Consider the following 124,626-nt stretch of genomic DNA (forward strand, 5'->3'; position numbering starts at 1 on the left):
TCTTTTGCTGTCCACACAGTATAACTGATATTTTTCTTTGCTATCCATACAGTACAACTGATATTTTTCTTTTGCTGTCCACACAATATAGCTAATATTTTTCTTTTGCTGTCCACACAGTACAGCTAATATTTTTCTTTATTCTTTTCATTCCTTCTCAAACATCATGTTATTTTTTCATGCATTTATATATATATATATATATATATATATATATATATATATATATATATATATATATATATATATATATATATATATATATATATCATGTCTCAAATTAATTTCAATTATGCAATATAGACTTAATATAAGGGTTATTTCACATAACATGCACATAATTAAGCAACATTAACCTATATCGCATAAAATGACATTTTTGCCCTTATAGCAAAAATTTACCTTTTTACCCTTATGTCCAAAAATTACATCATGAATCCTAATGAATTTCTTTATCCTTTTAAGCATAAATCATCTTAATTCTAATACCTTACACACTTATATAAGTAAAAGTTATTTAAATAACCTAATTTAAATTTACTTCAAGTATGTAAAGTATGAAATTCTTACCTTTTATTTGCTAAATAGATGATTTAAGTTTATTCACCTTATTTTCTTCTTTCTGGCAACCTTAATCAACCAAAAATATGATCATCTATCAAAACCCTAAACTTGATATATCTTAAAAATTAAATTTATTATCTCAGAACTGATCAGAATTGACAGATTTACACTTTTTATAACTGAAGCCTCTGGAAATTAGGTGGTTTAGCTAGGTTTTTTGGTGAATTTTGGTTAAGGGAAAAAACTTTAGCAAAAATCATGGAGTTCTTGGCAAAATGGGAGAGAAAATGAATAGGCATAAGTTTATAAGCCTATTGGACCATTTTGCCCTTAATCTTTTCCATAAATTACTATTTTATCCTTAGCCAATTACCAAAAACCCTTAGTACCACCATATAATTTCAAGTGTGCCCTTCAATTTTAATTCCCACTTTGTCCCTTGAATCTTTATAAAATGACCATTTTACCCCTTTTGAAAAATATTGCTCATTTAGTAGTTTTCTATAATTTTTTTGCAATTTCTTTACACAACAAGTTATAAAATCAACTCTAGGGGTAATTTTGGAAGTGGAGTTTACTGACACACCTGAATTCGGATGTTACAATATTTATCACCAAAATAAAGAATTGAAGAAATTGGCTTCGATATAGTAAAGGTTTCAAGTTTCAAAACTATTGAAAGCAATACTCTTCTATTTTTAAGGAAATGAAATAGATCCATCTAATTCTTGAAATGTTCATAAGGTTGGATAGTGTCATGGTTATGTCAATGGTGAGAAGTCAATAAAGTATACAAAGTCTAATGGAATATGAAATCATCTTAAAGGATGTTTTCACTAAAAGATTGATGGCTAATCATATAGTAGATGAGCTAAATATGATCGATATAGTGGTAAAAACCTCGATGAAAAGTCTACTATAAAAGGATTATTTGCTATCATTAAGAATGTTTAATGTGCATCTCAGTAGAGGAGATTATGTTATCGAAAGCTCATTTGGATTAGAGTTACAAAAGGTAGATGTCAAAGTTGTCTTTTTGAATGAAAACCTTAGTAAGAGAGTCTGTATGGTGCAATCACGTTTATCAAAAGCAGAAGGGACGAAACTTTTATCATGTGATCTTAAGAAGTCTATTTATAGTTGAAATAGTAGTATTGATAGTGTGTCTCAGATTTAATAAAGTGTAGTTGTGTAACATCCCTCCCTAGAAGTACTATCCATCGAAGGAGAAATGTTACGAATTAATATTCGTAGCATCTATTTTTTTTTCTTTCTTTTTTTTTTTTAAATACTTTAAAATAAATGCATCATTAAAAGTGTTTAGAAAGTATTCCAAGAAAACTGAAAATCTGGAAGCGAACAAAAGATGTATATACTCATATGAAAACTCATCTGAAAGCATCTGAAAACAAGGAGTAATCATATGCAATGGTACCATAATCTCAAAAAGTCAAAAGTCGATAAAAACATGCCATTGTATGCATGTAATATAAACCAGAGATAACCTGCTCCAGCCGGATCTACCTACGCTGACCTGACCCTGCCTCGCAGCTACCTCGATCACCTGTACCTGCAATCAGGAAAGAAAAGGGAGTGAGTGATAAGAACACTCAGTAAGGGGAAAGATTAAGTAAACTATCCTTTTTTTTTCTGTTCTAACTCACTTTTGGGACTCAACCTCACATCCTAACCTCTATAAGAGATTGAGGGGATAATTTAGTTCACTCTTTACTATTTGGGTCATACTTTGTCCCATCTGGTGTTTATTTAATACTTTCTGGAAGCTAACTATAGGGATTTGGCACTTTTCTAAGCTCAAGCTCTTTTTCTTTCACTACACTATTTTTGAATCTGAATTGAGCTCAACTGCGAGGGGACCCTACTAGGGGTCTATGTCCTACTGCGGACGTGTCCTACTGCGGACGTGCCCTACTACGGGCGGTGTAGTGTAAAGTGCCTCCTCATAGTTTATAGCATGCATGCGAGTCTTATATCTTACTAATTTCGCTTCCATCTAAATTTATTCATAACTCACTAGACATTACTCTTGGGACGACCCTTGAATCTTGAGTCCCAACCTTTTCTTACTTTTATTTCTTTTCTTTTTCTCTTCTTTTTTTTTTTTCTTTCCTTTCCTTTCCTTTCCTTTCTTTTCTTTTCTTTTCCTTTCCTTTCTTTTCTTTCTTTTTCCTTTCCAAACTGTGAAATACTGTTCACAGCCCTGTTCATTTGACAGGGCAGCCTTCTTTTTCATACAATTTCACAGTCCAAATGGTTCCTAATTCATACAAGCTATATATCGTTGAAAAGAGGATTCAAATAGCTTTCTAACAAGACATAATAGCACTCATAATTCATTCAATCAGGCAGTCAAAACAGCAGATAAATTCAGTGGCAAAAACTGCCTCCCCTGTTTATTTAGTAAAACAGTCCTTTCGGTTTATACAATCTTTAACAGTCCAAATGATCTCTAATTCATACAAGCTATATATCATTGGAAAGAGGATTTAAAGAGATTTCCAACAAGATATAATAGAACTCATAATTCCATATATAAGGCAGTCAAAACGTGAGATAAACTCAGTGACAAAACGGCCTCCTCTGTTTATTTAATAAAACAGTCATTTCGGTTTATACAATCTTTAACAATCCAAATGATCTCTAATTCATACAAGCTATATATCATTGGAAAGAGGATTTAAAGAGCTTTCCAACGAGATATAATAGCACTCATAATTCATTCAATCAGGCAGTCAAAACAGCAGATAAATTCAGTGGCAAAAACTGCCTCCCCTGTTTATTTAATAAAACAGTCCTTTCGGTTTATACAATCTTCAACAATCCAAATGATCTCTAATTCATACAAGCTATATATCATTGGAAAGAGGATTTAAAGAGCTTTCCAACAAGATATAATAGCACTCATAATTCAATAGATAAGACAGCCAAAACATGGGACGAACTCAGTGGCAAAAACTGTAAATATTATACAACTTTCTGCCATGCACAAAATCATACACATAGACATCCCAAATGGCAAAACAATATTCCTCAACATCAAAATCAACATTTATAACCTAGATCTAAGGAACCAAAAGCTTAAAACATGTCACATATCAAGGATGATATCCCTTACCTTATTTCAAGCCAAATCTTTGAAAGTTGGCTTCCTCCTCTTTGTTTTGCTTCCTTTATCACCAAGATCACTTTAAATCAATACCAAAACACTCTAACATATTCACATAACATGCATATAAACATAGATGAAAGGAGAAGGAAGGAGATCTTTGGTTACCAAAGTTTCCAAGTGCTTCCTTTTCTTTTCTTTTCTTTCTTCTCTTCCAAACTCCTTCCAATCCTTCCTTATTTTCTTCAAGAAAGCAAAGAAAAGTATGAAGAATGTGGCTGCTGGAGCTTTTTACGGAAGAAGATGCAAAATAATGGAAAAGTCTTCTCTTTCTCTTTATCTAATAAGCTTTATCTCTTTCTCTTTTTCTTTTGTCTTTTTCCTTTTCTTTTCTTTTTTTTTTTTCTTTTTCTTTAGGTATACATATATATGTATATAAAAAAAAACACACTCATACATATATATATTTAAAATGAGAAAAATCTCAAAACAGGGTCAAAAGACATAATTGCCCCTGAAATATACCTGAGGGTATTACAACTCTTCCCCCCTCACAAGAATTTCGTCCTCGGAATTCACAAAAACAACTCTGGATGCTTCTCCTTCATGGTTTGCTCCATTTCCCAGGTAGCCTCCTCTAACTTCTGGCTTCTCCACAAGACTTTTACTAGAGGAATCTGTCGGTTCCTTAGTTGTTTAATTCTTCTGTCAAGTATCTGAATCGGTTTTTCTTCATAACTAAGGTCTTCTGATAACTTAATATCTTCTGTATTCACAACCTGGAAATGATCACCAAGACATTTTCTTAACGATGAGACATGAAATACATCATGAATCCGGTCCATACTCGCTGGTAAGGCTAATCTGTAAGCCACTTTACCAACTCTCTCAAGTATCTCATATGGACCAATAAATCTGGGAGCTAGCTTTCCCTTCTTTCCGAATCTCATCAAATGCTTGAATGGAGCAACCTTTACAAATACAAATTCACCTACATTGAATTCCAAGTCTCGACGTCGATGATCTGCATAGCTTTTCTGTCGATCTTGAGCCTATTTTATTCTCTGCCTGATCAGTTGGACATCATCAATCATTTTTTGGGTCAATTCGGGCCCAAGGGATCGGGTTAATACATCTCTCTCTCCTATCTCATCCCAGTGAAGAGGAGAACGACACCTCCTACCATATAATGCCTCATAAGGTGCCATCTGAATAGTCGTCTGGTAGCTGTTATTGTAAGCAAACTCCACCAAAGGCAATATCTCTACCCACGTAGCTTTATGATCCAGACAACAAGCTCTCAACATGTCTTCCAAAATCTGATTAACCCTCTCTGTCTGACCATCTGTCTGAGGATGATAAGCTGTACTAAATGCCAAATTAGTACCCAAGGATCTTTGGAGACTCTTCCAAAAAGCTGATACAAATCTCGTATCACGATCAGATACTATGGTCTTAGGTACACCATGTAATCTAATAATCTCCCTAACATATAATCTCCCCAACTGATCTGTGGTAGAAGTATCTTTGATAGACAGGAAATGAGCTGACTTAGTCAATCTATCAACAATCACCCAAATAGCATTACATCCATTCTGAGCTCTAGGGAGTCCACTAATGAAGTCCATGGAGATATGCTCCCATTTCCATTCTGGAATAGGTAGAGGCTGAAGTAACCCTGCAGGTCTCTGGTGTTCGGCCTTAATTTGCTGACAGGTGAGACATCTTGTAACAAACTCACCTATATCCTTTTTCATGCCTGACCACCAAAAATGTCTTTTTAAGTCCTGATACATCTTTACACCCCCAGGGTGGGCAGTGTAAAGAGAACTATGAGCTTCTGTAAGAATTCTCTGTCTCAATCCAGTTATCTGGGGAACATACACTCGATCTCTAAATTTGAGAATTTCATTCGATACTTGAAAATCTACCTCGAGACCCTTTTCTACTTTCTGAATTTTCTGTTGACACCATTCATCTTGTGTCTGAGCCTCTCGAATTTCATCTATGAGAGTGGGTTGAATCTCTAACCTAGCGAAGGCTCCAATCACGAGCTCAATCTGCTCTCGGTCCATCTCTCTCTGAATTTCTCTCTGGACCGTTAATTGTGATATCATCACGTTTCTACTAAGGGCGTCTGCAACCACATTAGCCTTGCCTGGATGGTATTTAATATCACAATCATAGTCTTTTACTAACTCGAGCCATCGTCTCTGCCTCATATTTAATTCCTTCTGAGTGAAGAAATATTTGAGGCTCTTATGATCAGTATAAATATTACATTTTACCCCATACAAATAGTGTCTCCAAATTTTCAAAGCAAAAACCACCGTTGCTAACTCCAAATCATGAGTGGGGTATCGTGTTTCAAATTCTTTCAATTGTCTTGAGGCATATGCTATCACCTTGCCTCGCTGCATCAACACTGCTCCTAAACCACCATGTGAGGCATCCGTGTATAAATCATACTCAACTCCTTCCTCTGGAAGTGATAACACTGGAGCAGTAGTCAATCTTCTTTTCAATTCTTGGAAGCTTGTCTCACAGGCATCTGACCACTGAAATGGCATTGCTTTCTTCGTGAGGGTTGTAAGAGGTCTAGCTAATCTGGCAAATCCTTCCACAAACCTTCGATAATATCCTGCCAAACCCAGGAAACTACGAACCTCTTTGACTGTCTTTGGTCTCTGCCATTCAACTATTGCCTCAATCTTACTGGGATCCATTGATATACCCTCTGCTGAAATCACATGCCCCAAAAAGGTAACTCTATCTAGCCAAAATTCACATTTTGAGAATTTGGCATACAATTGTTTCTCTCTCAATCTCTGGAGGGTAAACCTCAAGTGTTTTTCATGCTCCTCTCGACTGCAAGAATATACTAAGATATCATCAATGAATACCACAATAAATTTATCCAGGCAGTCGTGAAATACCCTATTCATCAAATCCATAAATACTGCAGGGGCATTTGTCAATCCGAATGGCATCACTACAAACTCAAAATGGCCATACCTCGTTCGGAAAGCTGTCTTGGGTATATCCTTCTCTGTCACTCTCACCTGGTGATAACCAGATCTCAAATCTATCTTGGAGAAGACCACGGATCCCTTCAACTGATCAAATAAATCATCAATCCTGGGTAACGGGTACTTATTCTTAACGGTGGCTTTATTTAGCTCTTTGTAATCAATACACATTCTCATAGACCCGTCTTTCTTTTTCACAAATAAGATGGGAGCTCCCCAAGGTGAATGGCTCGGTCTAATAAAACCATGATCTAATAACTCTTGAAGCTGCTTTTTTAATTCTTGTAACTCAGCAGAGGCCATTCGATAGGGTGCTCTTGAAATAGGTGCTGTGCCAGGTGCCAACTCTATGCTAAACTCAATCTCTCTCTCGGGAGCTAATCCCAGTAGCTCACTTGGAAACACATCTGGAAACTCACGTACCACTGGTGTTTCCTCAATAGTTAGGTCTGACTCAACCTTGCTCACTATATAAGCCAAATATCCTGTACACCCATTTTTCAACATTTTACTAGCTTTTAACATACTAATCATCAAACTCCGGATATGACCCTCACCGAACTCAAATTGATCTCCAGAGTCTAGGTTAAATCTCACTTTCTTCTTTTTACAATCAATTTTAGCTCCGTATCTCCCCAAAAAGTCCATTCCTAAAATCATGTCAAAATCTGGCATTTCGAACACAATTAGGTCCACTAGTAACTGTCGACCCTGAATTATAATACTCTGTCCTAGTAGCATCATCTCACTAATGACTGACCCCCCATCAGGCAATTCAATCATAATCCTCTGGGCTATTCTAACAGGTTGCAACTTTAACCTCTCAAGCAAACCTTTGGCTATAAAACAATGAGTAGCCCCACAATCAATTAAAACATAAATAGGAGTATCAAGATAGAGAATCTGACCCGTGACTGCTGATGGGTTAGCCTCTGCTGGGCCTTGGGTGATCGTATAAACTCTGGCTGTAGCCCCTCCTATAGGCTGCTGCTGCTCTACTCTCACTGGGGCAGCTGTACAGAAACGAGCAATATGTCCAGGCTGACGACATCTGAAACAAACTGCCTGACCTATCAAACACTCTCCTCTGTGGTGTTTCCCACATTTCTGACAAGCTGGTATCTCAGGTACTCTTTGTTTCTTTCCACTCTTCCAGTTCTTTTTCATGCCTCTGAACTCGAGAGGTCGTTTACCTTTCCTGTCTCGCTCTGGAGGAGGGCCTCTCTGTACTGAAGCTGAACCACTACTCACTGGGGGAGCTGGCATGGTAGAGGAAGGTGTAACCTTTTGCCCTGTGGTCTGACCAAACCTCCTCCTAACAAAAACCTCTGCCCTCAAAGCTCTATCAAGGGCCTCTGCATAAGTTCTAGGTGGTTGTGCCCCGGTCATAACATCTCGAGCTATTTCTGGATCCAGCCCGTACACAAACTTCTGTATACGCCCCATTCTGTGCTAGCTATCTCGGGGGCATATTGGGACAATTGATTAAACTTTGTAGAATATTCTTTTACCGAGTCTATCCCTTGCACTAGATTGATAAACTCTTGGGCCCTGATACAAGTAACATCGGCGCCCCTGTACTCTGCCTTAAATCGGCGCCTAAACTCTGACCATGTCATTTCTAAGACATTGACTGTCTCCCTGACTAAGTTCCACCATATTCTTGCCCCTGACTTGAAAAGATAAGTGGCATATCTCACTCTTTCTTGGTCAGTCATGTCAAACAAGGCCATAGCACTCTCTACTGATTCCAACCACTCTTCAGCTGCTAGTGGGTCTCTTGCACCATCAAATTTTTGAGGTTGGTGCATACTAGGGAGGTTGAAAATAGGATGCAACTGAGTCCTCACTGGGGCTGCTGTAGATACTGAAGTAACCTCTCTCATATCATGTCCCTGGATTGACGGCGTATGAGCCGTCTCACTTCCCTGTGTAGGAGCACCTTTGTGCTCTCTCATCATCTCCCTAAATATCTCTCGCACATTATGTGCACTGAGTGCCCCTTAGGGTACCTGAGAGGTTGTTCCTTCACTTTGGCTCCTTTGAGAGGGATCTACTGGAGTTTGACTCATAGGTCTTGAAAATGAACACATTAGTTTCATAAAACTCAGTAGGTATAAATGAAAACTTAACTTATAGTGATCGGCTGCGAGGGTGGTCAGCGTGGCTGGAGGGTATTCCATCTCTGTATTACTTTGATTACTCTATTTTGTTTTAGAAAACATCTTTTGGGTTTCAAAATCATGCTCTTATACCAACTGTAACATCCCTCCCTAGAAGTACTATCCATCAAAGGAGAAATGTTACGAATTAATATTCGTAGCATCTATTTTTTTTTCTTTTTTTTTAAATACTTTAAAATAAATGCATCATTAAAAGTGTTTAGAAAGTATTCCAAGAAAACTGAAAATCTGGAAGTGAACAAAAGATGTATATACTTATATGAAAACTCATCTGAAAGCATCTGAAAACAAGGAGTAATCATATGCAACTGTACCATAATCTCAAAAAGTCAAAAGTCGATAAAAACATGCCATTGTATGCATGTAATATAAACCAGAGATAACCTGCTCCAGTCGGATCTACCTACGCTGACCTGACCTTGCCTCGCAGCTACCTCGATCACCTGTACCTACAATCAGGAAAGAAAAGGGAGTGAGTGATAAGAACACTCAGTAAGGGGAAAGATTAAGTAAACTATCCTTTTTTTTTCTGTTCTAACTCACTTTTGGGACTCAACCTCACATCCTAACCTCTATAAGAGATTGAGGGGATAATTTAGTTCACTCTTTACTATTTGGGTTATACTTTGTCCCATCTGGTGTCTATTTAATACTTTCTGGAAGCTAACTATAGGGATTTGGCACTTTTCTAAGCTCAAGCTCTTTTTCTTTCACTACACTATTTCTGAATCTGAATTGAGCTCAACTGCGAGGGGACCCTACTAGGGGTCTATGTCCTACTACGGACGTGTCCTACTGCGGACGTGCCCTACTACGGGCGGTGTAGTGTAAAGTGCCCCCTCATAGTTTATAGCATGCATGCGAGTCTTATATCTTACTAATTTCGCTTCCATCTAAATTTATTCATAACTCACCAGACATTACTCTTGGGACGACCCTTGAATCTTGAGTCCCAACCTTTTCTTACTTTTATTTCTTTTCTTTTTCTCTTCTTTCTTTTTTTTTTTCTTTCCTTTCCTTTCCTTTCCTTTCCTTTCTTTTCTTTTCCTTTCCTTTCTTTTCTTTCTTTTTCCTTTCCAAACTGTGAAATACTGTTCACAGCCCTGTTCATTTGACAGGGCAGCCTTCTTTTTCATACAATTTCACAGTCCAAATGGTTCCTAATTCATACAAGCTATATATCGTTGAAAATTGGATTCAAATAGCTTTCTAACAAGACATAATAGCACTCATAATTCATTCAATCAGGCAGTCAAAACAGCAGATAAATTCAGTGGCAAAAACTGCCTCCCCTGTTTATTTAGTAAAACAGTCCTTTCGGTTTATACAATCTTTAACAGTCCAAATGATCTCTAATTCATACAAGCTATATATCATTGGAAAGAGGATTTAAAGAGATTTCCAACAAGATATAATAGAACTCATAATTCCATATATAAGGCAGTCAAAACGTGAGATAAACTCAGTGACAAAACGGCCTCCTCTGTTTATTTAATAAAACAGTCCTTTCGGTTTATACAATCTTTAACAATACAAATGATCTCTAATTCATACAAGCTATATATCCTTGGAAAGAGGATTTAAAGGGCTTTCCAAAAAGATATAATAGCACTCATAATTCATTCAATCAGGCAGTCAAAACAGCAGATAAATTCAGTGGCAAAAACTGCCTCCCCTGTTTATTTAATAAAACAGTCCTTTCAGTTTATACAATCTTTAACAATCCAAATGATCTATAATTCATACAAGCTATATATCATTGGAAAGAGTATTTAAAGAGCTTTCCAACAAGATATAATAGCACTCATAATTCAATAGATAAGGCAGCCAAAACATGGGACGAACTCAGTGGCAAAAACTGTAAATATTATACAACTTTCTGCCATGCACAAAATCATACACATAGACATCCCAAATGGCAAAACAATATTCCTCAACATCAAAATCAACATTTATAACCTAGATCTAAGGAACCAAAAGCTTAAAACATGTCACATATCAAGGATGATATCCCTTACCTTATTTCAAGCCAAATCTTTGAAAGTTGGCTTCCTCCTCTTTGTTTTGTTTCCTTTATCACCAAGATCACTTTAAATCAATACCAAAACACTCTAACTTATTCACATAACATGCATATAAACATAGATGAAAGGAGAAGGAAGGAGATCTTTGGTTACCAAAGTTTCCAAGTGCTTCCTTTTCTTTTCTTTTCTTTCTTCTCTTCCAAACTCCTTCCAATCCTTCCTTATTTTCTTCAAGAAAGCAAAGAAAAGTATGAAGAATGTGGCTGCTGGAGCTTTTTACGGAAGAAGATGCAAAATAATGGAAAAGTCTTCTCTTTCTCTTTATCTAATAAGCCTTATCTCTTTCTCTTTTTCTTTTTGTCTTTTTCCTTTTCTTTTCTTTTTTTTTTTCTTTTTCTTTAGGTATACATATATATGTATATAAAAAAAAACACACTCATACATATATATATTTAAAATGAGAAAAATCTCAAAACAGGGTCAAAAGACATAATTGCCCCTGAAATATACCTGAGGGTATTACAAGTTGTTCATGACTTTATATGGAATAAATTAGACCACTATAGGAATATGAAAATCAATAAGAGCATATTTGTCCTTCATGGTATGGTTCATTATGTTGGTAGTAATGACATCAATTTGCTTCATGGGAATCAAGGTAGTTTTATCCAAGACCTATAATGTGAAGGATTTTGAAAATACATAATTTGTTCTTGGTATTGAGATCCATTATGAAAGGACTCGTGGGCTTAGTCGTTTATCTCAAACACATACTTGAAGCATGTGCTTAAAAGGCTTAACATGTAGAATTGTAGGGTAAACAATGTGCCTACTGTGAAAAGAAATAAGCTTGACATCAAACACTATGTAAAGAATAAGGTTAAAAGGGAATCCATTTGAAATGTCCCTTATGATTGTACTATTTGAAGTTTGATGAATGCACAAGTAACTTTTGCATTCATGGTTCTCAATTTATACCTCTCAAATCCAAGTTTTGATTATTGGGTTGTCATTTAAAAGGTATTGAAATACTTGCAAAAGATCAAGATCTTGGTAGTTGTAAAGATAAGCTAACGTTTATTTTAGTTTATACTTGGATATATTATTATATTCGCTGAATGGGCCATATTTGGAAAAGTACCAAATAATTGATAGTGATAGCTTCAACTGTAGACATTGGAATTGTAATTTGTCATAGGGTAGCTTCTTAGGTCGTGTGGTTTAAAGATCATTTTTTTTGGACAATTTGGTGTCAATTTAATCTACTATAATAGTAGTTCAATTAAGTAAAAAACCATTGGTAGATTAAGATATACAAAATAAGACATTTTACAATCAGGAACCTCATAAAAAAATGAGATATTAGGGTAAAATACAAAAGTATAGAGCTGATAAAGGTTAAGCCCCTAACAAAAAGAATAAGACTTGTACCACATAAAGTTATGTTAAAAACATGAGGTTGTTTAAAGTCTTTTGATATTTAGGGTTAGTTGGAGGCTTTATTATTATTGTTTTTATTGACATATATATTTATATTTTGATCATGTTCATATTGATATATTTGTCTGTCTATGGATGTATGTGCATATATATGGTTAAGGTATAACATGTGTGTCAAAATAAAGTTTCCGTTGAATATGACAATTGTATGTGTATGTTTCACTAGTCTTAAGTGAAGATGAAACATGTAGGCTTTGTTGGAAGCAAATAGATTTCTCTTGTTTTTTTTGAAACATAACGTTAAAGAGACATTATGAAAAAGATTGATAGATACATAACACATGTTTGTGATCACTTTGCTGAGTGCTATTTCTGTCACACTTCTAGATTTAATTTGTATTGATTTGATTATTAGTAATTGTGATTAAGGATGATCTTATGTCGATAGAGGACATAAATAATGTCTTGATTCATTATTGATGATCATATTAAGTAGATTGCTTATTAAAGTGTAATTTGCCTTTGGACTAATTTTTTTTTTTCAAAATTTTAAACCTAATTCAAAAAAGAGGAATTTTGATTTTAATTTTAAGAATTCACAAAAATTTCATAGCTATTATAAAATTGTTATCCAAAATTCATTTCAATATGTTTGTTTTTAATTCTAGGATTTGATTTCTCAATTGAAAACCCTAAGTTAGAAATTAAATTCCAAACCCTAATTTGGATTTTCAGTGAAACCTTAGTTTTATAAAATTTATCCTGATTTTAATTCTTTAATTTAGATTCTATAACCTAACATGTTCATTCTGATACCAGATGTAATATTTATTTTACATAAACTGAATAAAATAAATAAATCAATTATAATATTAAGATCTATACACAAATTATAAAATACTAAATTAAACTTTACCTGCCAAGATCACCTATCAATGCGAGTTGGTTTTCTATTCCATAAACCTCCATGAATGACAACTTTGAATGGGTAAGCTATAGTATAAGCATACTGCATGCAATTTTGGAGTAGAGACCTAGCCAATATATAGTAGGTTAATTGACCCTCCATCAAGATTCAATAAACCTCAAAGCCTATACTTGTGTTGTTCATTCAGATCATAATCTTTAAGTGTATTGAGCTTATCTTTATTGATCACTCAAACTCATCTGTAAATTGACACTGGACTATTCAATTACTTGGTTTTATTAAACTAAAGTCATAATTAATGTTAGCCCATCTAAGAAAATTTCTAACAATTTTAACACTTGAAACCGATCATAAGCAAACAAGAAAAATGAAATTTAGATTTTAGTGGAAAAATATTGTTTAAGTTTTGAGAAAGATGTATTTAGATTTATTTAGAGTTTATTAGGTTATTCAATGGGATAACAGTTTAAGAGTTAATTGAATCGTGACTCAGTATAGGTTTCATGAAAGACATATAATTACCTAACTATGAGTGGATTTAAGCCAAGCTTGATTAAGGGCTAGCTTAAGTTTGGCTTGCTCAAACTAGCGAGCAGTAGTGTCGGAGAAGGAGAACAACCACTAGAAAAGAAGAAATAATTAAAAAAGATGTAAAAGAATTGTGGACAAGACTAAATTTAGCATCGACATTGATCTCGAGTAATTTCAGCTTGAACTTGACTCATTCAAGTCATTGAATCCACCCTTATTGTAACCCAAGTACCCAACTACTAAATAGTCTACTCATTGTTCACCTAGTTTCTATTTATGAAAACAATTTGCGTTTGAAATAAGTAAAATATTAAAATATTCAACTGATTTTTCATAAAAACAAAAAACCCTTTTGATATAATACCTTGCCAGGGCAATTTTTATTGTTAGGGCAGTAATTTTGATCGGTACTGATAGGATTCTAGACATTTGTCATCACTGCTTGTTGAAAGAGAATGTTCCTGGCAAATTCATAGCTTGGTCTCCCCCAAGATTTTATTATGACTCCATTTTGAGTGCCAACAAATGTTGCAGTTTTAACTGTCACATTTTGCATTCCAAGCTCTTCCGAATCCTTCCCCAAACTTCCAATGATGCATCACAAACCAATCAAATATATAATATCACTCATTTAACTCTAAGTAGACTTGGCCATGGGCCAGTTTGGCCCGTGAACTAGACTGAAACCGGCCTGGATAAAACCAAAATCAAAACTAGAAAACCCGAAATTGGACTGAACCGGAACCAAAATTAGATTTTAGCGGTTCAGTTTTGGTTTACCTAATTTTGAACGTAAAACCATCGGTTCACATCCGGTTTATGAACTGACATATAAACCAATGGTTTACTATGTTGAATCGAAAATTTTAAATTTTTTTTATTTTTTAAAAATTATTAAAGGAACCAACGGTTCCCTGTGTAGGGAACCGTAGGTTCACTAAAAATTGCAGGGGACCAAGTGTAGGGGAAATTACAAGGGACCATTTTTTTAATTTTATTTATTATCAAAAAATGACAAGTAGTGAAAATTCTTCTAGTAATAGGAGATTTAGTCTATATTCACATATATCAAATATGAATAAAAATCAATTTATAGATGCGTTTTCAACACAAGAAAGTGAAAACCAATATATAAAGGTGGAGCAACAACAACAACATCAATAATAGATGGAGATGGAACAACACTCTAAAAAAATTCCTACATCCGATATTTTCAAGATTCATTTCAAGAAAATATAAAAGGAAGATGGTAATTTCGAAGTTGCTTGCAATTATTGTAGGGAAATTTATAAATTAAAACAAGGAGGTAGATACGGGACGTTCAAAAGGCACTTGGAGTCAAAGCATCGGGAAAAAAAAGGGCAAAGTCGAGGCCAAACACAAATAATCGGGTATGGTTCTACACACAAATCCTTATTTATGTATAGTGATAATAAAAGTAAAGAAGAATTTACAAAAATGATAGCAATAGATCATTTAGTATTTAGTTTTGGTGAAAATTTAGGTTTTAATAATTATTGTAAAATTGCATTAAATCCTGCACATAAAACTATTTCAAGAAACACATTAAAAAGAACATTATTTAGTTTATATAAAAAACAAAAAAGAGAATTAATTCAATTTTTTACAAATTTTTATGGGCATGTATCTATATATAGTGATATTTAGAGTGACCATTGGCAAGTTCACTCTTATATGGGTATAACTTGTCATTGGATAGATGACAATTTTCAATTACAAAAAAGAATTTTAATATTTAGGGTGTTTGATGACCGACATACGACCGATACTATTTATGGAATAATTAAAGGAATATTAGAAGAATATAAATTACTTTATAAAATTTTTTCAATTGTATTTGATAATGCACGTTCAAATATTACCTCAATAAATGATTTAATTAATATTTGCAAACCTAATTTAGGTGGTAGATTTTTTCATATTAGATTTGTATGTCATGTATTAAATTTATGTGTACAAGATGATTTACATTGTCTTAATAATTATATTAGTTCAACAAAAATAATAATTTCATTTTTATGGACACATCCAACAAAAACAACAATTTCATTTTTATGGACACATCCTCAAACTATGAAAGAATGAGGTAAATTTTGTAAACAACATAATAAAAGACCAAAAAGATTTCCTAAAGACGTGCTGACTTGTTGGAATTCAACATATGAATTACTCAACGAGTTTTTTGATTATAGAGATTTATTATGCTCATTTATTTCACAATATGTACCATAAGTTACATTATATCCCCAACATTGGGATATTTGTAAAACAATTTTAAATGTATTAAGAAATTTTAATAATGCAACTTATACTTTAAGTGGGGTTTATTATCTCACTTCTCATTTGTTTTTAAATGAAGCCGTTAATATTATTTGGGTTTTACAAGAAGCCGAACAAGATATTATTCTACAAGAAGCTATTTTTTTAATGAAAACAAATGGTTAACTTACTATAAAACAATTCCAGAACTTTTTCTTGTTGCTTGTTTTTTTTATCCTAGATTTAAATTAGATGGTGTCATAGATTATTTGATATTATATTATAAATGTTTGCAATTAGATTGTGAGGATAAAGTTAATATTCCATTAACTATATCTAACATTATGAATTTAATTAAAGAAATTTATGCTGAATATTCATTAATTTATGGTAACCAAGTTGGTTACAAAATATACTTCATGAACTATCCTTTAATCTCTCGCAACCTCTAGCTATCTACTATGACAATGTCAATGCAACTTACATGGCTACCAATCCCGTTCAATATGCTCACTCCAAACATATTGAAATTGACATTCATTTTGTAAGAGAAAAAGTGTCTCGCAGACAATTTCTTGTTAAATACATTCCTAGTATTGATCAAGTTGCAAATGTCTTCACCAAGGGTTTTGACTCCAACAGGTTTCGTAGTCTTCATGACAATCTTTGTGTCATGCCTCATCACGCAAATCATGAGGGGGGATAATATTGTATACAACGCAAATGAAAAGAATTAGGATTGTACACATGCAAATTAGTTTTCATATCTTGTAGTTTATTAGCTTTATCCTTTTATAATTTGTTAGTTTTATCTATACTTTTATTGTAATCTACAAATGTATTACATTATAAATAACAATGTAATTTATTCCCATAGAGTAGTAGGTTTTCATCCAAGAGTAATCTTATACCAAGGAGTGTATCTGATAAATTTTAAAACTTTAGAAGTGTTTATAATATTTTTTAAAATAATGACATGAGAATTGCAATTTCTTATTATTTTATGAAAAGTCTTTATCATGCAATATGATAAGATATATAATATACGATACAAAAAAATAAAATTTTCAATATACAATACAATTATAGAATGGATTATGAGAATGCCAAATAGTTGGACTTTTGTATTGATATGGATGAATAATCTTTAAAGAGTACATGCATCATCTGGAATGCAAAAACTTAAAGTAGAAACTTGAAATGTATAACAATACTCAATTCAATTTAGTTCACAAATATTAACAATATTACACTGTTGCTATAGTTTCACTCCATATGCTGATTTTAATTGATAGCCATGCACGATTAATTGTTTGAAACACAAACTTAAATTCACTCAGAATACAAATTCAGAAACTTGTAATTGTAAAGTGTGACAGCTCAATTTATAAATGCACTTTGCCTTCTTTCAGGCAATTTAATAATTTATGGCATGCGATTTGTGTTGACCTTTCAATTGCTTAAAAGTCATGCGTTAGGCTCTTGAAATTAAATTATATTCAAAGTCCAACCGTATGAAAGAAGACTTCATATTAATAGTTCATTAATAGGGTGAATTCAAGTTGAACTTAAACAAGAGTTAACTTAAGCTTAACTCAAATTCTAGTTTGAGCTCAAACCAATTAGAATGGTGACTAATGATGTCAAAAAAGATACCTAGTAGTTGGAGAAGGAAAATCATCTATGAAGAAGAAGTTAGAAAAGAAGAGGAATGGATGGAGGAGAATCGCAAAAAAAATTTAAAAAAATTCATTGAAGAAAAAGAACTCCAAAGAAGAATCACCAATAAATATTCAAATTCGAGTTAAGCTATTAAACTGAAGTTTTAACTCAAGTTCAGTTCATTCAAATTGAATATAAATTCTAGTCTCAGGCAACTTAGCTTGAATCACCCTTAATTATTTACATTTTTTCTCTATACAAATTCATAAAAATTACAAGAAAATTTCTAAGAATCCATATTAAGTCAAACCTTTGGAATATTTCGTCAGATTGACATCAAGAAACTTCAATATTTTGAGATAAAGAAAGCAACACCTTATATTAAGATTTATTAATTAATTATATTAACCATAATCAGTTAACTAACCTATTAAATTAGCTATTAACTGAAAATATTAGGTCTATATCCATGCCAAACTCTACATCGAAAGAAAAAATACATATATATAACATAGGCGTCAAGACGTATAAATAATAATTAAACGTCAACCGTTTCTTCTAATTAACAAAATTTCTAGCATGAAGTTAGCTGTATTCAACTAACTCTACTGTTAAAGCTTCCTTAGTTTTGCTCTCATCAACTGCCATATGAAAATGTATAACGACCGTTGACTGATTATAGATTTGTATTCACCATAATTCATGTTATAATTATATAAGTATGTTTTGTTAGTGTGAGCAGCAAAAATCCAGACTGTACTATGAGTGTGTGAAAGAAATAGTGGCTGTGAGTTAGTGATAGTTGTGAGTGCCAAGTTAGTGAGAATTAAGTTTGTATTTTGTGAGTGTTGTAAGTTTTTGTGTGGGTCAGTTGTGAGTGCCAAGTTAGTAAGAGTTAAGTTGTATTTTGTGAGTTATGTAAGTTTTTGTGTAAGTGTGGGTTTGTACAATTTTTAATTGTTGTATATTAATAAAATTATTCTTTTATAATCACCACTCTTGCCCAAGAAATGGTATAAGAGCAAACAGTCAGGGATTGAGATCGTGGAGGTTCTAAAAGTCGTCAAGATTGTGGTTGTGGAAATTTTGAAGGCGGTTAGGGATTGTAGCCTACAGATTGGTAATTAAGAGTTAAGTCGAGTCGGGACTTTACTAGTGTACAATCTAGGACTACGAATTTAATTGGTCAGGGACCAATCTTACTTGGTATATTATTGGGCATTATTACCAAATCACTATGATAGATTTTTCAACTTCAATCAGTGGGAACGAAAAAACTCAATAGCTCAATTATAATAATTGGAGTACCCATAATCAGTTTTATTTGTTAAGATAAGATTTAGGCCAAAGGACATATTCCCATCCAAGGATTGTTGCAAACCCAAACTGATACCTGCTAACTTTTAAAAACCTAAACTCCCATTCATGAGTTGTTAAAATTAATAGAAATAGTTAAATTTATGAGTAAAATAGTTATTTGACTAGTAATATATTAAAAATAATAAAATATTATCTATTTTTTCCTAGGTTTAGAAAACTAACAATTTTCCCCTGGGATTAAACTTTAAAATCTTATATTTTCCCCCTTAGGGTTTAGGGTTTTTCTCCCTCCCATTTTCTAATGTCGAAACTGGCTAGCTTCTCTCTCTTTCCTTTTTTTTGGTGCTTCTTCGGCATATTTCCCCCCACAATGATTCATCTTCATCTAGAGAAGTTGATGTCTTCCTTTCATTTTCCCCCTTCTGGCATTTAGAGAAGTCAACCTAAATATTATCTCAAACAAAGACATTGTCTTCATCAGAAATGAAGATGATATCATCTTTATCATAGGATGAAGATGTCACCTTTGTTGAAAGATGAAGATGAGTGACTATGGAAGGGAACATATCAAAGAAGTGATGAAAAAAGGGAGGGAGAGTGAAACTAGTTGGTTTCAACCTTAGAGAAGAAAGGGGAGAAAAACCCTAAACTTTAAGGTAAAATGTAAGATTTTAAAGTTTAATCTAGGGAAAAATTGTCAGCTTTCTAAACCTATAGGGGAATGGATAATTTTTACTATTTTTAATATATTACTAGTTAAATAATGACTTTACACATAGAGTTAACCATTTTTGTCAATTTTAATAGTCCATAGGTGGGATTTTTTTGAAAGTTAATGGGTATCGGTTTAGGTTTGATTTAAACCTTGGGTGGGAATATGTCTTTTAGCTTAAGACTTATAGTTGGAGACGGAAACACCACACCACCCACAGAAGCTAAAGAATTGAAAATGTGGAAGATTAAAGTCAGCAAGGCTCTGTATTTTCTTATTGTGACTATAGAAGATAAGTGGTTACGACACATCAAGAGTGTGAAAAAACCGAATGGCTTGGAACATGCTAGCAACTATATTTGCAAGGACAAACGACACAAAGTAGCAATGCTTGTAGAATGAGCTCTTATTGACCTATCAACAAGACATGATGGTAAGATAATATTTTTCTAAAGTTAAATCCCTTTGTGATGAAATTTCCAAATTAGACTTTTAGAATGCAATCACTAAGACAAAGAAGAGGAGAATTATTGTTCATAGGTTGAGGCTGGAAAATAATGCAATAGTTATGGCCGCTCATGGATAGGCCAAGAAGCAAAAATTGTCAGAGTTAGAGAATAGCTAATCAAAAGACTTTAAATGAACAAATGTCTAAAGTCATAGTGAAAGATATGGAGATATTTTTTTTTAGTAATAAAAGAAGGGTACAAGGATAAAAGAATAAAAAGCCAAGAAGATTGGCTAAAGCAATTAAATAAAAAGACCACTCAACTAGAGTAAGCCCATCAAGGTTATAGTAGAAATCCTAATAAAGAGAAAAAAAGTTAGAGGCATAATGGCTTATGCTATAATTGTGAGAAGAAAAGTCACTTCGCTAAAAATTGTTGATATAGACAAATAGAAGGAAATACAATAACGTTGACCTTAAAAAAGAATGATAATGAAAAAGAATGGGGTTTCCAAGCGTCTTATGCAATTGAAAATTTAGAATAGCTTGGCCATTTTGCTAGAGATTACCAATATAAACGAATAAAAGGAAATGTAACAATGTTAACCTTGAAAGAGAAGCATAGTAAAGAAGAATAAGATTTCCAAGAGTCTTAAACAATTGAAAATTTAGAAAACTGGTAGCTTATTGTATCATTGAGTCAGATGAAGATGCAACAACCCTTATCTCAATGAGAGATTAAATCAATCATAATGATGATTAGATAATAGACTTATGTTGCTCTAATCATATGACTGGCAATAAAGACAAGCTATCAAGCATGCTTAGTATAAAAAAGACAAATGGTTGTCACTACATACAACTCAAGGTTGCCTATCACACATATAGGCCTGATGGTGATAACACCTTAATTCGGCTCACAATAGGTTGAACAATATAATGTATTCCTTGTACAAGGAATAAAGAAGAACTAGTTGTTGGTATCACAACTCACAGCTTTGGGTAACTATATCTTCTTCAGACCAAGTGATGTTTAAGAGTGTCATAGCTTGAAGCTCATGAGTATGCCAATCATGAAAGGACATCGCCTAACAACATATGTTAACTAGACAAGGAAAAATGAGACACTAGATCTATGACATGCAAGGCTTAGACATATAAGTTACTGCAAATTAAAAGTGATAATGAAGAAAGGTATGCTCAAAGGTCCCCCATAATTAAACGTGAAAGAAGATGTAATATGTGTCAAGTGCTAATACGGGAAGACACACCAGCTTCTGTATAAGGAGTCAACATACAAGAGTAAGGCACCTCTTAAGTTGATCCACTCAGATGTATTTAGATCAGTGAAGCAAGCATCAATTAGTGGATTCAAATATTTCATAACTTTAATTGATGACTTTTCTATGTACATTTGGGTTTACTTTATGAAAGAAAAGTAGAGGCCTTTTCCAACTTCAAGGAATTCAAAAAGAAGATTGAAAAAGAAGTTGGGAAAAATATATAATGTTTGCACACGAACAACAGGGAAAGTGATAAAACCATTAATTGCTACTATTTTGATTTATAATTCCCTTGTGTTGTGTGGAAATTTGATTTAATCTAATGGAATTACTTATCTTTTTGCTTTTAGGAAGCGTTGAGCAATTTTGGAATAAATAGGGCCAAAAAGATGAAAAACTGGAGCAGATCTATTAATCTGGAATTTTTGTAATGCAGACTAGGAGTGGGCACGTGAAAGATGAGAGCAGAATCCGAAAAACAGATCTGAACGCCCAGATCTGCTGCAAGAGTCTAGAAAATATTAAGATTTGCTTCCTAGGAAAAGGATAATCACCAGCTGGAAAAGAGGATTAATTGAGCTAAATAAAGAAGGATATTTTTGGAGGAAGGATATACATTAAAGATACATATCTTTTCCTTTCTTTTTGGGAAGATATGTATCACTTTGCTTGATTGGATTAAGAGATTAGGATTGATTTCAATTCCCAGATTTTTAGTAGGAATGCAATATATATACTCTTATTTTTATTTGAGAATTATCAACCATTGTACTTAGAGAATTAGAGAGAAAAATATGGTCTACAGTGGCTGAATAATTTATCTTGGTTGAAGGGATCTGAAACCATGGAACTACAATGATTGTGAGATTTATTATGTTCTTTAATGCATCTTTTTATTTATTCGAGTATTGATTATCTTTCTGAATTATTTGTTTATGATTGTGTTGGTTGATTTCTAAGGCGCGCGATTAGTTTATCAATTAATATAATCTACGGCCAGTTTAGGTGCTGAATCCGTAATTGTTCAATCCACCTAATCGAAGTGGCAACTAGGTTTATCGTTTGCTGCGTCAGAAACTATAATCCTAGGAAAATAATCAACTAGATTAAATGCAACGTCGTACGTTTGTGTTGTCTTGCTTCGTTGGTCTTTCTAATTCGTAATGCTATTGTTTAATTAAATTCGAGATCGTATCCGAATTATTAATCAATAAGGGTTAATTGAAATACATGTTTTTGGTTAACTAATCGTAAGGAAGGACAGGTTAATTTAATACCACAACGAATATTTGAATAATTAATTTGATATTTTGTTTCGATGATCGATCGTAGTTCCAATGGTGGATGTGACCGAAGACCAAGGTTTGTTAAATCGATTTATTCCTTTTAGATTACTTTACTGAATTTTTATTTATTGTTTTTCATTATAATTTGCATTACTTCAAAACCCCCCTTTTTATTTATTTGTTTCGATTTATTTGTGATGACATACTAATCAAAGCTCTTCGAGGGAACGATCCCTACTTTCCTTTACTACATTTTTGTTGCAAGAATTTAGGATTTAATTTGGGTGTCAACGACAGCACGTACCAAATTTTGGTACCGTTGCCGGGGAGTTTTTAATTTGTATGTTCGTTACGCGATCTTTGAAACAAGCTAGTTTGCAGTTTGATCCAGAAATTGAAAAGACTGCAAAAGGGCTGAGAAAAGAAGCGAAAAGGAGACTGCAAGCACACAAATCTGCTTACGAAACAGAGGAAAACATGGCTGAAAATCAGACTTTACGAGAGCTTGCTGCTCCAAATTTAAATCAACAACCACACTGCATTACTTTTCCGAATTTAGATGTTAATACCACCTTCGAATTAAAATCTGGACTAATTCATCTTTTACCTATTTTTCGTGGCTCTACAGGTGAAGATCCTTATAAACATTTGAAAGAATTTCATGTGGTGTGCACCGAAATGAAATCGAATGGAGTAACCGAAGAACAAATCAAGATGAGGGCTTTTCCGTTTTCTTTGAAAGATGATGCGCAAGATTGGCTGTATTATCTACCTGCTGGAAGTATCACTACTTGGCATGAGATGAAAAGATTATTTCTGTAGAAATTTTTTCCAGCATCAAGAGCAGCCAGCATTAGGAAAGAAATTTGTGGCATTCGGCAGCATACTGGAGAATCTTTATATGAATATTGGGAGTGCTTTAAAAAACTTTGTGCAAGCTGTCCACATCACCAAATTAGTGACCAGCTGCTTATTCAATATTTCTACGAAGGACTTCTATCAAATGAGAGAAATATGATTGATGCAGCGAGTGGTGGAGCATTGGCTGACAAAACACCTGAAGCAGCCCAAAATTTAATTGCAAATATGGCGTCGAATTCACAACAATTTGGGAATAGATTAGACCATTCGTCTCGACGTGTCAATGAGGTAAATGTATCTTCTCTTGAGAGACGACTTGATGATTTAACTACTCTTGTACGTCAAATGGCTGTAGGAAAAACAGAGGCAATGAAAGTTTGAGGAATCTGTTCGGTAGGAGGACATCCAACTGATATGTGCCCAACACTTTAGGAGGACTGCTCTGAACATGCTAATGTAGTGGGCGGATTTTTAGGACAGCAGCAGCGAAATCATAATTATAATCCTTATTCAAATACCTATAACTCCGGTTGGAGAGATCATCCTAATTTTCGTTATGGGAATGCAAATACGAATCAGCCTTCGAATAATTTTCAGCCGTATCAACAGCCCTATGTTCCTAGACAATAGCAACCAACCCAAAATTCTGGTTCAGGTACATCTCTTGAGGATATTGTTAAAACTATGGCTACTAACACTGTGAAATTTCAGCAGGAAACAAGAACCAGTATTCAAAATTTGGAGAATCAAATGAGTCAGATGGCTATTGTAATCAGTAGGCTGGAAGCACAAAATTCAAGTAAATTGCCGTCACAAACTGTGGTGAACCCAAAGGAGAATGCTAGTGCCATAGTATTGAGAAGTGGAAAAGAGTTGGAGATGCCAATTAAAGAACCACCTGTACCAACACAGCAAGCAAAAAACAGAGAGGAAGCGGTGGTAGAAAAGAATCCTTCCGAAAAGGTAGCGACAGGTAAATATCCTCCTTTCAGCGAATACAAACCTGTTCCTCCTTTTCTTGAAGCTTTAAAACTGAAGTGCGAAAGCAATGCGGATTTATATGAGACCTTTCGGAAGTGTGAAGTCAATATCCCACTGTTTGATGCAATAAAACAAGTGCCTCGCTATGCTAAATTTTTGAAAGAGCTGTGTACATTGAAAAGAAAGCAAAAACTCAAAAGGTATGAAAAAATAAAGGTAGGAGAAAATGTTTCAGCCATAATTCGAAAGAGTCTTCCTGAAAAATGCAAAGATCCAGGTATGTTTTGCATCCCTTGCACCATAGGAGGAACAAAAATTGAAAAAGCCATGTTAGATTTAGGAGCATCTATTAATGTAATGCCATATTTCATTTATTCTGCTCTTAATCTGGGTCCTTTAGAACAAACTGGTATAGTTATTCAGTTGGTCGATAGATCGAACACATATCCGAAAGGATTAATTGAAGATGTTCTTGTTCAGGTTAATGATAAATTAATTTTTCCAGCTGATTTTTATGTTCTTGACATGGAAAATAATGACCAATCTACACCTATTTTGTTGGGAAGACCTTTTCTGAAAACTGCTAAAACGAAAATTGATGTTCATAAAGGCACACTGACCATGGAATTTGATGGGGAAGCTGTCCAATTTAATATTTATGATGTTATGAAATATCTTGATGTGGATTTTCCTGTGTATTCAGTTGATTTAATTGATTCTCTAGCGCAGAAAATTTTTGATGATGAAGATGAGTTGGAAGCAGCTAACCAGGACAATATTTTGAAAGAAAGAGATGAACCTAAATTAATTTCAGATGTGCAGAATACAGTGGCAGCGATGAATGAGTGCAGAGAGCTGAAAAATACAGATAATTTATCTTATATTGAGTTGCCAGTACCTAACGAAAAATTAATACCTTCTGTTTTGCAGGCACCAGAGCTGGAGCTGAAACCTCTTCCAAATCACCTAAAATATGTGTACCTTGGAGATGGGGAGACCTTACTAGTGATTATTTCCAGCAAATTAATTAAGCAGCAAGAGGAAAAATTGGTGCAGATTCTGAAGAAGCATAAAACAGCCATAGGATGGACCATTGCCAACATAAAAGGAATCAGTCCCTCTACTTGCATGCATCGAATTCATCTTGAAGAGGGATCTAAACCAATTCGACAGCCACAAAGGAGGCTGAATCCGCCAATGATGGAAGTGGTAAAGAAGGAAATTTTGAAGTTGCTTCAAGCCGGAGTAATTTATCTTATTTCAGACAGCGAATGGGTTAGCCCTGTTCAAGTCATTCCGAAGAAGACCGACATCACAGTGGTAAAAAATCAGAATGATGAATTGGTGCCTACTCGAGTTCAGAATGGATGGCGGGTCTGTATAGATTATAGGAAATTAAATTCGATAACCCGTAAAGATCACTTTCCGTTGCCATTTATTGATCAAATGTTGGAAAGGTTGGCTGGCCGAGCTTACTATAGTTTTCTAGATGGTTTTTCAGGATATTTTCAGATTGTAATTGCTCCCGAAGATCAAGAGAAGACAACTTTCACATGCCATTTGGAACTTTTGCATATCGACGAATGCCATTTGGACCTTGTAATGCGTCGGCTACTTTTCAAAGGTGTATGGTAAGTATATTTTCAGATTATGTTGAGCACATTATCAAAATTTTTATGGACGATTTTACTGTTCACGAAGACTCATTTGATAATTGTTTGCATAATCTCACACTTGTGTTACAAAGATGCATTGAAACTAACCTTGTTTTAAATTTTGAAAAATGTCATTTTATGGTTGAGCAAGGTATAGTTTTGGGGCATGTAGTTTCAGCCAGGGGTATTAAGGTAGATAAGGCTAAAGTTGATATTATTCAGTCCTTACCTTACCCCGCTAGTGTGCGGGAAGTTCGTTCTTTTCTTGGCCATGCAGGTTTTTACCGACATTTTATTAAAGAATTTTCACGTATTGCATTGCCCTTATGTAAGCTGCTTCAGAAAGAGGTGACTTTTGAGTTTGATGAAAGCTGTAAAAAGGCATTTGACAAGTTGAAGCAGCTGCTGACTTCTGCACCAATAATCCAGCCACCAGATTGGAGTCTCCCGTTTGAAATAATGTGTGATGCAAGTGATTACGCCGTAGCAGCCATGTTGGGGCAGCGAGTTGGAAGGGTGCCACATGCTATATATTATGCATCAATGACCTTAAATGATGCACAAAAAAATTATTCGACCACTGAAAAAGAACTCTTGGCTGTTGTTTTTGCATTAGAAAAATTTCGTTCTTATTTATTGGGTACTAAAGTGGTTATTTACTCTGATCATGCAGCTCTTAGGTACTTGATTACAAAGAAGGAGGCAAAGCCAAGGCTTATAAGATGGGTTCTACTGCTGAGTGAATTTGACCTGGAGATCAAGGATAAAGCTGGACAAGAAAATTGTGTTGCTGACCATTTAAGCCGCCTGGTTCATGTGAAAATAGAGCAGGATCTGCAGGAGCAATTTCCTGATGAGCAGTTATTTTCAGCGAGCTGCAGGCTGCCCTGGTACGCACACATGGTGAATTATTTAGTTACTAACACACTGCCAACTGATTTATCTAAGGCTCAAAGAGACAAACTGAAAAATGATGCAAAATATCATGTATGGGACGATCCGTATCTATGGAAGCATTGTGCTGATCAAATTATAAGAAGGTGCGTACCTGAGACTGAAATTTCTTCTATTATTACCTTCTGCCATTTGTATGCTTGTGGAGGCCATTTTGGAGCAAAACGGACAGCAAGAAAAATTCTGGATTGTGGATTTTTCTGGCCAACTTTATTTCGAGACACGTACTTATTTTGTAAATCTTGTGAACGCTGTCAGAAAACAGGTAATATTTTGCAGAAAAATGAAATGCCTCAAACTCCTATTTTAGTTTGCAAAATTTTTGATGTTTGGGGTATTGATTTCATGGGGACTTTTCCATCTTCGTTTGGTTACGTCTATATTTTATTGGCAGTTGATTATGTCTCGAAATGGGTAGAAGCGAAAGCTACCCGAACTGATGACTCTAAAGTTGTTTCAGGTTTTCTTAAATCTAACATATTCAACAGGTTTGGCATTCCGAAGGCTCTAATTAGCGATCAAGGGAAACATTTTTGCAACCGAACAATAGAGGCGCTGCTAAAAAAATATAATGTAACACACAAGATTGCTACGGCGTACCATCCACAAATCAGCGGACAAGCTGAGGTTTCGAATCGAGAAATTAAATCAATCATAGAGAAAACAGTTGGTCCAACAAGAAAGGATTGGAGTTTGCGATTGGAAGATGCGTTATGGGCATATAGAACAGCGTACAAAACGCCAATTGGGATGTCGCCGTATAGGTTGATATTCGGTAAGGCCTGTCATCTTCCAGTTGAATTAGAACACAGAGCATATTGGGCTGTCAAGCATTGCAATATGAAGTTGGATGAGAGTGGCAAACATAGGAAATTACAGCTGCAAGAATTAGAAGAAATTCGCAATGACGCGTACGAGAATGCTAGAATTTACAAGGAGAAAACAAAAGCTTTCCATGACAAAATGATTTCCAGAAAGGAATTTTCACTTGGCCAAAAAGTTCTCCTTTATCATTCAAGACTTCGATTATTTCCAGGTAAATTACGTTCTCGTTGGATTGGGCCGTTCGTTGTTACTAACGTTTTTCCTCATGGTGCAGTAGAGATTCAGAGCTTAATGACATTGAAAGTATTTAAAGTTAATGGCCACAGACTCAAATTGTTTTACGAAAGAGTGCCGACTGAAAACGTCGGAGAAGTAGAGCTGAAAGATCCCATGTACATGGATGACTAGACGAAGGCTTTACGTCAAGCCGACGACTGTAAACAAAGGTGCTACTTGGGAGGCAACCCAAGCTTAATTTTGATTAATGTTTCAATTTTAATTTTCTCAACAATTGCTTTAATTTCGGTTTATGTGTTCAAATTTTTAGTTTTAAATTTCGGTTATAGGAGGTTTAGATAGTTAATTAGCAATTATTTTATGATTTTTTTTCATTGGGTTTATTTTAATTTATTTTCAGGTTACTGTTCAACCGTCTTCTTCCTCCTGCCAGTCTCAATTAGCCTTCTGTAAATGTTCACGAGGGGAGGAATCTGCACTTTGGTAATCTGGAGCTGGGTTATGTATTTCTGTCAAAAGTCAAACTTTTGCTTTGATATTTGCTTAAATCCAAGGGGGCCATATGAATTTGTGTGATTAAAAGGGCTGGGTTAATTGCTTCCAGAGAACATATTCAACAAACCCATGCCTCAAAAATTTCTCTCCCCCTAAAACGAAAACCTAGTAGCCCCTTTTCCTCCATCTTGCAACACCATGGTCCGAACTCGTTCACAACGTCATCGAGCAACAAAATCCGACCATCAGAGACTATCCACACCAGAGCTGTTGTCCGATTCCGACGATTCACCGAGCAATAGCGCTCCACAGTCTACACCGTCTCCGACGAACGTAACTCCTCCACCATCATTCCCTTCACCGTCACCTCAGCCACAACCAACCACCACGGCTTCTGTCTGCTCGGGTCCACGTTCGCGCACTCAAAAAGGGAAGCAATTGGAAATCTCCAGTAGCCTACAACTCAAATTAGGCGGCTTCAATACATTCATTGATGCACAAGACCAACAACGGTATGGGTCCATGTGTGAGCGCAAAATCTACCCATGTAAGTATATTCACACTCACACTCTTGAGCAATTAGGAATTCGTAATGAAATTGATGAGCTAGTGAATAGATTGAATTGGCAAAATTATGTATATGTGGACTGCCCTGCATTTATTGAGCTCACCCGTGAATTTTATACAACATTTCAGTTTAATGTTGCTGAGGAATTTGATTTGTTTACCAAGGGGATAGTTAAGTTTAGGATAATGGGGAAAGAATGTTCATGTTCAATTTCTGAATTTAACATTGCTTTGGGGTTTTTGAAAAAAGAGGATGAAAAAAGTGAGCGCTACGTACGATCCCAATGTGATTACAGTCCTGATTTTAATCCTACTGAATTATGGCATGAATGGTCAGTTGATGTTGCCCCTTATAATCCTAGTGCTTCTAAGAGTTCGTATTTAAAAAGCCCCGTGTTCAAATATTTACAACGATTCTTAGCTTTTAATTTTTCTGGAAGGAGGGATAGTGTAGGTACCATTTCCAAAGTTGAGTTTTATTTTTTATTGTGTATGGAGCATAACATTCAGGTTAATTTAGGCTTTTGGTTACTCACCCAATTCCAGTCAGTGGTCCAGAAAAAGAATAAACCCTTAATCCTTGGTTCATATATTACTCAATTAGCCGTTAACTTGGGTTTATTAGATATTTCTAATCATAACATGCATACTGCTTGTGAGGTGGAACCATTGGATATGAATTGTTTAGACAGGATGGGGATTGTAAGACAACAAGCAGATGGTAGTTTCAGTTTCCTGCAATTTGGACCAGCAGCACCGCCTCATTCCAGGCCAAATAGGTAGCCCAGAACGCAAGCAGAAGCAGCTCCCAACAGAACCCAACCACAAGTAGATCTTCCATCATCTTCCTATGCTCATTCAGTCGACAATATAGGGACCCAACTGCAGAGATGTGAACAAAAATTAGACCGTATGGAGCGTAATCTGCTCGCCTTTTTCAATTCGCAAGGATTCACGCCGCCATCTCCACCATCTCCATAATTCAACTTGTTCCTCCTTTTCCACAAAACCAGAGAAGTTTCCCCTTCCTTTTTCTTTTCAATTTCAGTTTTTATTATTATTCTGTTTTGTTAAACATTGAGGACAATGTTTGGTTTAAGTGTGGGGGAGGGTTTATTTGTGTTTTATTTTTCTGCTGTTTATTTTTCTGATGTGTACTATTCTGTCCTTCAGTTTCATTTTATTTAGTTTTTTTTTTCTGCTCTGTTTTGTTTACGTGTTCTGTTCTTCTCTGCTCTAGTCTTCTTTGTTCTACTTTTATGTTTTGTCTATGTTGCTGCGCCTTGCTGGATAAAGTTTGATTTTTTTGGCAGCTAGTGTATCCTTCCCTGTTTTTTTAGTCAGCTAAACAATCCATTAATCTCACTTTGAATGAATTAATTTGTATGCATGCCTTGGAATTTAGCCGATTCAATAGGAGAGCATTGTACAATGATTTGTTAGATTAATTAAGGGTATGCATTTAAACAAATTTTGATAATTGAGTGCTAGAGTTTGTTTGAAGTTGAGGTGAATTTATTTAACTCGTGAGTTTTGAGCCGAAAAAGATTGAAACATTCATATCAATCTATATTTTATTTAATGAGTGATATTCTTCCATGTGAATATATCTCTAGAACTTGCTTTGAACCGTTTCGAGACCACATTGAAATATGCATGCATGAAAATGATAAAGGCATTCTTGTTCGAACCCTTTAGCTTAAAAAGCCAACTTATTTTAATTTCCTTAGTTAGCCCCTTGAGCCTTACAAAACCCTTGATTCTTTGTGCTAAAACCATATTACAAACCCAAGCCTTCAAGTAAAAATCCTCACCAAACCATGAAAATAAGCAAGGCATTTAAACAAAAATTTGTTGCTTGGTGAATTTGTTGTCTTGAGAAATTTAAATGTGAGGAAAAAGGGAACTTAATTGTATAAGAAGAGATGATGAAAAGAAGTTGGCATGAAGAGTGCTATTGAGATTGCCTTATATTGTTATCTTTGCTACCCAACTCTCATAGTTATTCAAAAAAAAAAAAAAAAAAATTGCTGGAAAAAAAAAAGAAAAAAAAAGAAAACAAAAAAAGAAAAAGAGAAAAAAGAAAAGAAGTTGAAAAAGAGAGAAGAGAAAGGCAATGGCAAGTAGCAAAGAAATATGGTGAATGTGGTGGCTTTAGCTTTACATTTTTGTTCCCCTTATGTGTTTAAATGTTTTGTTAATATTCATGGTTTTAACCTTTTGTATCCATTAATCCTCACCTTTACCCAAAGCCCCATTACAACCTAAAATAAAGTCCTTTTGATTTATGCATGTATATAATCTAAGTGGTGGAGATTTGGTGCATAAGCAAGCTTATGGTAGAATGTTTGCATTGGAAGAATTTGAGCGAAACACCGAACCATTAAACACATGAGTGATATGAGTGATAACCGTGAGGATGATTCACCAAAGCTTTATACATGCTTTAGAATGCGATTATCTTGATTTGTCTTTGTGCATACTTCCTTGTAAAGTTTGATAATGATGTGTGTTGATGCTTGAATCTTGGTTGGTTTGAATCTTAAGGTATGTACACTTTTTGGTATCGTGAGAAAAGAGATTGATGGAACATTTTTGTGTTTGCTTTGTTTTTGTTTTTGTTTTACTCGAGGACGAGCAAAAGATAAGTGTGGGGGAATTTGATAAAACCATTAATTGCTACTATTTTGATTTATAATTCCCTTGTGTTGTGTGGAAATTTGATTTAATCTAATGGAATTACTTATCTTTTTGCTTTTAGGAAGCTTTGAGCAATTTTGGAATAAATAGGGCCAAAAAGATGAAAAACTGGAGCAGATCTATTAATCTGGAATTTTTGTAATGTAGACTAGGAGTGGGCACGTAAAAGATGAGAGCAGAATCCGGAAAACAGATCTGAACGCCCAGATCTGCTGCAAGAGTCCAGAAAATATTAAGATTTGCTTTCTAGGAAAAGGATAATCACCAGCTGGAAAAGAGGATTAATTGAGCTAAATAAAGAAGGATATTTTTGGAGGAAGGATATACATTAAAGATACATATCTTTTCCTTTCTTTTTGGGAAGATATGTATCACTTTGCTTGATTAGATTAGGAGATTAGGATTGATTTCAATTCCCAGATTTTTAGTAGGAATGCAATATATATACTCTTATTTTTATTTGAGAATTATCAACCATTGTACTTAGAGAATTAGAGAGAAAAATATGGTCTACAGTGGCTGAATAATTTATCTTGGTTGAAGGGATCTGAAACCATGGAACTACAATGATTGTGAGATTTATTCTGTTCTTTAATGCATCTTTTTATTTATTCGAGTATTGATTATCTTTCTGAATTATTTGTTTATGATTGTGTTGGTTGATTTCTAAGGCGCGCGATTAGTTTATCAATTAATATAATCTACGGCCAGTTTAGGTGCTGAATCCGTAATTGTTCAATCCACCTAATCGAAGTGGCAACTAGGTTTATCGTTTGCTGCGTCAGAAACTATAATCCTAGGAAAATAATCAACTAGATTAAATGCAACGTCGTACGTTTGTGTTGTCTTGCTTCGTTGGTCTTTCTAATTCGTAATGCTATTGTTTAATTAAATTCGAGATCGTATCCGAATTATTAATCAATAAGGGTTAATTGAAATACATGTTTTTGGTTAACTAATCGTAAGGAATGACAGGTTAATTTAATACCACAACGAATATTTGAATAATTAATTTGATATTTTGTTTCGATGATCGATCGTAGTTCCAATGGTGGATGTGACCGAAGACCAAGGTTTGTTAAATCGATTTATTCCTTTTAGATTACTTTACTGAATTTTTATTTATTGTTTTTCATTATAATTTGCATTACTTCAAAACCCCCCTTTTTATTTATTTGTTTCGATTTATTTGTGATGACATACTAATCAAAGCTCTTCGAGGGAACGATCCCTACTTTCCTTTACTACATTTTTGTTGCAGGAATTTAAGATTTAATTTGGGTGTCAACAACAGCATGTACCAGAAAGTATACATCACAAAAGTTTTCAAAGTACTTACATGAGTGTAGGATACATAGACAATTCTCTTGTCCAAGTATGTCATAGCAAAATGGAGTTACAAAAATAAAGAATCACCACTTGGCAGAGACTTATAAAAGCATGTTGCATGTGAAAAATGTCCCACCTCATTTCTGGGTCGAATGTACAAAGACAACAACATATGTGATCAATAGGTTACCCTAAGCAAGGCTTGGTTTTATGTCACCTTTTGAGAAGTTATGGAATCTCAAGCCCACGGTAAACCACTTTAGAATATTTAGATGCATTTGTGATATGTTTGTGTTTGATCATCAACAAAGCAAGTTTGATAAAAAGATAATCCGTTGCATTTTTGTGGGTTATGATGATCAAAGGAAAGATTGGAAGTGTTGTGATCCAACAATGGGACGATGTTACATATCAAGAAACACAGTGTTTGATGAGGAATTCTCGTGGTAGTCACTGTAGATAGATTCACTACCAAAGTCCAAGGAGGTTGAAGAAAAGATCTAATAAAGAGTGAAAGGAAATGATAAGCTTGACAAAGGGCAGCCAAGTCAAGAAGTAATTGTTGAAGAGTAGTCAATAGTTGAACGCCATGAGGTTAAGCCCGAGTCTTATGAAAAATTACATAGTCAATGGAAGATTGGAGTTTCTCCAAGGGCAATGGAAGAACTTCAAGTAATAGAGCAAGAGGAGCAAGTACCCTAATCTAGAAGGCCAACAAAACCACGGAAACTAAATCCTAAATATGCTAATGCAGCATTAATTAAAGATGCCAGAATATGCAAAGATTGAAAATTTTAGAAAACAACTTGGCATGACCGCAAGATCAACAACACATGAGAGTAGTTGGTTATGGGGGGGGTGGTGTGTGGTTAAATAATACAAGCATCGCCTCTCTCATATTTCTCCACAAGAATCATGAAAAAAGTAAACCGTCAATCTAGACCTTCCATCAAGCAACCAACGTTTGCTCCAACCTGTGCGAACCGCCTTCCATGTTGCAAGTTGCTGCCACTTTCCAGGGCATCCAGAATTTGCATCAACTTGTTGTCGCCACTCCAGAAAAATGAAGAAGGATTAAAGTCGGTTAATTAGCTGACATCAAACTATTATAAATGAGATTGAGTGGTTGTTATTTGTGTGTGTGAAAAAATTAAGAGGCAGTGAGTGAAAAATAGTAGCAGCCTGTGTTAGTAAGAGTAGAAAAAAATAGAAATAGTAAGTGTAAGTGGGAGCAACAAAAATTCAGTGTGTGAAAGAAATAGTGGCTGTGAGTTAGTGCTAAGTGAGTGGGTGAGTTGTGAGTGCCAAGTTAGTGAGAGTTAAGTTTGTATTTTGTGAGTGGTGTAAGTTTTTGCGTAAGTGTGGGTTTGTACAATTTGTAATTGTTGTATATTAATAAAATTATTGTTTTATAATCACCATTGTTGCTTAACATGCTTTTCTACCATAAGCTTTTGAAGTTATATGCAACTAATTTAGAGGAAGGGTCAAGGGCAATTGATTATTTCCTATCCAAACTATGCTAAAAAGATAGTTGCCACCCTTGAATTCGAAAAATGAAAATTTCCCACCTTCTATTAGGTACAAAAATATAGTTAGTGAAATTCGTTAACCTTAATGATATATACCCTGAAAAGATAATAAAATACCATTTAAATTCGTTAACAGTAAATAATTACTAAAATGAAATAACATTTTACCCTTCAAACCTTTCAAATGTATCTTAACTTGGACATTTACCTCGGGCATTCAAATGGTCGAACTTGAAACCGATTTTAGGGGCTCTAATTCTCCCCGACCCTAACGGGTAAAAGATTCTCCAATAGAAATGAGGAAGGGAATGAAAAAATTTCCCACAATGGGGTACAGGCTTGGGATAGGGATACATGTGTCCCCTCCCCACCCTGCGCCTTCCCTATTGTGCCCCCATCTCTGTCTCTTTATATTAATATATTTACTTAAAATACTAATATATTTTTATAGTTTTAGATTATTTATGTTTTTAAAATTTATTTAAGTTTTTATTGTGTATATTAAAATGGTTAATATATTACATTTGTGACATTTGAAATAGTGGGTTAGTTTTAATTTTACTTAATTTTGTTATTTAATATATTTATATTGTGTTTACAGGATATATAAAAGAGATTTTTCTTTACAGGTATGGGAAAGAGATTTTTTCCCACGGGGACGAGGAGGGGATAGAGATGAGGTTTTTCTTCAAGGAGAAGGGACAAGAAATCATTTTCTTCTCTATAATGGGAACGTGCTAGGGACGGGGATTGATATCCTCTACAGGGATGAAGAGGGGGATTGAGATCCTCTCCCTACCCCTCCTCCCCATTGCCATCCCTAGAAAACTCCTAAGTTATCAAGTTGCATTTTGGATTTTGAAGCCTAAAATCAAAACTATAGTGGACTATATATTTAATACATATAATATCTTAACAATGAACCCAAATGTTACATTTTTACTGTATAATTACAGTTTTGTAGCTATCTTCCACTTGAACCTACAATATTTGTCTATTCATTGGACTTCTTATGACGCCTGTACATGCAGTATTGTCTAGAGAACTCCGAATCATCTCATACTTGGGTGTTTTTATGATGACATATGATGAATGAAATGAATTGATGAGAAATGATTTTTAACTCCTATCAAATTGATTTTCACCATTTTTTTAATTTCATTTTTGTTTTAGTAAATTTAAGCTTAATTGAAATTACTAGAAACAATCCTATAATTTAAAAAAAAAAAAACTTTTATTATATATTTTAGATACAATGAAATAAAAAGACAGATATACTTTAGAGATTCAAGTTGAGCTCATTTGGGCTCAACTTGTCATTTGATTTGAATAAGCTAAACTCGAGTAAAATAGCCACAACTCAAATTTGAGTAACTAAAAAGTCGTCAATAGGTTTATCTTCTCTAGCAACTTTCTATCTCTTTTGGCTATTTTACATTTTTTACGTTGACTTTTCTTCTTCTTCATCTATGACAACTCATCTTCGTCTCTAGCTCTTTTTGGTGACTTCTTCAATGAACTCATTATCAACTCAAGTTAGACTTTTTGGATTTGAATTGGCCTTTATTCAGATTTTGTGGGCTCATATCCATCCAAGAACATAGAGATAGAGGCACTTTGTAAGCCTTTAATACTTGGAAGATCCCCATATATATGTGTGTGTGTGTGTGTGTATGGATGTATGTATTCTTTAGTAACTTTCATCTTTTATGACAACTTTTCTTCTTCTTCTTCATCTCTAACAACTCTTCTTCTTGGACTCCTTTTGCACCATCAACACTCTCACAAGTCACAGTAAATAACCGCAATAAGAATCCTCAAAACTGATTGAAATCCAAGTTTTTCAAGAAGTCCCTAGTTTGTCCATTTTTGTTAGCTATAACACACAGGCCCTAAGAGAGGAAGAACACCCGATTGTTTTTAAGCCATTTTTTGCACCATCAACCTTCTCACGAGTGAAGGTAGATGACCTAACTAAAAATCCTTGAAACACGTTACCAAAACTACCTAAAATTCACACTTTTTGAGAAATCTCTAGTTTTGCCCTTTTTGTGGGATATAACACAAAAGCCTCAAGTAAAAGAGACCACTTGGCAATTTTTGAGGCAATTTTCATACTATCCACCCTCTCATGAGTCAAGATAGATAACCTTACTAAGAAGATCCAAAACTTGTGTCCAAAACTGATTGAAATGTATACTCTCACTGATAATTACCAAAATCCATGCAAAAGACTAGGTGAAATCTATGTTTTTTCAAAAAGAAAAAAAATCCCAATTTTGGCCATTTTTGTAGGCTATAGTACAAGAGCCGTAAGTGAGGGAGAACATTTGACAATTTTTGAGGTGTTCTTATGCACCATCCAACCTCTCACGACATCAAGGTGGATGACCTGACTGAAAATCCCTAAAACGTATGTCAAAATCTATGCTTTCTGAAAAAACTCTTAACTGTAGCCATTTTTGTAAGCTATAACACAAAAGCCCTGACGAAGTGGGGTGCCCAACAAATTTTGAGGTGTTTTTTGTATCATCCACTCACTTACAAAGTCACGCTATAATTTGAATTAAAAATGAAATAACATCCAATCACATGATGTTAGATCATTTGAGTACATAATTGGGTGACAAAGCTTCACTACAACAAAAACATATTTAGTAGATAAAAAAGAAAAATTTACAAATATTGTAAACACACCACCTCTAAGGTAATAAGACTGTGTTAGGATTAAAAATACACACAAAACAATATAGATTAACTAATAATGCACACGTTTTAGGTCATATTAGAGTTTCTTATTGATTTTAGAGTTAAAGGATACAGGAAAATTAATTAAAATAGGCATGAAATTTACTGCATAAACTCTTTTCGGCAAAATTTCTATAGTTTTGCCTTTTTAAGCAAACCCTATTTTCTATTTTAATAATACCCTTTATCTTATTTCTTCCTATTCATATTAGTTTTTACCAGAAAATCTTTTATTTTTGAGAGTATACAGATTAAGATTAAGTTTAATTTTTTCATAATTATTAAGATTTACATATAAAAAAAATATTAATTTGTGATGTAATAGTTAATATTTACATACCTTTAAAAAAATGAACATAACTACACAAAGAGTGCGTGTGGGTTGTGCACGGGTGTTAAAGGTGTACGTTTTTTTTTTAAACGATGCAAAAATTAGGGAAAAGGTGCATGTCTTTTCGAAAAGGTGCAAAAATATGCAAAAGGGTGTTTGTTTTTTTGAAAGGGTGCGAAAATATATGAAAGTATAAAGGAGTGTGTGAAAATGTGAAGAGGTGCGTGAAGCTGTGAAGGGGAACGTGAAAATGTGAAAAGATACGTGAAATTGTAAAAGGATACGTGAAACTGTGTAGGGGTACATAAAAATGTGAAGGGGTGTATAAATATCAACTAAAGGTATGTAAATATCAACTATTATATCAAAAATTAATCTATTTTTTGATATGTAAATCTTAACAATTACGAAAAAATTAAACTTAATCAGTGTATTCTCAAAAATAAAACATTTTCTGATAAAAACTAATCTGAATAAAGAAAAAAGGATAAAGGGTATTGTTGGAATAGAAAATAGGGTTTGCTTAAAAAGATAAAACTACAGAAATTTTACCCAACAAGGTTTATGCGGTAAATTTTATACCTATTTTAATTAATTTCCCAAGGATACAAGAGATATAATTAAATATTTATACAAGAATTGCAAATGATGTAATTAAAAAAAAATTCCCTCATGAAATTATGTTCGAGGGCTTTGAGTATAAGGGACACTGGACCCTTGACCCCCAATTGCAGGACTACACCTTAAAATGATTCCCCATCAACCGTGTCTTGTAGGATTGATGTAGTTTACGCTCCAACACTATTCCATATATATAAATAAGGCTAAATAAATATTTTCCACTCAAGGTTGAATAAAACTTTACATATTTTATTTTTTATGTGAGAGGCTAATTTGATTACAATTTTGTCTTTTGTTTTAAATTATTTTTTATATTCTAGCCATCCGAAAACCTTCATCCACATATTCAGTCAAACTAATCACTCCATAGGCTTTTGCACGGGAAGGATGGTCCTTATCACATGTTTGACTTTTGATCATCACAATTAGGGTCAAGTTCAATCAAAGTTGTTCCATCTCAAAATCAAATTTGAATCAAACAATTGAGTTTACACCAACAATTGGACTCATTTTTATAAATAAACTAATTTAAAGCTATTTCGAACATTTAAATTTGAGTCGATATAGATCAAACCTAAAGTTAAATTATTTTTTAACTGAATTCAAACATCAACTTACTAATCTCAAATTGGCCTTTTTTCAGGTTCAATTGTGACAAGTCCAACTCTAATCATGCAAGTATATCATTCAACGGGTTGACATTTTCTTGAATATTCTTGCACGAAGTTGTTTGGATATTTTGGATTTATAGTCTTAAAATCAATGGTGATTTACCCCAATAAAGAGATAGGTTTGAATTTTTATTCAAATTTAACTTCTGGAAAATTATAGCAAAGTAAGAAAAAGTAGAAATGACAAGTGATAGTGAAGTACTAGTGAACAACAAGCAAGTGATATTGAATTAGAATTGGAGGTGGAAACAAGTTCCATTTCATTGAAAGTAGAACCTGGTTCAAATGCTGTTATTGTCAAGAATCTTTTCTTGCGATCCTATCATGGGAATCTGGGAATTCCTGGTTTATCTTACACATTTGAATCGGTAAAGCATTACTTGAATGCCTTTGGATTAAGAAATTTGTTTTGTCTTTTTGTTTTTTTGTTATTTTCCAAGTTTTCTTGTTCATGTTGTTGCATGGTGTAAAATATATGTAGCCATTGGAAGGATTTGGAGTGGCTAGAGTTGTGTATTCAGGGCATCCAGAATTGAAGAAAGGGGACTTGGTTTGGGGTGCTGTTGGATGGGAAGAATACAGTCTCATTGAGAGCACTCGAAGTCTCTTTAAAATCCATCACACTGATGTCCCCTTATCCTATTATATTGGAAATATATTGGATCTATAAATATGAAGATTGAAACTCAATTATACAAAACCAATCAACTTGTATTATAGTCTAATCTTCGACATTTATATACTACTCATTTATATTTAATGTATTAGATGTGGGATTTAAGTCTTCAATACTCTCCTTTAAATGCAACCACTATAAACTATTAAGCTTGCCATTTTTGGATGGGTATATTGTCACTTATATTCAGGAACACTTTAGGCTGTTAGACTCACTATTTGGCTCATGCTCTGATTATATAAAATCAATTGACTTGTGTTATAGTTTAATTTTTTACGCTTATTTACCGCTCACTTATATTATATTTATTATATATGGACTTTTGTCTCCAACATATTATACTGGTATTATTGGTGAGTTTTCCTAGTACTTGCCTGCCTTCCATATATAATTTGGTATCTATTTCTATGAATGTAGTAGGCTTAGCTCAAATCTATAACTCAATTTGAATTAATCGATTTCGAGTTAGAACTTCAGTTTTATTGAGATCAATATATTTGTTTATCTTGTGATATTATTTATCCCATTGACATTGTTTACTCCCCGGACAAAATTGAACACCCCACCGGCCGCTCTCTTGTAATACTGTGCATAAGCTTTGGAGCTCAAACCGGGTATTATGGAGCTTGGATTCGATAGAATCCACCATAAATATTCATATTTATGTGCATCTGGATTTAACTTCTTAATGTCAACACAAGGGGTATTTCACTTTTTAATTTACATCTTGTTTTTTGTATATCTACAGGCATGCCATGTATCACTGCCTGGGCCGGTTTCTATGAATTAGCTGCTCCCAAGAAAGGAGAAAATGTGTACATTTCAGCAGCTTCAGGCGCTGTTGGTCAACTTGTTGGACAATTTGCTAAATTAATGAGCTGCTATGTTGTTGGAAGTGCCGGAAGTAAAGAAAAGGTTAGCCAATAGCTCCGGGAAACCTTCATTTCTTTTATAAAAAATATTGTAAAATATATTCTAGATTGTGTGTGCGTCAAAGTCACAAGTAGTTTTTTAAAAGAAAAAAATTAGAATATTTAAAAAAGTACAGATTAAAAATATAAAAATTGAGTAATTAATTAATAGAAATTAACTTTATTAGAACTGAGGGGTTTTTTGTTACAAATACAAAATAGAAGGGGAGTCATTGAATTCTCCAAGAGGGGGTTTGGGGGGGCATGAGCCACCACTCAGCCCTTAGTGGCTTCATCCCTGCCTCGAGTTATCTGGTTTGTTGCAATTAAACATTTAATTGTTATGCAATAAGTCAATTTAACTAATGCTTCTGACAATCACTTGTTCAATACTTTCGTTGAAGTTTTGAAGAACAAATTGGGATTTGACGATGCTTTCATCGACGAAGAGGAGCAAGACTTCGATGCAACTTTGAAATGGTCAATTTCTAGGAGTAGATTTAAATTGAGTTGAATTTAGAGTTAGCTTGATGTCAGATTGAATCCATAAGGGCAATGTTATACATATATAGTTTAGGTGTACAGATGATATGTTATCATATGATTTGGTATTACTTTATTTTTAACTCAAATTCATCCAATCACACAGTCACTCTTAATTTGTATACCAAAATTATGTACTAAAAATGTGTATGCATGATTTTATTGAATCCATAATACCCAACTCAAGCTTAAGCTCCTTAGATTTAGTGCATATTGTCACAATAGTACTATTTGCGGGGTAAACAATGTTATTGAAAAAATGAATAATGTTACCTGGTACGTGTTGTCGTTGACACCCAAATTAAATCCTAAATTCCTACAACAAAAATGTAGTAAAGGAAAGTAGAGATCGTTCCCTCGAAGAGCTTTGATTAGTATGTCGTCACGAATAAATCGAAACAAATAAATAAAAAGGGGGGTTTTGAAGTGAATGCAAATTATAATGAAAAACACTAATTAAAAATTCAGTAAAATAATCTAAAAAGAATAAATCGATTTAACAAACCTTGGTCTTCGGTCACATCCACCATTGGAACTACGATCGATCATCGAAACAAAATATCAAATTAATTATTCAAATATTCATTGTGGTATTAAATTAACCTGTCCTTCCTTATGATTAGTTAACCAAAAACATGTATTTCAATTAACCCTTATTGATTAATAATTCGGATACGATCTCAAATTTAATTAAATAATAGCATTACGAATTAGAAAGACCAATGAAGCAAGACAACACAAACGTACAACGTTGCATTTAATCTAGTTGATTATTTCCCTAGGATTATCGCTTCTGACGCAGCAAACGATAAACTTAGTTACCACTTCGATTAGATGGATTGAACAATTACGGATTCAGCACCTAAACTAGCCGTAGATTATATTAATTGATAAACTAATCGCGCGCCTTAGAAATCAACCAACACAATTATAAACAAATAATTCAGAAAGATAATCAATACTTGAATAAATAAAAAGATGCATTAAAGAACAAAAATAAATCTCACAATCATTGTAGTTCCATGGTTTCAGATCCCTTCAACCAAGATAAATTACTCAGCCACTGTAGAACATGTTTTGCTCTCTAATTCTCTCCATACAATGGTTGATAATTCTCAAATAAAAATAAGAGTATATATATTATCTTCCTACTAAAAATCTGGAAATTGAAAGTAAATCCTAATCTTCTAATCCAATCAAGCAAAGTGATACATATCTTCCCAAAAAGAAAGGAAAAGATATGTATTTTTAATATAAATCCTTCTTCCAAAAATATCATTCCTTATTTAGCTCAATTAATCCTCTTTTTCAGCTGGTGATTATCCTTTTCCTAGGAAGCAAATCTTAATATTTTCTGGACTCTTGCAGCTGATCTGGGCGTTCAGATCTGTTTTCCGGATTCTGCTCTCATCTTTCACGTGCCCACGCCTAGTCTGCATTACGAAATTTCCAGTTTAATATATCTGCTCCAGTTTTTCCTCTTTTTGGCCCAATTTATTCCAAAATTGCTCAAAACTTCCTAAATGCAAAAAGATAAATAATTTCATTAGATTAAATCAAATTTCCACACAACACAAGGGAATTATAAATCAAAATAGTAGCAATTAATGGTTTTATCATTACCAAATAGAAAAACAAGCCGATCTTGAGTCAAACTATTAAGCTAGAGTCAAAGGTGCTCATATCAAATCCATGGCTCAATTTGAACTAGTCAATTTTGAGCTAGAGCTTTAATTTAACAATTTGGCTTGAGATTGACTTGTTTTTTCATCTATAGGCACTGTTCATTCTACCAAAGACACTATTCATTCCTCCGATGATACTATTCATCCCATTGGTGGCTCTCCAATGGTAGTTGACTCATCTCAAATCAAATCTACCTTAGCTAAAAATTCAACTAGAAATCAATTCATTCGATTCAAGCTAACTCGGATCATATCCAACCCTAATTTACTCTTTTAGTTATAGGGTCATGGATGATGGAAACTCATAAACTTTCATTTTCTTTTTTAAGGTGCTTTCCTAAGGGAATTGACATTTACTTTCAAAACGTTAGAGGAAAAATACTAGAAGAGCTTTGATTAGTATGTCGTCACGAATAAATCGAAACAAATAAATAAAAAGGGGGGTTTTGAAGTGAATGCAAATTATAATGAAAAACACTAATTAAAAATTCAGTAAAATAATCTAAAAAGAATAAATCGATTTAACAAACCTTGGTCTTCGGTCACATCCACCATTGGAACTACGATCGATCATCGAAACAAAATATCAAATTAATTATTCAAATATTCATTGTGGTATTAAATTAACCTGTCCTTCCTTATGATTAGTTAACCAAAAACATGTATTTCAATTAACCCTTATTGATTAATAATTCGGATACGATCTCAAATTTAATTAAATAATAGCATTACGAATTAGAAAGACCAATGAAGCAAGACAACACAAACGTACAACGTTGCATTTAATCTAGTTGATTATTTCCCTAGGATTATCGCTTCTGACGCAGCAAACGATAAACTTAGTTACCACTTCGATTAGATGGATTGAACAATTACGGATTCAGCACCTAAACTAGCCGTAGATTATATTAATTGATAAACTAATCGCGCGCCTTAGAAATCAACCAACACAATTATAAACAAATAATTCAGAAAGATAATCAATACTTGAATAAATAAAAAGATGCATTAAAGAACAAAAATAAATCTCACAATCATTGTAGTTCCATGGTTTCAGATCCCTTCAACCAAGATAAATTACTCAGCCACTGTAGAACATGTTTTGCTCTCTAATTCTCTCCATACAATGGTTGATAATTCTCAAATAAAAATAAGAGTATATATATTATCTTCCTACTAAAAATCTGGAAATTGAAAGTAAATCCTAATCTTCTAATCCAATCAAGCAAAGTGATACATATCTTCCCAAAAAGAAAGGAAAAGATATGTATTTTTAATATAAATCCTTCTTCCAAAAATATCATTCCTTATTTAGCTCAATTAATCCTCTTTTTCAGCTGGTGATTATCCTTTTCCTAGGAAGCAAATCTTAATATTTTCTGGACTCTTGCAGCTGATCTGGGCGTTCAGATCTGTTTTCCGGATTCTGCTCTCATCTTTCACGTGCCCACGCCTAGTCTGCATTACGAAATTTCCAGTTTAATATATCTGCTCCAGTTTTTCCTCTTTTTGGCCCAATTTATTCCAAAATTGCTCAAAACTTCCTAAATGCAAAAAGATAAATAATTTCATTAGATTAAATCAAATTTCCACACAACACAAGGGAATTATAAATCAAAATAGTAGCAATTAATGGTTTTATCATTACCAAATAGAAAAACAAGCCGATCTTGAGTCAAACTATTAAGCTAGAGTCAAAGGTGCTCATATCAAATCCATGGCTCAATTTGAACTAGTCAATTTTGAGCTAGAGCTTTAATTTAACAATTTGGCTTGAGATTGACTTGTTTTTTCATCTATAGGCACTGTTCATTCTACCAAAGACACTATTCATTCCTCCGATGATACTATTCATCCCATTGGTGGCTCTCCAATGGTAGTTGACTCATCTCAAATCAAATCTACCTTAGCTAAAAATTCAACTAGAAATCAATTCATTCGATTCAAGCTAACTCGGATCATATCCAACCCTAATTTACTCTTTTAGTTATAGGGTCATGGATGATGGAAACTCATAAACTTTCATTTTCTTTTTTAAGGTGCTTTCCTAAGGGAATTGACATTTACTTTCAAAACGTTAGAGGAAAAATACTAGATGCAGTGCTTCTAAATATGAGAATTCATGGTCGAATTACAGCATGCAAAATGATCTCGCAATATAATCTTTGTATAATTATAATTATTCATATTATTTTTTATTTTAATATTTTAATTTATTAATAAGTAGTAATAATTTGATTTAATTAGTCAAATTATTGACTTGTTTTAAAATTTATAGTATATAAATTTATACTATAAATTTTTAGACCATTTGTTAATAAAACAAAATATTACATTATGTGTTTCATTAAAAGTAAATTGAAATAATTTGGTGAAGAAATTAAAATGATAAAAAGAACTTTCAAGAGTGAAAATAATAGATAATTTTAGATCAATTTCAGTCAGATCGAGTTAACTCGAATATTAAATAGTTGGGTTAGTATTAAAAAATTTTGACACAATTCTAAATCAGATCGAGTTAAGATTGAAGATTTTTGACATGAAACCTGAATTGACATAATATGAACATGACCCGATGACACAAACTGTCAGGTCTACTTAGATCGGTTCTTGACCCAATCAAAGAAGATGGTTTGACAAACCAGAGACATCAACATAATATAACTAAAATTTTAAAAACTTTTTTTGAAATGTCTAAGATATTTTCAAAGATGATGACATGATAATTAAAAATTTTTATTATTTTTTTGTTATTATTTTTAAAAAATATGTGTCATAGATAAAATATAATATATGATACATAATACGAAACATAATTCAACTATCACATATATAACATTTTCATTTGCTGGTACAATATGACAATAGTAAATAACCACATGCTTATACATGATTATATTTCCATGTGCTTTCAAGCTAATTTTGAGAAAATATAGAACTCTGAATTTTAATTTATGGAAGAAGTGTACAATATTATAGAAAGTGGACACACCTCGAAATCTCATAAAAAAATACAAGTCAAAGTTCCTAATTACTAATTATAAAAAGGAAATCAAATTAGTAGTTTCCTAAATACACAAATGTTTATTGTTCAAGATTTATTACTGCATACACAAAAATATTTTACTGTAAGTCTAATCTTCAAACAAGAATTAAATGAAGTTGCTTCAATGCCTATAAATACTCATGCAATGAAAAGGCATAACCAATGAGTTCTTTTATTCTTGTAGAGCTTCTTTTGATCATTTTCTTTGATTCATAAACAGCAATTCATGTGAGTTACAATGTGGCCAGCTTAGGCTCAAAAATGGTAGGGCCTGACCATGGGCATGCCAGCTTTAGTGGGTCATGCCAGTCACCAAACCTCAAGACCCACAACATTATAGGGTTGTGCCTTCGTAAGCCTTTTTGTAGGTCAACCCACACAAACTTTTTATTTTTCTAATTTTTTTTTAATTTTTGCGAGTTGTGTTGTGCTAATTTACAGGGTTTCCCATGAAGTTTTGACACGACCCAAAAAAATTTTGGGTGAGAAAGGTCCGCTATCACTTATTATTAAAAAGCAATACATTCTTATAGCAAATTTCAATACAAAGACACAACTTCTATCGAGAAATTCTATAACATTTTTGCCTATTTATGTTCTATAATGTATTCTAATTTCCAAAGCAACTGTTGGGTAGATCAAAACTACATTGCAACTCACAGGAATTGTTATTCTGAACAAAGAAAAGAATAAAAAGAAGCACTACAAGAATACAAGGACTCGTCGATCGGTTTTGCCTTTTCTTCTTGTTCAAATGGCTTAGTGACGAAGTTAAATTGGCTTATTCCATGGAGTATTTATAGGCATAGAAGCAAGTTGATTTAATTCATGTTTAAGGACTAAATAACTGGCTATAAAATAATTTTATGCAAGTGGTAATAAATCTGGACTATTTGTTTATTTAGTCAGCTACTAATATGATTTCTTATTGTTTTAGAAAGGATATAATTAGTAATTAAGAACTTTAATTTGTTTCTATAATAGTGTACCCTTATTTCATAAATTAAAATGAGTCATTAGGAACTTTAATTTCTTTCTATACATGCAAAGAAAATATTATCAACATGTTAGTTGAATTGCATGAAATATCATGTATTGAAAACTTGTTTTTTTTTATAGTGTCACATATTGTATTGTATCATAAGATATATCTTTAAAATAATAATAATAATAAAATAATAAAATTTTTAATTATCATATCATCAATTTCGAAAATATCTAAAACACTTTTAAAATTCTAAATTTCTCAAATATATTGTTATCACATTACTTATCCAAACTATTATTTTAATCTGTATCAATAATATGTATCTTATTGTATGATATACTTATTATATCATTATCATCGTATTAATTTTCAATTCAACATAAGATACGTATATTGTTTTTTTTTTTTTTCTGAATTGTATGATATTTATAACCATGGGTATCTACACTGTTTATGTTTCTTTTTCTTTGAAAAATATTCTTTCCAACCATCGGCCTATGCTGTGTTGTGATCATGTTTCGTATCTCATAACATCCAAATTGATGAGTGTCATTCTAATTTTTTAATAATCTTTAATTTTAACCTGTCTTCTTATTACTAAATGTTGGATTTCTACAAACGAAGACAATTAGAGCTCCTGCAAAGGAAAAGAGTTTATATTATTGAGTTTAAAAAATAGACAAATAACACAAACATAAAGTGCACATACATGTTATGCATTATTGTGTATTATTTTTTTTTAATTTAATTTGCTTATATATATACAGGATTTATAACATGAATAAATTCATGTGTTATACAACAAGTTTTTTCATTGTCAGCAAAATGAGATTTGTTCGGTTGTTTGAATAAGTAAAATTTTATATGAGGTTGGTAAACAGATACTGGTCAGGAAACAAGTAGGATGTGGGCATATGAACGTGAGAATAAGACTTCTTAAACTAGCTTTTGAGTTACGAAAGGCATAAGAGATTTGACAAATGGTACACAGAAAAGTTTCTTTGTCTACCCTGGTTTTTTGACTGACAGAGATCCAATAACAGTTATTATTAATTAATATTATAAAGAAATACATTCTTATACAAATTGCGATACAAAGACAGAACACCTATCAGGAAATGCATCCTATCGTCTATAACATATTTTGCTTGCCAAAACAAGTGTTAGGCAGATCGAAACCACGAGCAGAACCAACAACATGGCTACACGATGCTTTAGCTGGTTGATTCTTATAAGTCAGCTTCAAATCCTCTAAGGTTATCCCAGAACATGGATTATGTGAACTGCAATTAAACTTCACACCCACTTCAGTTGCAGATGTTCCGAATATATCTCGATAAGTCACATCACTTATTTTGACTCCTGAAACCTGTTGCATGAACAAAAATGGTATAAAGTAAGATTTTCAACATGGGACATAGCCTTGTAAGGGATAAATTTTCGTCCAGAATAATCAACTTGTGATGTTCTTACCTGATCTGGGCAATTTTTCTTATGAGGGCAGTAATTTTGATCAATAATAATAGGATTCTTGACATTGTTCATGGTGACATTTCGAAAAAGAATGTTACTGACGAAACTACTGCTAGGTTTCGCCCAAGTTTTGATCCTCAGTCCATTATCAGTTCTTGTAAATTTCACAGTTTCAACTGTCACATTTTGCACACCAGCCTCATTTTGTTCCTTGCCAAGACTGCCAATACTGTTACAAGATCACAACAATCGTCAACACCTGGGAATAATCATCTTCATCTCTCTAAATGGATTGATTGAAAAAAAAATTTACCTGATCCCATGGCCTGGGCCACAAGCAATACCCTTAACCCATAAATTGTTAGTACCACGGCCAACTGACACACAATCGTCACCAGTGCCAATATTGGAGTTCATGATCGCGACATTGTTTGATAATTCCACATGAATTCCATCGGTGTTAGGGCTGTCCCATGGAGCTGAAATAGTAACTCCCTGCACTTTCACATTGTCGCATTTATGGATAAGTATATGAAACTTCTGGCTATTTATCGACTTTAACCCATATATCCCACTATTTTTGGAGTTGATAAATTTCAGAGTCTGCACATAAACACAAGAAATATATTTAACAAAGCTTTCAAGAAATTTCAACAAGTGATTGATTATGCACACAAAACCTTAGACCTACAGTGGCGCCTATTGGGCAACTTTTCCCTGTCTTTTTACAAGCCCACAATCCAGCACCTTGACCATCAAAAGTACCTCCACTAATCCAAACGCCATCAACACGGTGAAAAAGAAGCCAGTAATCGGCATTTCGAAGAGCGTTATAATATACTGGAGCCACAAGAGTGCCATCAATGCGTATGGTAATATCATTGTTCTTGCATTCGCCTTCAAACACAGTATTTCCTAGCAAGAACCTCCCTTCTGGCACATAAATCTTTGCTGCCACTGTCGAGCCACAAGCTTTCGTCCATGCATCGAGAAAGGCTTTCGATGAGTCAGTTACACCATCGGGTTTGGCTCCTAAGCTGACCACATTGTAACTCACAGAAATCGCTATTGATGAATCAAAGAAAAGGACCAAAAGAAGAACTAAAAAAATAAAGGAACCCATAGGTTTTGCCATTTGTTGTTCAAATGGATTATTGCATGGAGTATTTATAGGCATGAGTGCAAACTGATTTAATTCATTTTTGAAGATAAGATAACTTGCTACATATAGAATATTTTTATGCATGAAGTAATAAATCTGTAATATTTGTGTACTTTGGAAACTAATAATCTAATTTCCTTTTCGTTTTGGGAGAGGATTTAATTAGTAATTAGGAACTTTAATTTGTTTCTTTTTTGTATGGATTTTGGGTTGTCTATTAATATTGTCTCCTTACTTGTATATTCTTTCTAAATTAATTTCAATGCACAAGTATGTGAATATTATTGTGTATAAACATGTGGTTATTTATTATTGTCATATTGTACATGCAAATAAACACATTCTCTACATAGTAGTTAAATTATATATTGATAACTTAACTTTTTGTATTATGTATTGTGGATAGTATTGTATCATGTATCGAAAATCTAGTTTTTCATATTTTGTATTGTGTATAGTATCGTATCTTAGAATGTATCTTTTACAAATAATAATTATAAAATTCTTAATGGTCATGTCATCATCTTGGAAAAAATTTTAAACACCCCAAAATTCTAAAATTTCTTAGATATATTCTTGCTTGAAATGACCAATCTAACACCCTAAAGTATGCTCTAGGGATATTATTGTCATTTCTCTATTCTTAAAATTGAATTCGGGTCAAATTGAGCTAAAATCAAATTAGGACCAATCATTTTGGTCTAATGTATGATGGTGCCCATGCTTGTACGTCTTACAAGCGGATGTACGCCAGCAAATCATGCGATGTATGATTGTACATCACTTTATATAAGGATTTAGGAGGATTTCTAATGAAAAGAGGAGAACCGCGATATATTTAAATAGAAGGATTGTCACGTCGAACTTACAACAGCCAAGAGATAGTGTTATTGGTGGGAGATTAAGGGAAAAAAATAAGGAGACGTGTGGCGGGATTGATTGCCTGTCTGCTTGTTCACACTAGGTAAGTAGAATGACCTTCCTTCTGTTTTCATGATGAATTGATAACGATACCCAATTGCAAATTGATACACCATGTTTGTTTGATCTAATCCTTGAGTAAAGAGTGCTTGAAATATCAATTGCCTAAACAAAGAACCCAAGATTGAATATATGGCCTCTTGTATGAATTCTAGTTGATTGATAGGATCTTTATAGCTTTCTATATATGTGGATCATATCTAGGACATGCAAATTACTTTGGGTTAATGACTTATGAAAATCCAGCCAAGAATTGGTTGGGGTCAAACTCCAGAATGTCATGTACAATCAAGACTCCCTGAGCCATGGGCGTACATGCACTAGAACATTGAAAAAAATAAAGGCATATGCCCATGCATGGATACTTGTGTGCCTATACATTCCTCCCATGAATTCTGGGTTTAGATTGAAGATGATGAACTTTTGGTTAGGTGATGTATGCTTGTATACCAAATTATATATGTTTGTATGCCATCTCTCATGCATGTATGCCATATGAGTTTCCAAGGGAGTGATCATACATGCAAACTTGAATGTGGGATGCTTGTGTGTTTCAAAGATGTACACTTGTACCTTTATTGAATTAGGGGATGTACGCCTTGAACAAGTCTTAGGAGTGATTTTACATCTATAAATAACCATGTATACCTATACCTAGCCAAAGAATATTGAAAACTTGTGAATTTCAATACTTACAACTTGCTAATCCAAAATCTTCAAAATCCAAATGAGAAAACCTTTGAGATAATTTTATTGATATCAAAGGAATGTTATTACAAAGAGTTTAGGCCTTTGGACAAGTATTTGAAATCTCATGGGATAGAGTTTAGGCATCCATGTCCATACACCCATCAACAAAATGGGAGAGCCGAGAGGAAACACAGACATTTGGTTGAGTTAGGTTTAGTTTTGTTAGCTCAAGCCCATATGCCATTACCCTTTTGGTGGTGTGCATTCTAAGCAGTCGTTTTCCTCATTAATAGACAACCTTTATCTGTCTTGGAATTTAAATCTCTTTCAAATATTATTCAATGAAATACCCAACTATAAGCAGTTGAAAGCCTTTGGATGTGGTTGTTATCCTTATCTTAGGCCTTATAATAAACATAAGCTAGAATTTCATACTCAAAAATATGTGTTTTAGGGCTACAGTCTCAATCATAAGGGTTATAAATGTCTAAGTGCTAGTAGGAGAGTTTATGTTGTTGCATGTGTCAAATTTGATGAAGCAAAGTATCCTTTTAAACATGATCCAAGTTTTGGAACTAAATATGTCAAAGAAAATGTGTTTCTGCTATCTAAAGTTAGTCAATTGTTGAGTTTGTTCATACCTCAAAATAAGTCTAATCAGTCTAATATAGTTCCTGAAATGTACTCTAAAAGCACTAGACAAGGTCCTGATCTTCTAAACACAACTCAATAACATGTCGAAACCAACCCCATTTCAAATTCAGATTCAAAAGTTCCCTCAAAACTAGTTCCTTTGTCTCACAGTATTAAGAATTCCACGAAAAATTGTTTGGACCTAACCTCATGTGAAAATAATCCTGAAGTTTCATGTTCGAATAAGACTTTTTCATCTTTTAAGCCATCAAACATATCTAATAATGATGCATTTCCATCTGTAAATCTTGAAGTTGATCTTTTTAGTATGAGTGGTAATACTAATGATTCTCACAATGGTGAAACTAATAAGAATACATGTGGTCTAGTTCCAATTCGAGCTCTAGAGTGCTCTAGGCATCCTATGGTGTCTAGGCTTAAAACAGGTAGCATTTCACAACCAAAATCCTATGTGTCAGAAACTCAAATTACAGAACCTAAGTCTGTAGTAAATACACTTACTGATCCTAAGTGGTTTTAAGCAATGCAAGCAGAATTTCATGCATTGAAAAAGAATCAAGCTTGGATCCTAGTTCCTGTATCACAGTTACTCATGTGGGTGATCATAAGTGGATTTTTAAAAAGAAGATGAATGTTGATGTAACACTACATAAATTGAAAGCTAGGTTGGTGGCTAAGGGATTTCGACAAACCCTTAGCATAGATTTTTTGGAAACTTTCAGTCCAGTGGTGAAATCAACTATTGTGAGAGTGGTTATTTCATTAGTAGTTTCATTTGGGTGGAAAATTCACCAAATATATGCTAATAATGCATTTCTCAATGGAGATATGCAAGAAGAGGTGTTCATGACACAACCTTAAGGCTTTGAGGATCAAAATCATCCTAGTTTTGCATCCAAACTACAAGGCACTGTATGGGCTGAAACAAATTCCAAGGGCTTGGTATGACAAATTAAAATAAGCCTTGATCAATAAGGGATTTGAAAATTCTATGGCTGATTCAAGTTTGTTCATTTTTAAGTAAGAAACTGTAATGGTGTATATACTTATATATGTAGATGACATGTTGCTTACTGGTCCAGATTCTTAGTTTATTACAAAGTTAGTTTGTGACCTTAATGATCAGTTTTCCTTGAAGGATTTGAGGGAGTTGAATTATTTTTTAGGGTTAGAAGCTAAAAGAAGTGAAGTTGGATTGTTGTTATGACAAAAAAAGTATGTATTAGAGTTGTTAATCAAGGCTAATATGCAAAAATGTAATGTTATGTCAACTCCTATGGCAGTAGGCAGTAAGCTTTTTATTGGAGACAGTCCTTTGTTTGAAAGACCAACAGTGTATAGAAGTATTATCGGAGCACTTTAATATCTCACTCTTACACGATCTGACATCTCTTTTTCAGTGAACAAGCTAAGCCAATTCCATAAAGAGACTACTCAGTTGCAATGGCAGGTAGTAAAATGAGTTTGAAGATATGTTCATGGTACTTTGTAGCATGGTATAATCTTTAGACTTGCTAACTTGTTAAAGTTAGAAGTCTTCTCAGATGCAAATTAGGTTAGGAATCTAGAGGACAGAAGGTTCACAAGTGGCTTTTGTGTTTTTCTTGGGGGAAATTTGATCTAGTGGAGATCTAAAAAGCAAAAAGTTGTTGTCTTATCCTTCACTGAATCAGAATACAAGGCTCTAAGTCAAACTGCTACAAAATTGGATTGGTTGAAGTCATTGTTTGCATAACTAAAGATGGACTATTTTGGCAAAGTTATGATTTGGTGCGACAATATGAGTGCAACTCAATGTTTCATGGGAGGACAAAGCATATAGAAATAGATGTCCATCATATACGTGAACAAGTTGCAGCCAAGTTAGTTTCAATTAAATATGTGCCTTCTCAACATCAAGTGGTTGATGTGCTAACGAAGGTATTGTCTATTGCTCGATTTAAAATGCTTCGAGATAGGCTGTAAGTAATAAAAAATATTAAGAATGAAGATTATCAGTAAAGATGGTTTCCAGAGAGAATGGTGAAATAACTGCATAGGTTTTGGGAAGATAGTGTAACAGATGTTTAAGGCTCAATGGAGGAGTAGAGAATAAATTAAAGAGGGTGTGTAGACTCAAAAGGAATAGAGTGTATATAATAAAAACCTGCAGGAGGAAGAGAATTTGTAGTAGCTAGAGTTGTTTTGCTCAATTTTCCTCTGGTTTAATTCGAACATCATAATGTTAGAATTGAGGGAAGATGTCAGAGTAAAATTGAGTTGAGTGATAAAGGCAGACATGTGACAGAGTAAGAAGAGGGGTTAGTGAAACAACAACAGTATAAGTGAAATAGTGTGTATAGCCCAAACGCACCATTTCAATATTGACGAAAAATGAACAGTTTAGTGTTGAGACTTTCTTAGTCTCTTGAAGAAAAGTTCACGCAAAGTATGTGTTTCCGCAAGTCTTTAGTTGCTGGTTTCACGTGAAATAGCAGGGTTTTAGAGTTTCAACAAAGAGTTCTGAAGATAATTAGATCTAGAGTTTGATCAACGGTGCTGATGTAGTTGTGACAGCTCGCAACAACTGGCGTATAATTGCTGTAAAATCATATAAATAATTGGTGATTGTATTTCTTTTCAAGGGAAAACATAAAGAGAATTTCCAGATTGTTTTTAAGTGTGTGAATTCTCTTGATTAGTTAGTATTCTTGTCATGGTATCAAAGCACGAATCAAAACGGCGGGTTTAATAGTCTAACTGTTCTTGGATACAAGTGATAGTGAACCTAACAAAAAATCGGCTAAGCCAAACAACAGGTCTAACAGTTTAGGTGTTTACACTTAAGCGTGGGTGTTGGAGACTTAAATAAAAAGAAAAGAAAAAAAGTCTCACATCTAATGAATAGAACATAAGGGAGTGGTATATAAGTGTGTGGATTTGACCTTAGCACAAGCAAATTGGTTTTGTATAATATAGGTTTCAATTTTCACGCTTGTAAGTCTAATATATATTTCTGATAATTCATAGCCACAAGAAAAGGAAGAAATCATGCACAATTAATTGTTTGAAACACAAACTTAAATTCACTCAGAACACAAATTCAAAAACTTGCAATTGTAAAGTGTGAAAGCTCCATTTATAAATGCACTTTGCCTTGTTTCAGGCAATTTAATTAATTTATGGCATGTGATTTCTGTTGACCTTTTATTGCTTATAAGTCATACGTTAGGCTCTTAAAATTCAATTATATTCAAATTCCAATGGTTTGGGAGTAGACTTTAGGATAATAGATTATTAATAGGGTGGATTCGAGTTGAATTTGAACAAAAACTAGCTTAAACATAATTCGAATTTAAAATGATGAATTTGAGTTTAAACTCAAATAAGCTTGATAATGAGCAATAATGTCTAAGAAGACGATGAGCCGTGGCAAAAAGGAAGGAAAAAGAAGAACAATTATGGAAGAAGTCAAAAGAAGAGGAATGGATGGAGAAGGAAAAAAATTACTAGGGAGAAGCAAAATTGTTGGAGGAAAAGAACTCCAAAGAAGATTCATTGATGAACCATCAAACTCTAGTTGAGATATTGAATCGGAATTTCAACTCAAATTTGGTTCATTCAAACCAAATCTTTTGTATATAACTGGGCAGTCATGACGTATAAATTATAATTAAAAGTCAGTTCCTTCTTCTTATTAACAAAATTTCAGCATGAAATTAACTGTATTCAGCTAACTCTACTACGAGAGCTCCCCTTGGATTTTGTTCTCATCAAGTGCCGTATGAAAATGTATAACGACCGTTGACTGATTATAGATTTGTATTCAGTATATTCAACCAATTTAGAGGAAGGGTCAAGGGAAATTGTTTTTTCCCATCTGAATTATCCAAAAATGATAAGTTACTACATTTGAAGTGAAAAAATGACATTTTCCCACCTTCCGTCAGGTACAAAAATACCATTAGTAAAATTCATTAACTTTTAGGATAAATACAATTACCAATTAAAAGAAACTTTTAGGATATATACCTTGTAAAGATAAAAAATACACTCTATTACTTTAAATGTTTACTAAAATTAATAATTAACACTTACCATCCAAATTTTTTAAACATTCACCTCCGGCATCCAAATGGTCGAACTTGAACATCCCACATAGTTTCAAGATATTACTGTGAAATGAGTTAAATAGCATATGAACTTTTAAGTTGTTAATATATGTTTTGATAAACCCTAAAAATAAATCAATAATGAATTATATATATAATATAGATAATTTCATATGAGTGGACCGAATGTTACATTTTTTATTATATAATTACAGTTCTGCAGCTATCTTCCGCTTGAGCTTGCAGCGTTTGCCTATTCACTGGGCCTGTTATGACGCCTCTCCTTGAAATATTGTCTGGAGAAGTCCAAATCTTGTCGTTCTTGGGTGATTTTATCATGATATCCGATGAATGAAATGAATTGATGGGAAGTGACTTTTAACTCCTATCTAATTGATTTTCACCAGTTTTTGTATTTCATTGTTGTTTTAGTAAATTTAAGTTTAATTCAAATTAGTAGAAATAATACTATAATTTTAAAAATTTTATTTATTATTTATGTTAAATACAATAAAAGGAAAAAAACAAACATACTTAGGAGATTCAATTTGACCTCATTTGAGCTCAACTTGGCGTTTAGTTTGAATAAGTTGAACTTAAGTAAGGCTAGCTCTAGCTGGAATTTGAGTAATCGAAAAGTCATCAATAAATTTATCTTCTTTGATAATTTTTCATCTTTTATGGTGATTTTTTATTTTTACAACGACTTTTCTTCTTTTTCATCCCTAGCTCTTTTTGGTGGCTTCTTTAATGAACTTATTGCCAACTCAAGCTAGGTGTTCTGAATTCGAGTTGGTCTTTATTCAGAATTGGCTTGAGTCATAGTCACCCCAATACATAGACACTTTGTAAGCTTTTAATACTTGGAAGATCTTATACACACACACACACACACTTCAGTAACTTTTCATCTTTTATGGCAACTTTTCTTCCTCTTAGACTTTTTTTTTGCACCGTCAACCCTCTCACGTGCCATGGTATATAGTCTATTAAAATCCAATATTTTAAAGAAACCACTATTTTTGTCAGTTATAGCACACATGCCCAAGTTAGTGAGAAACGCTTGATGGTTTTTTAGCCATTTTTCACACCATCATTCCTCTTAAACTTGAAAATCACAAAATCTCTTAAACTTATCTCCAAAACTAGTTGAAATCCACACTATTTGAGAAATCTTTAGTTTTGTCTTTTTTTTTTTGAAATATAACATAAGGGGCCTAAGTGAGAAAGACCATCTGACAATGTTTTACACCATTCACCATCTCAAGAGTCAAGATAGATAACCTCACTAAAAAGCCTCAAAATGGGTTGAAATCCATACACTCTTGCTGATAATTACCAAAATCTATGCCAAAAATTAGCTGAAATCCACATTTTCTGAGAATCCCCCAATTTGGCCATTTTGTAGGCTATAGTATGAGCCCTAAGTGAAAGAGAATGTTTGATGATTTTTTAGGTGTTTTTCACACCATCCAACCTCATGAAGTCAAGGTAGATGACTTGACTGATATGTGCCAAAAAGTATATAGAAATCTATGCTTTTTTACACAAGTTTTAGCCATTTTTGTAGGCCATGTAGTACATAAACCTTGAGAGGGTGGAATGTCTGACAAGTTTTGAGGTATTTTTTGCACCATTCACCCTCTTGTAAAGTCACATTATTATTTGAATTAAAAATAAAGTAAACCCAACCGTATGATCACTATTCTTTTGAGTATATAATTAAGTGATAAAACTTATTTATTAGTCATGGTTATAGATGGATAAAAAAGAAAACTTTGCAAACATGTAAATAGTAGCACTATGTGCTTAACTAATAGGCACAAACTTATGCACAAACAATAACATATCACCATATAATTAGTTGTTGTTTTATCTCTAATTCAAAATTATTCAATCACATAATGATATATCATTATTTGAGCATAAGTTTATGTCAATTGTTTGTACACATAGTTTTATTGATATGTAAAACACACAATAAATAAGGTAATAGGATTGTGTTAGGATTAAAAAAACATACAAAACAATATAATGCATACGTTTTAGATCATATTAGAGTTTTTTTATTGATTTTTGAGTTAAATCATACAAGAGATATAATTACGTATTTATACAAGAATTGAAGACAACACAAATACAAAAAAAAAATTTTCCTCATGAAACTATGTTTCGAGGGCTCTGCATATAAGGGACAATACCCCTTTGATCCTAAAGTGTGGGGCTACACCCTACAATGATTCCTAATCAACCCTGTCTTTTGAAGAACAAGTTGGGATTCAATGATGCTTTCAACTACAAAGAGGAGCAACACTTGGATACAGCTTTGAAACAATAAGTTTCATTTCATATATCTACTTTTAGGTTGGATTCGATTTGAGCTGAGTTTAAGGTGAGCTCAATCTCAAATTGAAACCATAATACCCAACTCAAGCAAAAACTTTTTATAGAGTTGGTGCACAATGTCACACAAAGTATTATTTGTGAGCTAAATAGTGTCATTGACAAGATGAAAAATGTCACCAGATTAAAAAAAGAGTTGATTTCAAGCTGAGCTACCAAGCCAAAGTTAGAGGTGGATCTGATCTAAGCTTGCTCATTGCAAATCCATGGCTCAGTTCAAACAAATTGACTTTGAGCTGGAGTTTAAGTTTAACTCGTTTTTTCATCCATAAACATTGTTCATCCTACCAGAGACACTGTTTACCCCCTCTGATGATACTACTCATCCCATTAGTGCCTTCCGATGATAACACAACTCGGATCAAATCCACGTTAGCTAAAGATCTGACTTGAAATTAGCTTGTTTGATTCAAATTAGCTCAAATCATATCCAATCCTAATTTACTCTTTTAGTTATAGGGTCATAGATGATGACAACTCATAAACTTTGTGTATAATATAAGATCATATCCAACTCTAATTCCTACAACTGAAATGAGAACTATGCATTTATTAAAGAGTGAGGTTTTAACTACTTTGTTGTTAGTGAAAGAATGCATATACGTGTATTCTAGCTATATTTTATTCAAATATAAAAGTGAATGATATAGACAACTATAGTTTTTAGGATTATATGATGAGATATATATCGTATGATATGATATAAATGAAAATATTCATATGTTAAAATGTATAAAAAGAATTAGTATATTTTTTTAGATGTGATGATGCGACAGTGATATATTTGAAAAATGTTAAAATTTTTTAGTTGTTTGAAATGATTTTAAAGATAATGACATATCAATTAAAAATATTTATCATCTAATTACTATTATTTTTTAAAAAATATATCATACAATACAATATAATATGTGATATATAATACAGATAATTAAGTTTTTAATACATAATATAGAACATGATTCAACTACCACATACACAACATGTTCATTTGGAGGTACAATATGACAATAACAAACAACCACATCCTTATACATGATTATGTTTCCATGTGCTTTGAAACTAATTTTGAGAAAATATATAACTCTGAATTTTAATTTATGGAAGAAGGGTATAATATTATAGAAAGTGGACACAGCTCACAATCTCATAAAAAATACAAATCAAAGTTCCTAATTACTAATTTGATCCTTTCTAAAACTAAAAGGAAATCAAATTAGCAGTTTTCCAAATACACAAACATTCAAGATCTATTACTGCATGCATAAATATATTTTATCGCAAGTCTAATCTTCAAACAAGAATTAAATGAGGTTGCTTTTATGCCTATAAATACTCAGGCAATAGAAAAGGCAAAACCAATGAGTTCTTTTATTCTTGTAGAGTTGTAGTGCTTCTTTTGATCATATTCTTTGATTCATAAATAGCAATTCGTGTGAGTTACAGTGTGATCAGCTAGGCATGAAAAAGGTAAGGCCTAACATGCTATGGGCATGCGGGCCTTGGTGGGTCGTGCCAACCACCAAATCCTAAGGCCCATGACATGGCAAAGTCGTGCCTTCGTAAGACTTTTTGTTGATCAACCAACACAAATTTTTTATTTTTCTAATTTTTTTTATTTTTACAGGTTGTTGTGTCATGCTAATTGACAGACTTTCCCATGATGTCATGACACGAAACCACAAATTTGTTGGGTGAGAAAGGTCCGCTAGCACATATTATTAAAAAGTAATACATTCTTATAGCATATTGCAATACAAAAAAACTACTTCTATCAAGAAATTCTACAACATTTTCGCCTATTTATGCTCTATAACATATTATAATTGCCAAAACAACTGTTGGGTAGAACAAAACTAAATTGTAACTCACAGGAATTGCTATTATGAACCAAAGAAAAAGATAAAAAGAAGCTCTACAAGAATAAAAGGACTCATCGGTTTTGTCTTATCCTCTTGTTCAAATGGTTCAAAATTAAAAATGGCTCACCGCATGGAGTATTTATAAAAATTAATGTTTGAGGACTAAATAACTTTCTATAAAATATTTTTATGTATGTGGTAATAAGTCTGGAATATTTGTGTATTTGGTAAGCTACTAATTTGATTTCTTGTTCTTTTAGAAATGATATAATTAATAATTAAGAACTTTAAGTTGTTTCTATAATATTGTGCCCTTATTTCATAAATTAAAATGAGTAATTAGGAACTTTAATTTGTTTCTATACATGCAAAGAAAATGATGTCTACATGTTAGTTGAATTGCGTAAAGTATCATGTCTTGAAAACTTATTTTTGATATCATGTCACATATTATATTGTATCGTAAAATATATATTTAAAAATAACAATAATAAAATAATAAAATTTTTAAATGTCATGTAATCAACTTCGAAAAATATTTTAAATTTTTTTAAACATATTCTTGTCTCATCATCATTTCTTTAAAAAGATGAATTAATTTGTATCAATAATATACATTATATTATACGATATACCCACTTTATCATTACCATTGTACCAAACTTTGATACACATTAAGATACATTTATTGTATTTCACATGTATTGTATAATATTTATAACCGTGATTGACTGTATTGTTTTCCTCTTTTTTTTTTTTTGAAAATTACTTTTTCCAACCATAGGCATATGCCCATGTGTTGTTATTATGTTTCATATCTCATAACATGCATATTGATGACTGGATTTAATTTGTGAATAATCTTTTATTTTAACATGTCTTCTTATTGCTAAACGTAGGATTTCTGCGAAGGAAAACAATTAGAGTTCCTGCAATGGAATAGAGTTCATATTATTGAGCTTAAAAAAGGACAAATAACACAAACATCAAGTGCTCATACATGAATAAATTCATATATTATACAACCAGTTTTTTCATTGTCACCAAATGAGATTTGCTCCTTTGTTCAAATAAAAGAAATTTTATATGCGGTTGGTAAACAGATATTGGCCTGGAAACAAGTAGGATGTGGGTACGCAAACGCGAGAATGAGACTTCTTAAACTAGCTTTTGATTTGCAAGAGGCACAAGAGATTCGATAAATGGTATGTAGAAAGGTCTCTTTATCTACCTACCTTTTGGGGTGAGAGGGTTCCAATAACACTTAAAATTAATTAATATTATAAAGAAATACATTCTCATAGCAAATTGCAATACAAAAACACAACACGTATCAAGAAATTCTTTAACATTTTTGCCCATCTATGCTCTATAGCATATTTTAATTGCCAAAACAACCATCGGGCAGAACGAAACCACGAGTAGAGCCATCAACATTGCTACATAATGCTTTAGCTAGTTGATTCTTATAAGTCAGATTCAAATCTTCTCAGGTTATCCCAGGACATGGATTCTGCCAACTGCAATTAAACTCCTCACCCACTTAAGTTGCAGATGTTCCAAATATATCTTGGTATGTCACATTACTTATTTTGATTCCTAAAACCTGTTGCATTAACAAAAATGGTATAGGGTGTGAATTTCAAAGTCGGACGTAACCTTGTAAAGGATAAATTTTATCCAGAATAATAAACTTGTGATGTTCTTACCTGATATGGGCATTTTTCCTTATGGTCGATGTAATTTTGATCAATAATAATAGGATTCTTGGCATTGTTAATGGTGGCATTTTGAAAAAGAATGTCACTAACGAAACCACTGCTAGGTTTTGCCTAAGTTTTGATCCTCACTCCATTGTCAATACCCGTAAATGTCACATTTTGCACACCATCCTTATCTTCTTCCTTGCCAAGACCGCCAATACTGCAACAAAATCACAACAATTGTCAACACCTGGGAATAATCATCCTCATCTCTCTAAATGTATTGTTTTATTTATAAAAGTTTTAACTAGTCCCATGGCCTGGGCCACAAGCAACACCCTCAACCCATAAATTGTTAGTACCAGGGCTAATTGACACACAATCGTCACCAGTGCCAATGCTGGAGTTCATGATAGTGACATTGCTTGAAAATTCCAAATGAATTCCATCGGTGTTAGGGCTGTCCCATGGAGCTAAAACCGTAACTCCTTGCAAATTCACATTATCGCATTTATGGATAACTATATGAAACATCTGGCTATTTATCGACATTAACCCATATATCCCACTATTGTTTGAGTTCATAAACTTTAGTGTCTACACACATAAACACAAGAAACATATCTTTAAAAGCTTTCATGAAATTTCAACAAGCTAGCAATTGATCATCTACACAAAAACTGTGCATTACAGCGGCGCCCATGAGGCAACTTATACCTTTCCTTTTACAGGTCCACAATAGAACACCTTGGCGATCAAGAGTACCACTAATAATCCAAACGCCATCAACATGGTAAAAAACAAGCCAATAATCAGCATTTTCAATAAAGTTATAGTCTGCCGGAGCTACAAGAGTGCCATCGATGCGGAATGGAAATATTATTGTTGTTGCATTCCCCTTCAAACGCAATTTTTCCTAGCAAAAACCTCCTTTCTGGCACATAAATCATCGTTGCCTCAGTCGAGCCACAGGCTTTCGTCCACGCATCAAGAAAGGCTTTCGATGAGTCAGTTATGCCATCTGGTTTGGCTCCTAAGCTGACCACATTGTAACTCACAGGAATTGCTATTGATGAATCAAAGAAAAGAATCAAAAGAAGCACTACAAGAATAAAAGAACTCATTGGTTTTGCCATTTCTTCTTGTTCAAATGGCTTAGTGATGAAGTTAATATGGCGTATTGCATGAATTGTGTATAGGCATGAGAGCAAGTTGATTTAATTAATGTTTGATGATAAGATAGCTTGCAATATATAGATTATTTTTATGCATAAAGTAATAATTCAGTAATATTTGTGTACCTAGGAAACCACTAATTTAATTTTCTTATAGTTTTGGGAGAGGATTTAATTACTAATTAGGAACTTTAATTTGTTTCTTTTTTGTACGGAATTCTAGGTTGTGTCTACTAATTTAATTTGTTTTTTTTTTAAAAGAATTCTGGGTTTTGTCTACTAATTTTAGTTTCAACACACAACTATATATGTGAATATTATCACATATAAACATGTGGCTATTTATTATTATCATATTATATTGTATATCAAAAACATAATTTTATATTGTGTATTACATATAGTATCGTATTATATGTAAAAAATTTAATTTTTCATATTATTTATTGTGTATAGTATCATATTATATATCAAAAATTTAATTTACAGTATTGTAGCATAGAATACAACTTTTCAAAAATAAAAATAATAAAATTTTTTTATTATCATATCGTCCTTTAAAAAATATCTCATACACCTCGAAAATATATAATTTTTCATATATATTTTTAATTGATAGGACTGTACTAGTTTTTCTTACTGACACAACTGAACTTTTAGATTTTGCATACAGAAGAGAGACAATTTTTATTATTTTCTATTGAATGCAACGAACAAACACAAGTATGATTGTTTTATTTGTTTTTAACGCAGGTTTGTTAGCTTGGTGCTTTTATTAGGAGATAATGAAAGTTTAATTCTTTTAATATAAAGATCTTGAAAAGATATTGGAATTTTCTTATGTGGGCATACATTGATTGTGGTTTTGGTTTGATTAAAATAAAATCGGATGAATGTATAGTTCATAATCAATTTATTGGACATTAAGTGGTTATATTATAAAGTCTATTACACTTCTCATATTAGACGTTTAATGGGAGGGTCCAATATACTTATTATTAAAATAAAGTCTAAGTCCACTGCCCAAAAAGAGAAGATACGATATTTTTAACCCATTCCAGAAAACTATCGCTTTTAGGGAAACTGTTATTGGGAAGGAAGATGAGTCTGTAGATTGACAATCAATCTGTTACATGTTTCTACTTCAATTCATTTTACTTCTGAAGATGCCTCGATCAAGTTTTTCTAAAACCATTTATATCAATTACAATGTATTATAACTTGCGTATGACTTAATTGAATTGATCGCGTGAAATTAGATTTCAAAAATTCTTTTGTCAATTCATTTTATGCTAACATTTGGTATCAAAGCAGGTACACAGGTTATAAAATATGTTTTAATGATTGAGATTGTGCTGAAATTAGTTTGAATATTCGTTTTAGGGTTTATTAGGATTTGTGTCAGTTAGGGCTGGATTCGAGCCGAGCCAGCTCGAGCTCGAGCTCGGCTCGGCTCGGTTCGAGCCCAAAACGAGCCGGGCTCAGCTCGGCTCGATCGAGCTCGAGCCGAGTCTGAGCTTGCTCGGGTTGGCTCTGTATATTTTTTAAAAAAAATTTTTATACAAAACGACGTCGTTTTGATCCATATATATATACAAAACGGTGTCGTTTTGATATAAAAAACGAGCTGAGCCGAGCTAAAAACGAGTCGAACTCAAGCCGAGTCGAATTCGGCTCGAATCGAACTCGAGCCGAACTCGAGCCGGCCATTAAAAAGCCGAGCCGAGCTCAGCTCGGCTCGAATCCAGCCCTAGTGTCAGTTGGACTCAATTCGTTCAAATTGGGTTAAATAACCCAAGAATTGCTTCAAAAGCCCTTTTTTTTTTTTGAATTTAGATCCATAAATTTTGTGAAAATCATATTGGAATCAACCTAAATAGCTTGTATAAGGAGAGACAATGATGTCCACGATTTTACATATTGTCGATTGCATCATCACCAAAAAATGTAATGAGGAGTGCGAACCGACCATGCCGGTCATTTTTCCTATGTTTGTCAAACCGATCGGTGACCAAAATTGGCCAATTTATTGCCGGATTCAAGAAATCCTAAAGTTTGGGTTCTTAATTTTTTTTTTTGGCGGGTTGGAATCAAATTTGTAACCAAAAGCAATGTATTCATTAAAGCTTACAAAATTTTCATATAGCAATGATACATCTAGTTTATGAAGCACAACATTAATTTTCTGTAAATACACTAGTAATGAATATATTCAATACAGTTAAAGGTGATTGCGTTTATTCAATTGACATGTGTTTTTTATATGGTGGAGAATAAACAATAGTCTAAAAAATTTATTAACCCAAATGTGATATTTCTTTCAAAAATCATATATTTGAAAGATCCTCATTTTGGCAATTGAATCTTATGCTTGAGATCTTAATAGCTTGTCATTTTCTCTGTCCAAAGGGGAGTTAATAATGATGCACCAAGATTCCCTTTAAGATGTAGTTTATAATGTTCTAAAGCAACTTTGATTATTTATTGTCTAATAATATTGTTTTGTTGCATTATACATACATACATACATAAGTACATACATACATACATATATATATATATATATATATATATATATATATATATATAATTTGACAATCAACTGTATTTGTCTAAGAATTGTAGTTCCTTCTAACTCTTCTATGAAAACCAGACTTATGATATATGCAGTTAAGCATTACTAATACTCATATACCATATTGTCATTCATGGAACTAATCAAGATATCACACAAAGTGAGTCTTACTTCTTACATGTGTGATATGCGCCCACATCACATTTGTGCAAGACATTATGCAGGTTTTTATCCCTCAATTGGTTGATTTATAGTCTTTAAAGTCTTTTTGTTTATCTAAGATATAATGCATCTTTAGATGTAATACTTTGTAATTATCCTTATTTGGTTTCATCTTTATTCAAATCAGCCCTAAAACACTAGGATGTCATGATTAATTTGAATACAAAGACATTTCAAACGTAACCTAATTAATACAATCAAATACACATCAATTGTCGCAATTGCATATTAAAATTTAAAATATCTCACAAAAGACACAAAATCGAAAGTTTACTATATTCCCAATTATCTTTTATGACTCAAATGTTTGATATTTTAAAACTCAATCCAATTGTGTCAATATTAATTCTAAATGATAATTTCATTAAATCCCACCAATCCCATAATTCTCACGTTTAACAAATAATATGTAACTCAACAAATGCATCATTTATTATGACTAGGATCATTTTATCAACTCATATCATTATTAGAGTCATTTTATCCATGATAAAGTCTCTATGCTCTCAATCATCATTCATGACTCAAATGTTTGACATTTAAAATTCAATCCAATTATGTCAATATTAATTCTGGATGAGAATTTCATTAAATCTCACCAATCCTATAATTCTCACATTTAACAAATAATATGTAATTCAACAAATGTATCATTTATTATGACTATGATCATTTTATCAACTCATATCATTCTTAGAGTCACTTTATCTATGATAAAGTCTCTATGTTCTCAATCATCTTCTATAACTCAAATGCTTGACATTTAAAATTCAATCCAATTACGCTAATATTAATTCTGGATGAGAATTTCATTAAATCTCATCAATCTCAAAACTCTCACATTTAACAAATAATATGTGATATAACAAATTCATCACTTATTATGGCTAGGACCATTTCATTAACCCATTTCATTCTCAAAGTCACTTTATTCATAATAAAGTCTCTACATAATTTGTGATAAGTCAAATGTCTTGTGTTTTGTTAATTTGGGAATAACAATAAAACAATGAATTTTCTCATGTACATTTGTTAGTTTGTGTGATTAGCTATGTGACCTCAACCCTAAGCCTAATCAACACATGTACAAGGAATACCATATTGATGACATTGGGGATGTCACGTGCTTTCATTAGACGTATAGGACATCATCATACATAGTTGGATATGAGCCATTAGAGATTATGCTAATTGTGAATTAGGCATAAGGTGCCGAAATACTTAGATAGGCATTTGTGATGTTGGGAAAACATCTGAAACACCAGAACAAGGATAGATACAAACGCTTAGGAAATTTTATATGATATTGGACTTATGCCACTTACATTTGAAGCCATAAACAACTCTTGGAACTTGACTCTGTAATGTGTGCATGAGTACCTACTCTAGCTACATCAAGGGGGCTTGTACTCTAGTTTAATGTGGCGAGAATTATCAAGAAAAGTTTTTATATTCTTATTTTGGGTCATATGCACCTTCATACGCTTCCACTTTTTAGAAAAGATCATTCTTCTACATGAACTTATTATTCATTCGTCAAATTGTGCTTACCTTACTTCAGTTTCATAATCATATTTGACATGTCCCTCAGTATCTATTTCGTTAACTTATTGGGAAACTTCTTTTATATATATGTATGTATGTATGTATGTATGTATGTATACATATAATTTGACAATCAACTGTATTTGTCTAAGGGTTGTAGTTCCTCCTAACTCTTCTTTCAAAACCATACTTATGATATATGTAGTTGAGCATTATTAGTAATCATATACCATATTGTCATTCATGGAACTAATCAAGATATCACACAAAGTGAGTCTTACTTCTTACATTATGATATGTGTCCACATCACATTTGTGCAAGACATTATGCAGGTTTTTATCCCTTAATTAGCTTATTTATAGTCTTTAAAGACTTTAGCTTATCGAGGATATAGTGCATCTTTAGATGTAATACTTTGTAATTATCCTTATTCGGTTTTATCTTTATTCAAATCAACCATAATACATTAGGATGTCATGGCTAATTAGATTACAAAGATATTTCAGACATAACTTAATTAATACAATCAAATACACATCAATTATCGCAATTGCATATTAAAATTTAAAATATCTCACTTAAGACACAAAATCGAAAGTTTACTATGTTCCCAATCATCTTTTATGACTTAAATGTTTGACATTTTAAAATTTAATCCAATTGCATCAATATTAATTCTAAATGATAATTTCATTAAATCCCACCAATCTCATAATTCTCACGTTTAACAAATAATATGTGATTCAACAAATACATTATTTATTATGACTAGGATCATTTTATCAACTCATATCATTCTTAGAGTCACTTTATCCATGATAAAGTCTTTATGTTCCCAATCATCTTCCATAACTTAAATATTTGACATTTTAAAATTCAATCCAATTACGTCAATATTAATTCTGAATGAGAATTTCATTAAATCCCACCAATCTCATAATTCTCACATTTAACAAATAATATATGATTCAACAAATACATTATTTATTATGACTAAGATTATTTTATCAACTCATATTATTTTTAGAGTCACTTTACTCATGATAAAGTCTCTATATTCTCAATAATCTTCCATGACTTAAATTTTTTATATTTAAAATTCAATCCAATTACATCAATATTAATTTTGGATGAGAGTTTCATTAAATCTCATCAATCTCAAAACTCCTACATTTAACAAATATTATATGATATAACAAATTCATCACTTATTATAACTAGGACTGTTTCATCAACCTATATCATTCTCAGAGTCACTTTATCTATAATAAAGTCTCTATGCAATTTGTAATAGGTCAAATGTCTCGCATTTTGTTAATTTGGAAATAACTATAAAACAATGAATTATCATGTTTTGCTTTTTAGTAAGTTGTAATGTATCCATATGGTCCCACAAATTTTCACATCCTTGTCCCAAACAAGATCATTTATTACTAGAGTCTAATTGTCATGTATATATAATTAGGCTATATATCTTCTATTTTCCAATTAAGAGAATATAACTTATCTTTTAAGGCTAAATCTTTCATTGTATATATATGTGTAGTCCCAACATACACCATTAGATGATCAAATGGTCATATATTATACTTAATGTAATGGTCCCTAATAAATAAGTTTGCATGAATTAGAAACATATGTTTTAAAACACCAATACGTGTTTTCATGAGTCGGAATGAGATATTATATGTCTTCACGCACCATGGGACCCATAGAATTTATTCCACACACCTATCTAAGCATCAAAAAGCTATCACATGTCGTAGGGAGCTATTACGCATTATGCCGCATTGGAAACAGTAATCCATGTGTTGTCACACACCAAAACATGGTCTTATGCTCCAAAATGACATCCTACGCATATTCATGAGCTAGAGATGGGCTGCACATGCCTCCACACATCGAAAGGAGTCTATCTTGCACCATCACACACCCTGACACATTAGGGAGTTCTACCTATGACAATGACTAGTCAACCATTGATTGTTAACCGATCAACAGACTTATGGATGTTGATTGGTTCAATTTAACCCTGTTTAACTAAAAAGTTTATGCGTTGACCATTAAGTCAGATAATCGGGTTTTCCTAACCTAATTACACCCACAACTACATGAAGAACCCTAATTTTGGTCAGTTCAATTGGTCGTCTTCCAATGATAAAACTATACGATTTTTACAAGGTAAAGGCTAGTAATCATAGTCGTACCATTTACCAGTGTTTTCATCGTCAGAATCCACCCAAATGGCTACATGAATGTTATTGTTTAAACTTTTAGTATTTGGTTGATTTTCGCTGATTTCGGAATTATTTTGACACGATTTTTAATCCAATGCATATAATATGTATCCAGTAATCATTCTAACATGTTTCCAACTTTCAATTTCATGTAGTTTGGCCACATTTGATTTTTTTCCTAAAATCCAAATTTGATTAAAATTCAACTCAAAAAATATATAAAATCTAAAATTTAATTTCACGGAATATATGGTGTATACACAACCTATACTCCTCAATGTCAAAAAAAATCATGTCATTTTGTAAATTTTGAGTTCTATAAAAGAAATAAATTCGGGCTACCTAGCACCGATTCATCATTGGATGATTCAAATGCGCTTCAAGGATCGACGTTAGTCATTTCTACAACCTCATTTACTTGAGTACTGTACTTTGGATTCTATGTCTAAGAGACCATCTTCTATAGTGTTTTGTGTGTGCATGATGAGAGAGAAGAGAAAATTTTTGCCTTCTGTAAAATGGTGTAATTCTTCTGGGAAGATAGTTTTTGGATATATTTATAAGTGTCCAACTACTCCTAACTGCCTTTTGGCAATTTATGTAGCCAACACATCTTAGGTGAACCCAAACCCAATAAAAACAAATGCTAATTGTTATCGTAGACCTTTAAATTATTGGATAAATTTAAAACTTTGGAACCAATAATAAAAGTAGCAATCATTGATATTACTATAATTGTAACAACACAACCCAACAAAAAGGGGTTTGTACGTACAAAAACTTATTGCAAGGCCAGGCTCCAAGTAAGCCTAAATGACAAGCAAAGCCATAGGCTCAAGCAAGAAACCTAAACTAAAATCTAGTTTTCAACCACTGAATCCATCCAATTAATACATAATTCAATTGGCTACAAGCAACTAGTGGGTTGAACTAAACCAAAAGTTGTTCCATCAGCATGGCTGCAGGATGCTGATGTCGGTTGATTGTTGTATGTAAGCTTCACGTTCTCCATTCTTATCCTGGAGCATGGATACTTTGAACTGCAATCAAACTTCACAGCCACAGTTGTTGCAGAAGTTCCATGAACGTCTTGGTATGTTACATCGCTTATTTTAACACCTGAAACCTGTCATGAGCAAACAAGAAAAATGAAATTTAGATTTTATCATAAAAATATTGTTTAAGTTTTGAGAAAGTTTTGTCTAGATTTAATTAGAGTTGATTAGGTTATTCAATTAAATCACAGTTTAAGAGTTTATTGAATCGTGACTCAATATAGGTTTCAAGAAAGGTATTGGTTACCCAACTACAAGTGGATTTGAGTCAAGTCTGATTAAGGGTTACCTCAAGTTTTGTTTGTTCAAACTGATGAGTAGTAGTGTCAGAGAAGGAGAATAGTTACTAGAAAAGAAAGAACAATAAAAAATGATATAAAAGAATTGTCGACAGACTAACTTCCACACCAACATTGATCTCAAGTAACTTCAATTTGAACTTGACTCATTTGAGTCATTGAATCCACCCCTGTTTTAACCCAAGTACCCAACAACCAAATAATTTACTCATTGTTCACATAGTTTCAATTTATGAAAACAATTTGTGTTCGAAATAAGTAAAATATTAAAATATTCAACTGATTTTTCATAAAAACTAAAAGGTCTCCTGATATTGTACCTTGCCAGGGCAATTTTTGTTGTCAGGGCAGTAATTTTGATCGATAATGATAGGATTCTGGACATTTGTCATCACTGCATGTTGAAAGAGAATGTTCCTGGCAAATCCATTGCTTGGTCTCCCCCAAGATTTTATTCTGACACCATTTTGAGTACCAGTAAATGTTGCAGTTTTAACTGTCACATTTTGCACTCCAGGCTCTTCCAAATCCTTCCCCAAACTTCCAATGCTGCATCACAAACCAACCAAATATATAATATCACTCATTTTAACTGTAAGCGCCATAAAATTTTGTACAAGTTTTATACTTAGAGTAATGATATGTATAAATAGTTCTAAGTATATAATTATGTACCAAGATGATACATTAATCTGTGATTTAGTGATTTGTATATAATTATATACCTAAAATTATGTACATATAGTTTTATTGTTAATACCTGATTCCATGTCCAGGGCCACACTGAACATTTTCAATCCACAGGTTCATGGTTCCAGGGCCAATTGAGACACAGTCATCGCCGGTTGCAATCCTGGTGTTGTAGATTGAGACATCGGTCGATAGCTGGACATGGATGCCGTCAGTGTTGGGGCTTGTCCCGGAGGCCGAAATCCTGACGCCTTGCATCTTCACGTTGTTGCAACCATTGAAAACAATGTGGTAAAGTTGGCTGTTTTGTGATGTTAATCCATTGATGACAATGTTGTTCGAATTCATAAAGCTTATTGACTGCCCAAATCATAAAATAAAGACTCCAATTAGCACGACATTCCGGGAAAACAGAATAAATTAATAAAGCTTTTGCACTTACCGTGGCACCACCAGGGCAACTTTTTCCAGAGTTTTTGCAAGCCCACAAGGCAGTCCCTTGCCCATCAAGAATGCCACCATTAATGGTGACACCATTAACTTGCTGAAAGAGAAGCCAATACTCAGAATTTCCAATGACATTATAATCAGACGGAGCCACCAGCGTCCCATCGATCCTTATAGTGATTTTTCTGCTCTTGCATTGGCCTGCAAACACCGCATTACGAAGCAAGAACTTCCCCTTCGGCACATAGACTGTTGCAGCGGTGGCCGAGCCACAGGCCTGAGCCCAAGCATCAAGAAACGCCTTGGTAGAGTCACTTTTTCCATCGGCCTTCGCCCCGAATGAGACGACATTGAAACTACTAGCACTTGCTGAACATGAAGGGAAGAAGAATACGAGATTAAGTGAAGCAAGAAGAAGAAGAAGACTGCAACTTGCTTTGTTTTCCATTTTTGTTGTGAAGGTCTTTTTTTTTTTTTTTTTTTTTTGAGGAGTTGAAGCTAGAGAGATGGAAGGTGATGGAATTGAAAGAGTTGAAAGGGGTATTTATAGGATTTTAAAAAATGAATTCAATTTTGGATAGTGGATTTGCGTGAATTAGATGCAAGCTGCGCCGAACTTTGAGAGGGGATTTTGCTTTTTTAAAATAATTTTTGGATTTTTTTGACTAAACTACCCTTACTTGTTGCTTTGATAGCTTGCATTTATGGTTATGTTTTGGATGTCTTCGGTTACACTATAGTTTTTATTTAATGAATAGTTTAATTCTAAAACATTTTCATAACATAAACTTTTTCTTAATATTAATATTCTTATATTTTTATATGTAATATGGATTTGCATCATATCTCTAGAATAATAATACTTTATATATTAATAATAGATATAAACACAAATACAGATATTTATATGTTATTATGTGATTAAATGATTTTAAATTAAAAATAAAATAGTGTTTCAATCATATAATATTAATATATAGTGTTACTCATCACAAAAAATTAATACTTGATTTAAAGACTTCAATACAAGTGCAAACTTGATTTCTAAAGTATTATGGGAAATTTTCTATCAAGAACAATTTTGATCCTAATGAAAGTAAATATTTGATCTTCACTTTGAATAATTTTACTACTTAATGAATCAAAAGTTTTTTAGAGTAATTATATATACAGATTAGGGATAGGTTAGATCTTGGTTGCTTAAGCTATGATCAATATTCATCTCAAATGAGTAAAATTTAGATAAAATAAATTTCAGCTTGAACTTATCTCAACTAAAACCCTCCTAGTGCCTCAACATCACTACATTGGAAAATTGACTTATTAACAATTCTTTTTTTTTCCTCTGTCAACCTAATATTTCTCTAATAATAACAATTTTTTTTTAGTGATTCAAACAAGTTGAACTCAATCTTAAATTAATCATTTTAGATTGAAATCAAATTTTAAATAACTCTTGTGCAAACTCGATTTGATGTTTACATGTATACAGCTCCACATATATTTTTACATAGCAAAAACAAAATTCTAAATCTTTTTTACTGTTCTTTTTAAGAAAAGTTGTGCATGTATGCAATTTGATTGCATGTACAAGATACATTACAATAGGACAATTTAGTAAATGACAAATTAATACACGCACGCACATATAGCTTGAGAATGGGAGTTTCTAAATTACTATACGAACAAAGGTTACAAATATTGGAAAACAAAGAAACAGCCTTCACATAAGAATAATTAATGCCCAACTTAGCCCACTAAACATAACGCAAATTAATATTAATCTTCATTGTTAATCCGTTGAAATTCTTGCCTTTATCCGCATTTCCTCTCAATCTCTCCTTTTCTCTAATTTCTTGCCATGCATTCCTTGAATTTGATCCGTTTTATCGCCACGGTTTTTGTGATTCGTATGACTAATTATGTGCAATACACATCCAGAAGAAAATAGTTTCTCTGTTTTTATCACTATAAAGTCTCTCCTAATTGCTCAAAATCAATTATAACTTTAAAATAAGGGTAGCTTCAATCTACAACCGGTTTGAAGTTAATTCGATCTCAAATTAAATTAATAGTACTCAATTTAACCTCATTTGAATTGGTATACAATTTTACTCGAGTTATTGACATAATAAATAATATTGTTGGAAAGGTGAAGAGTATTTATGACAAGAGAAATGGTATTATCAAATAAACAAACTAACCAATCTCGATCAAAATTGTGAAGTTGAAACTTTAACTCAAAAAATTATACCACATAAGCATATCATGATATATTACCGTTTATATATATCTATATATTAATTGTAAGTGCATAGGAATAATAGTGTGGAATTGGATTTAAAATAAAATTTTTTATATAATAAAAAGATATTATAACGAAAAAAATTGAAGATGTGAGCATTTGTTGTAACGTGGGCATAAACGTGACATGTGGAGTAGAATAAGGAGAAGAAATCGGCGACTTTCAGTTATTAAAACCTGTCCTCACTTTTTTTAAACAGTTTTTCAATTTGTTTCTTTTTACCTTTTAATATATATTCAATTTGGATTTTTGTTGTTGGTTATTAAATCTTGACCTACCTTAAAACGATTGAACGATCATCCTTTTATCAAAATAAATCCATTAACATTTTAAACGTAATATAGGAGAAGATGATGTCATTAGAAAAATAAATTATAAAGAATCTGTCAACGAACTCTCAAATTTGAATTAAATTAAAGTTTTAATTCAAATTTAGTTTGTTTGCATCCAATATAAATTTAAACTCAAGTCAGTTTGATTCGAATCCACCTTTATTTAAGATATAAAATTTATTTTTGACTTATTTAACTAATTTTTTAGGCCAAGCTTTCTACCATTTTCTTTAGGGAGTGAAATTAGGAATTGCGACAAATTAGGTACTGAACGAATACCCTCACCCAATCTCCATCCATGCAAAAAAAAAAAAATTTTGTCCCTATCTCATCCTTGATATAGGGAATCCCCGTCCCCTTCCCACAAAAAACAAAAACTACTCTCTCCTTCCCCTCCTCTTCTTTGTAGGCAAAATTCCCTTCATCATAGGGAAAATACTCTTCAGTACTTAGAAAAACAATAGTTAAGTATCAAAATATATCTATAATAATTCAAAACTTTCAAAATAACTTAAGATTTTAAGAATATGTAGGGAAGAGATCAGATTGAAGATATATTTAGTATTCAGATATTAGAGTATATCTATGATAATTGAGAATATTTAAAGGTAATTTAGTATTTAAAAGTTTCAGAAATAAGTAAGGGAAGAGATAAACTAGGGAGAGCATGGATTTAATATATATTTATTTATCTTCATTTTCGATTGTGAGGATTATCATTGTCCTCATCTCCGTCCACACCTCTATTTTTATCGAAGAATTTTCTTTCTATTCTAGGAAGGGTGGCCCATGGACCCGATTTGGAATAGGGCTTCACAAGCATGAACGTGGCAAAATACCATTGGTGAATTAACTCTAAATTAATCAGTACTAGTAAGCCATGTGCCCAATAAGCCAAAGTCACCGAACGCCATGTTATCTATATCTTAGTTAATCTAAGATTATGGTGATAATCATGTTCTCCTATCACTTTTCAACGTGAAAAATGTCTAAATTATTGAATATAATAACATTAAATCTAGTCAACAAAGTTCTTAACATTCATTAAGAATCAAAGTTTTATAAGTTAAATGGAATCACTGTGTGAACATAGCTAGGGTTTCATTCTACTTAAATTAATTAAGACAAGTTCATGAACATTATAGCGTGATAATCCAGGGAAAATATTTTCTTCTCACTGTCAAAATAGTTTGCACGATCGTGGCACGCCTAAGTTTACATGTTTAATAATTTATAATTCATGATTTTGTTAAAAGTGAATCACCTTTTCCTACCCAAGATTTCGCCCATAAACAATTTTTTTATCCTTAGATGGTATAATGAACACTTTCTCACTTAAAATTGAACTCCATTAATGGGAAAAAAAAAAAGCTTAAATTTATTTATACTATATCATTTTAAAATTACCATGTATCCAGCAAATTTTAAAAGAAAATAAAAAATAAATTCTTCAAATATCCAAATCACATAAGATTTCTCTTATTTGTTTTCCTTTATTCGTTACACTTTTTACTTTAAACCAAACAAACCTTAGCTAGTATTCTCACTTTTAGCAACCATATCTACTTATGATTTGACTTTCAAACGTATATATCTATTTCTGGCTCATTCTCTCAACGATCTCCCTCTATGATATCAAATCGATCTCTCTCCAATCTTTGTTGTCACATGATCTTGCTTTTCTCAACAACCTCGATGTCATGGCTTAATCATCGATAATAGTGATGATGAGATTTAGTGGTGACGAGGGTTTTAGAAGTGTAAGGAAAATGTTATCTATGTTATATAGAGGTAAAATTGTGTATTTAGGTCAAACATTGAGTGGGAAAAAGTGGTTTACTCATTTGTTAACCATAAAGAATAATGGAAGAGTTGCATGAAAAAAATATTAGATCGATCATGTGAAGAATCTTATAATTTAATTGGGATTTAATTAATTCTTCTTGATCATATATAAATGCGAAAACATGTGACAATGCATTGAGTATAGTGCTAATTTTATTTTTTATTTTTAGATTAATTGTATAATTGGTAAAATTCTTTCGATACCACTACTCGTACAGTTGTACGTACATGTTTTCTGTTACCTATAGATGTTAATATAATTATGTTCAATAATGCCTAATATTTTATAACAAAGAAAAAAAGATTTGATGCTTTTAATCAATATAAAAAATTGGGAATAAGTGTGGATTCAAATTGAGATGATTTGGGCTTAAATTTATATTCAATTCGAGTTTAAAGATTCATTGATGTTATTGTACTGGTGATCTTTTTTATTGACGATTCGTTTTTTTTTTTTTTTTTTGATGACTTTCTTTTAATTATCTTTCTTCTCCAATGAGATAAAGGGGCATGAAAAAAGGAGGATTTTACCCGAGAGAAGAAAAGAGATCAATCTCTTTCAATAATGGTCAGCTAGTATCATATGATGCAGATATATACAATATGACTGAAAAATGACACACATCTTAATGTGTATCGAAAATTAATACTATATGATGCTCATTATTCTTGATTAGTAATTTAATGGATACAAGCCAATATACTTTTTCAAAGTAGTAATGATTTGATAGGATGTATTTGATAAATTTCAAAATTTTAGAAGTTGTTTAAGATAGTTTTCAAGATGATGACATGAGTATTGAAAATTTTAATTATTTGATTATTTTTTAAAAAGATATATCATATAATATGATACAATATACATACACAAAATAAAAAATTATATTTTTGAATCATGATACCATGATACCATGCTTTCAATTATACAATGGATTATGAGAATGCCATATAGTTGGACTTTCATCTTGATATGAATGAATAATCTTTAAAAAAAAAAAAATTAAGTACGTGCATTATCTAAAATGGAAAAACTTAAGAAAGAAACTTGAAATGTATAACAATACTCAGTTCAAATTAGTTCACCAATATTAACAATAGTATACTGTTGCTATAGTTTCACTCTTACATGCTGATTTTAATTTATAGACACAACAAAAGGAAGAAAGCTGTGAAGGGTTAACTGTTTGAAACAGAAACTTAAATTCACTGAGAACACAAATTCAGAAACTTGTAATTGTAAAGAGTGAAAACTCCATTTGTAAATGCAGTTTGCCTTGTTTTAGGCAATTTAATTAATTTATAGCATGTGATTTCTGTTGACCTTTTATTGCTTATATGTTATAGGTTAGGCTCTTGAAATTAAATTATGTTCAAAGTTCAACCGTAAGGAAGAAGACTATATAGAATAATAGAGCATTGATAGGATGGATTCAAATTGAGTTTGGATAAGATCTAACTCAAGTTTGGCTTGAATCAGAGAGGATGAGCTCAAGTTTGAGCACAAGCCAATTTAAATAGTAAACAATAATGTTGAAAAAGATGACAAGTCATTGAAGAAAATAAAAAGAAGATAAAAAATCATCAAAGAAGTGGGAAAAGAAGAGGAATGGATGGAGAAGAAGAATCCTAAAAGATAATAAATTCATTCGAGAAAAAAAACTTCAGAGAAGAATAACTGACAAACCATCTAATTCAAGTGCAGCTACTGAATTAAAGTTTTAACTCAAATTTGATTCATTCAAATCAAACCTTTGGTATATTTCATCAAAGTGACGTGGAGAAACTTTAATTTTATTAGATATAGAAAGCAGCCTCTTAGAATACGATCTATTAATTAATTATAATAACCGTAATCAGTTAGCCAATCTACTAAATTAGCTATTAAGAATAAAAATTAGGTCCATATCCATGCGAAATAATGCATCGAAAGAAAAAAACTATAACTTGGGAGTCAAGACGTATAAATTATAATTAAAAGTCAGCAGCTTCTTCTAATCAACAAAATTTCAGCATGAAGTTAACTCTATTCAACCAACTCTACTTTGACAGCTACCCTTGGATGTTGTCAACTGCCATATAAAAATGTATAACGACCTTTGCTTGAGTATAGATTTGAATTCAGCAAATTTTATGTTTTAATTATATAAGTATGCATTTATACCAAAAAATTCTGAAGCTATAATCCAAACTATACTAAAACCATAAGTTGTCATCTTCGAAGTCAAGAAATGATATTTTCTCACCTTTCATCAAAAAATTAGGAAAATTATCTTTTATTACTTTAAATGTTTATGTTAAATGACACTTTATCCCCTAAACTTTTCAAATATGTTTTAGCTTCTGGTTAAAAAATTTAAAATTTCAATCAGTGTACGAGGACATTCACCTGGGACATCCAAATGATTATATCTAAAAATTGTTATGTATAGACAATCCACATAGATTGAAAATATTAAAATGAAACAAATTAAATAGTATGTAAATTTCTAATTTATCAAAATATATTTTAAATTACAAAACTTAAAAACAAAATTATGAATTATTATATATCTATCGAGTAAAATCTTAACCGTTAACCCGAATGTCACATTTTTAACTATAAAATTATAGTTTAGTAGCTATGTTCCGCTTGAGCCTATGGCATTTGCCTAGTCAATGGGCTGCTTATGACGCCTGGCCTTGCAATATTGTCTAGAGAAGCCCAAATCTTCTCACTCTTTTCCTAACGATATACAATGGATGAAATGAATTGATGGGAAGTGATTTTTAAGCCCTATCAAATTGATTTTGACCCCTTTTTTATTTTATTTTTGTTTTACTAAATTTAAATTTTATTTGAATTATTAGAAATAATACTATAACTTTAAAAAAATATTTTTATTATATATTTTAAATACAATAAAAAGAAAAAGACAAATATACTTGGGAGATTCAAGTCAAGCTAGGCTTTAACTTAATCTTTGAAAAACCCTCTATTTTGGCCTTTTTGTGGACTATAATACACAAGCCTGTGTGAGAGAGAACACATGATAGTTTTAGGCTTCTTTTTTTGCACCATCTAACCTCTCACGAAATCAAGATAAATGATCTCACTAATAATCACCAAAACTTATAAAAAAAAAAAACTGAAATCCACTATTTTTGAAAAATCCCCAGTTTTGGTGATTTTATGGGTTGTAATACAAAGACCCCGAGTGAGGTAGAACGCCCAATAGTTTTTTAGGTTTTTTTTACACCATGCAACCTTTCACAAAGTCAAGATAAATAATCTGATTGATAATCCTCAAAACTTATGCCAAAAACCAACCAAAATTTGTGTTTTCCAAAAACTTTTGAGGCATTTTTCTTACCATCTAACCTCCTACAAAGTCCACGTAGATGACCTCCTAAGAATCCTTGAAACTTATTACCAGAACCCATCGACTTCATGGTTTTAAAAAGCACCCAATTTAGCCCATTAATTTTTGTAGGGTATAGCACACAACCCTGAGTGATGGAGAACACCAACTGGCTTTTGGGGCATCTTTTGCACCATTCATCATCTCACAATTCAGGGTAGATGACCAAACTAAGAATCTGCTATACATGTTTCAAAAACTCACAAAAATCCATGCATTTCTTAAAACCCCTGGTTTTTGCCCTTTTTGTGTGCTATAGCACACAAACCATGAGTGAGGGGAGACACCCACAAATTTTTTAGGCTTTTTTTGCATCACCCACCTTCTAAAGTGTCCAGGTAGATAATATCACAAATAATCCTCAAAACCTATGCCCAAAACCAGTCAAAATTCACACTTTTAAAAATGCCCTCATTTTTTGCAATTTTTGTGGGCAATAGTATATGGATCCAAAGGGAGAGGGAACACCTGACAACTTTTGGGGTGTCATTTACACTATCCATCTCCTAACGAGTCAAGATAGATATCCTCATTGAAAATCCTCAAAACCTATGCCAAAAACTCATTGTCATCAATGCTTTTAGAGAAACCCCTGGTTTTGGCATTCTTGTGGGCAATAACACGCAAGTGGGGAATGCCTAATGACTTTTAGGCTTTTTTGCATCATCCACCCTTTTACTAGTCAACGTAGATGACCTTACTAAGAATCCCCAAAACCTATAACCAAAATTTGTCAAAATTCATGTTTTTCAAGAAACCTCAAGTTTTGACAAATTTTTGTGGGTTATGACACATGCCCCCAAGTGAGGGAGAACACCCGACAGTTTTTAGGCATTTTTCACACCATTAACCCTCTCATGAGTCAAGGAAAATGACCTTAATAGGAATCTCAAAAACTTGTGCCCAAAACTAGTCGAAATCCAAACTTTTCAAAAAAACCCCTAGTTTTAACCATTTTTGTGGGTTACAACACGTAAGCTTGACGCCATTGTGAAAACAACTTTTTCTTTGAGTTTTTGAAGCTTATGTTCATATCCAAATCTATTATAACCAAGCAAAATAGAAATCGTTTACACATGGCTGATTTTGGCTTGGAGGAAACAACTAGTTAGAGAAAGAATACATTAGCTTTTTGTTTCTAAATTATGACATTGTAACTTATATTCCAATCTTGACCCAATATATGCTGGACCAACTTACTGATCTCCAAAAAAAGGCACAAACATTTGAAAGAAACTAATAATGCTCCAATTGGCGTACTCTTATCTCTAACATGCTACTTGTGTATTACAAGAACAATTGCCACTTGAGGCCAACAGAGCTTTGACTGTAAAGGTAACTTCATACTTTTAAACTCTTTACACTAAAATCTGATTTAAAGGTTAGGCTATCTTTCTCAAACTTTTTATCTCTACATGTTTACTAGAAACCAGTTCTTTGTGTCTCATTCGCATCTTTCTTTTCTCTACCAATATAGTATTGAACACTTTTCTCCTAGTCATATGGTGCACATTATTTTCACTAGCCGTCAAAGGAAAATCAGTTCCCACGTATAAATGATTAATAATATGTAGTTAAATTTTTTTCTTTTTAACCATCCAGCTATGATTAAAAATTGAACATTAGTTATGGTGAATCAAGATTCAAGAAGACGAGTTGAGAATGAAGCTGAAAGCAAGAAACGAAAATTAAGACACAATTTTTTGGAGATGCTTCATTAGATTTACTTAGTTAGTTGTATAGTACATTGGTTTAGTTTACATATATCTCACAACTATAATGCAGGACACGCGTATATTTCTATGTCAAGTTACATATTTGCCCTTTTCGTATATTTTGTAACTGTACTAACAAAAAATTAATGTTTGGCAGCTGAAAGAAATCAACGCAAAAGCTCAGATTCATCCGCCATGGGATCAAGGCAGTGAGTACACGTCATATACTCCTCAGCATGTCAAACCTAAGGCTCATGCCAGCTCATAGAATGCAATCCCACTTTGCAAAAAGGGTATAAATAATACAATACATATTTATATTTGTGTATATAAATAAATATATATATAATTTATCACTATGTAATTAGGTATTATTTTATCTTTAATTCAAAATTACTTTATCACTTGATGATACTTATCAAATATATACTTATTTGTATATTCAAAATTGATATGTATAGTTTTATTGATAAACTATATATGTACCCCACTCTTCTCAAACAATACTTCATGGGGTATTCTACTCTGTCATTTTCATTATATATTATATGGTTATTGCAGGCACACTCCTGTAGTTTCTTATCAGATAACTGCAACATGTCATTCCTAACAAGTGAATGGGTTTATTCTTGGATGGATGATCTAAGTGGGATTAGCTCAATTGGGAAAATGCTTCTTGATGTTTGGCGATTTTTGTATGTTTTCAAGACAACATTGTAAACCCACCCTCATCAACATAGAAGCAACAGTGCTGACTGAAATTGTTGCATGGGAGGACTAAGGAACATTCATCCCTAGATTAAATCCTCTTTATATTATTACATCTGTGGATACTACAAGAAATTTTGCTTTTTATGACAATAATTTTTGTCACAACAAATCTAATTTTTCTCATTAGGTATATGATGATAAAATTGTGTTATTATAATTGTCAGAATAAGTTTATTCTTTTAAGTTTATTGTAACTACTTTTATTTATGTCATAATATTTTAAATATATGATGACAAAAAAATTGTCACAACTATTATTATCATGATATGTTTAATGTAACAAAATATATTATCATCATTATAATCAAAATAAGTTCGTCCTCTTAAGTTTATTGTGACAACTTTTATTTTTGTCACTATATTAATTATATCATGACAACAAAATCTTCACAATTACTAAAAATTATTATTGTCATAATATGTATACAGTGACTATTTCTTAATGAAATAACTTAATTACCATTAAATACTGCCTCATCATGCTTAATTTTTGTTATTAACAACCCTATGGTGTAATCAATTGCAGATTATGCAATTTATATACAACCTGTGTACGTAGTTTTGAATATTTATTTGAGCACTCTGATGATATGTGATTGCGTGATTGGATTATTGGTTAATTTTGAATCAAAATAAAATAATTTAATACTCAAAATTAATTACCCATAACATTGCTCAATTATGTATACTGTGTTATAGTTTTGGAACAATGTTTAGATATGGAAAGAGGCCCATGAGAATACATTGGCCTATGTATTTTAATGTGCCTTGAAAGACGGGCCAGCGAAGAGCCCAGCCCAGGTTCTTCTGTTAGTGACTATGGGTGGTCTATATTAAAATACTGTTTGTCCGAACCATAGAACTCAAATTTTTATTCACTTTTTCAAATTTTCAAAGGAAGAATCTTAATTTTATCTTTCAAAATAAACATTTTATGCATTATCACGTAGCAACTAGTTTTTTGTTTGTTAGTAAAGAAAATTGATGAATTGTCCCAATGTTAAGATTAGATGCTATCGAACTTGCTCAAACATTAAAACAAAGTGGTTAGTTTATACCTTCAAATAAAAAAAAAATTACAAGTTAAATCACTTTTGAGTATTTTTTATTTTTAATAAAGATGTTGAGCTTCAAATTATATAGAAAATCAATTTAAACATGTTATTTGTGCTGAAAACCAACTAATAATTTCTTGTTCTCAACTAAAATTCATCCATCCTTGTTGCTCAATATTTCTTCCTTGTTCCCTCACGTTTCACATGCATGGCCTTATTCTTCTTAAATCGATCCTTTTTGAGTCTTTTTATACAATCAAAAATATTCTGCTCCGTTGTACAAAATATTCTTATTATCCCTGCTAAGATAATGAAGAAAAACTTCCATTTCAAGTTTATACCTGCTGTCTCTAATTGGCATACAATTAATATATTCGAGAGTATATCTCATATTTTGATGCTCATGATCTTGTTCACAGCTTCTCTAAAATCCGACTCCATTAAGCATACCAATAAAACATTGCCATCTCCAGACTCTAGAGATTAATATTATCATACTCGATGTTAACATAATATTAAACAAAATTGAATTTCATCCTAACGTTGATTGAAATCACGGGATCGTCTAAAATAGATGCATCATACAAAATATTCTTAAAATGAATTGAATGTGTTCCTGTTTGCAATGGCGTTGTTGACGGTGAAGACGTCATTGCTAATATGCAAAATTTGAGATTGATTTGAAGCAAAAGGAAAACCAGTTGCTTTCACTTGCTCTCTATGTGTCTTCTATAATACGGAAAGATGGTGAAAATTTAATCTATGGTTGTGGGAGAGAGGACTGTTTATATATATTATGTTTTATCCACTGTGCTATCAGCTGGAAAGTTACAATTCCGTAATGTTAGAATTGTTTTTAGTTTTTAATCAGATCAAGATTAGAGATGAATTTGAATTGAGCTAGCTCAAACTTAAATACTAGCTTGGCTCGATTGAACTCAAAATAAGTTTTCCTTAAGCATACTCTAGTTTAAGAGGTGTTCTACTATTAAGGCTTGACCTTGGCTCCCCAGGCTCATGGCTTGGGGGAGTTCAATTGAAAATGGCTAAAATAATATAGTTTTGACCAGTATGCACATGACATTGTTTTAATTATCTATAATACCAAACTGAAGTTGGACTTGAATCCAGTTCTAGTCAAAATATTGGGTGGTCAGAATTCCAATTTCATCCTTTCAGGGCGAATATGTATGGAAAAAGAGTTCAAAGTATATGAAGACAAAGAAGAGATTAAGTGTTTCAGTGCACTATGTTGATTTGATATTATAATTTGTAGAAAAATATATATATATATATATTGACAAAGTGTAGCTTTCCAGCAGCCGGTTATGGTATGTTAATTGGTGATTAAGCCAACGACAACTAAGAACTTGCCTGGATCGAGTTTACCGTCTATTTAAAAACTAGCAAATCAGGAAAACTAGTCTATCTCCAACTCATTTTTCATCCGCTTCAGATAAATTATATGTACATACAGACAGAAGTATATTCTTATGAGCTTGCGTACATTTCAGAGAAAGTTATATAGTTGTCTACATATCTACCTAAATTTTCATATGCAAATCTAAAACCCGAACATAAATATTGACAATCATAGTAATTAGGAACAGCTTATTAGTAGAGTTAAATTCAATCTGAACTAAGCTGAGTTGGAGATGACTTAAGTTCAAATTGAATTTATAATATTTAACTCAAACTTATTTGAATTAATATACGATATCATCAGAGAGATGTCAATGATGTGAATATTATTCTTAAAGAGGTAAACAATATAGTCAGCAATATAAATACTGTTATCAAGTAAACAAATAAACTGATCTATCTGGTAATACTGTTCACTATTCTGATGACAATGTTTACCCCACTGATAATTAACATTGCACACATACTCAATCAAACGTGAACTCAAGAAGGGTATTGCAAATTGAAGCCCGAACCAGAATGGGGATCAACTCGGATCAAATCCCCCTAGTTTCAATCTTGTCATGTTGATCGATTATTGCTTCAAAATCTCACATCGTAACCATTGCTCAGATGAAAGACATGGTACAATTTCATTGGATTAAACAAATTAATTTGTAGGATTACTTGGGCAATCACCAATCAGAAGTTGTGTCTTGTTATGTTTATAATTATATTATATATAAACTCTCAATAATTTATACCTCTGATTTATAATTATTAATAATATTATATTTACAAATGATAGGTATTAAAAAAATTTACGTTTCATTATGTAATTAGATCAGAAGTGGATCTACTTCTAATTAGTTTGGCTCAATGAATGAATCTTAAGCTAAAATGTCAGTTTGATAGTTTCACTTGTTTGTTTATTTGATAACACTATTTAACTTTCTAATAATAGTGCTCATCCATCGACTATGCTTTAGTGATATTATGCATTAATGCAAACAAATTCAAACTAGATATTATAAATTTGATTCAAGTTTGAAACAACCTAGACTCAACTCAGATTTTAATACCTAATCATTTATACCTAAAGTATTATTGTATTATTATATCAGCTAACACAGCCTAATGCCATCGTACATCAAAGATATTAACAATCATAAGAGTGGCATCAAATTTACTTGTCAAATACATCAACCCAATTTAATAGTATACACAAATCTGTTCAAACAAAGATTACAAACTTTTCTGCAATTTCGGTATCTTATTTAATCTCAACAAGGTAGTTGTTTTTTCTAATAAATATGTCTAAGCTTTCAGTTTCTTGTAAATTCTTCATCATCTCCTTCCTTACACTCTTCCAATCAACAGTTGAAGCCTATAATGTCATCAGCTTTGGTGCAAAACCAGACGGTCAAACTGACTCAACTCAAGCCTTTGCAAATGCCTGGGAATCGGCATGCAAATCAACCAGGCCGGCCACCATAAATGTTCCCAAGGGCAGGTTCCTGATAAAACCGATATATTTTAATGGAACATGTAACAATGAGATTATCTTCCAGATTAATGGAACTATTATAGCCCCGGCAAGCTATTCGTCACTCGGAGATTCTGGATTCTGGATTATATTCTACAGAGTCTCTGGGTTGATTGTTCGTGGTGGAACGTTTGACGCCAAAGGAGCTGCCTACTGGGATTGCCGGAAATCTGGAAAAAGTTGCCCACCTCTACCTAGGGTATGTCTCTTCATTCAGACGATCATTTAAAGCGGGATAACAATACCTAGAGTAATGGAACTATGGTTCCTTTTTATTTTTTTTTTTTCAATTAAAGCGATTCAGCTATGAATTATTTTATTGAAAGAATCAAATTTAGATTTTTTAAAAGAAACCAAACTTTTTAACATTTCTTATTAAAGGTATTAAGCAAATACAATTAGAATTATTTGTTTTGATTTATTTTTTAGCAAGGTGATTTATACTTTCAATCAAAAATTTTGAAAATTTAATTATTAATATTTACAAGTTTGATTTATTCAATAAGAAAATTTGAAAGTTTGGTCTAATTAATAAAACAATTAAAATTTAATATATTTAATAGTATGTGATAATTTAATACTTCCGGTTGTTATTGTCCATTTAAATTCAATAACTATAACACTTCAGAAAAATTTATCATTGATAAAACATGAAAAAGATAGATCTCGGATAATGATGGATATCCCACCTCATAACCCATGAACATTTAAGCTATGAAAATCCTTTTTACAAAGGGTAAAAGCAAAACGGCTTTATAGTAAAAATATCTGGAAACTGGCACATTCATGCATACCTAATATTTCTCTCATTTCTCTTTTATATGGAATTAGTTTATGGGTTTTACAAATTAGAATAACATTTTCTTTGATACATTTATAATTGATAATGCAGTCAGTAACATTCATGGAGTCAAGTAATGTCGTGGTTAGCAGATTAAAATCGTTAAATAGTCGATATTTCCACATAGCTATCGATGGTTGCGAAAATATTACACTTAAAAAGCTGAACATCAGTGCTCCAAGCTGGAGTCCTAACACAGATGGCATCCATATCCAATCTTCCTCCGGAATATCCATAACTGACAGCTCCATCAAGACTGGAGACGACTGCATATCCCTCGGCCCCGGCTCTAAAAACTTGTTGATCCAGCGCATTGCCTGTGGCCCCGGCCATGGAATTAGGTGCATTACTTAATAATTTATTAAAGAATCGATTGATTTCATCACAATTACGAAATATTTGTTTTTCATCTTACAGCATCGGCAGTCTTGGGGACAATGCATATGAAGAAGGTGTTGAAAATGTAACAGTTTCAGATTCAACTATCAGCAGAGCTGAAAACGGAGTGCGGATTAAAACATGGGCGAGATCAAGCAATGGATTTGCCAAAAACATTAATTTTCAGAATATCGTCATAGAAAATGCTTATAACCCCATATTCATTGATCAATATTATTGCCCTGACCACAAAGGTTGCCCTAATCAGGTAATCAATTGAAGAAGTAATTTGATAAAGAAATTCACAATTTCCATTGACTATCTAGGATAAGGGGTGGATCCAAGTCGTGCTAACTTGATGTTTGGTTTGAATGCACCAAACTTGAGTAAGGGTAGCCTCAACTCATGTTCAAGTTGAGCAAACTCAAATTGGGTGAGTCACCAGCAGATTCATCTTCTCCAACAATTTTTTCCTTTCCTTTACCTCAAATGACCCTTCTTCTTTTTCCCCCATGCTTTTCAACAGTTTTTTAAGTGAACTCATTGTTAGTTCAAGCTGAACTTTCTGAATTTAAACCAAGTTTGAGTCAGCTATGTTTAGCCTTAGCTCAACTCGAATTCACCCCTGCAGAGGATGCCAAAAGTAATTTTTTTTAAAATCTTTTTCAAAATATGTTACAGAGTTCCGGAGTCAAAATTAGTGGTGTTACATATAAGAATATAAAGGGAACATCAGCCACAAAAGAAGCCGTGAGATTTGATTGCAGCTCAAGCAATCCTTGTACAGGGATAGAGTTACAGGACATCTATCTTTCTTATAATAATACTGCAGCAGCATCGTCAGCATATTGTAGAAATGCGCAGGGGAGCTCCAGTGGAGTTGAGGTACCAAAAAGTTGTCTGTAAACAAAAAAATTCCTGTATAGTTGATTATAGATGTTTTTGTGTGTGTGTGTGTGTGTGTATACACACACACACAATATGTGCTTTGCTTTATATTTAATGAAGATTCTTTGAGTTTTATCTGCCCTTAAGTTTCAAATCAAGGCCAACTAGCTAAATATTGTTCGCTTTGGGATCATGATTACACAATATTGGCTTTTGAACTTCACATAAGCATCTTTCATCTAGGGGTGGATCCGATAGGTGACTTGGTGTCTGGCTCAAAGAGTCAAATTCGAGTTGGGGGTTTGAGTCAAGTGAGTAATTCGTTAAACAAATTCATCTTCACCTGCCATTTTCTTTTTCCTGCAATTTCTCTTTTTCATCTCCGATGGGCTTAGCTCAGCTTAAATTAACCATTGCTTTCATCCAAAATGCATTGAACTTAAACCTTATAAACTAAATCAAAAGCTCATTCACTAAACATCTCATGTAACATTAAATGGAGTACTAGAGAATCTTAGTCCAGAATAATTGTGTGTGTAGATTAATATTCTTTGCTACCAAACTATGACTCTTTTATTAAATTATTAATTTTTGCAGTGCATGAAATTTACTTAACGGTAACAAGTTGTTGTCTAGGCTTTACATATTAAAATCAATCAAACAATCATCCGATAAAGAGAAAGCATCTACAATTTATTCTAATTGCTTTAAAACAGAGTTACATTTAGTAATGTTAATATTATTTCAATATCACATCTATCATTACAATGATTTTTTTTTTGTTAATAAATTCATATATAATTCTTACAAGAAAGTAATGAGTTTATATATCAAGATTTTTATCTCTAAAAGAAATTCTTCTAAGATACTTATTTTTAAGACAAATCCTACTAACATTCTTATTTTACAAAGAAATCATAAAACATTCTTATTTTAAAAGGAAATCATAAAGGGACTTTCATGAATTAAGCCCATGTCGCTTTTGAGCCTGGGGTAATAATACCTGGCCTGCCTGCTAACCAAGCAACCAGACCTGTGTGCATCTGCGTCACACCATATAGACGAACTCCCAATTTTCAACATAGACCAAACCCAAACGTTGTAAATCTCACATTTTATGGCTAATAGCAGCTAGCTTCTGAATCTCCACGGAAGTTTCATCACTCATGCCTTGTCCATAAGCGGATTATATATTATTGACAATCAATTTCTTTTTTTCGTTTTAACTAATTAATCTGCCTGTAATCAAGAAGATGAGGCGATAATTCAAGAATTACAGATAAAGGAAACTTGAAGAATACAAGAGTCGACTTTTTATGAGCCGTCCATAAATTAAAGTGAAAGATTTTACCGAGGGAAATATTCTTTTACCAAATTCTAAACAAATCTAGAGATGTTGCTTCAACGAAAATTAATCTTGCATAATTTACATATCCCACGTTTATTATCTAAATATCAAGGTTCTCATTTAGAATTTAGCTTTTCAACCAACACCTAAAACGGTCGAGGATCGACACATATATAATTTAAGGAATCCCTAAAAGAAAAAGGTATAGCACAGTAAAAATTAGGTTGCTTAATGAAGTTTTAAACATTCCCTTATGGGTAGGGCTGGATTTGATCTCAAACATTTGAGTTGGAATCGGATGAGCTAAGTTCAAGCTAAGCATTGAACCATTTTCATAAATGAGCAAAAACTGAGAAAATCCGAACATTCAAATTTGTGTCGGTTTGGATTAAACTCATAATTAAATTGTTACAAGTTAAGTTTAAGTTTTAATTCATCAATTTTGAACTAAATCTATTGGATTCAATCTACTAAGTTCAAAGAATCCCCACAAGAAAACGGTATAGCACAATAAAAATTAAGTTGCTTAACAAGTTTCAAAAATTACCTAATAGGTAGAGTTGATTTGATCCCATTTGTTTGAATTTAGATTGAATGAGCTATGTTTAAACCAAGTATTGGACTCATTTTTATAAATGAGTAGAGTCTGAGTAAATCTGAATATTCAAGTTTGTGTCGATTCAAATTAAATTTAAAGTTAAATTTTAATCAAGCTAAGTTCAAATCCCGACTCGTTGATCTTAAATTGATTCTTTTGGATTCAAACTGATTTTGAACACGGTCTTATTTGAACTTGACTTAAATCAAATATAACACTACTAATATGAGGAGTTTTTATTCTTCATTAAGGGGGTAAATGCTAACCCAGAAGTTAACAAAATAAACATGAATTAGTCATAACTAGCACACTATTCTTTTAATTACATGTCTTATATATCTAGCTTTTAACTTAGGCTAAACTTTCAATTATGTAATGTTACCAAAGGAAGTAAGAAATCTGCATTTTCTTTACACACTTCATTTATCACATGTAATAGTCGTAAGCTTTAATGTTTTTACTTTCAATTTAGGCATGCTACTTAGACACTTTTTGACTAGTCATTTGATTAGAGGTGGATCCAATGTGAGTTAGTTTAGATCAAATCCATGGCTCAACTCAAGCTAGTCGATTTTGAGTTGAAACTTTAATTTGATATCTCAACTCAAGATCAATTCGTTTTTTCATCTAATAACACAATCTATCCAGTCGATAAAATTATTTATTCAGTTAATAACCCTCTAGTGATACTATGCACTAATTTGAACAGATTTGAATTTGAACTTGAGCTAAATATCATGATTTTAATCCAAGATCAAGTTAGCGTAAATAGAATCCACCCCTACATTTTGACTACAAACAGTTAGAAAATATCTTGTATCACAAATAGTCCTACATTAATTTTCAGTATAAATACACCTAAGTGTCTATTCTTTGCTTCATCCAACTGTCTTCAAATTAGTCTACAAATAGATTTTCTCATATTCTCTAGCTTTTATTGCCCCTATTTCCATGGCAACCAAACCAATTGTTTCCTCTATAATCTTTCTCTTTATTGCATTCCTTAACCAATCAGCAACAGCAGCATACAATGTGGTGACTTATGGTGCAAAACCAGAGGGCAAAGCAGACTCAACTCAGTCTCTTCTCAAGGCGTGGGCTGCTACTTGTGGCTCAGCTCAGGCCTCGACATGTTATATCCCAAGAGGAAGGTACTTGGTTAAGGCAATGTAGTTTAGAGGGCCATAATAGATGGAACGATTTAGCTCCAATGGATTACCAAGTCAAACTGTTTTTCTTTTTTTTTGTTCAGTTTGGTTGGAAATTTTTCAAACCCGTTTTCAGTTTAGTTCGAAAAAAGTTTAAAAGTGCACCAAACATAACCATACACACCCCTAGGATTCTCTCTTAGAATTGAGGCTTTGCTTATTAAGGAGCTAACATTTTTTTCTCTGTGCGATTGCAGTCGATAACATTTAATTGGGCAAATAACATCCAAATTAATGGCTTATCAATTGGTCCTGGCACCAGGAACTTGCTTATGAACAACATCAAATGTGGCCCCGGACATGGTATAAGGTAATTGTGTTACATGGATAAACATAACTAAATATGATCAGTTAAATTAAATATAAGGTTTGTACAAATACGAACTAGAGAGCTCCTGAAATTCACTTGAATTTTAATGATTAATCTTGCTTTTCTAAAATCTATCTAAATAACAGCTTTAAATGGATGAAGTTATTGTGTTAAGGCTTTGGAAAGGGAATCTAATTATTATATCATAGGTTATTGAACCCCTCAAATATTGTTCAGCCACCGGGAACTTGCTCATGAACAATATCAAATGCGGCCCACCACATGGTATAACGTAATTGTGTAGATAAATTTGCATGAATACAATGTATTCTGCAGTATCTTCGCAAGGTTATTGATTTAGCAGTTTAAAGGAATACGAACGATATCTTTTGAATCGGTAAACTCCAGAAATTCACTTGTATCGTAGTGATCAGTTTCCATCCTAAAACCTCTTTAAATGACCATGTTTAATAAATAAAGTTGTTGTGTTAAGGCTATTGAAGCCACTCAAAAGTCAACTTGATGTTATTTGCCCATATTATAATTGTTAAAAAGCATAAGTTTTTCCATTCAGTCTGATTCTAAATTATTTGGTTCGATCTTATTCTGATTTAATCTGATTTTGATTCAATTTTTTTTTCTTTTGATATTACAATTATTTTTTCTTTTGAGATTGCAATGTAATACTACAAATTGTATAACATTTAGTCAATAATATTATTTAGTTTATAACTAAATTCATAATTCTTCATGGTATTAGAGCAGCCAATAACCTTTTGTATTTCTCAATTTTAAAATTGTCTTTTTCCCCAAAAATCTAATTTTTTTTTCAATTTTGAAAAACTACTATTCCCTCCAAGTCTCAATTTTTTTATGTTCTTGTCATTCACGATTTATAAAGTCTGATTGTCAATAATACATGACCTCCACCAATGTTTCTTCTTGATGTTACTCCTAATCTGGCTCATTTTCATGGGTTGCAAGTTGATAGATTAGTTCTAACTTGGATTAAATCTATGGTATCACCTACTATTGTTTAGTCATTGTGGCTACCTTGTGTTACTACTATTAAAGCATGGTCTTTACTTGATCGACGTCTAAATCTAGTTTTTGGGATTCATCTTTGAATCATCCATGACCAGTTATGCACTCTCTAAAAAACTTATTAATAGACAATGGTTGATTATCTCATTGATGTTAAGTCCATATTTAACTCACTTGCTACAGTTAGATTTCCTACTCCAAATACTGATTTCACTAAATATGTTGTTAATGGCTTAGGCCTTGAGTATCAATCCTTTATCACCTCTCTACATTTTTTTCCGTCCATCACCTTTGATAAACTATATGCTCCCCTCTTTTGTGAAAAGCACCTTCAAAAGAAATACTCTAGTATGTCTTCTTTAGTTATTATTATGGTTGTTGCTCAATCCTTCTCACAATCATCGCATTCATCCAAATCTTCTTGCAAGTGCAACTTTCATGGTCAAAATACATGTGGGCGTAGGCGTGGTCATGGTAGTGATGGTCAATCTACTCCTCACTAACAATCACAACCTTCATATCAGCCTTTTTTACTTCTGACACCAACTAGTGCTCTTTCTTGAGGTGTTTGTCAGATTTGTGATCAACATGAGCACTTCGCTCATGTTGTCCATAGTAAGAAAATTTTGTCTACATAACAAATTCAGTGACCACTCATTTTGTTGTTATGTTTGTGTGTAATATATTGATATTACTCAAATTAGGTTCCAGACTCTAAGGCTACACTTCACATGATGTAACATCCCTCTCCAGATATATACCCTTATATGAAATATGATTCGAAAAGACTATTAGCTCTCCTACATGCCCTGTTATATACCTTTACTTATAAGACATCCAAAAAAATACGTGAGTGAATACACTTAGTATATTGGCGACCTTTCAACACCTAAAATATTATGTAAAGTTGATAAACCTAGTGTTCCATTTGTGAATTTGGATATGGTCACAACTCGACACCCTCATGCCTTAACATAGGCCACCCACAAAGGTTACTAAAGCCTAAGTTGAAATTTGCATATTTGATGTCCTAGTAAAAGCATAAAATACTTTATATGTCACTATCTATTGTGCCTTGTGCACATGTCATATGTCATGTTAGGCTAGCTAACTAGGACACCTTGGTCACATGAAAAGATCTAGTAGCAGTCCCTCCCTTACCATATACGTTAGTCATGAAATTATTATCTAAACCATCTTAGGATAACCTCTACCACAAGTAGACACCCTCATGCCTTGACATAGGCCACCCACAAAGGTTACTAAGGCCTAAGTTGAAATCTGCATATCTGATGTCTTAGTAAAAGCATAAAATACTTTATATGTCACTATCTATTGTGCCTTGTGCACATGTCATATGCCCTGTTAGGCTAGCTAACTAAGACACCCTAGTCACATGAAAAGATCTAGTAGCAGTCCCTCTCTTACCATATACGTTAGTCATGAAACTACTATCTAAACCATCTTAGGATAACCTCTACCACAAGTATATATGTGATGCATCTTGTTGACCATGTTAGAAAATATATGAAAACCATAATCCCTTACCATATACACTTAAACTGAACTGAACTGAATTGAATGGCTAATATGTCTTAGCACTAAGTACATGATGCATCTCTTAGGTATCCAACGCTATCACTTTCACGTATATCGTCACTTTCGCATATAATTGGTGGTTATCTAATTATATACCACTTTCCTTATCTTTTCTGATTTTCAATCAAGATCTGACTCAATCGGGATCTTGTGTTATCTTTTGCATTGTCAATCACTCTTTCTAATTCTAACTATCTTGTCTTTCTTACTAAAGTTTTTTATTCTTTTCTTTTTCTTCTTCTTCTTCCCCTTTTTGGCACTTGAACTAGCGGTAAAATAGTATTTTACTATTTACACGAGTGTGTGTCTAAGGTGCACCCATGTGTTTCTCTAATTAAATACGACATCTACTTTTGGTAAGTCACACTCGAGCATGTGTCTCATACCACACGGTTGTCTATGCCTTTCCTCAAAATGAGCAAGTGAAAATTGTGAAATTTTCTATTATATTTGAAGGATACACGGGCGTGCAAAATACCATACATGGCCATATGTCATGATCTAGAGATCACAAAGTCTACGAGTTATATGTTTTATCTAACTATCTTTTAGTTATCAATGTATAAACTATGTTTTCTCTAACTATTTTTTAGTTATCAATGTATAAACTAGCTCCAAAACATATTTTTGATCTTCCCAACTCAATTTAGAGTACTTATAACCATATTAATATACATAACGTGAATTATTCCAACCATCATCACCATTAACCTATTGTGTTAGTCTAAATTTCAGATTTTTAGAACCCCAATCAAGGATCCACCACAAATAACATATATGCATAATTAGTAAAACATTCAAAGGCATGAAATCACTTAGGTTAGCAAGCCATAATACTCACATTTATTCATCAATCCCTTTGATCACATATATATACATATAATATTGAATAACTATGTAACTAACAAATATCTCTCATTCATAAGCATCACAATGGACTCAACATCTCAATCAATCATTAAATAAGATGGATTCTTATGACAATGAGCCAAAAAGCCATCCTATTTACTTGATTTACAACATACAAGCTATCTTTGCATGGCTACAAGAAATTCTCACAATCAACAACTTTCTTTAGTGACCAAGAACCTCTCTTTTGTCTCTTTTTTTTTTTTTTGTTTGTGCAGTTAGAGTGTGAAAAGAATAATGAAAAAAAATAGATTTCACTTCTTTTATTTTGCCTTCTTGACATAACATACAAACGTATGTCTTGTCACACTACTATGGAAATCCTTCAATTTTAGTACGATTTTGATCTTATCTCAAAGTCAAATTTTGCTAATAATACACAACTATGTATACCCCTACACACGAGCATATATCACTTTGAAAAACATTAATTAACTCAATTAAAAGTAAAAAAAAAAGATTATAATGCCTTTAGGCTTACCTGTGGATGTTACACAAGACATCTAACGCTTTCATCTTATCCTCTCCTTAACCTCACACTAGTATGTCTCTTGTAATTGTTGGAAATGGTCTATCTAAATCTTCTTATTCTTTGGTTCTCTTATCTTATATGTTGTGTGTCTCATTGTTACATAAAAATTTGTTGTTCATAAATAAATTCACCTCTAACACTAATTTTGTTTGTCTTCTTGACTCATCTGATTTTGTGATTAAGGATAAACAAATAAGACAAATTCCTTTCTCTAGTCACAATAGTAATAGTCTCTATCAATTGACTCTTCCCGTCATTGTAGTCTATTCATCTGTTTGTGTCTCATCTAATGTTTGGCATCGTTGTCTAGGTTATCCATCCTCTGCAATGCTTAAGGTTGTACTTACTAATAGGCATTGTCTACATCCTTTATCTATCTGTCAAGTATGTCCACTTAGTAAAAACCATTGACTCCTTTTTATCTAACAGACTTACACTACTTGAAGCCTCTCTCGAGCTTCTTCACCTTGATGTATATAGTCTTGTTCATGTTCTATTATTTCTTATTTTAGATATTATTTGTCGATTATTGATGATTTTAGTTTGTATACATGGGTATACCTTATAAATAGAAAATTTGATGTTATTGTTGTCTTTGTTAAATTTAAATTAATAATAGAAAAACTTCTCTCCTATTCTATTCAAATTATCCATTCTGATAGTGATGGTGAATTTAATAATAAAATATTTCGTTCTTTTCTTGAGTCACATGGTATTACATATCAAATGTCTTGTCCAAACACTCTTGTTCAAAATGATATTGTAAAGAGGAAACATCATGGCATAAAGGAAAATGGACTTTGTCTTTTATTACAAGCTAACTACCCCCTACCCTTCGGGTGGCGGCATTTTCTACTGTTGCATTTTTAATTAGCACACCATTGCTCAAGAATAGGAGTCCCTTTGAAGCTCTTTTTAAGTGTTCCTGTTTCACAAGCTTTTGGTTGTGTTTGCCACCCTTTCTTTAGTTTTACTGCTATACATAAATTGACACCTCGATCTATTCTTTGTTTTTTTTTCTTGGGGTATGATGTTTCACATCATAGGTATTGTTGTCTCTATGTGCCCACTGGTCGTGTCTACATCTCTTATCATGTGATGTTTCATTAAACCATCTTTCTTAGATATATTGTTTCTTCATCCTCGAAGCCTCATTCAAGTTTTCTTATTGTTAGTTCCTTTTACGGTTGTTCAAATCTCCAATATGAGAGGCCCACATCTATCTAGTTTATCTGTTATGCCATCATATACAGTCTAACAACAATTCTTTACCACTACTAAAGTCTACTAGTTCTTCCAATTCATCCTTAGTTGCTCATGTCACTTTAGAGACATCTATATCTAATAGATCTAAAACACCACTTCCAAGCCTAAGTTTTGAAGAATCAATGAAATTATGACTTTTTCTCCTCATATCTTTCTTTAGGCTCTTACTATCAAAACATTTAATCTTGCCTTCCATGAGCTCATCACCCTCAAATAAGCTTAATCCTTTCCACATTAGCATCAGGCGATGAGTGAGGAATATGATGTTCTTATGAGAAACAACACTTTGGTTCTTATTTTGCCATCTACTCAATAGAATTTGGTCAATTGTCATTAGGTTTAAAAGGGCAAACGTCACGCTGATAAGTCTGTTAAGTGGTATAAGGCTCATTTGGTTGCAAGGGTTTTCATTAGTAAGCTAGTGTGGTTTTTGCTAAAATATTTAATCTTGTTGTCAAGCTTACTACTATTTGTACAATTCTTGCTCTTACCACCATGTTTGACTAGCCATTATGTTAGCTTGATGTTAAGAATATCTTTCTTTAAGAGTATCTCACTAGAGAAGTATTCATAAAGCAACCTCTCGGTTTCATCGACCTTGGCTACCATCTTATGTTTTTTGCCTTATTAAGGTTATATATGGCCCTTAACAGACACCTCAAACATGATATCATTAGTTGTACTCATTTTTACTATAGGTTTATTAATAGTCAATCTGATCCCTTACTATTCATTCATCGTACCTATACTTCAGTTATGATTTTGTTTATTTATGTGAATGATTTGGTTGTTACTGGTTCTAGTTCATTGGTTATTATAAATTGTATTACTACCTTATGTTCTGCCTTTGTTTGTCAGGATTTAGGTACCCTCAGCTTCTTCCTTAGTATGGAAGTTGTTCAACAATCCACCATTTTGCATATATCTCAACGTTACTACATGGTAGATCTGCATAGATGTTTCCAACTTGACTTTTGCATTCCTTATGCTACCTCATTTGCTGGTTCCAAGGCATTACCATATATTCATAATGTCTCATTTTTGAACGTTACACTATATCATAGCATGGTTGGAGGTCTTCAATATCTTACTCTCACTCAATCTAATATCATATTTGTTGTCAATTAGGTCATTCAACGATTATCTGCACTTACTCACAAAGACATATGGACAATCAAGAGCATTTTTTCGTGTCTAAAGGGCACTCCGTTTCATGGCCTTACATTTCATTATGACTCTAGTCTTTATCTCCTTATGATTCATATTTGATCTAATTATGATTAATTTGGTTTGATCTGATTCTGATTTGATATTGTTATGATTTGGTGTATACTATAAATTGTACAACTTTTAGTCAATAATGTTATTCAGTTTATAACACATTTCTTAGTTCTTCAATAACTAGGTCATTATATTCAAGCTTGATAGATTTGTTTCGGTTGTGGTAGCACTGGCAATCTAGCAAGGAGCTTTAAAGAAGATGGAGTCAAAAACATAAAACTAACAAATGCAGTGTTCACAAGGTCAGATAACGGAGTTTGAATCAAGTCATGAGTAAGACCCAGCACTAGTTTCGTGAGAAATGTTGTGTTTGAAAATATCATAATGAGCAAAGTGAAGAACCCCATTATAATTGATCAAAACTACTACCTTCACACACTAAGATGCCCTTATCAGGTGGCCAAATAAATGCAACTTCAATACGTTATTTCAATATTTTTAAGGAATATTTTTATGTATTCCAAATTGTAAACAAAAAACTTACTAGTTGATTATAGATGTGTACATTTTTTTTTGGAATATGTGTTTTGCTTTATAATATTTCATGAAGATTCTTTGAGTTTTATCTACCCTTTCAATTACTGCAAGATCAATTTTCAAATCCAGGCAAACTAGCTAAGTATTGTCCCCTTTTGGATTAAGATAACACAATATTGGTTTTTGAACTTCACATAAGACTTTTTCATCTAGAGGTGGATCCAAGACAAGCCAGTTTGATGAAATCAAGCTAGAAGTTCAAGTCAAGTAAGTCCTCAAAAATTCATCAACATGATTCATTTTCATTAGCAACTTTTTCATCTCCAATTATTCTTCTTCTTCATCTTTGATGACCTTTCTTTTTATTCTCTAGCGTTTTTCAATGACTCATTGTCAACTTAAACAGGACGTTCTAGATTTGAGTTTAAGCTAAACTCTACTCAAGCTCAACACAACTCAAGTCCACCTTACTATCATCCAAAATGCATTAGACCTAAACCTTATAAATTAATTCGGATGCTCATTCACTAATCATATCATGTAACATTAGTTGTGGTAACAAAACTATGTATACACACTTTTTATACATAATTTAGATACACAGATAATGTGTCATCATATGATTTGATGATTTTAAATTAAAGATAAAATAATACTCAATTAAATGATGATACATCATCTATATATCAAAAATGTGTTTACATAACATTACTCATTAATTTTCGTAATGCATGAAATTGAACTAGCAATAACAAAAGTTGTTGTCTTAGCCAAATGTATTAGAGAATAAATGGAATCAATAAAGAAAATTAATAAAAAATCATATAGTAAAAGGGAAAGTATGTTTGATTAATCTTTGTTCACCCAAAACAGGATTACATTTCGATATTGCCTTACCTCTCATATTAAATGTATTTACCAATGAATTCTTATATTATTTAGACAAAAGAATAATGTATTTGTGTAGGATTCTTGTCCCTAAGGAAAATCTTTCTAGGATTCGTACTCCTACTAAGACAAACCCAACTAGGATTCATATTGTTAAAAGAATTCATAGAGTAGAGTTAAGCTTAAACCACTTAGGATCCTGAGGTAACCGGGGAGCAAGCCCTCTGCCCATTGAAGAAGCAGTGGGACGTGTATGTGTCTGTATCATATCTTATGGATGACGTGGTCGCCAAATCCAATTGCAAAGGATGTCAGTCTCACGTTTCATGGTTGATAGCAGCTAGCTGGCAGTTTGTGAGCTTTCTCATAGGAAGTTTCATAACTTATGCTTTGTTCATAAGCGGATAATATAAATTGACATTATTTGTGTTTGTTTTTACTAATTAATCTTACTGTAATCAAAGAGATTAGGTGATAGTCAAAGAATTTCTGATAAAGAAATCTTGAACAAAACAAGAGTCAACCTCTCATGAGCCATCCATAAATTAAGGTGAAAGATTTTACAGAGGACAATGTTCTTTTACATGATTCTTAACCAATCAAGAGATGCTGCTTCAACGAAAATTAATCTTGCATAATTTATAAATTCCACTATTGCCATCTGAATATCAAGGTTCTCACATTTAGAATTTAGCTACATATATAATTCAAAGAATCCCTAAAGGAAAAAGGTATAGCACAGTTAAAAAAAAAAATTAGGTTGCCTAGTGAAGTTTCAAACATTCCCTGATAGGTCAGGCTGGATTTAATCTTAGATTTTCGAGTTCGAATCAAATAAGCTAAGTTTGAGTTAAGTATTAGACTGTTCTAATAGACGAGGAGAGTTTGAGTAAATCCAAACATTTAAGTTTGTGTCAATTCCAATTGAATCCAAAATTAAATTACTATCAAACTAAGTTAGAGTTTCAACTCATCAATCTCAAACTATTTCTTTTGAATTCAAGCTGCTAAGTTCAAAGAATCCTTTAAAGAAAAAGATATAGGACACAAAAAATTAAGTTGTAAAATGAAGTTTCAAACATTTCATGATGGGTAGGGGTAGATTTGATCCCACCTTTGGCATTTAAATTGGATGAGCTAAGTTCGAGTTTAAGTACTACACCATTTTCGTAAACAAGCAGAGTATAAGGAAATCCAAACATTCAAGTTTGTGTTAGTCTATATTGAATTCAAAATTAAATTATTATCAAGTTAAGTTCGAAATTCAATTTGTCAATTTCAAACTGATTTTTTTATATTCAAATTGTTTTTAAATAGGATAATATTTGAATTCAGTCAGGATCGAATCCAACTATACTGGTAGGAGGAGTTTTTATTCTTTATTAAGGGTGATGATCTCGAAGTAGATAAAATAAACCTAAATTAGTAATAATTACTTGCACACGATTCTTTTAATCGCATGTCTTATATGTCTAGCTTTACCTTAGGCTAAACTTTCAATTATCTCATGTTACCAAAGGAAGTAAGAAATATCTGCGTTTTCTGTACACACTTCTTTTATCACATGTAAGTGGCAAGCTTTAATGTTTTTACTTTCAAATTAGACATGCTACTTAGATACTTTTTTAATAGTTATTTGATTAGTGGTGGATCCGATTCGAATTGGTTCAAATCGAATCTATGGCTTATCTCAAACAAGTCGATTTCGAATTGAAACCTTAATTCGATAGCTTAGTGCGAGACCAACTTATTTTTTCATCCAATAATATTGTTTATCAAGTCAACAAAATTGTTCACCTTCCAACAATATTGTTCACCTTACTAGTAGCTCTTGAGTAATATTATATACCAGTTCGAACGAATTTGAATTTGAGCTCGAACTGGAAATACTGACTTTGATTTGAGCTTGAACCAGATTGGGTGGATTCCATCCTTTTATTTGATTACAAACAGTAGAAAATATCTTGTATCACAAATAGTCCTACATTAATTTTCAGCATGAATACACCTAACTGTCTCTTCTTTGTTTCATCCAACTGCTTCAAATTAGTCTACAACTTGATTGTGTCATATTCTCTAGCTTTTATTGTCTCTATTTCCATGGCAACCAAGCCTATTGTTTCCTCTATAATCTTTCTCATTATTACATTCCTTGACAATCAGCGACTGCAGCATACAATGTGGTAACCTATGGTGCAAAACCAGACCGCAAAACAGACTCAACTCGGTCTTTTCTCAAGGCGCGGGCTGCTACTTGTGGCTCAGCTTAGGCCTCGACATTTTATATCCCAAGAGGAAGGTTCTTGGTTAAGGCAATGGAGTTTAGAGGGCCATGCAAGAATAGAATTACAGTTCAAATAGATGGCACGATTATAGCTCCTAGTAATTACCGTGCACTTGGAAACTCCAAGCACTGGATTTTGTTCGGAAAAGTTGATAATCTTGCTGTCATTGGTGTCAATCTTGTTGCAAAGGGTGCTGGGTTCTGGGATTGCTCGAAATTCAGAAAGAGCTGCCCAGTTGAAGTTAGGATAAGTTTTACAAACAATGTTATATGTACTTATTTTTTAATACATAAATAAATATATATATGATGAGTTATTAAATTATTGGATATTACTTAATCTTTAATTTAAAATCATCCAATCACCTGATAATGTATACTCATTCATATACTAGGTACACATAATTTTATTAAGCTTGACAGGAGTCTCTCTTGAATTGAGGTTTTGCTTGTTAACAAGCTAAAACTTTTTCTCTGGGTGATTGCAATCGATAACATTCAATTGAGCAAAAAAAAATCCAGATTAATGGCTTGACATCAATCAATAGTCTGGCAACTCACCTTGTAATCAATAGTTGCAACAATGTGATAGTCCGAAATGTGAAGCTTATTGCTCCTGATTAAAGCCCTAACACAGATGGCATCCATGTTCAATCCTCCACCGGCTTTGTGATCACCGGTAGCATTCTTCAAACTGGAGATGATTGTATATCAATTGGTCCTGGCACTAGGAACTTGCTCATGAACAACGTCAAATGTGGCCCAGGCATGGTATAAGGTAATTGTGTATTATTTTGATAATCTATATTTTGATTATTTTATCAAAATTATTTTAAATTTTATTTTCAAGTTAACATGACAGAATAATCAAGACATGTAAAATTCTCATCCCTTCACCTAGAGAAACTCTAGCTATCTTCTCAAATATATATATATATACACAGAGAGAGAGAGAGAGAGAGAGAACAAATTCGAATTGAGTTAAATCTAAATAAAGGTTAATTTCATCTTGGCTTGAATTTTGAATAACCAACTCAAGACTGATTTCACCTCAATCAATTGATAAAGAGTTTGTTGAAAAGCCGCAGGAAAACTGCCAAAAAAGAAGAATTAAAGTCATTGAAGATGAAGTAGAAGAATCAACAAAGAATATGAAAACTTTTCGAAGAAGATAAATTAATCAACAAATATCCGACCATTTGCTATGATCAAGCTATGGCTATACTATACCTATTCGAACTCGACTCAGTCAAACAGAAAGTAGAATCCAACCATATATACAAAATCAAGAAGCTGCAGCAAATAGATTTAGGAAAGAATATAATTGTATAGTTGTATGACAATGTAGCCCATGTTGCTCCGCAATTTCTGTACATGTGGCTCATGATTCAAACAACTGTGTGAGTCTCTTTGTTGTTGTTGTCGTCTCTCCTCTGCCGAGAAGAGAGACAGCAGAAGGGAGGAAAAAAGGTGAAGATCATGGACAGAGAGGAAAGAAAAAAAACCCTAAAGAGGGGTGGGGTGTGGAGAGTAACTTTTTAAAATTAGAAAAGTTAAGGTTAAGGTAAAATTATTAATTTTTAAAATCTATGAAAAAATAAGATAAAATTATTTTTTTTAATATTACTGAAAAAATAACTGTTTTACTCTTAACTCTAACAAAAAATTCTAACACAAGTTATATGATAGATGAGTATTTAAATTTTGAAACATTGTGGGTAAATGTTTGAGAATAGACCACACCTTGGGTGGGAATAAGTCTTTTGACCATTTATTTATGCATGAATTAACTTATTCTCCTAAGTCCTATGTATTATATTTGTTTTAGCTATAAAATTTAAAAAAAACAAAAGAAGAAGAAAATAAGTGTTTTTTTTTTTCGATGACGATAAATAAAAATGAATTTAAGAATGATTTCTTATGAATTTACATATACATTAGTTTTCAAAAGGCTATCAATACCTGTTAAAAATAATTCTAAGGGTAGAATCTATCATAACAAATACAAGATTGATAAATAAAAGCCACTAAATTAATTTTTGTTTTAAAAGGAATAAGAAGAGTAGAGAACCAAGAGAAATTAAAACATCAGACTTTTAATTTCAATATAGTTAAATAAAATAATAAGTAGCACTGATAGGGGTTAGATTTGAGTTGAGCTTATTCATTTTTTATTGTTAACTCAACTCAAACAAACATCTAATGAGCTCAAGCCTAAAGAATTTTATTATTAAGTTTGAGTTCAAGTTTAGAGAGTATTCTACTAGTAAAGTTTGCAAACCAAAAAAATTTGAACGGGTTCAAATTATGTCAATTGATCATTACTTGTTACAATAACATGTTTTGGTTTATTTTGGTTTATTTTGGTTTGATTATATTATCAATCCAAACTTTACTCAATACTATAAATGAATTTGAGTTTAACTTCTTTCAAGTCAAGCCGTGTCTCGACTCGTTGTGTTTAATCTTATTTGCACAATATTCTGAGTCGGGATCATAGATGAATAAGTCAATGATTGTATAATTTCCTTATATACATAGATGAACAAGACAACTCTTACTAATGAAAATTAAAGTGCAAATTTTAAGCTCATAATATCCGTAGAATTGTTCGTATAAGGAATGAAATCATCCTTAAATAATGTCTTGATTATACAATGTATTCTAATGGTAATTATACTGATTAATTTTGGCAATACATGCAATAAACTGGTAATTAAAATTTTCCAAGATACATAAAAATATCATTTATTGGTTTATCTAATTGTTTTCATATAATTCAAAATCATTATTTATCCAAATTTCTCACTAAACTCTTCTATAAATTCTCTTCCATTCACACAATCATATTCATTATTTCATTACCAAAAACATTAATCATGGCAGCTTCCTCTTCATCCTCCATACTCTTCCTCACAATGATCATCTTCCTATTTCAATTATCAAATGCAGCATACAGCGTGGATGTAATGAGTTACGGTGCGAAACCGGACGGTAAGACTGACTCGACACAGGCATTTCTCGAGGCATGGTCATGGGCATGCAAGTCAGCAAATCCGGCGATGATCTACATCCCGGAAGGGACATTTTTTATAGGGGCAGCGGTGTTTGAGGGTCCATGCACAAGCAGAATAGGGTTCAAAATTGATGGAACCATAATGGCTCCATCAAACTATTGGAAACTTGGGGATTCAGGCCACTGGATTTTGTTCAGTAAAGTGTCTGGAATTTCAATCCAGGGTGGGATCATTGATGCAAAAGGGTCTGACTTTTGGGAATGCCGCAGAGGTGGACAAAATTGCCCTGCCGGTGCTAGGGTATGTTACTAAATCACTAACTTAAGCCAAATTTATTTGAAAATTAATAATATTTTATAAGTGCTATGTTTTTTATTGAAGAAAATGGCTTCATAAAAGAATCTATAGAAAACTTTGAAAATTATTAATTTTAGTATTTTTACATGTTCTCTTAAGATATTTATGTCTCTAATACATATACATATATATATATATATATATATATATATATATATATATATATAAAGAAATTTAATTAATTGTCATAAAGTATTTATTGAAATTTTAATTTTACAAAATCGTGTTTTAATACTTATAACAAATGTGGAGTTAAAGAATTCAGATTCGACTTCATAATCCTGCACACTAATGCATTTTGCCTTAGGGTTGTTCATCGGACTCATCTTTCAGAGATTTATCGGTTTGGTCGTCTGAGTCCCTGATATATCATGAGAATTTAATTGATAATGTGTTTTGATGCAGTCAATAGCATTTAGCTGGTCAAGAAACATTGTACTCAACGGCTTAAGATCGATCAACAGCCAGATATTTCATGTTGCGCTTAACCATTGCAACAATGTCAGCATTAAAAATGTGCAGATTACAGCCCCCGAAGACAGCCCAAACACGGATGGCATCCATATGCAAGCGTCGACCGGTGTTACGATCAGCAGTAGCAACATTGAGACTGGGGACGACTGTGTATCAATCGGTCAAGGGTCCAAGAATGTGTGGATTGAACAAGTTAGCTGTGGCCCTGGCCATGGAATTAGGTAATCATTCAAATCTTAAACATTTTCATCACGGAAATTATAATCTTCAAGCACCATTTGGTTGATTAATATTTATTTTTACAGTATTGGGAGCCTTGGCGACGATAAGAATGAAGACGGTGTCGAGGATATTACAGTAACAAATTCAGTTTTTACCGAAACTCAAAATGGAGTGAGAATCAAGTCATTTCCTAGAGAAAGCAATGGATATGCAAAGAACATCATCTTCAAAAACCTCACCATGAATAACGTACATAATCCTATCATCATTGATCAGAATTATTGCCCTGATCACAAGGGATGCCAACAGCAGGTAACAAATTGCATGCATGGCACCAATTAACCAATCTATAACTTTTTCCCTTAATAGAATGGGTGTGCAAAATCCTGGAACCGTCAGAAACCAACTTTCGGTTCTGATTCCTATTTTGAACCAACTTACCTAGATGGGTTCCAATTCAATTGATGCCCTTGTAAGGTTAAAAACTGCATGCCACCAATTAACCCCTTCCACTAGGAATCGGCCTACCAAATAGGTTTTGGTTGTGAAACCGGTCAGTTTAGTTTAAGTTCTTACTTTTTAAGACCCGTTCACCCTTCCAATTTAGAAGCACTGATTTTCTGATATTTTTCTGTTTGATCAGAATTCTGGAGTGACGATTAGTGGAGTGACATACAGTAACATAAAGGGAACTTCAGCAACAGCAGTGGCCATGAAATTCGATTGCTTATCGGGCAGTCCTTGCAGTGGAATCAAATTAGAAGACATAAACCTTAGTTATAAAGGCAAATCCTCCTCTTCGTATTGCAAAAATGCTCATGGGGGAGGCAGTGGAACGGTCATTCCAAGAAGTTGCCTATAGCTATAAATAAATTACTACCAACAGTACTTACATGTGTTTGTAATTTCTTTTTTTAAATATTGAAAATAAATTTTTATTAGTATAGAAAATAAATTTTAGGTCGTGTTTTATTTTCACAAGTTGTATTAGTGTAGAAAATAAATTCAACAAGCTCTTCTAAAATTTTATAAGAGCATATGTATATAAATCTAATTAAAGAAGTAGAAGACAGTATAGAAGATATATGCATTGTAGTATGGAAAGCAATGTTATGGACAAAAATTTGAGAAAACCATTTGCTTTTGACAATTTTGAGATGGGCATTTTCAAGAATAATGTGACAGTTAAAAATTATTCAATTACTTTTACTTAGACTTTGAAGAATAATTGAAAGCAAGCTTTTAGCCATCAATCAACAATGACTAAATTTTTTCAAAATAACTAGTTTGTTCTTATATGCATATCACAATCACGAGCAGATGAGCTTAAGTACTAACTTACACACAATAATCATTTTTAATTATTTTATGATTTATGGTTTGTTTTGTGATATAGAATAGAATCTTGGATATTTATTTCATGTGCATATACAATTATACATCATTGACACTCTTATTTATACTTGTATGTGTATTTTTTTATTTTTAATTAAAATTAGAAATACAAAAAATTATTTAATAAATTTTGGAGAGAAAGTGTTATTTAACTCGTGTGTTTGCTATTTATTTTTAAAATGTTGAAATGTTTAAATCAGCTTTATTTTCACAAATTTTATTAGTATAGAAAATAAATTCAAGAAGCTCTTCTAATATTTTAGAAGAGCATGAACATCGAAATATATGTATATAATCCTAATTAAAGATGTAGAAGATAATAAAGAAAGATATGTGCATGCTAATTATAAGCAATGTTGTATTATTTATATTTTCTAATTTTTTTTCGTTAATTTATTTCATATATTTTCATAATTTAATAAGAAATATGATAGTAATAAAAGTTTTTATTAACCATCTCAACACCCTTGTGAAAAACATTTTTTATTATTTTACCTAACATCTTTATTAACTTAGTAAAAGTGCAATAATAATAATAATAATAATTTATGGACAAATTTTGAGAAACACATTTGCGTTTGACAATTTTGACATGGTCAATTTTAAGAATAATGTGACAGTTAAAGATTAATTAATTATTTTTACTTAGACTTTAAAGAATAATTGAAGGCAAGTTTATAGCCATCACTCAACAACGACCTAATATTTGCAACAATGACTTAATAAATAATTTGTATTACTTTTCGTTATCTAATATGCATGTCACAAAATCACATGACCTTGACTATTAACTTATACACAATAATCACTTTTAATTATTTCATAAAATATAGTTCGTTTTGTGAGATATAATAGCATGGAAAAATAAATTAAATACCCATTTTACTTTTTTATTAAAAAAAATATCTATTTTTCCTATTCTAAAACAAAAATATTCTAAATATTTTTTAAAATACCAAAACTATCCTTCATCATATCTATATAAACCCTCTTATTTTTACTCTCATTATATACATTTCTCATATCACTCAAATACTCACTTTCCCTTTCATTTTTATTTAATATCAATTATTGCGGATTCATTCGGAAGGAAGAAGTTCATATTTTTGAATTTGAATTAAAAAAAGTCAATTTGTGAGAAAAATATATTTACACAAATCTTAACTCAAAACTTAATTTTATTTATTAAATCTAGTTTGTATGTCATATAAATGGGACATTTGGATATTGGATAATAAATTAGAGGTTAAAGAAAATGTTAAAAAAATATAGAGGACATTTTGATATTACACAATATATGAAAGATTTAAATAACATGTTAAGAATAGATAGATAGAGGGATATTAATTAAAATAGGCAGTCGTTTTTTCGCCTAAACCTTTTTCGGCAACAAATTTGATGTTTTACCTTTTTAAGCAAATTGTATTTTTCAATCCGAAAATACCCTTGTTTAATTTCTCAATGTCACCGTAATATTTCGCCAATTAATTGTCTACCTTCCGTAAAAAACATTAAGATTAAATTATCTGCCATGAATAAAATTTATAAATTGAAAAACAAAATAATTTTTTATAAAATAATTGATTGTTATATATCCAAAATAATGGATATATGGGTTTTTCTTGAAACGGTGTGTTTTCTTTTAAAATAGGTTGTCGGAATTTGGAAAGGGGTGCGAGAAGGGAATGAGTGCGTTAAGAGATACGAAAATTTGAAAAAGGGTGCGGAAATTTAGAAAGGGGTGCAGAAATCTTGTAAAGGGGTGCGGATGCGGGTGCGAGAATGGGGGTGCGGGAGTTTGGTAAGGGGTGCAGGAAGGGATTGGGTGCATTAAGAGATGCAGAAATTTGAAAAACGGTACAGAAATAGTGCAAAAATTTGGAAAGGGGTGCGGAAATCTTGTAAAGGGGTGCGGGAATAGGGTTGCAGGAATTTGGTAAGGGATGCGGGATTTTGGTAAGGGGTGTGTGTGCGTGCGAGCGGGCGTATAGGGGTGTGGGAATTTGGTAAGGGGTGCGAGTAGGGGTGCGTGCGTGTGGGCATGCGTCTGGATGGGCGCGCGCACGCTAACGTCTGGCGTGCTTGCACCTTTTTCCAAAATCTCGCACCCACACACAACGCCAGCGCAGGTAGCCTGCATGCAGCACCAGAGCTCGTACGCGTGCGCACCCCTTACCAAAGTCCCGCACCCCTTACCGAATTCCTACACCCCCATTCCCACTCCCGCACTCGTATGCACCCGCACCCCTTACCGAATTCTCGCACCCCTATTCCCACTCCCGCACTCGCACGCACCCGCACCCCTTACCAAATTCCTGCACCCCCATTCCCGCACTCGCATCCGCACCCTTTTCCAAATTTTCGCACCATTTTCACACCGTTTTTCAAATTTTCTCATCTCTTAACGCACCCATTCCCTTCCCGCATTCCTTACCAAATTCCCGCACCCCTTTACAAGATTTATGCACCCCTTTCCAAATTCTCACATCTCTTCACACAACCTGTTTGAGAAGAAAACGCATCATTTTAAGAAAAATGTATATATCCATTATTTTCTATATATATGAATAAATTATTTTATAAAAAATTAATCTGTTTTTCAATTTATAAATTTTATTCATTACAGATAATTTAAAAATATATATATTATTTTGGATATATGACAATCAATTATTTTATAAAAAATTATTTTATTTTTTAATTTATAAATTTTATTCATTTCAGATAATTTAATCTTAATGTTTTTTGTGAAAAGGAATCAATTAATCGATGAAAAGCAAGCGTTGCATTTGAGAAATTAGACGAGGGGTATTTTTGGAATGAAAATAACAATTTGCTTAAAAAAGTAAAATGTCAAAATTTTTGCCAAAAAAGGTTTAGACGGAAATGTTACTGCCTATTTTAATTAATATCCTTTCGATATATAAAACAATATACAATAATGTTAAATAAAATGTTAAATAATTATGAGGGGTAAATGAAATGTTATAAAAATATGGGGGTATTTTGATATCCAACATTGTAAGAACGTTTTAAATGAAATGTTATGAATAGATAGATATATTTTCATACAAGACAATATATATAGGTGTTGAATGAAATGTTAGATAATTATAGGGGTTAAATGAAATATTAGAAAAATATGAGGGTGTTTGATATTAAATATTGTAAGACGGTTTTAAATGATATGCTAGGAAAAGATATATGCATTTTGATACAAGACAACATGTGAGGGTGTTATATGAAAAGTTAAAGAATTATAGGAGGTTAATTAAAATTTTAGAAAAATTTGGGGGTATTTTGATAGTAAACTTTTTTAAATGGTTTTAAATGACAAGTCAGGAGTATATAGATGCATTTCAAGAAAACACAACATTTAAAAGTGTTAAATGAAATGTTACATAATTATAGGGGTTTAAATGAATTGTTAAAAAAATATTAGGGTATTTTGATATTAAACATTGTAAGAACGTTTTAAATAAAATGTTAGGAATAGATAGATACATTTTAATACAAAAAAACATGTGAGGATATTATATGAAATGCTAGATAATTATAGGGAGTTAATTAAAATTTTAAAAAATATGGGGCATTGTGATATCAAACTTTTTTATACGGTTTTAAATAACATGTTAGGAGTAGGTTGAGACATTTTGAAAAATTATAGGTGGCATATATATCAATGAATTGTTATTATGGATTTTTTCTTACAAATGTTTAATTTTTCCCAAAAATTTGTCATTGTATGATTGATAATTAAAATGGCTGGCTGGTTATGTGTCGGTTTATTTCTAAGGAGAATGGACTCAACGTGATGACAATGCAATAAAATATGTTGGAGGATGCAAACAATTGATTAAAATTCCCTCCAAAACAACATTTGAAGAATTTATTCAATTTCTGAGTGAGCATTGCGGTCTTGATCCAATTAGAAATTACCTTCAACTATCTATGAAGTCAAGAAAATTGAGCTCAACTATTTAGTACAGATCCAGAATGATGAAGATGTCCAAGGACTTATCAATATTCCTTAATATTTTCAGGAATCTATTCTTGTTTTTGTTACATGTACCCCATCAAAAGACAAGAAACAAAAAAAAAAATTAGTGAAGTTAAAAAAGAATATTATTTGAAAGACTTGATTGATTTCAGTAACGATGCATTGTATATTGCAAATGAATGAACTCATAGAGAGAAAGATAAGATTCCTAACTAGGGTGACTTTGAAGGAAACAACATGACTAATATTTCTCTTGACAAGGTAGAGTCTAAGCATATGTCACCAATTATAAGGGGATATAAATAGTTTGCAATTTGAAGATCTTATTTTGGGGTGGCAAAAATTATTTTGGTTCGTTTTTTGACAATGTTCCAACTGATCCATTTAAGTGACTTCCTAATTTTTCTCCACAGCCATCAACTTCATCAAGTGATATAGGATCAATTCGAGAGGAGAATGTTGTAAAGTTTGGTGATATGTTCTATAATAAACAACACTTAAAAGATGTTATGAATCAATTTGCCTTAGAGAAAGGATTTCAATACAAGGTACATAAGTCTGACACGGGGTGATGGAAGATTAAATGTGATAATGAAAAATGTCACTGATTTCTATCTGCAACCAAAGCAAAGTCAGTAAAGTCTTTCAAATCATTAAAATGGATCTAACCCAAACATTTTCAATTGATCAAATGATATCACATCACCGACAAGCTAGGACATAGGCTTTAAGTCAATTAATGAGGTCAAATTTTGTATTGATTGATCAAATTTATCAGCCTAAAGAGATAATTGTCGACATTGTCAATTGGTATAAAATTGACATTTCATATTCACAAGCTTGACAGGCAAGAAATTAGGCTTTAAATTCACTGAGGGGCTTACTAAAAAAATCATTTATACTCTTACAAGATTATTGCTATAATTTAAAGTGTACTAATCTAGGAATCATTACCACTATTGAAACAGACGATGAATATCAATTTAAGTATTTTTCCATCGCATTAGGATGTTCCGTTCGTACATTTAGATTATATCTTTGACCTGTTATTTGCATTGACATTGTTTTCCTTAAAGGTTAACATTTTAGTTATTTATTCCTTGTGGTGGGCTTCAATGGTAATAACCAGATATGCCAATTGCTTTCGGTGTTAGTAAAAAAGAAGGTCACGACACATAATGTTGGTTTTTCACGAAGGTTAAAGAATGTATCCATGCAATCCCTAAGTTAACGATAATATCATATCGACATCATGTTATATACTTTACAATGGTTGAAGTCTTTCCAGATGTCCACCATAAGTGTTGTTGCCATCATATTCTGTGTAACATGCGATCAAAGTACAAATGCGACTCAAAGGTAAAGTGTTTAAACATATATAAAATTTTTATTCCGTTTAACATTTTATAAATTTTAATCATGAAGTTCTCATATTATTTATTACCTTGCAAGTTGTGGTGCATATTGGAAAGGGGCAAAATCATATACAAAAGTAGATTTTGAGCCTATGATATGATCTCTTAATGTAATGAATCTCAAGCTGGGGTTTACCTACGTAAGGTTAGATTTCAGCAATAGAGTAAGACATATTTTCAAAGCATCGGTATAACATAATAACAACTAATATTGTAGAGTTATTTAATGCCCTTGTCAAACATGCACAGGGTTTGTCTATCATGATGCTTGTTGAGTTCATTCAGGGCACATTACAACGATAGTTTTATGAGAGAAGAAACCATGCAAGTACGTACCCAATTATTATTATCTATTTAAGTATGTCTTTCTTCTCTTATGTTTGTTATTAATAGATGTGTTGTTGTTTTTTTTTAATTACAAATGAATGCCCTAACTTTATTACCCCATAGACGGAGGAGAAAATCAATCTTCATGTGTTAAAGTCTACAAACTTGGAAGTTTGGCCAATTACAACTCTTCGATTTCAAGTTGTTGATTTTGGTGGATACATAGGCATTGTGGACTTTAATGAAATGTCTTGTACGTACAGAAAGTTTCAACTTTCACGTAGCAAGCATGTTGTTGTTGTTACAAGACACATGAGGCTCAAAAATGTCAATGCATGAGTTCATCCATTCTTCAAGACCAAGTTCTACCGTGCAATGTATACAAAACTTGTCAACCCTCTCATAAAACCAATTAGAATGGTTGCATGCACCAAAAGAAAGAGTTATTCTACCCTCCGTTCTTAATCGTCATCGATCGAGTTGTCTTTCCAACAGAAATCAACGTTCTTCACAGGGGGAAAATATTACACCAAAGATATGTAGTCGTTGTAAGCAACCAAGGCATGTCCAAATCTAATGTAAAAGTCCAGCACTAGTTCCAAACTCCGTCCTACAGGGTTCATCCAAAAAGGTTAAAGGATCAAGATCTTGACAACCTTCTATTTAGTTTTATTTATTATATAATTTATGTCTTTTTTCAAATGATGTGTAATCAATGTATTTTGATTATTGTTTCAGTTGAGTAATTGTGTTCATATATAATGTAATAAATTTACTGTGAATAAATTACTGTGATTTACTTGTGTATGAAGCTTCACTTATAAGAATGAATAAATTATATTATTAAACCTGAACTATATTCGAACAATGACTTGTAGCATCTTACATTAACATATAAAATTGATGCAATTTATTGATTCAATATTATTTTTAAACTAATAATACGATCAAGTCCATACAATTAATTACAAGTATCATTCCAAAATGATATCTTGATTTTTTATTTTATATAATTTGTCAATTCGCTTTAAAATTCAAATGGAATAATGTTACGTCAATAATTTTTATATGCAATAAGCATATTAATGTCGAAAATATTTTAGTATTTCACTAATACCATAATTTAAAGTTAACAACATTACACTGCTCTCACATAATTTTTTTCGTGACAAAATTATTTAAAAAATGAAATCAAATGTATATCAATATACAATGATAGATAATGTATATCATACACATAAGCATATACAATAAATATATACATAACAACTCTCGTATTGGTTAAAAAAAAAAACAATGATCAAAATAAATATACATTCATGATCTACTTAATACAATGAAAATATAACTGCGAGGCTAAACACTGACGCATAAAAGTGGATGACTCTCGGGGAAAATCCATGCTCCGTGACAATGCCAAACATTCTATAAAGCATAACATATAAATGCCACAGTCACTAAAGCTCTTGCCCTACTAGGGGACACCCTCCGCTCGATGTAATATCAGTTGATCGCCTTTTGGTATATGCCCAAAAGCTATCCAAAAATTCGTCGCCTCTAATAACATCGGTATAAATGTCGTGTACGATTGCATCCATTGTGTGAGACACTTTAAACTCCTTGATTATGATACCTCGAAGTCGTACACCATAATCGATCAATCAGAAAATCTATAACTCCAACTACCCAATATATGTAGTCGAAGTTTATAGAGATGAAAACATATAAACATTAAGAAATTAAAATGGATACACGTGTAGTATATAATTTAATTCAATGTAAATTATAATGGAAATACTATTATACTACACTATATTGACCTTTCTCTATAGTTTGTAAAACAAACTAGAGGTATAACCTACCTCAACCATCCTTGTGAAGAGCTCAGAAAATTAATACTCTTCTAACGGTGTGGTAAGCCAACTATCGAATTTCATCCCGATATGCCCCACAAAGAAAATGTGGGTAGTCGTCCAACTCTATGAAATCATGGCCCACTGATCGTCCTAATGTCGATGTAATATTGCCAAAAAAGAATCAACATACTAAAATGGATATAAAAAAACTTGAATTGTGTTAGTTCTTGACGAATATATAAAACTTTTAACCAAATTATATAGTAATTGCAACTTACATCGTCTGCTAGCCACTCACACAGCTCCGCAACAATCCTCTAGAAACTGTCTCTAGACTTCACTCCTATGAAATACATTTTATGCTAATTGGATGATGTAGCCCTGATGTACCACGATGAGGAAAGATTCCTCACACTTTGTAATAGAGGATAAAATAGTCCGAAGTTATCATTTTACCCTCAGTTTGATTGGATTTGTATATGAGGTACGAACAAGTAGACCCTTCTAGATAACCCAACCATGTGTAGTAAGAACCACTGAAAAAACATACAACTGTTAATTCAATATTTAATCTCAAGTAACAATTACGATTTAATCATTTAATGTTACCTTATCGCTGTATGCCAAAGGAGGTTGGGCAAGGGAATCTTCTATCGTAGTAAAGTCAACCATTCATACCTTCTGGGTGGACTGCATAATTAATTTTATATTGTTAGTGATCAATATATATGAATATATACTAATTATAATGAATATACCTCATCCTAATTTCCATCGAAAACATCCTCTCATAAGTCTTCCCGTTGTGAACTAATATCCATTGCCCTTTTACTAGAGCTGGGGATATCAACAAGTAACCACAGCCACTCATCCTGAAAAGGAGACAAAACATTTTAAATTAACATAATAATTTCAAAGACAAATTTATCAATGACATTTCATCAAAAAATATACTACCTCTACGATCGGGGAAAATGTAAGGGAAGAAATTTCAATCGAAAAAGCCTCAGGGTCAATACCCTGCACGAATGAAAAGAACAAAATTATAAATGATATTTCATATAAAATATAATAACTACAATAATTTTCATACCTCATGTGGGGGATCTGAAGCAACCGAAGGTCCAACCAAAACACCTTCATGAGTAGGATCTTATACGAATATATAAAAAGAATTACTCAATGATAATTAATTAAAAAATATAGTAACAACAATAAATGACATACCTCGAATTAGAGAGATGATGTAATAAAAGGGCCAAGCAAGACCCTTTCATAGCAACTACCTTTGGGGAATAGTAATAATAACTTGATCAGTGACATTTCATATAAAATATAATAACAATATTTAACATTAAATATCTCTAAGAAATTAAATACAGACCTCATATGGGTGACAGGATGGAATCGACTTGTCAATGGGAAGGGTGTTCTTACATCGTCGTGCATATCCTACATTAAGTTAATATAGATGTTAGAGCAACAATAAAATACAATTTTTATAAAGAATAAATAAGATGTGGCTTTATAACCTGATCAACTGAAGTTGGGCATGTATATGTGATAATTTTCTCCAAACGAGTCAAACTATCCTCTAATCGAGTCATCTGAAAAGACAAGTCATCACATAATTAAGTTATCTATAAAGACATCTCATCACATAAATAGGAAATCTCACGTAAAATCATAGTGCCCTAGTGTGCCAATGCAAATCTACTGTGGATAAAATAGGTGATGCAAAAGGGGGACACGAAAGACACTCCTCTGTGACAAGATGGGTATCACAGTCCTAATCCCCAAGAGGGTCTATAGTCTTGGGGGACACGAAAGACACTCCTATAAGACATCAACTCGTACATCATCTGCCATATTGGAATGGCTTAGGGATAGGAATTAAACCTATCCAACTGATTAACCAACTGAAGGTATCCGATAGATACCTTTTTTCATCAGTCGTTCCCTAACAACACCATATGGAGGTAATACAACAAGGCTATCTTAACGGCATTGATATTGTCATCCCCCCATGGCCTAGCCAAAAAGACATGTTCAATATCGTGATACTGCACTTTCTTACAACCTCTATAGTAGGTATCTCTAATCCTATGTCTGGATGCATAGGAAATATACGATAAAAGTACAATGAGTTAGCTAAATGATAATCCCGTCAATAAGGAAAACTCGAATAGGTTGAATCTCACATCAACCATATTAACCCTAAACCATAACTCATCTCTAATTAAGGGTTGATGTAGCTGTCGTAGGAGAAATGCATACACCAATACTAAAGTGAACTTGATATCTGGTAGATGAAAGAGATGTCCAAAACATGTCCTCTCGAACAATTAAAATTGCTCTGGGGTCAGTGTTGACCTAATCTTGGATATGGCAGTGTGTTGGACATGGCACATCACCTCTGTTTGAAAGTGTCCTAACTTATTGAGGATTCGTAACTCGTCTTTGACGCTTTTTCTTTCATGAGAAGTATCTTGTAAAAAATTTTGAAAGTTTATAAGAATTCCATCAAAAACGGATATATAAACAGATATAAAAATGACAAATAAAAAAACAGAGCTAAAATGCGAAAACTCCATGTTGGAATAACATAGAAACATAAAAACTTAAAAAACGAAAAAACAGAATTGAAATTTGAAATCTACATGTTGAAATACCTTAAGATGATAAAAACCGAAAAATCGCTTCAAAATCTAAAAAGTACAAATCGATATATCCTAAAATGGCAAAAATCGATAAAAACGAAACTAAAATTTGAATTTTATATATTGAAATACCTAAGAATGTCAACAATAAAAAAATCACTTGAAATTTTGAAAAATGTAACTCGATATATCCTAAAATGACAAAAAATTGAAAAAACAAAACTGAAATTTCAATTTTATACGTTGGAAAATCCTAGAATATCAATAATTAAAAAATCAAAAAATAGAACTGAAATTCGAATTCTATATTTTAAAATTGACAAAAATTGCTTAGAAACTTCAAACGTATGAGTCAATATATCTTAAATTGACAAAAATCAAAAAAAAAAAAACAAAACCAAAATTCGAATTTTATACATTAAAATACCATAAAATAGCAATAATAAAAAAATCACTCAAAAATCTGAAAAGTATAAATCGGTACTTTTTAGAAATGACAAAAATCTAAAAATGAAAACTAAAATTTGAATTCTATACGTTGAAATATATTAGAATGTCAACAATTAAAAAATCGCTCGAAAATAAAAAAAGTATGAGTTTATGCTTTTTAGAAATGATAAAAATCTAAAAAACAGAACTGAAATTTGAATTTTATACGTAGAAATACCCTCGAATGTTAACAATTGAAAAACTCTCAAAAATCTGAAAAGTACAAGTCGATACTTTTTAGAAATGACAAAAATTTGAAAAACGAAACTGAAATTCTAATTCTATACATTGAAATACTCTATAATGTTAATAATCGGAAAATCACTAGGAAACCTAAAAAAAATGAGTTGATATATCTTAAAATGACAAAAATCGAAAAAACATAATAGAAATTCGAATTATATACCTTGAAATATCCTAGAATGTCAATAATAAAAAAATCGCTTAAAAATCTGAAAAAATGGATCTTAATTTTGAAAACTCAATATTGAAATAGCCTAAAAACGAAAAAACCAAAATATCGATAAAAAATTTTATAATTACATTGTAAAATATGTTTTAAAAGCACAAAAAAATAAAGAAATGAACGTTAAATTCAAAAATTATATATCGAAAAACCCTAAAATAGAAAAAACGGATATGAAATTCAAAACCTACACGTTGAAAAACCTTGGTGTGAAAAATATCAATTTACCCTCTTATAAAATTTCTACTCTCAAACAGGTCTAATATTTTTTCTTTGCCCCCTTATCAATTTTCTAATCTCCTACAAGCCCTACAGTTTAAAAAAAGTCAATTTTCTCCCAACCCATAGTTTTCTGTAAAATTTGGCACAGACCCCATGGATTTCCCCTTCTTCTCCCTAGCCCTAATATTTTGAAAAAGTTAAACTTCCCACCTACCCCACAGGCAATCCTTCCTGCATGTGGGGGATTTAATTCGGTATGGGGGATCCATGGGTCCCCTAGACCAGAGCGTCAATAGATCTAACCTATTTTTCAACCAAAAATCATCATTTTAACCTCCAATTTCAACATAAATCAAATCTACACATCCTATAACACAAAACTCCTCAAGAATTTCAATCAAAACAAATAATAATCAAAACATATTACGTATTGTTCAAAATCGAAACCCTAAAAATTCAAACCTCAAAATATTCATTTTTGTCTAAAATCAAGATGACTGTCAAAGGTCTCAAATGAAGACGACATAGCCGTCTGAGACCTCCAACGGTTGTCTTCATCTCAAACGAAGATGAAATCGCCTACATCTGAGATGAAGACGATTTTGTCTTCGTTGGAGGAAATAGGCTTTGTCGATAGCTAGAATATGATCGACAGGGAGAGTTAAGCTAGGAGAAAAAGCCAACGCAATCTGAGATGATGAAGTTTGGCGTCTCCAACGACGGTTTTTAAACCCTAAGGGAGAATTTTGATGTTTCAAACTTCAAGTTGGGGGGAATTGTGAGATTTTTAAACTGAAGAGGGCAAACATAATAAAACTTTATATTTTTAAATTTTTGTATTAAATGACAATTTTACCCTTGATTCTAACTGAGATTTTTAAAAAACGGGTGTGAATTTTGGATTTTTAAACCTCACAGGTGTGACTTTGAAAATGCACCTCAACTTGGGAAATAGTCCTTTGGCCTTATTTAAATGTCTATTAGTAAGTTCGAATTACAGTTCTATCAATATTTTAGAATATACAAAATACATTTATGAAATTATAAATTTTGTAATCCCTGAGTTCTTGAATCATCTTTTGGTTTTAAAATTATTTTCATATCATAAATCAAGCATAATAGTATTTTCATGGCAGAAAAAGTAAGTTTCACTTGAATTAGCTAAAAAATCCTCATGCCAAAAATAGAAAAAGAAAAAAATACACTATTAAAAATTACAATAAAATTATGTGTACCCACTTTGAGTACACAAATATGTATACATTTATATGTGTCATCATATAATTGAATGATTTTGAATTAATGAGAAAACAATATCTAATCATGTGATGATATATATAAGTATATACATATTTATATATCCAAAATAAGTATGTATAATATTGCTTAAAAAAATAACCTAGCATATCTACTTTGTGCTGTTGGATTCAAATGAAATCCTCCTTAAACACAACAACTCCAAACCAAGGGATTAGATTTAACTTTGAATAAAGTTTAGTTTGAGATCAATTTAAATCTAAAAGAGTCAATGACAAATTAATTCAAGATCAATAAACTAAGTTATGAACATGACTTGAATATAATTTTATTTTGATTTTGATCTAAGTTGGTTCGAACTAAAATGCTCGAATTGGCTCGAATTTTGTCTCATTCAATTTGAACTCAAATTTCAACTCAAACAGCTTAAATCAAATATAACCATAATAAAACATATAAGAGCAAAACTTAAATTAAAGTAACTCTTCAAGAAAAAAAAAATAGTGAATAAGAGAGAATAATTTTATTATTGCGACATATAAAAATTGGAGAACAAATACGTACCACTCAAACAATGTCAAAATGACAAAATATCACCTTTAAAATTAAAAAATAACATTTTTGCACCGTCCATAAAACATAGTTAAGGAAATTAGTTAATTTTCAAGATATAAATTGTGACATATAAAGAACAGAAGGAGAAAAATGTTATTTTTTTAACTTATGGGGTAGTACTTGGCCATTTTGGCATAATTCAAATGGGAAATATCGTTCTACCTTAAAAAATTTATACATGTGTATATATAATTACTTTCTCCTTTCAACTTTTTTACTGTAAGAGATTATCTAGCATTTTTCATTTTAGGGGTGCAAATTTGCTGCTTTTGTATAGTTCTCCATAAAAAGATTTTGTGTGTGCGTAGTTAGTTTCTTGGGATATTAAATAATTGCCCTAAATATTAGGGTTCTAAGCAAAATTCAAATGTCTTACTAATCTGAATGCACTTACTTACTTGTTGCTAACAGTTACATTCATCTGAGAAAATATAACAAACAAAGCAAAAATGGCCCAAAATTTCACTTACTTATTGCTAAACTTTGCGTAGAATAGACCAAAATTTAAACATTAAGCAAAAATGTCTTACTTATACAAACAAAAAAATTTTCATAACCCACCCAAATTTTCTCCGAATTTACTGTTAGAATTTAGAGGAAAACCCAAGGCTCTCATGATTCAGCGGTCGCTCGACTTCTTTGGATTCTTTTCAAGTTTTCTAGAGACGAAAATGACAAATAAGATTAGTACTTTATCCATTGTTTTGTTTGAATCATTTTATTGTTTAGATTTCACTAATTTGTTAAAGATTCTAAATATTATTAGTTTTAAGATTTCGTTGAAGATTTTAAGTATTTAGATTTTTACGAATTTTCTTCCTTTTAAACAAATTTATAATATCAAATATTAACTAAAAATAAGAGTTTGAATGATGCGACAAAGATATGAGAGTGAAGGTTAATATAAAAGTAATGAAAGGTAGTTTTGACATTTTTGAGACATTTTTGTTTAAAGCTTTGAAATTTGGGTATTTTTGTTTAAGAAATAAAAAATGGGATATTTTTGCTTAATTTAGGGTAAAAGGAGATATTTTATTTAATATCGCTAGTTTCTCTTTTACTTTTTGACTATCGAAGAAAACAAAAAAAAACTTCAAAAATATTGAAATTGCAACAAATAATAGCCAAATTAAAATGTCATAAAAGTCTAAAAATCTTGATAAGAGAAATAGCATTTTGCCAATGATTTAAAGCCTCATACACGTGTAAATGTCCCACAAATTCAAACAAACACCATTGGAAGCTCCGCCCAAGTGGAAGCTTTGACTTGTCTAATTATTAAAATTAAAAATGATTTATTTTTTCAACCCATTAATAATATCTGCCGGTTCATTAATTTCTCCATCATTGAAATTGAAATTTGAAAAAAAAAAAAAATCTTTATCATGTGCAATGGAGCTCTCAATCACAATCAATCAAACCCACACGGTATGTATAATTTCCTTATCTCTTTCACATTTGCTTTTGATAATTGAATTGGATTCCGATTTTACTGATTGCATTTTCTTAGATAGATTCCCATTCACTTGACCAAGACATAATGGCTTGTGTGGCGCTCCATTATTTGTGTTGTCTATGTCATTCTATCTCTCAATTAATTTGTTTAAAGATTAGGTAATCTTTTTTTTCATTATTGATTATAGGGTGGAGTTCAAATGCAATTTTTAAATCGAATTTGAACTCTGGATCACAATTCATTTAAATAAAATATGAATAAATTCATAATTAAAAGTATTAAATCTTGTGCTTACAATGTTAAGATTTTCTTTTTCTTAGTTTTGAATACAGGGATAATTAATAATAATTATAAAAAATAAGGGTTTCAATTAATTGTTTAAAAATTTAAGTGATAAAAAGTTTGGAGTCCTCTCTCTCTCTTATTAATATCTAAACAGAGAAATGAAGCCGTGGAAAACGTGTGTAGGACAAGTTTTTATAATTTTAAAAGGATTTATGATATTTAAAAAAAAGGTATAATAATTAAAATATTTTTTTATATTTTAAAATATATATTATATAATATAAAAAATTAAAATTTTAATATATAATATAATACGTGATTTAATTATTATTATTATTATTTAAAATCCTTCTAAAAACATGTTATTTTTTAATTAATACCTCAAGTTGGGCTATTTAATATAATTTCTTATTTTGAATTGGTTCATTAGTCTTCATCAATATATAAAGAATACATGTCTAATTATGAGTCATTTGGGTCTTCCAAAAATATACAAAACATTCACTTTTAAAAAGTGAAAGACTCCTTAAAAATTTTAACTTGGCAATTAATAAATACAAAAAAATGTCAATTCAATTGGAGACACAAACTCTCTAAGGCACGAGGGTCGGTGGTGGTGGAGATAAAATTTCTTAAAATGCCATCATAATTGATTATTCATGGCTGCTCTTGTTTTCTCCTTATTTAATAAGGGAAGTGATGATCAGATGGAATCAAACTTAAATAAGAATTTAAATTTAAATACTCAATCAAAATTTAAGCTTAAATTTATTAGAATAATAAATAATATAATAATTATGGATGACATAAATATTATTATTAGAAAAATAAACAGTAAAAAGGTTAACTAACTCTCTCTCATATTCAAATTCAACTCAACTGTTAAACTCAAATTTAACTAATTCCAAATGAACGTAATTTCAAGATTGAATTGGCTCCGCTGGAATCCTGATAATTTTCTGAGATTGTGTTTTTTGCATGTGGTGTGGGACACCTCACCATAATGGTTTGTGGCCGATTTTTTGTTTTGCATATTCTATTGGCTCGATTGGCATTTTGTAAAGCACTAGACAACAATGGCGGCTAAGCATGCCTAAAATCCCACAAAACGTTTGGTCACCAAATTGTGTGGTTGTTGATGGGTCATTTTATGGCATGAAAAAAATATATGTATACATAAAGAGTTGACTTGAGGGAGTCAATTTTACTATAATACTAAGTTTAATTTGAGTTACGTTAACTAAATATTATACTCAAATCAAAATTGATTAAAATAATATTATTTTAATTAATTTAAATTGAGTTTTTTAAGATTTATGAATTTACTGAGTCAACATCCTTATACTCAAATTCAAATTCAACAATATAAAATCTTTAATATGATTATTAAGATATATTAGTACATTCACTTACGCTTGTTTATATGGGTGGGAATAAAGGTGGATTGAACTGAGTT

General features: G+C 32.2%; 5 protein-coding genes, 1 non-coding gene and 2 pseudogenes across 6 annotated transcripts; 4 read left to right on the forward strand and 4 right to left on the reverse strand.

Annotated features, from left to right (window-relative positions):
- Positions 1 to 23,666: 23,666 nt before the first annotated feature.
- Positions 23,667 to 23,773, reverse strand: LOC123197090. Its single transcript, XR_006497792.1, has one exon. It is a non-coding gene; the product is annotated as a small nucleolar RNA R71 (small nucleolar RNA).
- A 5,250-nt stretch (positions 23,774 to 29,023) lies between these two features.
- Positions 29,024 to 48,113, forward strand: LOC123195693 (NADP-dependent alkenal double bond reductase P2-like). The gene is made up of 8 exons (XM_044609502.1): positions 29,024 to 29,498; positions 29,643 to 29,765; positions 39,559 to 39,692; positions 39,806 to 39,981; positions 40,747 to 40,919; positions 41,316 to 41,391; positions 45,179 to 45,306; positions 48,055 to 48,113. The coding sequence occupies exons 1-8, from the start codon at positions 29,024 to 29,026 to the stop codon at positions 48,111 to 48,113; spliced, it is 1,344 nt and encodes a 447-aa protein (XP_044465437.1).
- Positions 48,114 to 48,169: 56 nt separating this feature from the next.
- LOC123196998 (polygalacturonase-like) lies at positions 48,170 to 49,781 on the reverse strand. The gene is made up of 4 exons (XM_044611172.1): positions 49,338 to 49,781; positions 48,960 to 49,249; positions 48,647 to 48,875; positions 48,170 to 48,542 (listed from the first exon to the last, which is right to left on the reverse strand). Exons 1-4 carry the CDS (start codon positions 49,779 to 49,781, stop codon positions 48,306 to 48,308), a joined length of 1,200 nt encoding a protein of 399 aa, XP_044467107.1. The 3' UTR covers positions 48,170 to 48,305.
- Positions 49,782 to 61,870: 12,089 nt separating this feature from the next.
- Positions 61,871 to 63,316, reverse strand: LOC123195694 (annotated as a pseudogene).
- A 7,358-nt stretch (positions 63,317 to 70,674) lies between these two features.
- Positions 70,675 to 72,886, reverse strand: LOC123195695 (polygalacturonase-like). The gene is made up of 4 exons (XM_044609503.1): positions 72,434 to 72,886; positions 72,062 to 72,351; positions 71,622 to 71,850; positions 70,675 to 71,073 (listed from the first exon to the last, which is right to left on the reverse strand). The coding sequence occupies exons 1-4, from the start codon at positions 72,884 to 72,886 to the stop codon at positions 70,855 to 70,857; spliced, it is 1,191 nt and encodes a 396-aa protein (XP_044465438.1). The 3' UTR covers positions 70,675 to 70,854.
- Positions 72,887 to 86,559: 13,673 nt separating this feature from the next.
- On the forward strand, positions 86,560 to 89,010 carry LOC123196885 (polygalacturonase-like). Its single transcript, XM_044611035.1, has 4 exons — positions 86,560 to 87,005; positions 87,699 to 87,988; positions 88,065 to 88,293; positions 88,707 to 89,010. Exons 1-4 carry the CDS (start codon positions 86,574 to 86,576, stop codon positions 88,929 to 88,931), a joined length of 1,176 nt encoding a protein of 391 aa, XP_044466970.1. The 5' UTR covers positions 86,560 to 86,573; the 3' UTR covers positions 88,932 to 89,010.
- A 2,800-nt stretch (positions 89,011 to 91,810) lies between these two features.
- Positions 91,811 to 103,434, forward strand: LOC123195696 (annotated as a pseudogene).
- A 2,102-nt stretch (positions 103,435 to 105,536) lies between these two features.
- LOC123195697 (polygalacturonase-like) lies at positions 105,537 to 107,589 on the forward strand. Its single transcript, XM_044609505.1, has 4 exons — positions 105,537 to 105,974; positions 106,437 to 106,726; positions 106,811 to 107,039; positions 107,371 to 107,589. The coding sequence occupies exons 1-4, from the start codon at positions 105,537 to 105,539 to the stop codon at positions 107,587 to 107,589; spliced, it is 1,176 nt and encodes a 391-aa protein (XP_044465440.1).
- Positions 107,590 to 124,626: the final 17,037 nt, after the last annotated feature.

Source organism: Mangifera indica, chromosome 14 (genome assembly GCF_011075055.1).
Source record: "Mangifera indica cultivar Alphonso chromosome 14, CATAS_Mindica_2.1, whole genome shotgun sequence".
In the NCBI taxonomy this organism is placed as follows: domain Eukaryota; kingdom Viridiplantae; phylum Streptophyta; class Magnoliopsida; order Sapindales; family Anacardiaceae; genus Mangifera; species Mangifera indica.

Excerpts from the sequence above, each read along its gene's own strand:
- LOC123195693 (XM_044609502.1), top strand. The coding sequence starts at position 29,024 with ATGGTCCGAACTCGTTCACAACGTCATCGAGCAACAAAATCCGACCAT. Across the intron at positions 39,982-40,746 it reads TCCTATTATATTGGAAATAT|AGGCATGCCATGTATCACTG; the intron begins ATTGGATCTATA and ends TTGTATATCTAC. Across the intron at positions 41,392-45,178 it reads TTCGATGCAACTTTGAAATG|GTGCTTTCCTAAGGGAATTG; the intron begins GTCAATTTCTAG and ends TTCTTTTTTAAG.
- LOC123196998 (XM_044611172.1), bottom strand. The coding sequence starts at position 49,781 with ATGGCAAAACCTATGGGTTCCTTTATTTTTTTAGTTCTTCTTTTGGTC. Across the intron at positions 49,250-49,337 it reads GTTGCCCAATAGGCGCCACT|ACTCTGAAATTTATCAACTC; the intron begins GTAGGTCTAAGG and ends GTTTATGTGCAG. Across the intron at positions 48,543-48,646 it reads AGAAAAATTGCCCAGATCAG|GTTTCAGGAGTCAAAATAAG; the intron begins GTAAGAACATCA and ends TTCATGCAACAG.
- LOC123195695 (XM_044609503.1), bottom strand. The coding sequence starts at position 72,886 with ATGGAAAACAAAGCAAGTTGCAGTCTTCTTCTTCTTCTTGCTTCACTT. Across the intron at positions 72,352-72,433 it reads GTTGCCCTGGTGGTGCCACG|TCAATAAGCTTTATGAATTC; the intron begins GTAAGTGCAAAA and ends TGATTTGGGCAG. Across the intron at positions 71,074-71,621 it reads ACAAAAATTGCCCTGGCAAG|GTTTCAGGTGTTAAAATAAG; the intron begins GTACAATATCAG and ends TGCTCATGACAG.
- LOC123196885 (XM_044611035.1), top strand. The coding sequence starts at position 86,574 with ATGTCTAAGCTTTCAGTTTCTTGTAAATTCTTCATCATCTCCTTCCTT. Across the intron at positions 87,989-88,064 it reads GGCCCCGGCCATGGAATTAG|CATCGGCAGTCTTGGGGACA; the intron begins GTGCATTACTTA and ends TTCATCTTACAG. Across the intron at positions 88,294-88,706 it reads ACAAAGGTTGCCCTAATCAG|AGTTCCGGAGTCAAAATTAG; the intron begins GTAATCAATTGA and ends AATATGTTACAG.
- LOC123195697 (XM_044609505.1), top strand. The coding sequence starts at position 105,537 with ATGGCAGCTTCCTCTTCATCCTCCATACTCTTCCTCACAATGATCATC. Across the intron at positions 106,727-106,810 it reads GGCCCTGGCCATGGAATTAG|TATTGGGAGCCTTGGCGACG; the intron begins GTAATCATTCAA and ends TTATTTTTACAG. Across the intron at positions 107,040-107,370 it reads ACAAGGGATGCCAACAGCAG|AATTCTGGAGTGACGATTAG; the intron begins GTAACAAATTGC and ends CTGTTTGATCAG.